General features: G+C 48.9%; 1 protein-coding gene across 1 annotated transcript; it reads right to left on the minus strand.

Annotated features, from left to right (window-relative positions):
* Nucleotides 1–3,039: 3,039 nt before the first annotated feature.
* On the minus strand, nt 3,040–102,251 carry GRIK3 (glutamate ionotropic receptor kainate type subunit 3). The gene is made up of 15 exons (XM_069586700.1): nt 102,081–102,251; nt 93,024–93,281; nt 85,672–85,853; nt 83,276–83,329; nt 71,822–71,995; nt 71,118–71,261; nt 65,370–65,477; nt 61,954–62,067; nt 52,229–52,432; nt 36,757–36,980; nt 30,385–30,503; nt 27,771–27,988; nt 16,467–16,689; nt 15,702–15,952; nt 3,040–9,738 (listed from the first exon to the last, which is right to left on the minus strand). The coding sequence occupies exons 1-15, from the start codon at nt 102,214–102,216 to the stop codon at nt 9,544–9,546; spliced, it is 2,604 nt and encodes an 867-aa protein (XP_069442801.1). The 5' UTR covers nt 102,217–102,251; the 3' UTR covers nt 3,040–9,543.
* Nucleotides 102,252–144,179: the final 41,928 nt, after the last annotated feature.

Here is a 144,179-nt window from a genome sequence, read left to right on the forward strand (position 1 = left end):
CATGCCAGAAACGTGTGTGATGCCAGCCTCCAGAGACCAGCCGAGACCAGGTGGGGGTGTACCTCGCCCAGCTCTCTTCTCTTTGAATGGGAAACTGAATTGCTTATTATATGTTGTTCCCAGAGGTCCTAGAGGGATGGAGCCCCAGTTGCTTCCCATCATTTCCCTTGCATCCCGCTGGATACTGGCAACTCTGTCTTCAAGGAGTTCCAACTATTGAGGAAATGGGGACAGAGGCCTGGGCCAGGCTGTGCTGACACTTAACATCTTCGGAAATAAAGGACCAGGGCTCTCCTAGGACAGAGGCAGGACCTGGGGGCTTGTCTGGCAGGAAGTCGTGTGTTCCAGGGCGGGGCAGCTGCTCTGGAAGCCATCTCCACAGGGCCTCCTCATCCCAGATCGAGTCTGGAGGCTGAGGCAGGCAATAAATCCCCTCGGTGGAGCTGGTCCCAGCATGGGCCACCCTGCAGAAAGGCTTCATCAGCGGCCTCATTTGCATAAGATAATGAAATCGCAGTAAAAATAGTAAAAGAAAAAATGGCCTGGCAACTTTGTTTCCATAATGACAGATGCTTCTTAAACACTCAGCTTCTGTTTCCCAAGGAAGTGTCATCAAGGCCCCGGGGGAGCTGCAAGCCCTGGCCCCAGCCTGATTGTTGGAATGGCAACCTGCAGCCCCAGGAGTGCCTGGTCCCTGAACCCTTCCTGCTCACTTCAGCTGGACCTGGGGGCTGGGACAGATGTGGGAGAAGGGGAAACTGACAGAAGAGCAGAGAAGGACCCTCACAGCTAGTGAGCCTGATGCCTCACACTTAACATGTGCTTTCATGGGAGCTTTTTCTTTCATTCTTACATGAGCTCCCTGAGGCAGTCAAAGTGGGCATTCACACTGCATAGGAGAGAAGCTAAGGTTTGTGAATGGTCCAAGATCACCTGCTCAAATTAAGGTGGCAGGAGGGCCTTGAAGCTCGTCCCTGATTCTGGACATGAGTGATCGGAGGCCCTTGCCATGGGAGATGTCAAGGGGGAGGGTGTGTCCCTGACCTGGAGGATGGTAGGGACCTACAGGATGTGAAAGCTAGCTCGAGGGGGTCTCAGACCTCTGTGTTCTGGGCAGGGTGAAATGACCAGAGTCAAAGGGAAGGGAGCCCTTGACTCTGAGGGTATAGTTATCTGAGATGGGACTTCCCCAGACCTAGAGGCCCAAAAGGAGCCTAACCAGAATCTGCTCCAGAACCATCCTGGCCTATCAACTCCAAGACACCAGGGCTTCCTGACCACCGCCTGGGAAGCAGAAGTGACAACCACCACCACCACAATAATGATGATGGTGATGAATAAAACAGTGGAGAGGGACTTTCCCACGACTCAGAGGGAAACCTCTAGTCCAGTCTCACTTGGCTGGAGGTGCGGAGATGCCTCAACGCACCACCACCCTCCCTCCAAGTATTCAGGACAAAGCTCTGATTTCCTGATTCAATAAAGGAGGACTTAGCCACGTGGGCTGGGGAGCTCTCAGGCTACATATGGCTCTTCAGTCATGCAAGATGGCCAGGGGGCATCATCTGGCTGCTTAGGAAGCGGTCTTTATGGAGGTGCTGAGAAGGATGTTCTAGTCTGGCACATCTGTACCAGCTTTGTGCAGGTGGAGACTAGGGTCCACCCCCTGGAGCTGGCTAGCGCTGGCAACCTGGGGAGCCCTCCACACATGATTCTGTTTCTGTCTGGCCGTCCCTCCCCCGTTTCCCTCCTCCAGCCATGGAATCTTAGGACTAATTGAGGAAGTGCTGGAGGGGTGATGGGATCATGTATCCTTCCAGATGTTTTGGATTTGAGACAAGAACCCACCTCTTTGAAGTTGAACAAAGGTAAGTACTTGGCCATCTTTCATTTCTCTGTTCCTGGGCTACTCTGACTCTTGGAATATTTGGGGAGGTGTCCGGTCATTTGTTACTTTCCCTCCACCAGAAAATGATGAGCCGTAGCAGTGCAAGGCAGCTACAGTGTCATCGAATCCCTACGACAACCTCGGCCTCTCCTCTCTGCACAGGAGGACACTGAAGCTTGAAGAAGACACAGCGGTGGTGGGGTGGGGGTGGGCAGAGCCTAGCAAGTTTACCCCGGCCTCCTTGATTGTACTGCTTGGTGGGGCTTGTCATCAGGCCTAAGCAGAGGGATGCTGAGTGATCTGTGTCCCCTCCAACCTACACATTCTGGGGCTAGACAAGACAGAGGAATAGGGCAGTGCAGTGAGAGGTGGAATTCATAAGCATTTCAGATAGGGCAGGTGAAGGGTTAAATGGGGACAGGTCCAGCTCTGTGCTGCTGTTGTATTGGGCCTGGGTCTTCAGAACTTGGAGCAGGAGGGTTCTGGGTAGGGTGAGGTGACCAAGGTCAAAGGGAAGGGAGGCCTTGACATTGAGGGCATAGCTGTCTGGTGTGTCTTGCCTCGCAATTCTAGTACCAGTCTTGCAGGGGGTCGCTTCTCTAGTGGGTCACTTCTGTATTGTTCTGAGAGCCACTGGAAGCCCAGCATGTCCTTGCTCCCTTATCTTTCACTGGTTTTGTAAACATCTGTATTCAACCTCTTCCTGCTTAAGTGTCCTGCCCTTTATTATGTGTAGTTTCCATCACTCAAGAGTAACCAACTGAGCACTCTCTAATTTCTAGTTTGAAAAAGCTCAGGCAAGACCTCTGATTGGCCAACTCTGGATAAGAGGCTTACCTTGCTTCCTCAGCTGTTGCCAAAGGAACAGGATCACACAGGGATGTGGTGACTTCGAAGGTAGCTATGGGATGGAGAGGAGATGGAGAGGAACGTGCCCAAGAAAAGGTAAGATGGAGGTCAGATGATATCAATACTGATGTCCCACATAAACATCTGAAATGGGGACCAGGAGCCTGGGCTGGAGTCACGTGCTCATCACCAGGGGCCCCTGCCCAGAACACAGTCACCCTTGGGTGAAGACGGCACAACTTCAGGACCCTCTGGTTCTAAAGAGACAAGAGAAGCAGAAAACACATCTCAAGAGGGCCCTGTTTTCTAGAAACATTTCTTTATTGAAAATTTAAAACCATATTACTTCATACAGCAAACTGTGCACTTTGATATATCACAGTGTCTTAAAAAGGAAAATAATCAGATTTGTTTGGAAATTTATTTACATCAGCCTAGAATGATTGGCAAGTAACACAGTTACTATGAAACCCAAATTGTTACAAAATGTGTTTACAAAAAACTATATTCATAGAAATTCTGCATGTCCACAAAGGGCATCCCCTGAATGGCCCAGAGACCAGTGTGTGGGAACGATGTTGAGTGGGATTGGGAGGGTGTCCAGGCACTCTGGTCTGGGTGGTGGGACAGGCCAGGGGTCTCACATGGTGCTGTTTTGGGGCTTCACCAAGGGGCTGGGAACCCAAGTCCCCACTCTGGGAGGCGCGGCCAGGAAGCTGGCCCAGGCAGAGGTGGGCTGGGGGCTTGGAGCACAGTGGCAAGGGGGCCCCTGGAGCCTCTTGTTCCTGTCCTGGAGTCAGGACAGGCCCATCCTCAGGAGGCTGGGTTCAGGTATGCTCCGTCAGGACCCCAAACAGAGGCAGACCCAGAGTTAAGTGCAGACCAGTCTGACGCACGGGGCTAACGCAGAGGGCAGACCGCTGACCACACGGAAGCCCACTCCAGACCCCTTCCCACGTGGTCCAGAGATGCTCTCGCCGGTGATGGAGCCGAACCACTCGCTGAAGGGTTAGAAGGGAAGGAACAGACGGAGCCGAGCGTGGTAGGGACGGAGGTCTGCAGCTACCGCAGGGGCGGGGCCAGGCTCTATGCCAACTGCCCTGCAGGGAAGGTGTGGTGGGGGAGAGGGCAGACATATGGCACGAGGCTGTGCTCAGACTGCCCTCTTGGCTTCGCCTCTTCCACCCTGTCACTGCTCTGCCCACATCTCTGGCTCCCCAGTCACTCCCTGACAGCTGACCCTGCGGTCAAATGGGGCTGTGGAGATTGTCTGGGGTGGGACAAACTCATGGCTGGAATTGCTGGCTCCACAGCCGTTTTCTTACATCTGGAGGCCTCAGAGTTTTGATCTGTAAACTAGAGACGCTGCGGGGTGATTTGAAGTCTGTTCTAGAAGACAGGGGCCGGGGACATCAGACTGGCATGCTGGCAATGGCCAGGGGGCCATCCTCCTGAAAAAGGGTTTTTCTTATCTGGGAGCTGGGTTGTCCTTGTGTATGGTTGAGAATGTGAGGCAATGGCCTCTGCCCTACTCCAGCCTTCTAGGGTATTCCAGGTAGAGCATCCCTGGTGGCTGGGCAGACAGGTATTGAGAGCTGGTCCAGTGAGAGGCCCCCTCTTTCCCAGTCCTTCCAGCTCCCTGCTAACTGCCCTGGGACTGCAGCTGTCATGTTGGCCCAGGAGCCCAGTAGTGTATGACACTGCCCCCCCCCAGACAGAGGCCCGACAATCCTCAGAGCCTCTCAGATGCAGACAAGGCCCTTGGACCACTCCTGTTATCCTCAGGAGGCCTATCCGCCAGCCCCTCGGTTCTCCCTTCCTCCTCAGGGTCTGCAGCTCTGACATGCATCGGCCCTTCTCGTCCCCCACAGGGCTCTCCGCAGCCCCTGCCCCAAGCAGCCTCCATCCCAAACTCTGCAGCTGCAGCCCCCGCCGCTCACCTGGTCCCCACCCACACTGGCTGGGTAATGTACACTCCGTGTGCAGACGTGCGGGGAGGGGTGCGTATACACATGGGCTACAGGTCATATATACACTGTGCATATATATATATATACAGCATATATATATCTCTTTTTACATTCATATATATACTGTACAGAACTTTAACCTTCTACCAAAAACATTTTTGTGACTTTCACGTATGGCCTCATCTCTGAACTTCTAACTCCTGGGCAAAGCCAGGACGGCTCCATTCAGGCTGGCCAGGGGACTGAGGGTGGGACCCTTCTACTGGGGCAAGCAGCTGGGCCCGTTCCAGATGGGTCCTCCCAGCCCGGGGCTTTTCCAGATGGGTCTAGTCCAGAGGCCCATCTACAGAGCTGGGCGCACTTCTTGAGTCTGTCCACGGGGCTGGGCCCATCTCAGAGGTTAAGTCCATACAGCTGTTTGTCCAGATTGCTAAGGCCTTCCCAGATGGCTGTCCACACAGGACCAGAGATGTGGGCCGGAGCAGAGAGCTGGGAAGGGTCTGGGAAGGGATGTGCTTCATGCTGAGTGATGATGCCGCAGCCGCCAGCCCACACATGGCACACCCACCTGGGAGATGTCGGGGAGGGAGCTTCCCACTGTTCTGGGTGAGCGGGTGCCTGTGTCTGACTTCTGCTTTCCTGGGGCTTAGGGAGGGAGTGACTTCTAGCCACGTGGAGCATTCTCTCCACTGCCAGAGACCTCCTCCATCCAGGGCTGGACTTGCCCTCTGCCCATGCCCGGGACCTTGCGGGGAACCCGTGGGCTTGGCTAGTGGAGACAGAGTCTTGGCTGTGAGCAGGGGAGATGCTCCCACCCTTCAGAGGCTCAGAGTCAGTTCCTCAGCCAAGGGGGCCTTACTCATCTTGAGACACGCACCCAGCATGGGGCCCACTGAATGGTGACAGTTCTCAGGTTTGTCTTATCTGTCCACAGAAGATGGACTAGTAACAGGTCAAGGGGAGAGAGAAAATGAGGCCTCGTGGCCCCACCCCCCAGGGCCTTGACAAGGTGTGTATGTATCCAGTGCTGCCCTTCAATCTGGCCAGCTGGAGCAGGTTGAAGGGAGGCACTGGCATTTTGGGGTGGGGGATGGAGGTGCAAGGTAGGGGTGCTCTTCTCTTCAGGGCCGGTACGTGCTGGAGAGGAACAGTCCAGTGTCTGCTTGGGCCAGTCCCATCCTCTGCTCCATCCAAACCAGTGTTGAGCTGCCACTGACTTCAGTGCCTCTGTGTGTGCGTGCACCGTGGCTCAGATCCACGCCCGCGGGCAGGTGGGCCTGAACGTTATTTCCACTCGACCCACCTTACTGGGAATAGTTCCCCGGCCCCCACCCCAAGACGCAGCAGCACCTTCGTCCCCTGGGATAGAGCTCACATTCGGAGAGAAGCAACCTCCGCTGCACTCTGAATGCTGGGCTGGTCTCGGAGACAAACACAGGTCATCAGGCAGAGTTGGAACCGTCATCCACACACGGACATAAGGCTCGAATGGGAGGCGATATCAGGCTGCGAGTCCTCCCATCTCCATGTAGGACTTGAGAAATCATTTCAGTCCCTTTCGGGGGATTTCCCTAATGGAATTGTGCCACTGAGTTCCACCTTCCTCCCCTCCTTTGATGAAGCTCTTCCTACCCCACCAGCTCCTAGTCTTCCTGTCATCACAGTCTATATATGTGCATAGCCTCAGAAGAAATGACATGTTCATGGCGTGTCACACACAAAAGCACACACACGGTCGAGTGTGTGATAGGAACATGGATGTGGGCGTGTGCCATGAAGGTAGACCGGATAAAGAGAGAGAGTGGCTCATGTCTGTGACTGGTGAGAAAAAATTGGCAAATACCTTCACCAGAATCTGGTTATCTAGAAATTGCCAAAAACAGTCATTTTCCCTTCAAATAGGACACTCCACAGAGAGCAAGCAAAGGAGTCATGAGCTGCGGGTGCCTTCAGGGTTTCGCCCTACTTGGCCAGTCTACCCAGGCCTATGTAATCTCAGCAAATCTTTGTGACATATGACCTCTCTCCATGGCAGAAGTGGACCCAGACTCTAGTTCCCTTCCTGATTGTCCATCTCTGCTCCTATTGTGAGCTGGAACATATGTGTACGTTTGAACAAACATGTATGAACACACACACACGAACTCCAGGCCCACGTGGCTCCTCACATGCAACATGCATTCCCTTGTGCTGTGCACCGGTCTAGTGCTGTCTTCCCTCCCACGCTCCACTGCACACACACATGCACACGCGCTCACAAATGGACCCCTTGATGACATGGCTTCTCCATTTAAACTTACTTAGCTTCTCCATTGGAGAGAATCCCATGGGTGGAGGAGCCTGGTAGGCTGCAGTCCATGGGGTCGCTAAGAGTCGGGCACTACTGAGTGGCTTCACTTTCACTTTTCACTTTCATGCATTGGAGAACGAAATGGCAACCCACTTCAGTGTTCTTGCCTGGAGAATCCCAGGGACGGGGGAGCCTGGTGGGCTGCCGTCTATGGGGTCACACAGAGTCGGACAGGACTCAAGTGACTTAGTAGCAGCAGCAGCTTCTCCACTAAAACATATTTTATCTTGTCCTCCACCCTCTGCCATTAGGTGCACAAAAGCGTGAACACACACACACACACACACACAAGCATACACAGTTGTTCACATATGTATACATATGTATACTCACCAGAACCCCAATATGGCATGGCTTCTCCTGTTTTTACATGTATGGGGTCCTGCTGCTTGTCCAGATTTATCTCCTTCACCCCAAATTCACACACACATGCACACACACACATCAGATCCCAAAGGGTTCTCCTATTATTGCATGCCTGGGACTCTGTTACATGCCCTCTTTTATCCTTCATGCCCAGCCCCCAAAGATCAGACATACGAAGATACACATATATGCACACGCACACACAGACACACATACATTCCTACATCCAGGAGCTCACAACAGCATGGCTTTTCCTATCATGATGCATGTTGGCCACGTGGCATTCCATCCCTCCTCTCCCACCTCCAGTGCTCACAGCCTGTTGGAATCGCTGTGGCCCTGGGAACCAGCTGGTTTGGCCCAGTTTGGAGAAGAAACAAGAGTTTTCACATGCGTCCACTGTGCTCTCCTGCTTTGGGACTCCTGAGGAGAGTTAGAGATGACCCTTCACCCCAGCTGAGAAGGTTCTTGAGACCTAAATGTGGCTCTTTTCCTAACCAGGGTCCCCAGGCAGAAGCAGAAGAGTGGCGGGGGTGGGTGGCTGGTGTCTCCTGGTGTCTGTACAGATTTCCAGCCCCCTTTCCCTGGCACAAAGCCTGCCCTCTGCCCTTGGCCATGGGCAGCCTTGCTGGCCTCATCGTGCTCTCTTTAAGGACACTTTGTTCCTAATCCCTCCACGTCTCATTCTCCTCCCAGAGTCTTAAGAGTCTCAGACCTAGAGTATCTGTCTCAGCTGGCTGGAACCCACATATCACCTGGTCCACCACTCGCTGCGCCTCCTCTGCTGAACCCCCAAACCCCACAAGGTCCTAGCTCCTCTGGACAAGAGGCCAGGGGCTACCACCACCTTGTATCTCTGTGTGGGGTATTTGGTTAATCCTCCAGGAGGCAGCTTCAGCCTCCCCACTCCAGGGGCCTCTACCAGGGAGGCTATTCTGCCCCCTGGACATTTTTCTCTGGGGGGCATCTTTAGGTTTGACAAGTCCAGGAGGCATGGAGTTCTTTAAGCGCCCCCCCCAATCCAGCTACCCCAAAGTGAGCCTGTGCAGTGGACCTGATCCTCCTTGGAGGATGGGCGACAATGTTCACTTCAATCTAGGCCACTTTCCTCCTTCCATGATGACAGAAGACGGTCAAGGTCAACTGGCCAGGAATGGAGAGTTGCTGAAGAATAGATGGCAAAGAGCTCAAGCGTCCTAATGCCACCGGGGCTTAGAAAACAGCTTGGAGACCAGCAAAATAAAATCCAATGGCTTGAGGGCCTGTGGGATTTCCATGGAATCCACTCTTCCTCTGCCCGTGTCTCTGGGCATCCTTTGTGAGAGATCCCCGGGATCCGTTCTCCTCCAGTCACAACGGGGAAGAGAACTTGCTCTGACCACTCTCCCACTCCTAGGGACCTTCTAGAGGAGCGGGACCCTTTGGGACATTGTCCAGAAGAATTCAAATTGGCATTCTCTGTGCATCCTCCTCTCTTCCAGACTCCAAACGCCTCCTTTTCCCTGTGGGGCTCCTGCCTTTAACTTTGCCCAAACAGGGGCTCCACCATGGGTGGTGTCAAGTCCAGGAGATCAGGACCATGTGAGCAGCCCCTGGGGGACGAGTTCTTCCTTCTGACCAGGCATGTGGAGTGGCTGTCCTCCAGCTTCAGCTCCCATTGGCAGCCAAACGATAGCATCCTTTTCGGTACCCAAGGTCTGTGTCTCTGGTCTCATAGTCAAGTTCCAGGAGGCCTGGCCTCGTGGGGAAGGAGCGGCAACATGAGAGCTGTTTCCTGTTTCCTTTTGACCCTGCAGGGCCATGTAGAAACTTCTGACTATAGACGAGAGTTGAGGGGCAGGTGGATTTGGCCTGAGAGAGGCATGTGCTTCCTTTGGCCTTGGCTGTCTTGGTTGGCAGCTTTAGAAACCCATAGAAGAAACAACAGGAGGGTGAAGCCCAAGCAGCTGGCCTAGGGGGCCTGCTGGTTTCCTGGTAGGTAAGGGCAGAGGGCTCCTGGCCCAACAGGCAGGCAGCAGCTCTGGTCCCCAAGTCCAGCGTGGGGCTTGGGGATGTTCCTTCCAGTCTCCTTTGCTCTCTCTGCCCTGCCCCCAGGCCGGCGGTCCCCAGCTCACCTGTGCCTAGGGGAACACGGGGGCCAGTGATGTGCTGCAGGTCATGCTGTCTTTGCCCGGAAGCCGGCGGTCGTTGAAAGTGTGCATGTTGATGACGGCGTCAGTCTTGACCATCATGGGAGGCTGCGGCTTGTGCTTGACCCGACGCTGGCAGGTAAGGGAGAAGCGGATCTCGTCAGCCACGGTGCTGCAGAAGGAGCGCTGGGGTCGGGGGTGGGAGGGGAAGGAGCACAGGGGTGAGGCCCGCCGTGGAACTCCAGCCAACTCCTCCCCTTCCTCCCAAAGCCTGTGCTAAGGCCACCGGGTTTCCTTCACACGTTTACACCACCTGCCCTCTGCCCCCTGCAAGGTGACTAGTGTGGGTTGTTGTTTAGTCGCTAAGTTGTGTCCAACTCTTTTGCGACCGCATGGATTGCAGACTGCTAGGCTCCTCTGTCCATGGGATTTCCCAGGCAAGATTACTGGAGTGGGTTGCCATTTCCTTCTCCAGGGGGTCTTTCCAACCCAGGAATTGAATTGCATTTCTTGCATTGGCAGGTGGGTTCTTTACCACCGAACCACTAGGGAAGCCCAGGTAGTTTGGAGAGCAGCTTACAAAGCATCATGTCCTTGTTTGGAATCAGGTGATATCATCTTAGCCCCATTTTACTGATGAACAAACTGTGGTTCTGACTGGCATGCACATTAAAGTCTGAGTAGTTTACCCGCCTGACTTTTCTCCACTAGCTTCTGAGGGCAGGAACCAGCCAGTTTCATCCTATGAGCCCAGCCTCCAGCTCTAGGCCTGGCTCAGAATCAGGGCTTAAGAAACACTTGATGAATATATGGATAATCTCTGTGAGAGGGGTTCCCATTGAAGGGAGGAGTCACTTTGCTCCCATTCAGGAAAGCCTAGTGCAGATTTCTCAGTGGGGAGGCAGGTCCCTGTAGGGCTTTTTCTGGCTTGGGTCCCTGTGGGTGTCCAAGAGGGACAGCTCAAGGGCACACTGCCCATAGGTATCTGATGGCAGAGGCTTCTATGAGACCAGCTGCCAGAGACTGTCCCATGGCTTGTTGAGAAGGCAGCAGGCTGCCAATGTCTCAACTTGCCCGGGGAGGCCTGGGCATCAGCACTCAGACAGGTTGTAGTTAGGTCATGTGGTACCGGGGAACGAGGACTTGGCTTTGAATTCTGACTCTGCCTCTTACCCTCTGTGTGACCTCACCAAGCTTCCTCTTGCTCCTCCACTAAATGCAGGACATCTTCCCTCCTTACCTCCCCTCTTCATTCTGCGACTATTTACTGAGACCTACTCTGTGCCATTTTCATACTGTTCATACTGTTCATGGGGTTCTCAAGGCAAGAGTACTGAAGTGGTTGGCCGTCCCCTTCTCCAGTGGACCATGTTTTGTCAGAACTCTCCACCGTGATCCGTCTGTCTTGGGTGGCCCTACACAGCATGGCTCACAGTTTCATTGAGTTAGACAAGGCTGTGGTCCATGTGACACTGAAAGATGAACTCCCCAGGTCAGTAGGTGCCCAATATTCTACTGGAGATCAGTGGAGAAATAACTCCAGAAACAATGAAGAGATGGAGCCAAAGCAAACACAACACTCGGTTGTGGATGTGACTGGTAATAGAAGTAAAGTCTGATGCTGTAAAGAGCAATATTGCATAGGAACCTGGAATGTTAGGTCCATGAATCAAGGCAAATTGGAAGTGGTCAAACAGGAGATGGCAAGGGTGAGCGTCAACATTCTAGGAATCAGCAAACTAAAATGGACTGGAATGAGTGAATTTAACTCAGATGACCATCATATCTCCTGCTGTGGGCAAGAATCCCTTAGAAGAAATGGAGTAGCCATCATGGCCAACAAAAGAGTCTGATGAAGTACTTGGATGCAATATCAAAAACGACAGAACGATCTCTGTTCGTTTCCAAGGCAAAGCATTCAATATCACGGTAATCCAAGCCCTGACTAGTAATGCTTAGGAAGCTGAAGTTGAACGGTTCTATGAAAACATACAAGACCTTCTAGAATTAACACCCCCCAAAGATGTCTTTTTCATTATTGGGGACTGGAATGCAAAAGTAGGAAGTCAAGAAATACCTGGAGTAACAGGCAAATTTTGTCTTGGAGTACAGAATGAAGCAGGGCAAAGGCTAATAGAGTTTTGCCAAGAGAATGCACTGGTCATAGCAAACACCCTCTTCCAACAACACAAGAGAAGACTCTACACATGGACATCACAAGATGGTCAACACCGAAATCAGACTGATTATATCCTTTGCAGCCAAAGATGGAGAAGCTCTATACCATCAGCAAGAACAAGACCAGGAGCTGACTGTGGCTCAGATCATGAACTCCTTATTGCCAAATTCAGACTCAAATTGAAGAAAGTAGGGAAAACCACTAGACCATTCAGGTATGACCTAAATCAAATCCCTTATGATTATACAGTGGAAGTGAGAAATAGATTCAAGGAATTAGATCTGATAGACAGAGTACCCAAGAACTATGGACGGAGGTACGTGACATTGTACAGGAGGCAGGGATCAAGACCATCCCTAAGAAAAAGAAATGCAAAAAGGCAATGGTTGTCTGATGAGGCCTTACAAATAGCTGTGAACAGAAGAGAAGTGAAAGGCGAAGGAGAAAAGGAAAGATATACCTATTTGAATGCAGAGTTCCAAAGAATAGCAAGGAGAGATAAGAAAGTCTTCCCCAGTGATCAATGCAAAGAAACAGGAAAACAAAATGGGAAAGACTAGAGATCTCTTCAAGAAAATTAGGGATACCAAGGGAATATTTCATTCAAAGATGGGCTCGATAAAGGACAGAAATGGTATGGACCTAACAGAAGCAGAAGATATTAAGAATATCTTATCTGTGGCAAGAATACACAGAAGAACTATACAAACAAAGATCTTCATGACCCAGATAGTCATGATGATGTGATCACTCACCTAGAGCCAGGCATCCTGGAATGTGAAGTCAAGTGGGCCTTAGGAAGCATCATTACAAACAAAGCTAGTGGAGGTGATGGAATTCCAGTTGAGCTATCTCAAATCCTAAAAGATGATGCTGTGAAAGTGCTGCACTCAATTTTCCAAGCAAATTTGGAAAACTCACCAGTGGCCACAGGACTGGAAAATGTCAGTTTTCTTTCCAATCCCAAAGAAAGGCAATGCCAAAGAATGCTCAAACTACAACACAATTGCACTCATCTCACATGCTAGTAAAGAAATACTCAAAATTCTCCAAGCCAGGCTTCAACAGTATATGAACTATGGACTTTCAGATGTTCAAGCTGGATTTAGAAAAGGCAGACGAACTGGAGATCAAATTGCCAACATCTGTTGGATCATGGAAAAAGCAAGAGGATTCCAGAAAAACATCTATTTCTGCTTTATTCACTACACAAAAGCCTTTGACTGTGTGGATCACAATAAACTGTGGAAGATTCTTAAAGAGATGGGAATACCAGACCACCGAACCTGCTTCTTGAGAATTCTGTATGCAGGTCAGGAAGCAACAGTTAGAACTGGACATGGAACAACAGACTGGTTCCAAATAGGAAAAGGAGTACGTCAAGGCTGTATATTGTCACCCTGCTTATTTAACTTATATGCAGAGTACATCATGAGAATTGCTGGGCTGGAAGAAGCACAAGCTGGAATCAAGATTGCCAGGAGAAATATCAATTACCTCAGATATGTAGATAGCACCATCCTTATGGCAGAAAGTGAAGAACTAAAGGGCCTCTTGATGAAAGTGAAAGAGGAGAGTGAAAAAGTTGGCTTAAAGCTCAACATTCAGGAAACTAAGATCATGGCATCTGGTCCCATCACTTCATGGGAAATAGATGGGGAAACAGTGGAAACCGTGACAGACTTTATCTTTTTGGGCTCCAAAATCACTGCAGATGGTGACTGCAGCCATGAAATTAAAAGACTTACTCCTTGGAAGAAAATTTATGACCAACCTGGACAGTATATTAAAAAGCAGAGACATTACTTTGCCAACAAAGGTCCGTCTAGTCAAAGCTATGGTTTTTCCAGTAGTCATGTATGGATGTGAGAGTTGGACTGTGAAGAAAGCTGAGCACTGAATAATTGATATTTTTGAACTGTTGGAGAAGACTCTTGAGAGTCCCTTGGACTGCAAGGAGATCCAACTAGTCCATCCTAAACGAAATCAGTCCTGAATAGTCATTGGAAGGACTGAAGTTGAAGCTGAAACTCCAATGCTTTGACCACCTGATGCAAAGAACTGACTCATTTGAAAAGACCCTGATGCTGGGAAAGATTGAAGGCGGGAGGAGAAGGGGACGACAGAGGATGGGATGGTTGGATGGCATCATCGACTCAATGGACATGAGTTTGAGTAAACTCCGGGAGTTGGTGAAGGAGAGGGAGGCCTGGTGTGCTGCAGTCCGTGGGGTCTCAAAGAGTCGAACACAACGGAGCGACTGAACTGAACTGAGCTGAACTGAGCTGAACTCTGTGCCAGGCACTTCTAGGTGTTAGGCACATGGCAGTGAAACAGACAGACAAGGCCCTAGCGCTCAGGGAATGCTGATGACGGGATAGAAACAGGTAATAAACATGTGGACAAATAAATAGCTCCAGAAAGAGTTAACTATGATTAACAGAATAAAGCACTGAAATGGGATGGAGTTGGGTAGGGAGGGGCGATAGGTGGGAAAGACTACTTGAGCTTCAGCTGAATGCCCAGAAGACTCTAAGAATATGGGGCTCTGTGGGAAGCACAGCGCAGGGTTCTGGAACAGAATGTGCAAAGGCCCTAAGGCAGAAGTGTGCTTGGCTGGTTAGGGACTAAAACCGTGGCCAGTGTGTGTGGAGCAGAGTAAGAGAGGGGAGAGTGGGAACGAGGAGGCTGGGGAGGTAGGTAAGGACTAGATCGTATAGGCTTTTTAATGGAATTTGGAGCTTATTTCAATTGTAATGTAATTCTAATTTAACCTAAAGGATTTGATTGTTCTTCTTAGATGAATCATAATTTTAAAAACCATTCCCAATTATTGGACATTTAGGTTTTCTCACATTACAATGAACACGTCAATGAACATTCTTCTCAATAAAATTGCACGTTTTGGCCACTTCCACTGGGTGCATTTCTAAAAGTAGAAATTGACTGATCCAAACATGTAGCCTCCTTTAAAGACTCTGGCCATACTGCAGAGTTACCTTCCAGAAACTTACCCTCTTGGACTCCCCCTGAGCAATGTGGTAACATGTCCCTTTTCTCACACCTGTGTGAACTTGAACACCAAGAATTATCTTTGCCCTTCCTCTTTGCTCACTCAGGCTTACTGATTAGAAACGACTTCACTGAATTTTGGGTGGATGTGTAAGTGCATCTTATACAGAAGACTTAACCACAATCTCCTTCCACACTTGCCCTGTCTCCCTTTGAACTTTCCTGTAAGAAGAGCTTCCCCACAGACCACTGGCCCTCCACTCAAGGTGCACATTTCAAACCACTCTGTACACTTCCTTAAGAAGCCAATCCCAGAGGCCACCACAGACCAGTTAAAACACAGTCTCTGGGAGTGAGGTCAGGGTATTGGCACTTAAAACACTTCTCCCTGTGATTCCAATTTGCTGCTGGGACCCGGAACCACTGCCCAACCACACGTGAATTAATCAGATGGGTTGAACCTAGCAAGCTTGGGCTAGCCCTCTTAACTCTTTTTCTCTGTTAAACTTTTGATTATGGAAATTTCCAAATATATGCAGAAGTGAAGAGAACAGTATAATGAACCCCTATGTAAGCATCACGAAGCATCCACAATTACCCTGGAGGGGTTTATGCAGGGGAACGACATGGTTTGAATTAAGTTTTAAACAGGGCACTGGCTGCTGTATGGAGAGCAGCTGGTGGAGAGGAAGAGACGAGGCAGGAAGACCCGACCAGAGGCTAGTGTGTGGTCCAGCTGGGGATGATGGGCATGGCCTGGCATGGAGCCAGCGTGATGGGAAAGCGTGCCGAATGGGGCTGGTAGGGCTTCCCGGTGAATGGGATGCAGAGCAGGCTATGGGGGGAGGGGTGGGATCAGACGCCACCTTGCACCTGGCACCTAAGGAGTGTGAAGCCAGTGTGGTCCCTGATCTGTTCCGTCCCTTCCCAGTGCCCGCTCCAGTTCTTGGAGGTTTACCTGCTCTCGCTCTGCGGTCTTGCGGAGCTTGTACACAAACTCGCCCACAGCCACCAGCACAGACAGGACCAGCCCGGCGGCCAGGACGATGAAGATGCCCCCGATCTTCTGGATGCCCAGGGCGCTGGCCTCTTTGTTTTCCTCCTCAGGACACCCGCTGCCCCTCCACCACTTCTCCTTCATGATGTGCAGCTTGTCCTCCTCCTGGAGCTGCAGGATGGCAATGGTGATCTTGTCCCGGTACGGGGAGCCTGGGTGGGGGAGAGGGGACCCTGGCCATCAGCAGCCTTCAGCCCGTCTGTGCACCCCTGCCAGCACCCTGGCTGGGGCTAGCCACCATCACTAGCCCTCTCAGCACGCTCTTCCGAAGGGGGCCCCCAGTGCCAGGAGGCCCCTCTTTTAATCCATCAATGGTGACTTCACAGATCCAGGGTGGAGAGTTTTGCCTATGAATCCCTGTCCCCGCAGGCCTCTGGAAGACCCAGTGTATCTGAGCTGCCTCAGCAGGGGTGAGGTCAGAGAGAGGAGGCAAGACCTTGAACTGACCCCCATCTCTGTGTCCGCCCCCAGGTCTCCTCTTCTCAGGCCAGCGCTGACCTCATGAGGCTTGTGGCTCTGCCGTTTTGTTTCTGGGCTGAGCCGTTTCAAGGCTCAGGGGGTGATCTGAGAGAGGGAGTGGGAGGCCACGTGTGCGCAAGAGTGAACCTGGGGGTCTTGCCCACCCTCTGTCCCCCCAGCCCTCCCGTCTGCAGCCCCTGTGCTCACCCATGGGCGTGCCGATGCCATAGCCCTTGGAGTCGATGAGGCCCCCGATCTGGGTGAGGTTGCAGTTCCTCTGGGTGACGTACTCAATGGTGGTCGATTCCATGAGCAGCGCGTAGTCGGCCGTCAGCGTCCGCTGGATGCCCTCCTCATTGTTCTTCACCAGCGCCGAAGGTTTGCTGCTCATGAAGGCCCACATCTTCTCGAAGGTGGAGATCTTGGATTTCTGGGCCATGGGGAAGCAGTGGGGGTGATGTACGCAGTTACTGAGCACACAGGGACCAAGCACTGCTCACTCTTCGCAGGCCTGGGTCACTGAATTCTGTGCACAGTCCTTAGAGTGAGTGAGTTCCGCCCACTGCTCAGATGTGGAAACTGAGGCCCTGGGAGGGTATGTCCTCAAACACATGGCATCTGATTGTAAAGCTGAGAGTCAGACTCGGGCCCACCCACATGGAAACCCTTGACTCTTTGCTGTGGCACAAGAGGTCTTCAGGCTTTTCTTAAAACACTTTTTTTATTTCTCTAAGATTTATTAAACAATTAAGCACATGCAGGTCATGTTCCAAGTGCTTTGCCTGCATGAACTCACTGATTCTTCCCCATAGTCAGAGGGGGCAGGTATGGGTTGGCCAAAATTTTGTTTTGGTTTTTCCACAGCATCTTATGGAAAAACCCAAATGAACTTTTTGGCCAACCCAGTAATATCACTAGCTCCAGTTTACAGATAAGAGAATGGAGTTTGGCTGTGCCTCAATTTGCCTAATTTACTCAGACACAAACTGGCAAAACCAGGCTATCTGACTCCAGAGTCCATGCTCCTAACCACTGAGCTTCACTGCCTCTTGGAAACCGCTGTGAGGGTGGCAGGGAAGGTGGGTGGATGCTGAGGAGGGCAAAGCTCGGTGGATTCTAGGCCCCCTACTCCCACTTCAAGCAGTCCCTCTTATGCACCATTGTTCCTGGGGAAGGTTTGTCTCAGGCAAGGGTTCCTGTCTGTTCTCCATCAATATAGTGAAAGAGAAGCAGGGTGAGCATTGCTGAGAGGGCAGGAGAGTAGGGGTAGTCAGAGCAGGTGGTCTGGTGGCCCCCTCACCCTCCGGTTCCAGAGTGTCCCGGGCTGGATGCTGCTTCCTGGGTGGAACCAGCATCCTTGAGAACAGGCTGGTGAGTGGGCTGTTGTGCTTGATCCCCAGCTGGGGGCACTCAGGGAGGGCCTGGGGCCAGGAGAGGTTCAGTGTCTCTTGCTGCCGGAAAGGACTGGGCAGAACAAGATGCATGCCTTCATGAGATTTCTTGGGATCTTAGTGTCTGCCGGCTGCCTGCTCCCAGCAGGGATCAGCCCCACCTCCATGCATCCCAAGGGAGCAGGTGGCTCTGCAGTCCCCACTGTCCCTGGCTTTTTCTGAGTCTGGCCATGCCCGTCTGTGATATCGGCCTGTCTGACTGGCACCTGGCCCAGCTCCGGGGTGTGTGATGGCATGGGTGTGCTCCAAGAGGCTGCTGTGGGGCTGGGGGAGAAGGGAAGAGCTGTGACTGTCAGGAGTGGGGGGGGGGAGGGGGCTGGGCGGACAGTGGACCTTCTATTCCCCAGGTGCCTCCTAGTTTTAAGGCTGTCGCTCCAAAAGTGCCTGGGCAGGAGGGAGCCCCAGAGCAGCAGGCAGCTCCACACTCGAGATTCCACCTGATCCCAGAATCCCTTGAGTGCCAGCGATGCTGCCTTTGGGCATAGGGTCTGAGGGCACCTTCACAGACACTCTCCTCCTGCAAGTTTATCTGCCCTGAAGTCGAAGGTCTGGGAGGGCTCGGATGCCTGGAACCCCTCAGTGGGTTCCACTGGAGCAGCAAGCTGGCTGATCCCACTCCTGCCTATCCTCAGCCTGTCCCATGATCAGCTATCCCTGCTCCCCAACTTTTTCATCCTCCCATAGCCCCAGATGCTCCCCACCCCACCCCACACTTAACTATTCTTGCCCTCAAGAACATTCCTGATTTTCAGCTCTTCGAACTCTCCAGACGTCTCTTATTTTCTAGGTAACTTCTGCTACCCAGACTCTGCCCCCTCCAGTTTCTCCCTCGGGTCTGCTCTCACTCTGTCCCTTTTCCTGCCCAGATTCTCATAGTCTGAAACTTCAAACTGGCTCCAGTGATCCCTGTCCCTGGAGTGTGGGCTGGGCCCAGTGACTTGCTTTTAACCCCTGCCCCCAGGAGTGACAGGCTTCCCTGATAGCTCAGCTGGTAAGAATCCACCTGTAATGCAGGAGACCTCGGTTTGATTCCTGGGTCAGGAAGGTTTGCTAGAGAGGGATAGCACCACTCCACTATTCTTGAGCTTCCCTTGTAGCTCAGCTGGTAAAGAATCTGCCCGCAATGCAGGAGACCTGGTTTCCATCCCTGGGTTGGGAAGATTCCCTGGAGAAGGGAAAGGTTACCCAATGCAGTATTCTGGCCTGGAGAATTCCATGGACTTTATAGTCCATAGGGTCGCAAAGAGTTGGACACGACTGAGTGACTTTCACTTTTGTTTTTCCATGAGTGATGGGAAATCTCACACCTGAGATTAGGTTACGGGAGAGGCTGACTTCTGCCTTGCTTGTACTCTCTCTGGCTTGCTGCTCTGATGGAAGCTCACTGGTATGCTGTGAGCTGGCCCGTGGAGAGGTCCACATGACAAGGATCAGAGGGCAGCCTCTAGCCAACGGTCAATGGGGAGTCGGAAGCCCTCAGTCCAACAGCCTAGGGGGAACTGACGGCTGCCAACTATTACTTGAGTGAGTTTGAAAGCTGGACCTGGAGGTGCAGCGTTAGCCAGCACCTCGATCCTGGCCTGTGAGAGGCCCTTTGCAGACGACCCGGCTATGCTGTGCTGATTCCTGACCCACAGACTGAGAGGTCATACTATTGTTGTTTTAAGACACTAAGTTTGGGGTAATTTGTTATGTAGCAGCAGGTAGCTGATATACTCTCTTACACGCATGCTGACACAAGCTGCTTTTATTCCCAATATAGTTGCTTTCTCAGATAATCAGTTGCAACTATTCCTCTCATAAGATTATCCCAGTCCAGTTATTCCTGCTTGCCGGGGACACATGGCCTCAGGCACTCTGCTTTCTTGGTTTGTTGTTGTTGTTTAGTTGCTAAGTCATGTCCAGCTCTTTTCCAAGCCCATAGACTGTAGCCCATCAGGCTCTTCTGTCCATGGGGATTCTCCAGGCAAGAATACTGGAGTGGGTTGCTATGCCCCCTTTCAGGGGATCTTCCCAACCCAGGGATTGAACCCAGGTCTCCCACATTGCAGGCAGATTCTTTACCACCTGAGCTACCAGGGAACCCCGAGCCATATAAAAACTAAATGCTATTCTCTCATCAGTGATTTCAGCACCTCAACTCCTTTTCCATCCCAGTCTCTCCTGCTTTCCAAATTGTCCTTCTTCTCCTAGAGGTGGGAATTAGGAGTGGCTGAGGCCTTCAGGGCTCCCCTTATATCTCCTAATGTATCCATCCATCTAACTATCTATCCTTCCATCTACATATCCATCCACCCACCCACCCATGTATTCTCTTATTCATCACGTTCATATTCTCACCTAGTCTCTCTCACGCTATCTACACACCAATTCATTCTACTAACTATACAACTATCCACCCAATCTTTTACCTATTTATCCATCCATCCAATACCCACCCATTCTCTTATCCACCTGCCCATCACCAGCCATCCCAGCACCTCTTCACCTCACCCATCTCACCCACTCATTCTCCCCACAACTAGCCATCAGTAACTTGACAATGAGCCATTCAGGGAGCCTTGTCCCATTCTCTCTGTGTCAGAAGGGGAGAACTTCTCCTGTTTCTGGAAACTCTTCCCTGAATCCTCTTCCTTAACACCCCAACACCTAGTTCCTCCTATACATAGGCCTGCCAAACATCAAAACATAAGCTCTTCCCAGGAACACCCCATCATAAATGTAGACAGAAATTTCCATTGGAGGCTGAAGGGGGCAGGGACTGGTATTGGGGCTGATGGGCTCTGACGCCTGCAGCAGGTAAAGGACCAGGATGAGGAAGGTGGGAAAGGACACCAGAGAACTTGGGCCAGTTCAGATGAAAAGTAACGATAAAGCGGGAAGCTGGCTCTGATACTGATTTCAATAGTTTTGGCTCTCCCGGCTCCAGTGTCAACAAATTCACTACCTCCATCACCTGCAGGCAGGTGAGCCTGAAACCTGCCTCCCTAGACAGGCCACCTCCTGTGTTGTCTCATATCTTGGGATCCCCATTTTCCACAAAACCCACTCATGGTTTCTAATTCCCCTTAGATTCTGTCCCGTCCTTGAGTGATAGTCCATGATTCCAAGTACATCCCTGGGAAACTTCCTTCTGGTACCTCGGAGGCAGGGAGGGTTACAGCCAGGGCCCTTCCCGGAATCTCAGCCCCCTCTCCCACCTTCCTGGGCCAGGTCATCAGAGGTCCGAGTTCCATCACTGGCCCGAGTAGTCACCACCCCAGGGGATGGCTCCACATTACTATGGCTCCAATGCAATCCTGCCTGTCCCCCAGCTCCAGTGGGAGCCTTAATAAGCGCTGTTTCAGGGCCAGTCACCCAATCAATTAATGGAATCGTTTGGAGCAGCTGATACAGGGCGACACGCCAGGACGGAGAGGCTTTTTTTATCAGTGAAATTGGCAAGAAAGTAAGTTTCAGGCTCACGACTTTCAATTCTAGCCTTCTCAAAGAAGTAAATTGATTTTCCCCAACTGAAGATATTTAATCTTGAGAATTTAACATTTCTGTACAAGAAAATGTATATAGGTATATATATATATAAACATAAATCAATTCCAAAGGGAGCTGAATCTCAGGGAATGTATGCGGGGAGGCAGTGGCAATGTGATTCCATGCGAGACCTCGGGTATTTTCCATACTGGAGAGGAGACCTTTCCCCAGATTAATTGGCTTTCTTATCCGTGGATGTGGAGTCTTTGGCCTTATCGGATCCACATACTCGAGCAGTTAATCATGTCTCTTGGATTATTTTCATGGGGATCAGGGGGCTCCTTGAGGGGGCTCTGCCCACCTTCCCAGCACAGACTTGCTGATCCTCTGGCCTAGCAGCTGCTTCTACAGACTGCATGAGCCCCTGAGGCTGGCCTGCGCAGGGGAGAGTCAGGAGGTAAGGGGTACAGACTGGCCCCTGTAGGGAGAGTGAGGAGGTGAGGGCTGCAGGTGGGGGATGGAGGTAATGGGAGAAGTTGGTCCCTCTGCATGGACTCTTGTGTCACACTTACCTGGGTTCAAATGCCAACTCCTTCTGTGACCACAGGCAAGTGATGTTACATCTCTGGACCTCCCTTTCCACGTGGGTAAAATAGGGATACACTTAGCATAGAGCTAAGTTCCTAGGATGTGCTTGATGAATGGCTGGCATCATTCTATCTTTTTAAGCCTCCTTAATTCTCTGTAAGGCTCAGTTTTCTCATCCAGAAATTGGGGATAATAATTTCTAGAGTGCAGAGTTCCTATAGAAATGAAATGACATAAGACTCAGTGGTAGAAAACGCCAGGGCTGACAGGGCCCAGGCAGGGATACTGTAAATACGGCTGAATAGAGTTCTGGTAAGCTGGAGAGGGTGAGTGCCCTCTTGGCTCCTGACAGTCTATCTCTCTGCATGAGTGCTGGTTCAGTGACACTCCATCTTTCATGTTTTCAAGAAGCTGGATATGTGATTATTTTTAATGCAAAAATCTCCCTATTTTAAAATGCTGATCACTAATTAAACTACATAAGAAATATCTGGCCCCTAAAATCATATCTGTGGGCTCAACAGGGCTGTATATCACTGAGAATAAACAACAAAAAGAGCTGACATTCATTGCATGTATATCCGGTGTCAGGTATGGCTCGAAGTTGTTTATATAAATTATCCCATTTAATCTTCTCAAAAATCACCTCAATGGGGGTGGGGGGTGCATGGAGTATCATTATTATACCCATTTCATAGGCGAGAAAACCGAGGCACAGAGAGCTCACCAGTAACTGAGTCATTCTCGATAACATCCCATCATCCCCGGGCTGACCCTGTACCTGTTACTGCCCCTCGGGCTGCCTGCTCTGGGTCTCTTCTATTCTGAGGGCCTCTGGGCTCCCCTGAAGTGCTCGGCTCTGTGCAGAGGGAGACAGCCATTCTGTGACAGAGGCACCAATATCCTCCACAATGTTGCCCGGACCTAATCTGGAGGAACCTGGAAGATGAGCGGTTCTCCAGGTGTCTACGGGCTGTGGTTTCTCCATGGGGCTCCTGTTTGCCTCAGGAGGGGACTACAGGGAAAAAGGAGAAAAGGAGCCAGCCAGTTTGCCCATCTTCTGGGTCAGCCATACTGAGGGACATCAGAGAAGAAAGCCTTTGCCTCTGTGTGCCTGGCCCTGGTCTAACTGCTGTATATATGGTAGTTCACTGAATCTCCTTGCTAATTGTGGTGCAGTGGGACTCAGAATCCATGTCATCCAGGTGAGCAGACTGAGGCTCAGAGGAATAACATGACTTCCCCATGGTCACCCAGCAGAGACAACAGCCAAGACTCAAGTCCTGGTCTGTCTGACTCTAAGACTGATGTGACTTGACTGTGCCAGGCTGCACCACACCCAGTCCTGCCTGGTCACTGCATTTCTGTCCTATTCTGCTTCTGCTAAGTGCCATCAGAGAGGCCAGCAATCAGCTCAGGAGGAATTAGAAGCGGAGCTCGGGAGCACCCTCCTAAGACTTCCAGCCCAGGGCATAGTCTGTTGAGCAGCTGGAAGGTGGGAGTTGGACTGGATGGCCTCTCCAGGCACCTTCCAGACTCAGTTGCTAGCATGGGGCAACACTATGGCCTCAGTGGGGCCTGATGGTGCCAGGGACCCTGGGAGCCTAGAAGTCTTGGTCCCCAGCTCTGTCGCTTTCCTAAGCAGCTGTGGCTCACACACAGTCTCTCCCACGTGTGATGTCTCTTCTACCGCGAGACCAAAGAGGGCTAAATCCTTGGAGAAGCTGCCTTCCGACACCCTCTCTCTTCAAAGCTCCCCAACCCTCCCTGCCGAGAACATGCTTTCCCCATATCCTCCTTTACATTTTTGCCTACATATTTTTACAGCCAAACAGCGCTTTCAAAGGCCTCCTTTTTTATCTCCTAATTAATTTTTATCTTCCAAGACGGAGGGAGCACAACACAGGAGACGCTGTTTGTGATGCTTGCTGCTCCCTGACAACTCTTCAAATGAAATTTCCTTTGGAATGATGGGCTGCCTCCAGCCACGCGTCTCCCAGGCTACAGAGTAGGGGGCGAGGGATCCGCAGTCCCCCGAGAGACCGGCGCCCCACTTCCTGCTGTTGCCATCTTTGGATGGGGATGCGTTCTCTCCCTTGAGTGCTCCTCTCCATCAGGGGATGCTTTTTAAGACGGTTTGCAGCTTAACCTGGAAACAGGCTAACCGCAGAACCAAAGTTCATCTGCCTTGGGCTCTGGAACCTTCAGGGGTGCTCCCCGCTGGGCCCTAGCCTCAACATGGTCTCCTGTGTTTGCTTTACTTGCTTCCTGCCGTCTTTTCCTTCCATCCTTTAATCCAACAACGGCATCCGCTCGACATGTAGTATTTAAGCAACTACGATGTACCAGGACTGTTCTAGGCTACGAGTATATGGCTTCACTCCTTCCCCCAAGGAATTCTTGGATGGTAGCTGGCTCCTTGGAGAAATGCTATGGACACAGGGACAAAGAGCACAGGCCTTTGAGCCAGACTGCTGCTGCTGCTACTGCTGCTAAGTTGCTTCAGTTGTGTCTGACTCTGTGCGACCCCATGGACTGCAGCCTACCAGGCTCCTCCATCCATGGGATTTTCCAGGCAAGAGTACTGGAGTGGGGTGCCATCGCCTTCTCCGTTGAGCAAGACTACTTGGGCTCAAATCCCAATGCTGCATTTCACCGGCTGTGAGATGTGAGGCAAGAAGTATGAACTCAGGTTACTTTCGGAGCCTTCCTTTCACCATATGTTCGATGTGGGGGTGATAATAGTGTCTGCCTTCTAGGGATGTCATGAGGATGATAGGTGTGAATACAGATAAAGTGCTTAGAACATTGCCTAGCACACAGTAAGTGCTCAATAAATGTTACTGTAATTGTGGACTTTGCCAGTGTCTCCAGGACATCTAATGGCAACCTCTGGAGCCAATTCCTGTTCAACCCTAGTGCCAACCTTGCAGTACACACTCATGGGCAGGGGAAGGCCCAGCCCTCCAGGAGAAGACCCTAGAGGGGATGTGGGAGAGGGCAGTGTGTGTGCCGACAGAGTAACCGACCGTACATCAGTTCCATTGAGCCTTGATCAATTCACCCAGCCCCTCTGGGCCTCTGATTCTCTAGGTTAAACTCAGGTTTCCTTCCAGCTCTAATTTGAAAGCTACCATAAGGAGGCTACCCCTAGGCCTGGTACAGGTGTGGGGGAGGAGGAGGGCTTGGGAGAGGGACGTACGACTAGGCAAGGCAGGGTAGGGGTGGGGCAGGGAGGACGGAAGTTTGTCCAGGGACCTTCTGAGAGGATCTTTGCTTCTAGCTTATCATCTGAGGTTTAGCCGCACTCAGGTCCCTCTGCCTATATAACAGTCCCATGGCTGATGCCATTGGTAGGGAGGCTGGGCAGGAAGCACTTCATTTGAATTAAAGCAGGAGACAAGGTGGCCAGACAGCAAGCGGAATTCACTGGCAATCAGGAGAGTGAGGAAGGGGAGCTGGTTCTTCAGGGGCCGTGCAGTCGCTCTTCCTGGCCCAAGGCCCTGGTGAGCCTGGGCCCTTCCGCCCCAGCATCCCAGCTGGGTGGTAGCATCTGCGTCCCTCCCCTGCCCTCCTCGCTGCACCATTTGCAGGGAAGGTGGGTGAGGGCGGCGCGGGCTGCGGGAGGTGCTGCTTGATGCCGAGGACAGCAGCTCGGTGGGGAGCAGGGACTGGGTTCTTGGAAGCCAATCTGAGCATCTTAGCATGGAGGGAGGCAAGGGCATCCAATCAGCGCCAATGAGCCTGCACTGGGCTTATTTATGCTGCTTCCCTTTGATCGGGAGCTCTGCTTAGAGACGGGCTCATGTGTAATGCATGAGGGATGCTCTGGCATAGTCAAAGGGCTGGGCCGCAGCCTGGGGATTGGCAGGAGCAGGCATGTGTGTGTGTGTGCACACACACACACACACACACATGGGCCCATCCCCCCACTCACACTTATGTAAGCACACCCATGGGGACATTTAAGCAGACAGACATGTGTGCACTCTCCACATACATATACATGTAGACACGCAAGCTCATACTTCACACAGTCATAGTCACGTGTCCACATGCCCAGATCACAGGGACACAGGCACACATGTGCTCACCAGTGCATATATGCAGACACTTGTGGTCAAGCAGAAAGACACACGAGCACCCAGACAGGCTGACTCGCGTGTAGGCACACATGTGCATATACACACACATCATATACTGCTCCGTGCACTGTGCATGCAGTCACATACTCACACTTGCTCACCCTCGTGAATACATACACAGGGTCCCAGAGAGCCCCTAGTGTGCTTATGACAGTGCTTTATCTCCCCTTCACTATAAATAAATACATGGGGGTGACCTCACAGGAAGACTGCGTTTGCCAGTAGCAGCATTCCAGAGGGGAGTCTGTTTCCTCTCGTTCCTCCTCACTAAGCACAGAACTGCTTCTACTTTTAAGAAGGGAGCCCTGTGGACTGTAGCCTGCCAGGCTCCTCTGTCCATGGAATTTACCAGGCAAGCATACTGTAGTGGGTTGCCATTCCCTTCTCAAGGGGATCTTCTGCATTGCAGGCAGATTCTTTACCACCTCAGCCACCAGGGAGAGCCCATAACAGGCGAGGTCAGGGTAGCATGTAGAGGAGGGGAATGGGGTGCAGGGGAGGGGGAGGAGAGTGGCCATGCCCAGGAGGTAGAAGGCTTTCCACCAACCCCTTCCTTCTCTCCTCACTCAGGCCTCACTGGAGGCACAATCCATCACTCAGAGGCTTAGCCTGGAAGGAGGCAAGGGCTAGGGGAAAGGATGTTTTCCTTTCCTTCCCAGTGGAAAGGAAAACACCCTAGGCTTTCAGACTGACTGAGTGCAATTGACTACTAAATAAATACATGAATGAATGGACTCAGAGCCACAGAGGTCCCAATCCTGACCATTTCTGAGAAATCATTAGTGATTCTCAAAGCGTGGTCCCTGGACCAGCAGCATCAGCATCATCTGGGAACTCATTAGAAATGGACATTCCAGGCCCTGCCCCTGGATCTGCTGAATCAGTAACTGCAGAGGTTGGGACCTGGCAACCTGGCGTTCCCTGAGCCTTCCAGGTGATCTGGACAGACACTGAGTCTGAGAACCACGGCTTAGAACATGGGCTCTGGAGGAAGGCAGACCTGGGCCAGACCCAGGCTGCTTCAGCTGTGAGTCCTTGGGACAACTCGCTTAACGGCTCCGAGCCTTAGTTTCCACACGTGTGAAATAACTGCAATACCTACTTCACGGGATTTGTCATGAAGATTAAATGAAGCTCAGCGCAGTGCCGGGCCCACTGTGAGCTCTTAGTGGTGCCAACTATAGTTATTATTACCTTAATTTCCTGGGGAACATTTATAGCTACTGGTAGTCAGGGTCAGCCAGTTTTCTAAACCCTCAGCTACTCTTGTATTAGGTGAAAAAATGTTAAGGAAGTGAGCCAGTGCTTTACAAAACAGGAGGACGCAACGAAGTCACGGCCAGATCCCCACGAAAGCAGGAACCTAAGCAGGTGACAGAGGCTTTACCCGGACACCAGCATTCCACGAGTGAAACATGCTGGTAAACATCCGTAAATGCTTGCTCAAGTTTTAAGCCTTCCTTGGAGGATGCACCCCTGCTGCCCCCTCGGTGTTGCCAGTTCACCCCAAGCTCAGGTCAGCCTCTTGGAGATGAAAGCCACTGAGATGCAAAGCCAGGAGCAGGGAGCCTACTGGCCCCAGGGCCTGTTTGTGTGTTTTCTGGGCCATGCTTCTCCTTCCCTCTTCTCCAGCTTCCTTTGATGTTCTCCTCTGATGATTTAGGGAAACACAGCATATTCATGCTGCTTGTCCCAGGTATGGAAACTTCTAGGATCTGCGCTGGGACCCATCCAGTTGGCCATATCACTACAGCTCCCCAAAGTCAATTGTTCCTAAATAGGGAGGGGCTGAGCCCTCGGGATTTCTGGCTCCGTGTGATTAAGGAAGGACAGTGAAGGGAGGGAGAGGGTCTCACCTTGAAGAAGGTCATGGTGGCGCCGTCTTTGACTGCCCCATACTCGATTTTGGTTTGCTTGGCCAGGTCATCCGCAGAGTCTATGGGTGACTCCATGCGTTCCACGGTCAGAAAGGCAGCCAGGTTGGCCGTGTAGGAGGAGATGATTATCAGCGTGAAGAACCACCAGATGCCACCAATGATGCGCGTGGACAGGGCTTTGGGCATCAGTTCAGACCCTGGGAGGAAGGAGGAGACACGTGGTCCCTGACAAGGCCCAGACCAGGGCCGCTCGGTCCTCGGGGTCACAGACTCCACTGATCATCTAGTAACAGCGGAGACCTCTTCCTTAGACCAGTGGTTCTTGAAGTGTAGTTCCTGGACTGACAGCATCACCTGGGAACTTGTTAGAAATGCACACTCTCAGGTCCCACCCAGGACCCACTGAATCAGTAACTTTAGGGATGGGGCCCAGCAATCTGGGTTCAGTAAGCCCTCTAGGTGATCCTGATCTGGGCTAAAATTTAAGAACCACTGCTTGATAAAAACACACACAAGCAGAATATTTATTTCACAGGCATGTCAGACCCTCTGATGCATATCTGTGAACCACACGTGTGGTCCCAGCTTCTGAACACCTGAATGTGTCCCAGGTTCAAGAACCCCTGGGTTCTTGAGTAAATCCTGCTCTTAGCTGTCTGTGTTTTCTTGTGCCCGTCATTTTCCCTCTTTGGGACTCAGCAAAGCATCATCCTTCTTCTGTCCCAGCCTCAAGATACTGCTGCAATGACATAATTTGAGGAGGAAAGTGTGTTGGAAATGTGAGTGGTATACAAATATAAGATTGCTATATGACGCTTTGCAGGAGGAGAAAAATCAACATTTTTCGAAGCTCTTTGCCGAAATAGAAAGAGTACCGATCATTCTTCCTTCCCGACCTTGGGTGCGGAGCACAGTTTAGCTGAAACCTTTTAACTGAAGTAATTAACTAGGCAGCTTTCAAGAGATTTAAATAGCAAGTGACTCCTGAACTTTCCAGAATATTTGGACCTGCATCTGAAAAGCGTCGGCTTTGATATGGATGATTTTTTTTTTCTCAAAGAAATCACTCAAGGGAGAGTTTTTCAAATACATAACCATTTTTCTCCCTCCTAATCAAAACCTCGCGGGGAATACATCAGGGGCCAATGCTTTGAATAGCAGCAGGAGGTGGAAGAGAAGCTATTACTGTGTGGAGGGGCCTTCAGGTTCTTTCCTAACTGTCACTGAGCAGAGATGATGGACAGAGCAGCAAGGTGAGGCTTCAGGATGCTCATTAGTCGTGGGGACAGAATGAGGTGCTTCCCCCTCAAGCTGCCTGTCACTTCTCAGCTGCCAGAGACCACTCCCCCACCCCCACCCCAGCCTCATCCGCCTGGCCCTCCCCCAAACAAGGGGCTGGAGGTGCCCCCAAAGGGAGAATGACTTATTTTAATTATTTGCTTGGCGAGCTCGGTCAGGCTCTGTTGGACCCCACCCCTGGCCTCTGTCATGGCTGAGAGTTTGCTTGGGTCCAGGGTCCTTCATTCACAAGGCTTGGCAGGTCGTGGGCACTCAGGACATGCTGAGATAACATCAGTCATGCATGCCTGCGGCACTTGCTGGTAGACATTACTGAGGACCAGGGTTTGTGCCAGGCCTTGAGGATACACATGTGAGGGAGGGACAGGGACAGTCTTTGCCCCTTGTATCTCCTTCCTTCCCTGGCCCCCTTTTGTCCCTTTGTGGGGCCCTAACCCAGGCAGAGACTTTGGTCCTTGCCTCCGTCCCATTCCCTGAGATACGCGGCTCTGACAGTGACTCCGTAGACAAGAGGCAATCAGCATCTGGCTCCTGGTCATCAGGGACTGGGGGGGTAGGGTTCTTCTGGGGCTTTTTCCTGGCTGGGGTCCCCTCCCACTCTGCTTGTCCTTCAGCCTCTGCTCCTTGCAGGTGCTCTGCTTTCTGAGATATTTGAGCAGCTGCAAATCCTTCCAGAAGCTAGGCTACCAGAGGGGGGTGGGGGGTGGGGGCGGGGGTGGTGGTGGTGGTGGTGAGGGGGCAGGTACCCTATCCTAGCCTCCCTCAGGAGGATGTGAGAGAAATGGCATCCTTCTGGGTATACCAGATCTGATGCACTCAGGCTAATGGCCCCAACACAGATGTGCCCCCTTCCTTCTACTGGGCTCCCAGAGCTAGACAGTCACCAAGTCCAGTCCCCGCTACATCCTGAAGTTCTCAAAGTCCATCTCTGGCCTCCACTCCCGCAGCCACTACCCTGGCTCAGGTCTCACCATCTCATTTCTGCAGTGGCCTTCCACCCAGCCTCCCTGCCTCCAGGCTCCCTCCATCCTCAGCCCAGCTTTGCTCAGGGAGATTCTGCGGTGGTGAGAATCAGGGGGTGGACTGCAGGTTGACTGCAGGATGCTGTATGTCCATCCCAGCTGGAGCAGGAGGGGCTGGGGATGAGCCCTGCCTGCCGCAGGTATTGGTATATGCTTCAGCCTCAGACAGTGAGCCAGTCCAGCTGGCTCCAGCAGAGGTGGAGCTCAGCGACCTGGGAAAGGGCACACACTTGAGCATCCACGTGTCTGCAACCTTCTAAGGGCACACATACCTTGTTGCATCAGGGACCCCATTCCGAACCAGAAGCTGTTCAGCAGAGTGAAGTTATTTTCCACCACCTCGGAGCCGGGGTTGCAGGGGTGAGCGTCGTACCACTCGTAAGGGCTAAACCTGAAGCAGAAAGAGGGGAGCAATGAGGCAAATCTTCGGGGAGATGGGAGGAAGGGGTGTTCACGCCTTACAAGCTGGCGGTTTAGCAAACAGTGATGTGCCTACCACTTTAGCATCAATTCCCTCATTGTTCTGCTAGGGAGTCAGGGAATGGGAAACCGGAATGATTTTGCTTCTCGTTTTTTATTGTTAGTGCCCTTTTCTGGTGATAAAAGTAATTCAGCAGTATCTCTTAAAATTAAAAGTGCACATGCCCTTCAACCTAGCAATTCTGCGACTCATTATCCATCGTAGAAAAAACACTCTTCCAGGAGCATAAAGAGAAGTGCATGGGGGTGTTTATCAAAGCATTGTTTGTAATAGCAAAAAACTGGAAACAAGCTAAATGTCCTTCAATAGAGGAATGATTAAATAGACTACGCCACAATCGCACCCTGAAACTGCACGCAGCCGTTAGAAGAGATGCACCAACAGGGAAAGATCCACAACACATATTGTTTGTTTTTTTTTAAGTGATAAAAATAAGAACAATATGATCACATTTACATAAATAGATTCCTGAAGACACAGTTGCATTCCTATTTATGTACATTTGAATACAAATGCATATACAGTCTGGGAGGATCCACATCTAAAAAAAATCACTATTGACCTCTGGGGAGGGGAAACGCAGAAGAAATTTCATGGAAGCCTGTTGCTTTGTATGTATTGCATGAACTTTGAAAAATGAAAATAGGCTTTTAAATTACTTATATACTTTAAAAACCTTGAAATGGAAAAATAGTAAAATACACTCTTCATAAAATATTCAGACAGTATAAAACACAATGAGAAAGTGAAAGTACTCCATGATCCCACCTCTTGGGCAGAACAATGTGTTCTATCGTTTTTTTCAGATTTTTCTCTCTGAATATACAAATACATGCATGACAGGAAAAAAAAAATGTTATTTAAGCCTCCCCGCCCCCATTGCCTTCTAAGGAAGAAAAGTCCTGATAACTGGAGGGATCTTTGTTTATTGTGTGAATTCCAGTTGAGAAAATGTAAGTTGGAGGAAGCTGGAACACTCTGGAGAGATTGAGAGACTCTGGAGAAAGTCCCCACCAGTCTAGTGTGGTTGGTGTGACTGGTGTGGTTGACGTGGCTGTTGAGGGTGTGTTCAGAGTGGCTGGTGTACGGTCAGATGCTGAGATGAGAGACCAGGAAGGAGAGACATGTCTGATGGAATTTTCTTTTGTTTTTTAAAGTGTGATGAGTTGTAAGAGTGAGGCTGTGACTTTCCATCTCTCTGCTAAAAGCTTTAGTAAATTAAACATCGATCACCAAAATGCTCACATGAAAAGAATTTGGTTTTCATGAAGTGGAAAGATCCTGCAAATAGGAAATTCCAAAGTGAGGCTTCAAATCAAGATGGGGATTTTCAAAGGGAATGACCACGATCTGGCTAGATGCTCTAAAAATCCACAAGGAAGAGATAGAGGATGAAGAGAGCGGAGATGAGAGGCTGTTGTGAGAAGGGTTTTAGAGAAAGCCTTTGGAGAGCTGTGTACTCAGGGGCCCCTGCATTCCCACAGTGAAGTCTAGGGAGAGTGGCTTCCACAGGGTGGCTGGGAGAGCCTGGGAAGGATGTGGTGGACGCTAGCTGGGAGATCTGGAGGGCAGGGGTTGGGCTGATGCACGTTTTCTACGAGAGACAGAAGAGTAAGCCCTTGCTGCACAGAACTGGCCTGCAGGCCTGGCGCGGTCAGGGCTAAGGTTGTTTTCCTGGACCAGATGGGCTTATACAGAAGAGAGATCCATTGCGACTCGTATCCAAGAAAGGCAATGAGACTCCGACAGAGAGAAGCCATAGGGCAGTGGGCCGACTAAGGAGGTACTGCCAAAGCGGACCTGTGACCGGGCAAGGGGAGAAGTCTGAAGTATGCATGATGACAGAAATGCGGAGGACTATACTGGACTCAGTATAGTCCAGTATAGTCTAACTAACTTCCAGTATAGTCTTCTAACTTCTGAGTTGAAAGTGTGCTTGTGCTACAGAGAGAGACCTAGGGTTTCTGTGCTCTGGAAGTGATCCAAAAAGTGACAGGTCGCAGCAGAGCTTCCACTGGGGCGAAGAACTTCTCCTCTGTACACACTGAAAGGTGTGTGTGTCAGTCACTCAGTCGTGCCTGACTCTTTGCGACCCCATGGACTGTAGCCCACCAGGCTCCTCTGTCCATGGGATTCTCCAGGCAAGAGTACTGGAGTGGGGTGCCAGCTCCTTCTCCTGGCAGGTGGGTGACAAGTGGGTGAAGGACAAAGCAAAGGTGATTTCTGATGAGATCTCATGAGCCCTGCTTTTTTAATGTACACACACACAATATATATGTATATAAATAGATAGATAGGATACATGTAATCATCCTTTTACATAGAAAAAAATCACATCATACCATAATAACGTCTTAGGTCTTGATTTTTCACTGAATAAGCCATCAGCCTCCTTCAGACCAGTTACTCCTAATGTCCTTTATTCTTTATAACTACTTAATAGGGTTTTTAAAAATATGTTTTTAATATTGAAGTATAGTTGATTTACAATGTTGCGCTAGTTTCAGGCATATAGCTTTAGTTCTCTATGCGTATTCTTTTCCAGATTCTTTTCCATTCTGGGTTATCATAAGCTATTGAGCATAGCGTGTGTGATCGTATAGCGTTTGCTATACAGTAGGTCCCTGTTGTTCTATTTTCTGTTCAGTAGTGTGTATGTATTAATCCAAAACTCCTAATTTTTACCCTCCCCCTCCCCATTTCCCACCATCCCCTTTGGTAGCCGTAAGTTTGTTTTCTATGCCTGTGAATCTCTTTCTGTTTTGTGAATAAGTTCATTTGTGTAATTTTTCAGTTAATGGGTGTTTTTAATCACTCCTCTTTTGTTGACACAGCCTGGCCCTTTTTTTCCACTGTGATACACTCTGCTGAAAGAAACATCCTTGCTCACACTTCTATGAGTCTCCAGGCCAAAGGGCAGCCTTGTCTAGGGCTTTGCTGAGAAGGGTTTCTAGATTCACGAGGACTGTAAAGTGAGGCAGGGCTTCCCCGGTGGGTCACCAGTAAAGAATCTGCCCATAGTGCAGGAGCCGCAGGAGACATGGGTTTGATCCTTGGGTCGGGAAGATCCCCTGGAGGAGGACATGGCAACCCACTCCAGTATTCTTGCCTGGAAAATCCCATGGACAGAAGAGGCTACAGTCTATGGGTAGCTCACACAGAGTCAGACATGACTGAAGCGACCAAGCACGCACATGCTTGTAAAGTGAGGCTCAGTGGTGACTTTCAACAGGATACATTCCCGGAGGTGGAATTTCTTACCATGATAAAAATAACTGGTCTAGAATGGGTCTCTGGGTTATTAAGTCTTGTTGTAGACCTGGGTCCTCACTACCCCTCAAGGTGCAGACAGCGCAGCAGATGCCCACTTTATAGGCAGGGAGGCAGCCTGGGCCCTCCAGCTGGCGGTGGTCCTGCAGTCAGGGGGTGGAAGGGCCCAGATTCCAACTCCAGTGCCCCAGGAGGGCAGAGGGGTGGAAGGGCTGCTGTACAGTAAGGGAGGTGCCGCCAAAGTGAATGATGGATCTTGGGTTTATGGCTTGTGGCTACGAGGGGTTCTCCAAGTTTTGCAAGTCAGTGGGAGAGACTGACTTGGAGATACCCTGTCTTCCCTGAAGGGTGAAGGCTAAACTCCAGCCCCAGATGACAGGTGTAGACTGTGGCTGGGATCACCTCTTCCCGGGGGCTCTCATCTGTACTGGATTTGGCTGGAATGTGACTCTTGAGGGGCTGGACTGGCAGCTCGCCCTCAGTCCTGCTTCCGGGGTCAAGCACTTAGGATTATCTCCTTGTCATGAGTACCAACTGGCCTGGTCTAAGTGATGGGAAGCAGCGTCCCTCCCCACGCCTTCCAGCCCTTCCTCCTTCTCTCCGTCCCTTTTCTTCTCACAGAGAAAGGCCTTGGTCAATGCCTAGACCCCTGATGCTAGCCAGGCATAGGCCAGCCAGTTTGTAGGATGGACAGTCCTGTGTCTTGCTGGAGCTGCCCAGAAAGAATCTAGACACCTACTCACCCTTCGCAGACCCTGTCTCTTGCGCAGCTGTGTCTAGCTCTCTGGTAGCCAGCAAGCAGAGGTCCAAAGGACACAGGGCATACAGAGGGGAGGGGACAGAGGGCCACTTCCACACTACAGATGGGCTGTGCTTGACCTCAACGGCATTCTAAAAAATCAAATTAGTGGCTACTTATAAAAGCCATGAGGCATCACATGAAGATCTGAAACTCTCTAAAATCATGAACCCCCACAGCACTGGCCTGCATTCCTGCTTGGCATGGTCTGCTGAAGCTCAGTGGTAATGACTCTTTTCTCCAGGTGTGTGCTCGAGTTTGCCTCAGTCCCCACCACCCCCTGCTGCCTACCACCCAGGGTGCTTCCTGTGTGTGCCACCCCTGATTAAAAGTCCGGCAAGTCTTGGTTTGAAGCCCAAACTCTGCGGCAAAAGGCTTTCTGGCTTTGGGCAAAGACTTAACCCCTCTGAGCCTCAGTTTCTGCTTCTGTAGCGTGGGAATAATTATGCTGACCTTACCAGGACTGCTGTAAGGCTTTGACGGATGGGCGTGAATTGAGTTGTGTGAGTGGTGCACTGATGATCGTCCTGTGATGCTATTCATGGCTCTGTGATGAAGACCCTTGTCCCTCTCCTCTCTCTCCAGGCATTCTGTGTCATTCCAGCAGCTCCAGAAATCCCCTCTCTTCCAGAAAGTCTCCTCATCCTGACCTTGGAAGAGGGGCTCCTACCTGCCTGGCCAGAAGGTAAGGGGTGGAAAGCAGGCTCGGCTGCAGGGGATGAAAGGCCAGAAATTGGAGGGGGATGGGATGCACATCAAATGAGCAAAGCTGATGCTGGGAAAGCTCGAGCTGTTTTTGAGGGGGTGGGGAGCCAAGAGGCCGGCTGGCGCTGCTAAAATTATGGTGAGAGCTCTGGAGGATGGCTCCTGGCTTTCAAAGGCTTGTTAGACCATTAGAGACAAGAGGCATAATGAAGGTCTCTCTGTGGCAGGCTGGGCTGCCGGCTGGGTGAGCAGGCAGGCAGCACCAGGCCTGCCGGCAGCAAAGGGTTTCGGAGGCAGGACAATTTCCTCTCTCACATCCTTTCCTTTGGTCTGTGTCTGTGTGGGAGGAGGGAGCAAAAAGGAGCAGGGTGGGGAAAAGCTTTCAAAGAAGACTCAGCAGAGAAAAAGGCCGACACACCAAGTCCTTGGATCTCAGATTGCTTCTCCCGAGAAGTCTCGCATCACACCTTGTTAGAATTTAGAGAAAAAAGAACCAGGGCAAGGGCTGGGGCTGGAGCCTGGAGGGAGGGGGCAGAGGGCCGGGGCCCAGGAGCTACCAACTTAGGGTGGAAGCAGAACACAGATGTCCAGGTGGCAGAGATGTGGGTTGCAGATAAAACACTTGGTGACCTGAGTTCAATGAGCCGGATGTATCCCTTATTGCTAGGGTGGCCTGGAGGAGTACTGAGCCTCTCTGAGTGTCGGATGTCTCCCCTTCATGGGAGGCCATGAGAATTAAATAAGATAACTGGCTATAAAGGACAGAGCATGGTGCTTGGCACACAGTAGGTGCTCAGTAAGCACTGGGCTAAACCCGCTTCCCAGTGGCCTCTACCTATGACCCACCAGTAAGGATGTACTATGCCTGCTTCATATGAACAACTGAATATGCAAGGGTATTGCTAGCATGTGTTAGAGGCAGGTGAGGATGTGTGCAAGCCAAGTTTCTGCATGTGCGTATGCGAGTGAGTTTATGTGGCATTGTTCCTCCTGCTGTTGTGGAGTGGATGGACACAGTCTGTTTTGTAAGTTTTAAGCTACCTGCTGGGCCTCCTGGGTCTGCTGTACTGGGTGCCTGGTCCAAGTGGTCCAGCTTTGGGGAGTGATTGAACCTCTCCAAGCCTGGTCACAGGACCTAGGATACAACTGATACCTCTCAAAGTCATGGACACAGACCAGGGTGAGGACTAGGGGAATTTAAGTTAGAGGGCCGTGAAATGTTCCTTGGGGGATATGAAAGGATCTGAGCCTCAGGGAAAGAGACAGGAGCAGGTAAGCAGTGGTCTGAACCTGGGCCTTCTGTGCCAACTGCTGAGGATGGAGGGGACTTGCCTGGCTCCCTGAGCCCCTAACCCTGGGCCAGAGCTCTGGCCAGGGCATTACCCTTACCTGGCGATGACAAAGAGGACACAGCTGACACCCAGGTAGGCGAGGAGTACATACATCCAGATGTCTGGGGACAGGGGGTTGAGGAAGGAGAAGACACTAGGGTTGGTGCCATTGGGCTTGCGATAGAGGATGCTCACGCCGAGGGTCATGAAGGGCTTGGAGAAATCGATGGCCTTCTCGCGGACGTGGGTGATGGTCAGGGGGGCCACGGCCAGGTCTGCCTTCTGCAGTGAGAGAGACAGAGACAGACTATGAACAAAGCCTAAGCTAGCGGGGGACAGAACATCCCTTCTTGAAAGGAGGAGAGACGAGGGAGGGAAGTGGAGTTTGTTGCCTGAACCCCGGAACACTTTAACACTCTTCAATTTCACTGTTTACTAATTCTTCTTCTGGGCCAGGCAATGCCCAGGGTGCTGGGAGACAACCATGAATTAGACTTAACCCCTGTTATCCAAGAGCTGATGGCCTTGAGGAAGAGGACATGGTATCAACATGTGGAGAGTGGAACACTATTACAGCTGTAACCCATGTGGTCCATTCTCGAAATGGTGCCTTGTCAAATATAGTTCAGCAATCTACGAACATTTAAAAATAGCTTGTGTTCTTTTTTTGTGACTTTCAAATGTCATGAAGAGGACACAGAATCCACAGCACCCCTTATTTTATCCGTTTTCCTTTCCTATCTACATCTTGCATGCTTTACCCCATTTTGGATAGTCTATATATCCTCAAAGCCCCCATAACCTGTTGGGCAAAAATAATACTCTCTTTGGTGGGAAAGGGTTGGGGGAGAAATGAAACAAATTTTGAGCCCTCTGTAGTAGCAGAGGGGCGGGAAGAGGACAGAGCAGAGGAGGCAGGGAAGGGGTTGGAGAAAGCTAGGGATGTTCACACGCCGATAGAGCTCACTCCATCACAGTTCTAACAAGGGGAGTAATTAAAGTTTCATATCTCTAGGCTGAGCTTTTTCTGATTAAAAATCTGCAATCTTGCCTTCCCATCTTTGCAGGCTTGCCCCACTGCTCTCCTCGAGCACAAGGTCCCACTTAACTGCTTCTTGTTTACCACATTCCCTTCTTGACCTCTATGTTTTACACACACTGTGCCTGTTGAGAATGCCTCTCCCTGCTGTCTAACTTTCACCACCTTAAATATTTCTTTGCACATGCTACCTCTTTCAAGAAGTCCTCCCTGATAGCCTGCAATTCTGAATGCCCGTGAAGCTCCTTCTGTCCTGTGGTAAGGTCCTAACCTGCTCAGTGGAAATGGCAGTATGTGCCGGCATGTGCCCTTTTGTCATATCTGCCTACTTACCTGTAAGTCCCCAAGTATAGTTGGGACTGTGGCTGATTCACTGCTCTGTTTTTCTACCACCAAGCCCCATCTCAGCCTATGCAGTGTTTGTTGATTAATAATGTTTCCCTCTCAGAGGCTCTCCCTTGGGCTCCTGTGGATATTTACCAGAATGTGAACAAAATAATCAATTCCCTTTCTCAGATGGGGCAGAACAGAAAGGGAGGCTGAGTCCTAAAGATCAGCACTAAAGACCCTTTTGCTAAGGGTGGCAGCAGCTGCCTCTTAGAATCCCCTTCCAAACAATAGTCCCTAGGCAGTCACCCTCTGACTTGGCCCAGCTTAATTAGTTGATTAATTAAACAATTAATTAATTATTTTGTGAGATCCACTAGGCACTAGGGATACACAGCTGAGCCAAACAGATGTGGCTTCTGCCTTTATGGGGCTTACAGTCTAGTAGGGAAAATGGACGTTAATCAGATTCTTTTCTAAGTGATAGCTGTTAACACACCTCCGACTCCACCAATCCTAGAATGGAAACCAGCAACCAAGTTGAAATGAGACTTCAAGGCAAGGAGGATTGCTATGGGTAGAACCCCAGCTCTGAAATGACTGTTGGTGCCCCAGGCTGGGGGACGTTGGCAAACACATAACCCTGGTGTTGCTCACCCCAGTGTTTCTCCTTCTAGCACCAGCCCCCACGGCTGATTATTGACATTAGGAGCCCAAGGGTTTAGTGAATCTTAGGACTACTTGGGGGAGCCCGGTGGGCTGCCGTCTATGGGGTTGCACAGAGTCAGACACGACTGAAGTGACTTAGCAGCAGGACTACTTGGGAACATCAAGGAAGGGGAGCCTATTAGAAAGGCTGTTTCATACTGGGATCTTACTTTGGTAAATTTCTAAACGTGTGTGTTGGAACTTGCCTAGCTTTGAAGGCAAGGGAGAAGAAATGAGCAGCTGCTGCTACCTTGGCTCCCTGGAGTACTCTCATCTCAGGGTGTGTTCAAAGGAAAGCAACAAAAGGAGAGAGAACTGTCAGGGAAGGTGCCCAGTGACTAGCGTGTATTTGGTCAAGACCTACTGTGCAACAGTCAGGGGTAGAGAGGCGAGCAAGAGATCCAGCTCTGCTCTCATGCAGCTTCCAGGCAAGGGAATCCCCTTTGGAGACTGTGGATAAGATTCCAAGTGCAGTGGGAACTGTGGCGGGACATTCTGGAGGATCCCTTTAAGTCCTGAAGTTCTAGGATCCCTTATAATGTTGGCATATCATGATTATAGAACTTGGCTTCCCCTCAGTTCAGTTCAGTTCAGTCGCTCAGTCGTGTCCGACTCTTTGTGACCTCATGAATTGCAGCACGCCAGGCCTCCCTGTCTGTCACCAACTCCTGGAGTTCACTCAAACTCATATCCATTGAGTCGATGATGCCATCCAGCCATCTCATCCTCTGTCGTCCCCTTCTTCTCCTGCCCCCAATCCCTCCCAGCATCAGAGTCTTTTCCAATGAGTCAACTCTTCGCATGAGGTGGCCAAAGTACTGAAGTTTCAGCTTTAGCATCATTCCTTCCAATGAACACCCAGGACTAATCTCCTTTACAATGGACTGGTTGGATCTCTTTGCAGTCCAAGGGACTCTCAAGAGTCTTCTCCAACACCACAGTTCAAAAGCATCAATTCTTCGGTGCTCAGCTTTCTTCACAGTCCAACTCTCACATCCATACATGACTACTGGAAAAACCACAGCCTTGACTAGACGGACCTTTGTTGGCAAAGTAATGTCTCTGCTTTTCAATATGCTATCTAGGTTGGTCATAACTTCCCTTCCAAGGAGTAAGTGTCTTTTAATTTCATGGCTGCAATCACCATCTGCAGTGATTTTGGAGCCTTAAAAAATAAAGTCTGACACTGTTTCCACTGTTTACCTAGCCCTGTCCTTTCAAAGCACAGCACTTTGGGAGGCTCTGTTCTGACTCCAAAGTCATCATCACTGCTCAGAATGCATTTGGAACTGGTCTCTGGGAATGGCTTCTGGGGTTTGGAATGGATTCTTGGGAAGAACCTCAAAGTCAGTGGTGGCAAATCTTCCTCTGGCTTTTGATGGCAGGTTGGATGAGAATGTTAGTAACTCGAAGATCAAGGTGTTTGTGGCCAATGCTTATCCCAACCAGGAGTATTCCCGGGCTAGCCAGAAAGCCAACTACAGGGCCACAGGCCCTCTTTCTTTCCCCAGATGGTCTCAGAAATCTTCAGAATCTTGCCACCAGCCTTTCTGCTCTCTGGTTTTAATGGTGTTAGAAGGCAGGGGTGTCTAGGCATTCTGTGCCTACAGCAGCAAGACAGCTGGTCAACCTGACTTTCTTTATGAGAAGTTTTGATGTGTGTTCTTCCTTGGGCTTCAGCAAGGCTGGAGTTCTCCACTTTGGTTTGGGCAGGAAATACTACATTTCACTGTTGGTTACGATTTCTTTGAAAAAGGCATTATTTTGTCCAACTTCCCTTGAAAGAGCCGAACAGATGTCAAGCCTTTGCTGTTTCAGCTCATTACTCAGAATGAAAGGCCCAGTCTTGGCAGGCTCTTCCTACTTGTGCAAGTTTTCTTTGAGGATGATTCATAAAATCATAGGCTGTCAGAGCTGGACAAGAGACCTTCAGCACATCTATTCCAACCTGTATTATTTATGGAGGGAAACTGAGGCTCACAGAGGGTACAAAGACTTCGCTGTCAGTAATCACGTCCTTGAACAAACCAAACCTCTGACTCGTCCGACATATTCATTGGTCTTATGGGTGGTTTGTTAGCTCCATCTGCCTCACTGAAGACCTTCCATACCTTTTTCTATAAACCTCTGGACCAGACAGGATAGCACTTCCAGAACTCCATCACCATAAGCAGCTTTCTACTTACAAAGAAGCTGTCCTACTCTCCTCCAAGCTTACATGAGGTCGATTGGCACCACTTACTTTACCGCATCTCTGCAACCAAAAGTGAAGGAAAGAATGCTTAGCTGGCTACAGCTCCACATTTTTGCCCTTAGTATCCAGGCCCCTTGACTGCTGGTCAGACACTAGCCACATACCTGAGAGTGAAACCTGGAAAGCCTCAGCTTGCTACCTGTGTCTGGTGTCCCTGCCTACTTTGCTTCCTTTGATCTCAACCAGATTCCCCATCTATGTGCTCTGCCTCTTGATTTGGGTTCCCCTGGGCATCTGCTTGCTAACTGTGACCTGTTAAAGTTTATATATACCTTCTGTGGAAAGAACTACCATCTTTTGTGGGTACTTCTGGTAGCTCAGCTGGTAAAGAATCCACCTGCAAAGCAGGAGACCCCAGTTTGAATCCTAGGTCAGGAAGATCCACTGGAGAAGGGATAGGCTACCCACTCCAGTATTCTTGGGCTTCCCTGGGGGCTCAGTTGGTAAAGAATTGCCTGCAATGCAGGAGACCTGGGTTCGATCTCTGGGTTGAAAAGATCCCCTGGAGGAGGGAATGGCTACCCACTCCAGTATTCTGGCCTGGAGAATCCCATGGACTTTATAGTCCATGGGGTCACAAAGAATCGGACACGGCTGAGCAACTTTTACTTTCACTTACATACCAAGCACTGCTATGTGTACTATATGTATTACCATATGTGACCTGCCCGCAGTCCCATGGTGCAGTAAACATGATCACCACATCCCAGGTAAGGGTAATGTGATTCAGTTAGGCTAGGGGATTTGGTCAAGCTTGTGAGTGGTCAATGACATCTGTGATACAGAAATGAGCAGAGCTGCCTCCCACGCTGGTGAGTGGCTGAGCCAGAGCATGGACCCATTGACCATGACCTCAAACTCAAATGTTTTATCACTCTACCATACCAGCCACATTCAATGAGTTGAACTGTGCATCCTCTTCCAAATATATTCAAGTCCTAACTCTTGGTACCTATGAATGTGACATTACCTGGAAATAGGCTCCTCCTCCTCTCACCTCCTCCCCACTAAAACAGTATCTTATTGTTGCCACTATGATTAAATAATCTTGGAGAAATTCCTGGGTAGAGTAACTGGGACTTTGCTAAGGAAGGACTCACTTTCTATGTCTTCAGTGGGATTGTTCACTTCCCCAAAGATCTGTTTCTCTCTGGCTCCTGCCTAGTGCCCCTAAATCCATTGGTGTGCAAAATAGCCTTTCCTGAATATGCAGCCTTGTGAAGTCTCCTGGCACAAGCCTGTTTTTTTTTTTATTCAGACTCTCTGCATCACAGTAGTTCCCTCAGCCATCCTCCAGCAACACAGCCCACGTGGTTTAAAATCCCCCTAATACTACTACCTAATTATCAGAAGAGCCAAAATAAAACAATGGTAATAATACCAAATGGCAATGAGGATGCAGAGCAACTCGATCCCTCACAGGTGGTTGGTGGGGAGTACAATGGTGAAGCCACTGAAGTTACCGGATATTATAAAAGGACAGAACTCAGGAACAGCCAGATGGAGGAGATACATAGGGCAGGTTATACAGGAGTGGGTATGGTGCTTCCATGCTTTCCCTCTTTCACTGGGCATCCCATCCTCCCCTCATCTTCACGTGTTCACCAACCCAGAAGCTCTGGAAATTAGGCTCTTGTGGAAGTCACCAAGCTAAGATGAAGTCATACTGGGTTAGGGGGAGCTCTAAATCCAATGACTGATGTTCTTATAAAAGAGGAGAGAATACACAGATACACACAGAGAAGACCATGTGATAACGGAGGTAGAGACTGGAGTGATGTAGCTTTGAGCCAAGGATGCCAAGGATTGCCAGCCACACCAGATGCTAGGCGAGTCAGTGAACAAATGCTCCCTCCAAAGGGACCAACTCTGCAGACACCTTGATTTCTGAGTTCTGGCCTCCAGAACTGAGAGAGAATAAACTTCCGCTGTTTTAAGTCCCCAGGTTTGTGACAGCCCAAGGACACTCATACACATATTAGATTCTGGGGAGGACGCATGCAACTGCCTGTACCAGCTGCTGCCAGCCCCGCCCCTGCACCTGGCCCATTCTGTTGGCAAGTTTTAGGGCTGGGCCCACCCTGCCCTTCCTGAGCCCACGTTGCATTCCCAGAGACCTGAACTTGACTCTGACTCCTGACCATGACTACCTGGGCCTCCCCAGAATACACTTGCAACACCTGGTCATGCTTGGGAACCCTGTGGCTGCAGGAACATGCTGATTCGCCCCTACTTTCCACCAGGTCCTTGTACTTCTACTTCCAAAGCCACCCAAGAAAACAAGGCTTACTCTTGCCACATGGGCAGGACTTGAATCTGGGGCTCTGTTTGCTGGCTCTCTGCCCACATTTCTAGTGTGTGGGATCCATGGAATTCACCTTCCATTCTTTCCCTAAAGTGTTGTTTCTCCAAATAGAATCTTTTCTGATTCCCAATGCTGCTTAGTATATGTTAAGACTTTTCCCTCTGCCCTCCAGAAAATTCTTATTATGGGTTCATGAAACCATACACAATCTAGCTGGTGCTGTCCAGCAGAACTTTCTGCGATGATTGAAATGCTTTATATCTTCACTGTCCAATATGGTAGCCACTGGCCACAAGTAGAATTTGAAATGTGGCTTGTATAACTGAGGAATTTATACTTTGATTTCATTCATTGTAAATTAAGTAATTTAAATTAATGTAACCAGTTGATTTTAATTAAAGTTCAGATTTAAACAACCCCATGTGGCTGGTGGCTCCTGCATTAGAAAGTGCAGTTTCAGTCCTGCCTGCCTCTACGGTCTCACCTCCCATCTTGTTCCCCCTGGTTCTCTTCCCACTGGCTTCTTTCAGACCCTCCAGTCCATGCTCACCTCAGGACCTTTGGACAACACTCTTCTCTACCTGGAACTTCTTCCCTGAACCTTTGTCTAGCTAATATCTGCTTCTCCTTCAGATCTCAGCTCAAACATCACTTCCACAGACAAAATCCTCAGATGAAATCAAGCCTCCCTAGTGATGACTCTGACAGCACCAGGTACTTGCGCTCTCAGCACTGATCACAGTTGTGATTTCAGAGGTTTTGAGTGATTTCCTCTCTACTGGCCCATAAGCTCCAGAGAGCTGGCCTGAGTCAGTGTCTTTTCACTGGTGGTGGTATGCCCTCCACCTAACACAGTGTCCAGCTCATAGCAGGCCTCCAAGTAGAGACCTGGGGACTGAATGAATGGGATGTTGTTGGTTTAGAAGAGAAAATCGGCAAGCATGCTCTCAGAGCCAGCTGGCTGGGCACCTCACAGTTTCTAAGAGCAAGTCACAGACAGTGTCTGCTGATGAACCCCAGACTCTGAGCTAAAGAAAACACAGAGCCCCCTGAAAAGCCCTAGACATTAATCCGACAGCCAGCAACCTCAATAACCCACACATCTGAACAGAGGGGAAAGGAGTGCTAGTAAATTCATGAATGTTAGCGGATGGGTCTGCTACCAACACCTGTGACTCACACGCCAGCTTCCTGAGCTAACGGCAGCCTCATGGCCTGATAGTGCGGAATGATGCTGTGTTTCTCCCTGGCCTGGGAGAGCAGCTGATTCCTGAGTCCCGGAAGGCACCATGCTGCACCTCTGTCTCCAGGAAGCATGAGCCGGTCCTCCTGGTTCGTAGCCACAGGGACCCTGGGGAAGGATGAGCTATGGCTCCGTCTCCTATCTATAGTGGTTCTCTTTCCCCATCCCACAGGGCCCTAAGGGTGGTGTCCGCCCGGACAGGCCCTGCCCAGTCAAGCCCAAGGACCTAGGGACAGGGAGCCCCCTCCCTCTACAGGTTGTGAGGTCTGAGTTGTACATTCCCATAGCCCCTGCACTGGTCCTCACACAGCTGAATATTGATTTGTAAGTCACTGGCAATGGCACCCCACTCCAGTACTCTTGCCTGGAAATTCCTGTGGACACAGGAGCCTGGTGGGCTGCCGTCTATGGGGTCGCGCAGAGTCGGACACGACTGAAGCGACTCAGCAGCAGCAGCAGCTTGATATCTGGCTCCTCTGCTGGTACATAAGTGGGCAGGGGCTACATTTACTTCACACTCTGATGGCATCTCTAGGATTAGTACCAAGGCAGGCAAAAAGAAGGGGCTCAGTATGGTTTTGATGGAAGACTTAGCATCAAAGTACCCCCAAGAGTTCTGATCAGCCCTTACTCCCAGCCTGTGGGCTGAGCTCTGGCCTGTTTCCCTGTTCAGCATCCCCCTTCTCTCTGAGGCCATGCTGACCCCTGCCAGTCTGCCAGGTCCTGACTGTCTCTCTCCAGCCTCCCTCCAGAGTTTGGATGCTGCGCTGCGTCCTTGCCCTTAACGGCAACCTTTCTTATGACCATCAGTGGTCCTGAGCATTCACTGATGGCCCTCACTTGTCCTCACAGCCCTCTTCAGTCAGGGCCTAGCGACGTTTTCAGCTCCATGGCACCCTCAGTGACAGCCCCCGGCCTTGTAAACAGCGGTTGGGTTCAACACAAACAGGACAGAAACAAGGTCTCTGTCCCAGTTAGGAGGAAGATGGGACACAGGAGGGCGATGGTGGTGTGTCTGTGAGACCAGATCTTCCTGGCACATATGCCAGCCTACCTGGAAGCTGGGAGGCCCGAGGGCATAGTCTCAAGGCTGTGGCTATTACTGGGGGACATCCTCCCAAGTCCATGCCCCTCCTCCTTCTGCCCCTCATGTGCCATCTTCTGCTGCATGCCAGGGAGTTAGACATGACCCAGACCCCCTTCCTGGATCTCTCTGAATGCTGCCAGCCAGGGGCATGGGAAAGGCATTTCCTGAGTTACCCTCACCTCTCACAAGTCTCCAGTACTTTCCTCCAGGCTTTCCTGGGATGGATCATCATCAGCTTCCCACTGGTTTCCGTTCGGCGGGATCTCTCAGCCCGGGCCCCAGCCTGGGAGCCAGGGAAGCTCTTTCACTTACCACTCTCCTCTCACAGAACAGTGACACCTATTCACACAGTCATAGATTACTGCCTGTTTCCCCTCCTAGAACGTAAGATCCTGAGGCTCAGGGAAGGGATCCTAACTGTTTTGTTCACACTGTATCCACAGCACCTAGCATGGGACTTAACTGAATAAACAAATGAATCAATAACCTGATCAAAGGAGGCATTGGCTGGATTCCCCTTCTGAGGTTTAGAAGAGGTCACCCAGTGAGCCTTCTCTTGGGGCCTGGTGCACCGCCATTCTTGCAGGAGGGTGCCCTGAGTCACGAGCAGTGTCCATTGATGTCCCTCCAGCCGGCCAGCGCTGCACTTATCAATCAGCAATGCAGCTGCCAACAACCTCATAAAAGCCTGTATATATCTAAAGAGATGGGACAGGTGCTAGAAAATTCCTAAGTGTTGACCGAGGAGTTGTGTACCCATGATTCACACATAGGCCTCCTGAGTTGATGGACGCCCAGGAGTGAGACTTGAAGCCTGTGCCTTTCCAAGGCCTGGGAGAACGGCCCACTCCTGAATCCCTGCAGGGCTGTCTTTCAGGACGGCTCAGCTGGCTTTCCCCACTTTGTGGCACTCTATGGGGGATACACCACACCTCCATTTCCATCTCTAGAATATACCCCCTCCCCTACCGCCTGCATATCTGCAAGGCTGGTGTCTGCCCAGGGTCCGCTTGGGGAAACTTACTGCTCACTCCACAGGCCCCCACGAGGGCAGAAACTTCAGCAATCTAAGTGCCCCCATCCAGGTCAGTACTCACATCCAAGCCCTGAATATCTCTCCTTCATTTTTCAAGTTTCAGCTCCAAGAGTCACCTCTGCAGGGAAGTCTGAGTCATTTTCCTGCTATATACTCCCAAAGTCCCCTATACATATTCCCCCTTGTAGCACTGATCAAAATTTTAATGAAATTTAACTCGGCTGATTCATTGCTTGTTCCTAGAGGGGCAGGGATCACGCTGACCTTGGTTGCTCCTACATTTCCTGTCCCCGCCCTGGGTCCGGTACATCATTTGTGCTTGGCTCACCCCTCTCATGCACCAGGTCAGACCCTCTGGCCACCACCAGCCTCATACAGGCACAAGCTGACAGCATCTCGCCTCCTGTCTACCTGAGCACTTCTTGCACACAGACACCCCTGCCCCACAACTTCCTGTTGATGCTCCGGCAGCGTCCTGATTGGTTCCCGTGCCTGCCCTGCTAAACCCAGAAATGCGTGGAAGTCAGGAGCCAGTGGATGCACCTGCTCCTCTTCTCCCTTCACCCCAAGAGATGGCTCTGAGACACGCTTTGTCAGGCTTTTCTGGGGTGCCGACTTGGATTAGTCTCACTCGGTGGTGACCAGCTCAATCTGACATCCTTGCATTGGCCTTCCCTCCCCTCTGCTCCACTTCCCTGCCCTGACTCTCCCCAGCATCACACCCTCTAACTCAGTCACCAGTGGCATCTAAGCCTCCTCCTCAGGCCCCGCCCTTCAGGAGCCCAGGCCCCGCCCCCAGGAGCCCAGGCCCCGCCCCCAGGAGCCCAGGCTGAGACAGGGCTCTATAAAGCTTTGCAGAAAGAATGAAGGAACAGTCCTCAGCAGGAGGGTTAGCTTGTTCCCGTTGCTCCCTCTGACCTCACTTTCTCTTCAATACCCACCTTGCCCCTGCAGCTCTATTGCTACCTTGCTTCTTGTCCTCTCTCACACCTGGTTGTCTAGACCCTGACCTCCTGCCAGGCTCTTTCCACATCTTTCCAGGCTGGTCTCTGCTTGCTGAGTCCAGCTGACAGCCCTGGGGTGCATCTCAATGGAGCCCAAGTCCTTCCTGCCTCCCTCACCTGCTTATCTGGTCGTCCGCAGGTAGATCCTGAGCTTCCTCAGACTGCCTCAATCTTTGCTCTGGGCAACCTGGATACCCTGATAAGAGGCTACCTTTTCATCCATCTGCTTCCTTGCCCTCACCGGCTCTGTCTCATTCAGGATTCTTACCTGCCCCAGGTGAGGTCCCAGCATGCCTGGCTTCAAAGTGCACTGGCCAGTCTGAAGGAGGTGGCTTGGCTTAGAATTTCCCGGCCACCCAAACAGGAGTCTGGGGCTCCTTCTAATACCAATGCATGCCGGCCAGAACCAAGATCTGGTTCCTGCTTTGGAGGCAGGAGACAGTGCATGATGGGGTCACGACCTTGACACTAGACCCTCCGCTCACACACTTTGGATGGGAGGCTCAGTAGTCATGACCCCACAGCCTTGTCTCTGGGGAAGGCGTGCCAGTCCACATGCTCACTCACACGCCCTTCACCCATCAACGCCTGCTCTGCAAGCCCAGCCCCACGCCAGGTGCAGGCAGTGCCAGTATAATCCAAAGGCACTGTCTGTCCAGAAGAAGAGTCGGGCTGGGACATGGGTCCGTGGAGCTGCGCCACTCCCCTGCTCTGCTCTCCGTCTTATGGGGAATCACATCTGGGCAGTGCTACTTCTTTCACAGGGGAAGGGATGACATCAGGGTTACCCAGGACCACTCCTATCCATCTTGGTCCAAACCCATTTTGGTCCAGCCCCTTCCATGAACCAGGCAAACTGCCTTATATACTATAGTGAGATGTAACAATTTCAAGATTAAAGAATGAACAGCTTCCTGTGGCTGGAGGGCATTCAGGCCTCCCCTTGAGGCCAGGCTCCTGCTCCCTCTCCTTCCCCTACTGTTCAAGGGCCTGGTAGAGCAGCCAGGACAGGACTCCTTGGCCTCTGAGCACAAAGCCTGCAGGAGGCCAGGCCGGGGTGGTCACAGAACCTGTGCTGGGCTGACCTGTACTCCTGGGAGATGGCACTCATGCTAACCCATGGATGCAGGTCCATCCTCACTTGCCTCCACCTCCTCACCTGCTGCTTCACACCCTGTGCCCACACCTTCCCAGCAGCCTCTTTGCTTCTTTGGCTCCATTGCCCACTCTCCCTGGCTCTCCTCCCTCCGCTCTGGCTTTGCAGGAGTGGGCATCCTGTGGAGGCCTCCTTTTCATCCCATTCTCTCACCATTCAGGGTCCTGCCCCCAGCCCTCCTCTCTTTTCTCCCAATCAATCCCCGCTCTGAGTGTCCAGCCACAGGAAGGAACCCTTGTGGCTGGAACCCAAGCCTCTAGGAACCCCAATCCCAACATGATGTCAGAACCTCTCCTGGATCCTCTGCTTTCCCAGGAGGCTGTGTCTCTGGGGATGATGCCACTCCCTCCCCAGCCATCCAGGCTAGAACTTCACACCATGTCCTTGATTCCTCCCTGCCCTTCTCCTCCTTCATCCAGTCAACTGCCAACCTCATGGATTCTACCTTCATGGCTCCATTCTGTGCCATCGACTTCTCTCCTTTCTGACCACAATCCTTGAAGGCCACCATGCTCTCCTTCACCCAGGTCCCAGGGATGGCCTCCAGACTGGCTCCGTTTCACCTGGCAGCACAAGTCCCAATTTGATGTCACTCCCTTGCTCTACATCTTTCAACTGTGCCTTGTAGCACCCAAGGCCCTTCAAGGCTCATCTCTTGCCCCTTTCTGCAGCAGCAGTCTCTCCTCTTGGTTCCAGGCTTTCCACACTTAGAGCTCTGTCTCCATACTCCCCAGCAAGACCCCAGGCACCTGGTGCTAGAACAGGAGCTCTGGATGGCAGGTGTCGGGAAAGGTCTCCAGTGCTGTAAGCGGGTGATGTCTCAAGTGTGCCTCGATTCCCTGTGACTCTGATCAGTGTGAGTCAGTTCCCTGAGTCTCCTTTTTAGATTCAGAGGGGCAAGATCCAGATCCCGGGTCACTGTAGCCCACCAGGGTGATCATGGCTGAGGGGCAGACTCCCTCACTATCATCATGGCCACGCACGTACATACTTTAGACAGGAGGAAATGGTGAGGAGTAAGATAGTCCTGTGCACTGCACAGTTGCTGAGCACCAGGCACTTGGTTAAGCATTTTTAAATCTTCCCACGAACCCTGGGCAGAAGACTTATTATTCCCACTTCCTAGATGTGGAAATAGAGGCCAGAGAGGTTGAATAGCTTTCCTACTGTCAGCTAAAATGTGCTGGACCCTGAATTTGAACCCATCTATCTTGGATTCCAAAGACATTAAAACACGTGGGAGTAATTTAAGGCATGGATTCCAGCAGGAGACTTCCAAAGGGGGTGGGGCGGGGGTGGGGAGTGAGAGAGAGCGGGCAGTGGAGATGGGAACAGTGGTGATCTGAGAGACCAGGAGATGGATGGAGAAACCACTGCTCTGTCCAATCATCTGTTTTGCTCCCGTAGTTGGAGACAACTCGGAGGAAGGCGAGGATGTGAGCAAGAGGGGGACACACCCTTTAGATCCCCCACCTTCCTGCATAATCTTGTCTCCTGGGATGGCCTGTGGCATGGACAGAGATGAGCAGAGTATCAGTGAAGGACTTTTTAAGTCCTGCTGGTCAGAGGCTCCACCCAGGGCCTCCAAAGGGCCCTCAGGGGGCAGATTCTTGCAAAGGTGGGCATTCATCATTTTTACATCTGCGTTCAGATCCCTAATAAGGAAGTAATAATATTGCCAAGCCTTTGCCACGCTTTCTATGAGCTAGTGAGAAGACTAATTATCTGACGACACTAATAAATGGTTATGATGTTATTAAAAGTGGCACCAAGCTAGGATTAATAGGCTCATCAATTGTAGGGAATTGGGTTTAACAAGGTCCCTGCATGTGCCGTCAGGGCCCATGGTCTTGATGGATACTAGGCTGCATGCAGGCCATGAACAAGACCCCCTCTTTCCTCCAGCTGAGGGTCAGCCTTGGAAGCTGCTAGGTTTTCTGGTCTTCCCCCTTGCAAATGGCTCTGCAGAGCTCTTGGGCTGCTGGGGATGCTGTGGATGGCAAGAGCGTCACTAGCCTTATTCCCCTCCAAATGTGGCCTCCACTGTCCATGGGATCCCGCCCTCCTCCCCAGCCCAGCTCACTTCTGCAAATGACATGCTCAGATCCCACCCAGAGCCCCACGCTCCAGAGCCCCACTCATAACGCTCAGGGGGGAGCCGATAAATGGAGATGTCTCTGGGGCCTGCTGACTAATTTCCATAATAATTACAGTTATTACTAATAATGGTGACAACACCCCTCCCTCCCGGTTAGACTGAATTCCACTGTCTAGGAGCTGCTTCCCCACCAGTTGTCACCTCCGCCAACAAGCAGGGAAGAACGCAGAGCAGGCATCATTATTCTCACTGTTGAGGTAGGAAATGAGCTTAGAGAGAAAAAGAGACTTCCTGAAGCCCTCTCCCCGCCTCAAAGGAGTAGCCATAATGATTAAAATAATACAAGCAAGGACTGACACGGCGCTGACTGTGTAGTGCGCACATGTGACCTTAGTCCTCACTACAGCCTGTGGGGGAGGAGGGCCATTATTATCATTCCCATTTTACAGATGAGGAAACTGAGGAGCAGAGAGGTTAAGAAACTTGACCAGAAGCACACAGCTAGTAAGTGGAAGAGTAGGGATCAAGTCCAGACTGGGTTCACTCTCTTGACCATTAGCCTCTCCCACCAGCCTTCCCTGGGGGACTCATTTTCTAGGGCCGAGGAAATGACTCCACCACTGAGGCTCTACTTGAGCCTTCTAGCTCTGAGTTCCACCCTCCTTCTCTTCCTGGCTCCCCTCTGACAGGGGCAAGAGGGCTAACTGAAGAAGGTCCTGAGGCTACCTGTCTGCACTTGGAGAGGAAAAGTGACAATAATCCTTCTGGCTGATGCTTTTCAGGTGGAAAAGACTGACTGCATGAACCCTGGGTCTGGTGGTCAGATGGCTCTTTGCAGACGTGGGAGCCCAGGGCTTTCATAAGCAGAGGGCCTCCAAAAGACTCTCTCAGTCCCAGCTCCACTTCTTACTAGCTGGGAGCCTTCATCTTTCTCTGCCTTACCCTCCTCATCTGTTAAATGGGTGGTAATAACAGTACCCATCTCACTGCATTGTTGTAAGGATAAACGATAGAAGAAATAAGGGGTACAGATCATGTCCTTGCATTCATTAGCAGGCCCTGGATAGAAAAATGCTTCTGGAAAGCGAAGGCCCTGAGCTGGAGGGCAGGTAATGTTTAGAATGTGCCGGGTGAGCCTGTACCAATGGCTCCTTTGTCTCCATCTCCCCTGCCCCGGGGCTGCGGTCTGCCAGGATGCCCCGTCTTGATGTGCATAGAGGACTTGGCCAAGCCTCCCGGACGGCCCTGTCCATGGTGCTCCCACCCCACTTACGTGGTCAATGAGCTCCTTGATCATGCCGTTCCACTGGCCCTTGTCGTCCTGTGCCCCATATTTCCCGTCCTCCACCAACCGGATCTCGTAGGAGAAGCCCAGGATGTGGGCCAGTTCCTTGAGCAGGTCGATGCAGTAGCCCTCAAACCGGTCATTCCCAAACAGGGTCCTGTCGGACTTCCGGAACATGACGAAGGGCTCCTCCTGTGGGGACAGAGAGGACAGGGGCTGATGGACGCTGAGTGGGTGGGACAGGGCCGCCTGGGGTCAGAGAGCTTGGGCCGAGGCCTCTGCAAGTGTGTTCTAAGCCATCTTTGGGGGTGGCTCAGAAGAATGGCCCACTAAGTCAGGAGAGGGAAAGCCAAGTTAGTGCCTCACAGATGACCACCTACTGACATGCATGCAGAACTTAGTAGGTCCTTATGGATTTGATTGTCCCAATGTTCACAGAGCTAGAAGCTAGTGGAACTGGAATTTGAACTCAAGACTGTGATTCTGAATCTCACTTTCTCTCTGTTGCACCATTAACACAGGCTGATGGTTCTCAAAATGTGGTCCCCAGACCAGCAGCATCACCTGGGAACTTGTCAGAATTGCACATTCTCAGGCCCCATCCAGAAATAATGAATCAGAAACCCTTAGGTTGGGCCTGGAAATGTGTGCTTTGAGAAGCCCTTCAGAGGATTCTGACGTCTGCTCAAGTGTGAGCACACTGCTCCAGAACGCCTTCTCCGAGTTTCTTCTGACTGCTCCCCCAAGAAAGTAAGTGAAAGTGTTAGTTGCTCAGTCTTGTCCGACTGACTCATTGCAACCCCATGGACAGAGGAGCCTGGCGGGCTACAGTCCATGGGATTCTCCAGGCAAGAATACTGGAACAGGTGGCCATTCCCTTCTCCAGGGGATCTTCCCCACCCAGGGATCGAACCCAGGGCTCCTGCATCGCAGGCAGATTCTTTACCATCTGAGCCACCAGGGGAAAGCCTGTCCCATCTCCCCCAACTCCTGCATAAAAAGACTACACCTACCCGCTCCCTGATACCTTTCTCTCTTTCCAAGGGTCTAGTCCCCAGCATTAGGATCTGCTGGTGATTCCTGATAACTATGACAGTTTGCATTTACATGTGGACGGGCCAGACACCAGCAGATGAAGTGGTGCCTGTGGAGGGCCCAGTGCAGAGCCCAGCAGAGCAGTGGGGTTCAGTGGAGGTAGCTGATATCACCTTATTAGTCTTAATTTCAACCTCTGGGATAGATACTAATAACCTCATCCTGTACATGCAGAGAGTAAATTGGTGAAGACAAGGTGACTTGTGAGAGGTCACTCAGCTGCCATAGAGAGAGGATCTGGACTCAGGTTGGTATAATCCCAGAGCGGGAGCTCTTAACCACCTCACTGTGCCAGAGGCCCTGAGTCACACGGTGCCTCTCCCTAGTGGGCAGAGGGGTCCTCAGGAGGTGGCTTGGGTTCTACAGTACACCTGGCAGCTGTCCCATGTCAGGTTCCCTCCCTCCAAGGTGATGGGGAGCCAGTAATGGGCTCTCAAAGGGCCCACCTCTGTCTGATTTCTCATTTAGAAATATACACTGACAACCCTGTAAAGAATAATTAGGGATGTGCTGTGCTTCATTGCTCAGTCACGTCTAACTCTTTGTGACCCCATGGACTATAGCCCGCCAGGCTGCTCTGTCCATGGGGATTCTCCAGGCAAGTGTGGGTTGCCATGCCCTCCTCCAGGGATCTTCCCAACTCAAGGATTGAACTCAGGTCTCCTGCATTGCAGGTGGATTCTTTACTGTCTGAGCCACTAGGGAAGCCCAAGAATACTGAAGTAGATAGCTGATCCCTTCTCCAGGGGAACTTTCCAACCTAGGAATCGAACTTACCAGCTGAGCTACCCAGGAAGCCCAATAACTAGGAACAGAGACAGGAAAATGGTGAAAACAGCTGTTGACCTTGTCTAGCATGAGATACACAGAGTGAGGAACTGCAGTGTACAGGCTCAACTCAGCAAACTAGTCATTTACTGAGTTCCTACTGTGTGTCAGGCACTGACAAACAGTTTCATAAGCCGTTTGATTGAAGCTTGTAAGACAGGTGACATTATCCCTATTTGATAGATGAGGAAACTGAGGCTCAGAGAAGGTCAGCAAGTTGCCCAAGGCCACACAGGAGTTGAACTATAGTCAGATGGAGTCCAGGTCCAGTCCTTCCTGCTTGTAGCTCGCTGGCCTTTCTGGACCTTAACCCTCCCCTCAGCCACCTCTGCACCCTCATCTGTCCGAATGCCTCAAGCCTTCAGCTGATGGGTGACAATCGTTGGCTGACAGAACACACTTGTTCTGGGAAGCGCATGTCCTTGGACCCACAAGAAGAGCACTTATCTCCTTTGGAGGCACCTCCCTGGTGACTCAGATGGTAAAGAATCCACCTGCAGTGTGGGAGACTTAAGTTTGATCCCAGGGGTGGGAAGATTCCCCTGGAGGAGGGTATGGCAACCCATTCCAGTATTCTTGCCTGGAGAATCCCCATGGACAGTGGAGCCTGGCGGTCTACAGTCCGTGGAGTTGCAAAAGAGCTGGACACGAATGAGCGACTAAGCACATCATTCTCTCAAGTGGTGATGAGAGGATGAGGTCATTCCTTTGCCACTGTGGACCCCTGGAGCTGGCTGAACCTGAAGGGCCTTCATTAGGGGTCCTCAGGTGCAGAAACCCACCAGCAGCCTCGTGCCAGGCTCCCACTGCAGAAGATGGGCTCATTCTCTGGCCCTGTTTCCCTGGCAACACTAGTTCTCAAAATCCCATCCCACCCCATGACTGATTCACTCTAGAGTTTCAACAGCCCTTTGGGATGCTTCAGAGAAAGGGCAAGGGAGTGTCTGTACATCTAAGGGGTTCTGAGAAAACCACTTTGCTGTCTAATTGGGTGGAAATCTGGGTCTTTTGATTAGAGTCCATGCTAAGTCTCAAGCACCCCCATCCCTGCCTCCAACCAAGTAGGCAGCTCACAAGGTTGGAGGAAAGAGTCTAGGAGGTGCCGGGGAAGGGGCTGGACCTGCCTGGAGAGAAGGGGACTTAGGCTAGTGTGGACCATGCTGCCTGGGACCCCAGCATGGGGCCTGGGGAGAAGGCCAGGGTAGAGATTTCAATCCTGTCTCAACTGTAGGTCAGAAGCTCTTGCGCAGTGAACTGCCTACACCGCTGCACTAGGTGGCCCTGCTGTTAGCTCAGGAACAAATTAAAGAGAAGGCAACTTCTCTGCCAGGAGAATCACCATCCACACATAGACTGCTAAGTGAAATCGACCTCCTTCTGTAAAATGGGAATAATAATAGAACCTACCTTACAGAATTGTTGGGAGGATTACATGGGTTAATCTGTGAAAAGCACTTAGTGCTTGGCAAATATAAACTGCAATATTATTATTATTATGAATATCATAATTGTCTTTCTGTGCACTGCATGGCCTGTTACTGCAGCGACCTTTCCAGCCTTGAGGCCATGCCCAAAGCCACCAAAGGTTAAAAATCATAGCTAGCAGCGGAAAACTATTTCCAGAAAGGTCCCTGAGATGGCTCACTTCCTGACCCTATCTCTCAGCCCCTCCCTGGCCCTATCCTCTAAAATTAGCACTTCATTTGTGAAGCCACCAAGCCCCAGAATCTATACATCTCCATATAAATACGCTGCCTTCGGAGCAGCTGTAAAATGCCATTAATTTCGGGAAGTGCTTTGCGGATGGCATACATATTTAACAGCCAAAGCCCAGAGCATTAAAATGGTGCTCGCCTTAGTAATGTCTCTAGACCTGCAACATTTCCTAGGGGGTAATTCTGAACTCCGCCAACTACTTATTCATGGACTATTTCACAATTTATTACTGGAAATGTCCAGACAGCCAATTCACAAGCTCTCTCGGCTGCTAATCGATTGCTCAGTGAAGGTGCCCTCAATTTCATAACTTCACGCTCTCCTATTGCTCTGGGAGAACAGCGGTAAGAACAGGGGTAATATTTCTCTGCAACAAGTCACAGGAAACAAGGGTCCTGAAAAATAACCTTTTCTGACTTTTCATCGCTAGGGCTCTTAGTTTCTTAGTCGAGCTTCACCATCATGAGAGCCAGGCCTGGTGCTCAGATCCTCCCAGTTGACGGGACCTGTGGAGTTGGAAGAGGGGGTTTTGGGGGGCAGGGAGCCAAGGGTTAGCTACCCAAGAGCTGCGTTCCCAAGTCCACCTGGCTTAGGCCATCTCAACACACATCTGCACGAGCATGCACTCTGTACACACACAATGCCACGGGCATGAAGACACACTTTCTCGGATGTTCTACCCTGCTCAGAGGCAGAGGTCAAGGACCCTGGCCCTCAGACCTTGGCTTCTGGCAGTTAGAACCAGGGCAGAGCATTAGGAGTCCGGTCCTCCCAGCAGGTGGGGCCCAGAAAGGTCCTCAGCCTGGCCCGGAATGGTTCTCCCAGCCCATATTCTGGTCTCCGCAGCTTCTCCTCTCCTGTAGCGGACGCACAGGTCCAGGCTGCCTGGCAGTTGAGTCTAAATGGGTCACAATGTACACACGGCACAAACACACCCATCGGTTTAAATCCAAACACCCCTCTGTATAGCCAACCCCACGCCGGCACAGGTATCCATACGCATGCCGACACAGCTGCTCACTTCAGTGGCCCCAAGAACCCTGAACCTTTCAAAGCAGGGCCCCTAGGAGAGAGCTGAGTGTGTTTTCTCGGTATGTGAGCTGAGGTTTGGGCAGATGAATTTTTCATGAGCTCATGGAAGAGGGAAACCTGAGCAGAAGCTGGGGCCTGGCAAGGAGAGGGCGGGGAGGGCAGGCTTCCAGCCTCTTGCTGCTGCTTCTTCAGCCCCAAGAAGGGGGAAGAGCCTGCGGCTCTGATGAGCCAGAGAGGGCGGGGTCCAGGCTCTGTCCATCTGTTTCCAGGGTAATGAGCCCTAAGCACCTAACCCCGGGATTCAGGATGGGAGAGAAAAGATGGAGCTTGGGGGCAGCCCCTACATCTCCCTGTGTTTCTTGCCACATCCGGATTTTAGGGACCAGAAGAGGAGGAGAGACCCCCTCAGCGTGGGTGCAGGTCCAGCCCCGTTCTCTGGGGCAAAGCTGGTGGATGTTTCTGTACTCAGGCTTGGTACTGGCCTGTCACTCAAAGCACCGTTGCCCTGACAACACACTTCCAGAGAGGCAGGGGCCAGTGCTCTCTGCGGGAGTTGCTGGCCCTGCTTTGAGGCTGCCGAGCTCGGGGTTGGGGTTTTTCCCAGAGCAGCTGGGCTGGGTCAGCCTGGGCCACTCCACACAACAGGTGGTGGTGTCCTCCAGAGCCCAGGCTGAGAGCGTCACACCCCTACCTACCCCACCCTGAGCTCTGGGACATGCAGACCATGCTGAGACTTTCAGGGGACCCCGAGGACATTTTCAGCTGGACACAGAGAGTTTCTTGGAGACCACTGTAAAGGCTGTGTGTCACATCCTCTGTCTCCGTCCTGCTTCTAGGAAAGACTGGGCTTCTCTCAGGGAAGAGGCAGACCCAATTCCACATGATCTCTGGGCAGCGGGGCTGGAGAGAGCTGGATCATGGCTCACCCCCAGGCCATGTGAATATCTGACACTGCATAATAAGGTTAAGATGGTGGGATGTCTGCTTCAAGTGGGTCAGCAGCCACGTCTGGGGTCAAGGCAAAGGAGTTCGGGGGAGGGGATTATCACAATGTCTGTGCTAGGGGCTCAGACCTCCGCCGGGACAGGGGATGAGGTAGCGGTTGGGATGTGGAGTCTTATGTATCAGCAGGAGATGAGAGTCTAGAGAGTGGCTCACACCCCAGGGCTTTCAGGGACCAGTCAGGAACTGCCTGTATAAGAAGCAGCCCAGAGTAAGCGAGAGGGAGTGGTGGGGTCTGCAGTGAGCCAGGCCTCAAAGGCATTTAAACCCTAGCTCCACGTGTATGATGCATCCTGTGCTAGACAGAGATAACCTCTGTGACCACGGTCAGCGGTCAATCTTCAGTGACGTTCAGGGCCCTGCTTGTGGACGGAAGCAGAGGTTTTCTCTAGAACACTCACTGTGCTTATTGTATTAAACCTGAGCTTACTGGGGACTGGATCTGTAATCAATAATACCAATGCAGCCATTACTTGACAGCATCCACTCTGTACCATTTACTTATTTTTATTTATTTATTTTTAGATTTTTTTTTTGATGTGCACCATTTTTTAAAGTCTTCCCTGAATTTTGCTATAATATTGTTTCTGCTTTCTGTTTCGGTTTTTTGGCCACGAGTCATGTGGATATTAGCTCCCCGACCAGTGATCAAACCCACATCTCCTGCACTGGAAGGTGAGGTCTTAACCACTGGACTGCCAGGGAAGTCCCCGGTGCCATGCATTCTATTTAATCATTCATTCTTTCAACTCCATGAAGTAGATACAGTTATTATCACCTTTCTTTTGCAGATGAGGAAAGAGAGGCACAGATCGACTAAGCAATTTCTCAGGATCATAGAGCTAGAGAACAGTACAGCCAGGACTCAAATGCAAAGGTCTGAGTCTCTTAAGCACCTCACAGTCTGACTGCTGTGTTCTGGTCACTCTTGCACGCCCCCAAGAGCTGCTGGGCTCATGTTTGCCCAGATGAGGGGCAGGGGGACAGATGGAGCTGTGTCCAGGCTGCTGGCCAAGGGGGCTTCTCTCCTTCTCTGGGGGGTGCTGGGAGCCAGCAGGAGGCTGCGGGTGGGACCCTCAGTGAGCAACTGGGGCCTCTGCAAGAAGCTCCCATGTGCGTTCCAAGTTGCTTCAGTCGTGTCTGACCCTTTGCAACCCTATGGACTGTAGTCCACCAGGCTCCTCTGTCCATGAAATTTTCTAGGCAAGAATGCTGGAGTAGGTTGCTGTGCCGCTCTCCAGGGGATCTTCCAAACCCAGGGGTCGAACCCGTGTCTCATGTCTCCTGTATGGAGGGTGGGTTCTTTACCACTAGCGCCACCTGGGAAGCCCTGAAAGGAGCTTCTGAAAGTGAAAGTGAAATCTGCTCAGTCGTGTCCAACTCTTTGTGACCCCATGGACTGTAAAGTCCATGGAATTCTCCAGGCCAGAATACTGGAGTGGGTAGCTTTATCCCTTCTCCAGGGGATCTTCCCAACCCAGGAATCGAACCCGAATCTCCTGCACTGCAGGCGGATTCTTTACCAATTGATCTATCAGGGAAGCTTCTAGTATTGGCTAAAAAGCTGTGAGAAGAGCACAGGAAGTCTGCGGGATTCTGCCCCTGCAGGTGTACCTAAATGTCCTGCTGCTCTGCGGAAGGGTCTTACACCCTTTAAACCAGGCTCCTGCTACTTTAATAAAATTTCACCTGTGGTCTTTGAAGGGTGTGTAGTTTGCATCCTTCTGCTGTATCATCTTTAGCTCTCCTGTTACGTGAGAGTATTGTTTTGTGGCTGAATCATCTCTGTTCATTTAATCATCTCTCCTAATCTCTCCGAGCATAGCAGTTCTACCTTTTTTTTTAATCTTGTCTTCTGAAAAGTGTTTTATTTATATCTCACATTTTATGCAGCTCCGCTTTTAATCTTTTACCACCTTTTTATTATTTTATTTTTACCCTTTTATATTTTAGCTTTGTCACACTTTTATCCTTTTGCTTTCTGACATTTCGGTTTTACATTTTTCACCTTCTCTAGCTGGAGCTGTTAATTATTTATTTTAATTTTTCCTCTCTCTGGGTAGCTTTCCTTTTAATCTCGTCTCTTATTTTCATTTCTCTCTTTATTACCTTCCTTTTAACCTTTATTTTGTCCTCCTTCAACTCTCCTTTTATCCTTTCTATTTTTATCCACATCAATATTCCTTTAATTGCGCATCACTCTTCCTTCTATCCCTTTTGCTCCTTTTATTGATGTCTTTTTATTTTTAATCTTTTTTGCTTTATTCTTTTTTATTTATTATATAACTTACAAGCGTACAATAGGATGATTCACAATTTTTAAAGGTTATACCCGATTTATAGTTATTATAAAATATTGGCTATATTCCCTGTGCTGTCCAATATATCTTTATAGCTTATTTTATTTTTAGTCTTTAATTTATTTTTTATACTTTTCTCCCTGTTCCTGATGAGATCTTTTGACTTACTGGTTTTATAGTTTGGTATTTGTATTTTATTCTGTTAACAAAAAAATCAATAAAGGTAGGCAGGATGTATGGTTTTGGGGAAGATACCAGTGGGGGTCTCACTCCCAAAAGGGGGTGGGGAGGTGTCTCCCCAGCCTTCTCCTTCTGGCCCCATCAGCAACATGTTCAGAGCTCTTAGCTATCCATAGTCTTTAGCATGGACTGTCTTAATAGTCATAAGCCTGAAGGCTGAGGATGAGATTCATAGGTTAAAATCGCTCCTCAGATGCTGACAGTGCCCCTGGAGTCCACTGCTCACTGGATTCTTGGGAGAATGAAATGTGATATCCCTTCTTCCTCCATGGTGTCCAACACCCAGTCACTGAGCATATACCTGGCACTAGAGAGAAGGCACAGGGCCTGGCTGAGCTGCCGCTGGTGGGCGGCAGGCAGGACAAGCTTTGTTTGAGTGCTGTGAAGGCCCAGAGTGGGGTTCCCAACCCTGCTCCCAGGGTCCATCCTGTGACAGTCTTACTCTATCTGAGTGCTCCAAACCGGGTTGAGCTCCTTTTTTTTGGTTGAGAATATCCTCAGCACGTGGTCCTGACAAACATATTTGCTTCATTACAAGGAGAAGCTGACCGGGGCCAGACTGTCCTCAAAGGGTGTTTGGTCAGAACCCACTGGGCTGTGACCGGGCGGCCCCCTGGTCCAGCTCGGGTCCCAGGAGCAGTGCTGCTCCTCTGAGAGTGTGCGTCCTGGACCTCTGGACACCCTGGAGGCCTTCCGGGAGGGGCTGGTGCACATGGGTGGGCACAGTGCCAGCCAAAGGAGGCCAGCTGCCTGGGTGTCCTGCTCACCCTGAGCTCTAAGATGCACGGAGCTCGGGAGACCCCAGGAGCAATTCCTTGGGGTTAAATGGTCAGAAGAAGGACGCGCTCTTTAGTCCCGGGCAGTGGAGGGAGGAGGGCAGGGAGAATGGTCACAGCCATGGCCAGGAGCACTTGGGTCAGGACCCTGTGGGGGTGGCACGGGTGAGGGCCCACCGCACCCGCTGGGCTCCCTGGGTATGACCATAGCACCTGCCAGGCTGGGGTGGGGGACTGCTGGGAAGGGCCTTTTTCCTGGGAACTGGGTTGGAAGAACCAGACTCAGGTCCTGGTGCAGAGAGCAGGTCACCCCTCCTTCCTTCCACCCATCACAGTTCCCACACAGGCATCAGGGGCTCAGGGAGCAGGCGGGGCTGGGATACAAACACACAGGCCTCTGCAGCAGGGGCTGGCCAAGCAGATCCAGGCAGGAGCGCCGGCCCACTCTGCCTTTGGGAAGAGACAGCCCAGTTATCTCCTGGTGTCTCTGACCTGTGACCATGAGCAGTATTGCTATGTTTCAACTTCTCTCTGGGGGCTCTCTGAGGGACCCCCAGTGTTTCCAGCTTCCTTCAGCTCCCCTCCCTCATCTTCCAGCCTCTCAGCAGCCCCATAAGAGTCAGCTGGTCTATGCTCGGCAGGGTGATGGAGGGGTCCCTCTAGCCCCAAGGGCCAGCCCATCTCCCGGCTCACAGGGGGCCTCCTGCAGGGCTGCAGCTCTTACCAGCACGGTGGTGACGATGAGAGACCTGTTGGTCAGCGAGTCGGTGACATTAGGGCCTCGGCCTTTGGCGACCTCCGTGATATTGAGCCCCTCGGCGGGACTCCACACTCCCACCTGGATGGGCAGACGACGCAGTACAGGGGCTGAGTGCACAGTGTCCCACCTTGTTCCCACCTTTCAGGAGCATCGTCATCGCTGACAAGTTCTGAGCCGACTTTTCTGACAGCCCTGCTGCCTTCCTCCTTCCCACAGGAAGCCCCCCAGATGTCGCGTCTCCTGAGTTCTCCTCCCTCCCCATTTGCTGGCAAACCCACCCCAGATGAAAGGGAAATGCAGAGGGAGAAGAGGAATATGAGGAGAGCCCAGGGAGCACGGTGGAAGCCAGCCTGGGCTGGAGCAGATGCCACGAAGTCAAGTTAGTGTTAGGGCCAGGTCCTGCCCTGGGTCAGAGTCATTCCAAGCCTGGGAGTGGGGGGCGGCCTCCCGCCTCCTAGGGAAGAGCTGGGCACCAGCTGCTCACTCACTGGGTCTCAGCCTGTGCCAGCTCTGGGGCCAGATGCCCTCCAGAGCCCAGGATGGGGCCTGGAGCGAGGGAGATGTTCCCTAGGCATGTGTGGAAGGACAAGGAGACGTGTCTTGTGCAGGAAGTCAGTCTGGGCAGGATGCTGGTCTTCGCGGCTATTTCAGGGGGTGGCAGACAGAGTGGAAAACCCTCACAGGGGGCAGTGGATGCCACTGGATTTGAAGGCAATTTGTTTTGTAGTTTTATACCTAAAGTTGGCAGATGTTCTAGCTGAGGTGGCCTAATCTCTGTTCCCACAGTGCCTTTGTGGACATCAGGCCTGGGGTTGGAAGGAGGCAAGGGAAGATCAAGTTTACAAATGGTTCTCAAGCCCTGGGTCTCTTGAAAATCCTTTGGGATCCAGCTCTGCCCCCTCTCTGTGCCCATCTCAGCACCTCTCAAGGAAGGTTCTGGCCTGACCATCCTGTCCTTGGCCCAGTTGCTTGGGGGCTGGGGGGATGGCACTCAGGAAACCTAATCAATTAAACAGGGAGGCCGAATGCAAACATCCCATTAAGAGAGCTGTGCAAAGCAGATAGCAGAGAGACATGTAATTATGCTTGGGTAATTCTGCCTTAATCCCCCCAAAGCCACTGGCTGGAGCTGGCTGAATCAGCTATGACCCAGCTTAGTAAACAGAAGTGATGAGAGAGAAGTGATGAGAGGCAGCATGGTTGTATTTGGGAGCTCAGCACCCTCTCTGGGCAGCATCTTTCTCTATTCAGACCCCCCAGAGCCCAGAGGACAGAAAACAAGCAGACAGCATTAAAGAGGTTCTTCTCTCAAGGGGGCCAAGCGCAGGACCCAGCCCCAGCATGAAGGACCCTAGTGGCAGGCCTGGGTGCAGAAAGCTCTCAACAAACAGCTGGCTGACAGCCTGGTGACCAGCAGGAACCCTTGCTCCAGCAAGCAGCTATTGATGCCCTATCTCCCATGGGCATCGGAGAACAGTTAAGACTGAGGAGGACCCAGCTTTCAGAGACTCTCTGCCCACTATCTGGGAGGCTGTGACCAGGAGCCTCTGGTGGGGCCTCTGCAGGTCAGCCAGTATCTAGGTATAGTAGAGAGGTTTTCTTGAGTATTAGCTGTGGTCTGTCTGCAGTTGCTGGAGGGCTAGTAGGAGCTGCGGGTAGGCTCAGACGGCAAAAGTGCTCTGATGGGCAATTACTGATGCCTACCATCGATATGAGAGTTGGAGGTGGTGGCATACATGCCATATAATTGCCATCCTTAGAATTTTGGGCTATCCCCAGAGATGGACAGTTGAGAGAGCAAAAATGAGACAGTTACTCGAGTGACAACTATTACAGTGGTCCTGCCAGAGGGGGAAGCGGGCTCCCCGGCACTGCAGGAGTCTAAATAGGAGCTGGCAGAGTGCTTGGTAAGCTATAGTTTGAACAGAGTTAGACCAACAGGGCTGGATCATCTTAGGAAGAGAGGGTATAGTACCTTGTCTTTAGGGGACTGGTGTTATAAGTGGCTGAAAGAGTGGCAGGAGAGTGGTGAGGTTGCCCTGGCCACCTGGCCCCAGCACAGTGGCCCCACGAGTCCATGGGAAACTCAGGACTAAATGGCATCACCTTGGCCACAAAGTACAACCCAGGGAGAGCTGGGTTTGTGTCTGTGGGAACGAACCAAGGAGACAAATAAGGCTGTTCCTATAACCAGAGGGATGGCATGGGCAAAGGCCTGGAGGTGCAGGAGGGAGGGGTGTGGCTGGGCCTCGAGGAATATTTGAGGGGCAGTGGAGACTAGTCCTGGAGAGGAAACTAGGGCATTTCCTGGACAGTCTTCAAGGCTCGGGGGAGAGGCAGATGCGGAATGCCTTGGCACTGGGGAGTCCCAGTGCCAGGGCAGAGCAGAGATGTGCATTGGGTAGCTTCATCTGTGTGTGCACTCGGGATGGATGGAGGGTCCAGGAGTAGAAGTGGCAAGCCAGGGTAGGGTGTTAAAAGAAGTCCACGGAAGAGCCCTGGACCAGGGAGGGCAGGGGAAGATAGGAGAGGAATCAAGGGCCCCTGAAGGATCACAGGCACCAGGAGTGGCCCCTCCACTTCTGCATTTTATACACTCCCTCTCCCAGGGTTGGAGAGGTGCCCTGGTGGCTCCCAGGGATCAGTGGGTGTGGCTGAGCCCTTGGTCCTGAGGTCCGATGAAATGCTGAGAATCAGGGCTAATGTTAAATCCCCTTCTCAGCCCAGCAGCCTGACTTTGTCACAATATTGCTTATGACTCCCAGGTGTCAGAACTGGCCCCATTACGAACATTTCTATGGTAGTGGGATGGGAGGCCAGCCCTGTGGGCTTGCTTTCCTTGTAATTCTCAGAATCACAGAGGCCTTAGAAGCTTAGCATGGGGAGTTCAGAATCCATATGCTTCAACCTCTCTCCAAGGATAAGAATCAGCTCCAGTCTCCCAGACAAGCAATCCCTTTGTTCAATTTTCCTGAAATGTCTCCAGGGACAGTGAGCTCACTGCTCCCCAGGCAGGCGTCCACAAGTTATTAGAGAGTTTCTCCTACCCAAGGACACGTCTGTCCCTCTGCCCCATGACAGAGGACTTAGAGACAGTCTGTCTGTCCCATGAGCCCTTCCCAGGTTAAGCATCTCTCTGATGGCCCTTGCTGACAGGGTGATCATTTGAGTATCTGCCAGGCCACACGGGTTCTGCACCCCTCCAGGCTGAGAAGGCCAAGAGGGGCCAAGGCAGTGGCCACACTGGGTCGTGTTGAGCCCCGAGGGGGCAGCTGGATGGGGTCTTGCCCTCCTGCTCAGGGTCTCTTCCTGGGATCTGTCGTGGAGGATTTAACAGCCCCTGCTCCTTGGCCCGCCCCCCCACTGCTGAGCTCACACACCTTCTCCAAGCCATCTTCCTTCAAGCTGATGATGTCCAGATCGAAATCCGTCCGTAAGCCACTGGTTTTGTTGAAAACAATCCGTCCAGTTAATCCTTCCCATTGAGCCTGCCGGAGGGGAGAGGGCAGAGCAGCAATTCCTCGGGCTCATAAATCATCATTCGGTACAACTGTACAATGCTTCATTTTAATTACTCCTTGCACTGATACTGTTCCCCCAAGACCATGATTAATTAATAATCACCTCCATCATTGCTAGGGCTGTGGTGCGAGCCAGCAATTTCCATAAATTCTATTATGCTCTTTAGCCAGCTTTACACTTGCACCTTCTCGTGTACAACATCGATCTCAGATGCGCTCAGACGAGCCCCGCCTCGAAGCCATGAGAAGGGGGGAGTCTGGTCCATGTCAGGTCCCCAGGGAGGGGCAAAGAGGCAAGTGGGTAGACTGTGGCAGGTGAGATCTGCCGAGGGGCAGAAAGGCAAGGGGCCAAGCCAGCTCTGGCTGTAGGACCAGACAGAGTAATCCCCAGAGAGCCAGGGCTGACAGAGCAGGTCTCTCACCCCAGCTCCACTCATGTCCTGGTTAAAAACTGGGGTCAGAATACAGGGTCCAACCTCAGCTGTGTGACCTGGGGATTTCATTCTGCCTTGCTGCCTCAGTTTCCTCATCTGTAAAATGGAACTAATACTACCCATTTCACCAAAACACTGTGAGGGCAGAATGAAGTACGTCTCGTGAAAAACTGGGAATGGTGCCTGGTACAACCTGTTGTTTTCATTGTTCAATAGCTAAGTCGTGTCCGACTCTCCGCAACCCCAGGAACTGCAGCATGCCAGACTTCCTTGTCCCTCACTGTCTCCCAGAGTTGGTTCAGATTCATGCCCATGGGTACAACCTGAGCCCTGAATAAATGGTAGCTTTCTCTACTTTTTCTTGCTTTTAGCATCATTAACAGAGAGGCAGGCAGAGGTTCAGAGAAGGAACAGGGCTAAGCTGAGAAAGGCTCCGTCTTCTAAAGCCAGGATTGGGAGCTATGGCTGGTGATACACGTGGGCCCATTTCCTGTTAAAGTCACGCCCGTGGATTTACCGGTTGTCTCTGGCTGCTTTTGTGCTGTAGCTTCAGAGTTGAATAGTTGCTGTAGAGACTGTCCAGTCTGTTGTTGTTTTTATTTGGTTTCTAAGTTGTGTCTGACTCTTTGTGGCACCCATTAGATGGTATGTATGCCACCACCATGAACTGTGGCCCCTCAGGCTCCTCTGTCTATGGAAATCTCCAAGCAAGAATACTGGAGTATCTTCCTGACCCAGGGGTCGAACCTACGTTTCCTGTATTGGCAGGCAGATTCTTTATCACTGAGCCACCTGGGAAGTCCTGGTCTGCAAAGTCCAAAATATTCACTATCTGGCCCTTTGTATAGAAAGTTTGCCATCTCCCCTTCTAGCCAACGCCTCTCCCGTGGGCCTAGAGCATTAGCGCTATAAGGATCTTCCTTCCACTCGCCCCATGAAGCCTCCGCAGCAGCCCTGGGAGTTGGGCTCAGTGGGTGCCTCACCCCACTGGGGTCATGATCCCTGCAGACTCTGAAGAAGGCTCCATAGCCTCTCCAAGGCTGAAGTTTCCCCAGCACCCAAGCTTACACAATATAACACACGAGTTCATGGGTTCCTGGATCCCTGAAGGCCCATCTGTAGACTGAAGCTAAAACCCATGGGAATCTCCGAGCACTTGGGCAGCCGTCTGGCACTGTAAAGTCTTGTGTATAAGGGTGTAGATGGCATGTGTTACGCTAGCTCAGGCAGAAGGGTGCACCTCGAAGGGCTCCAGGGGGCTGGAAATCAAAAGTGGGTGGAACATGGACTTTGCATAAGGCATCCTACCTCTCTGAGCTTCAGGAAGAGGACAATGACCTATTTCACAGGTGGTGACAAAGGTGTATAAAGGGCAGTTCCTGGAACATAAAACCCCAGCTATGATTTCTCCTTGGTCCCTTCCTCCTGTGGGGCTCCCTTGGATTAGGGCTGGCCCTTGGCAGGGGGGAGGATGATCACGTGGGCCACCTCCGTAGAAACCTATCACAGAAGGCTTGTCCGTGATTAACTTCCCTGCATGAGCTCACCTGGTTTGCATCACAGTCCTATCAGGTGGGTGTCATGATTGTCCCCATTTTATAGTCATGGCCACTGAGGCTCAAAGAGAGGCTGAGCTCTGCAGGTCCCAAGTAATGGTGGTGCCAGGCAGATCCCCTCTGTGGTGAGCAGAGCTGAAAGGCTGGGGTCCCTGTGTCCAAGTTGAGTGGGGAGAGTTTATGAAGCCCAGGAAACTGCAGACTGGACTTGGGGATGGAGATTTAAAGATGCATCTGATTCAGAGAACAGATTGGTGGTTAACAGTGAGGCACCGGGTTGGGGGTGGGCAGAAAGTGTGGAGGGTCAACTGTATGGTGATAGATGGTAACCGGACCTTCAGTGGGGACTATTCTGTAACATACACCGATGTGGAGCTATAATGCCCTACACCTGAAACTTACATGTTATTCACTGTTTTGTTCTTATTTAGTCACTCAGTCCTGTCCGACTCTTTGCGACCCCATGAACTATAGCCCAGGCTCCTCTGTCCATGGGATTCTCCTGGCAGGAATACTAGAGTGGGTTGCCATGCCTTCCTCCAGGGCATCTTCCCAACCCAGGGATCAAACCTGCGTCTCCTACATTGGCAGGCGGATTCTTTACCTCTGAGCTACCAGGAAGGCCATACACTATTTTACTTCAGTTAAATATGCATCAGTGAATGTGAAGGCCGCTGTGTATGACCTCACAGGGAAGCTCCGCTCCCTTCAGCTCCCCAGTCCCTCCGCCTCCCCCTTCTCTGCCTGGGCCCCGCCCCCTGAGGCTACCTCCCCGGGCCCCCTGGGGAAATCATAGCAGGCGTCTTCAAACCTGCGCGGGAGGGAAGCTTTCCTCTCTGACATCTCCAGAGGACTTAAATGTCAGCAGGTGTGCGGCCTGTCTGTGGGCGGGAAGGCAGGGGCAGGGCCAGGCCAGGGGTCCGCTGGAGCTCCACCCCATGACATTTCCCAGCCCTCCCGCCCCTTTCAGCCGCCGAGCAGGACTCCCTAAATGAAAGATGCTTCACAAGCTCTGAACTCCGGCCTGGTATTTTCCAGCTCCTCTCGGAAATGCCAAGTCTTTAAAATGATTTACTGTCACGCAGTCAGATGGGGAGACAGGAGACTTGGAAATGGTCTGAGGGAAGACCGGGTGCTGGGCTCAGGCAGGGGGCCTGGGTCTTGGGGGTGGCCAGCTGTGGGGCCATCGGGGAGCCCCACAGCTGCTCTGGGCCTCGGTCTCCACTTCCCCGACATGGAGTTGAGACAAAGATGTTTCTGAAAGTACTGTGTGAAGGAGAGTGTGTGGTGAAGGCTGTTCACTGGGCTGGGGCCGGGAAACAGGAGAGTGGGATACTCCAGCAGGGCCCGTCAGTCCCGGGTGGGAGGCCCCTTTCTGCTCTGCAAGCCATCTGCTCCCTTTGGGGCTTCAGGACTGAGCCTCGAGCACTCCAGGGTGTTCTCTGAAGCTCTGTGGCCTGGAGATTCTCTGTAGCTGGAAACCCACCAGGGAGCAAGAAGCCCCTGTGAAGACAGTCGTGATGATAGAAATAATAACAGCAGCCAATCAGCTCAGTGTCTGCTGTGCCAGGCACTGTCCTAAGCACTCCACACATCATGACTCACACCTACGACCACACTGCTGTTGTGTCCATTGTGCCGGAGGCCCTGCGGCACAGAGAGGTTCAGTAGCTGGTCTAAGATCACACCGCTGAAAAGTGCTTAGGTTTCAAAGTCACTTATGTCTGGCTCCTAAGGGTCTTAGAGTTGTGGCCCCTGTCACTGAAAAACCCACGCCAGTCTCTGGCTACTGGGTTGGAGGCCTGCAGAGGTAGGAGGCTCAGGGGGTGGGGTGTGAGGCCTCCACGCTCCCCCAAGAACAAGGTGATGACTGTGCAAGCCAGCCAGGCCTCGCTCAGGGCATGGGACAATCAGACTTCCTCCACAGTTTTGAGGGGTTGCATGAGAAGGAACCTTCATGGTCCTCTTCTACCAAAACAACTGACATCGGAGTCTCTTCTAGGTGTGAAGGAACCAGTGCCAAGGAATTAACTGCTATCTCACAGGGACTATGACATGGTTTGCCAGGCAAGGAAACTGACACTCAGGAATGTCCAGGAGTTTGTATAAAACCACACAGCTGGGAAGAGACAGAGACAAGCCTCTGATATCAGATTCTAAAGACATATGCCGTTTAGTGTCATTCTAAAACCTGGAGAATCCCATGGACAGAGGAGCCTGGTGGGCTACAGTCCATGGGGTCGCAAAGAGTCGGACACAACTGAGTGACTTCACACGCACAAAACACAGGAGGTGTTACTGCCCTAGTCCCAAGCAGTAATGGTGAACTGGGATCTCTAGGGGAGCAGTCCTGTCTGCTGAGTGGTGAATTTCTTTGTTATTTATCCTCATTGTGCTGCCTTCCTTTGCATATGGGATTACATTCACTAATGGAATGCCCTGATTGACGTTTCCCTAGGTGGTGAGCTCTGTGCATGCCGTTGCCTGTTTGGTTTAACCCTGTTGGATCCCCAGCACAGGCTCAGTGCTGGCCACTCAGCAGACCCACACACATAGTGAATAAATGAACTGAATGAACTCTCAAGCCAGTCTGCTTCATTCCTGGTTCATTGTGATGGCTACAAAGACGTGGTCTATGCGAAGCCCTCCTAGGAGGCTTCTCCTAACTGCACTTGACACTGCCCTGCACAGGTTGCTCCTTCTGGCCCAGGGATCTCACCCCTACACGCCTAGATCTCACCCCTATATGCCTTCCTCACCTACCATTACTGGGACTTGACTCTGCCCAGTCTTGGACTATGTGCTTTGCTTACAGGTTTTCACACTAGTTTTCCAACAATGCGTTGAGGCAGGGACTCTTTCTATACCTATTTTATAGTGGAGGAGACTGAGGATCAAAGAGTTAATCATCTTCCCCAAAGTCACACAGCTTGTTGTCATGGAGCCAGGGTACAAACCCAGGCCTGGGTGTCCCCACCTGTAAAATGGGAACAATAAACTCTGCCTTTGTAAGGACGACCGTGATGGAGCGTCTGAAAGGAAACGTGGGCACTGTGCGTCTCCATGGTCGTCCTCTCGGCAGCAGGGCATGTTCTCTGGTGTTTTGAATCGGATGGGACTTCTTCACAGTTGCCATGGTGCCAGGAGAGCCAGGTCCCACTAGGGACCGCAGGCTGATGGGCCCGTGGTGTGAAGAGGAGTTTGTGGGGCTGATTACGAGTTACTGAGCTGCCTCTGCCCTCAGCACTAAGCCTTCTCCACATGACGCCTCATTTTGTCCTCACAGCATCCGCACGAGATGGGCATGCTTCATACCCGCCTCAGCAAGGTACTCTAGCTTGCCTGAGGTCACACAGCTGGAGGCAAAGACGCTCAGCTGTTTAAAACCCAGGCTGCGTCCTGCTGACAATGCCGCCCACCCACTGAGCACCTACTATGTGCCAAGGACGCAGCCTCTCTGCCACTTTGTAAGACGGGTCCCTGCTGAGCCCATCTGCACCTGAGGAAACAAGCTCTGGCCCAAGTTCACATGGACTGGACTCCCAAACGTGGGCCCTTGACTGCTCTGTGGCCCCCAGGAGATGGCCCTGGCGGGGGTGGGTGCAGGGGCCACTCACCTCCTTGATGAAGTTCATGAAGCGGCCGCCGAAGCGCCAGGCCTTGTGCCGGTGACACTGCAGGGAGTTCACGGTCATCTGCGGCGCCCGCTGGTAGCACACAGACACGATGTGGACGGCGTCGTACAGCAAGGCCGCGTCCGTCTGGGGGGAGGCCCAGGGCTGCCTGAGAGTGGCTCGGGCCCTGAGAGTCCTCAGCCCACCCTCCCCTGTCTCCCTTTATCTCCCTCGCCAAAGGCATGGTGTCCTGGAGAGGGAAACGCCCTGACCTGGCTCCTGATGAGAGGCCGGGCTTGGGGTGTCTTTGCAGCTCTGCAGACACCTGACTCCCTCCCTCTGCAGCTCAGATCCTCTCTGCCAGGCCCTCCACCCCCAGCGTCTCTCTGTTGCCTGGTTCACCTTTCCAGCCTCCCCAGCTTCCTGCCCACCACAGCTGAAAGTCCTCCACGTCCAGGACATTATCCCCACTCTCTATAACCATCTGTTTATGTGCCTGCACTCCCACACTTGGGTGGGGGGAGGGGGGCCTGCGTCTGATTCCTGAGTGTCCCCGGCCCCTGGCCTAAGGTCTAGCAGACACAGCTTAGGTCTTAAGAAGGGAAGTGGTGAGAGGGAAAAAAGGAAACAGGGAGGAAGGAGAGAAGAAGGGAAGGAAGGAAGGGAGGGAGGGGAGCCCCTGGGTCTGGCGCACCCAGCGGCAGTACCATCATCACTCCGTCCAACAGGCCGGACTCTGCCCGGGGAGCCGCCTGCAGCCGCTCCATGGACCACTTCTCCACGATGGCCGAGACGTGAGGGTTGTCCACGTTGAGGATCCGGAATCCCGTCAGGTTCACGCCTGAGTAGCGGTAGGGCTCCAGGTCTAACGCGTAAAGATCCTTGACAGAGAGAGTTTCAATAAACAAAGATGTGACCCGGCTGTGAGCTCCAGCCCTACCTCCCACACTTCCTACTGGGGCCCCAGAGCAGCTCCCTGCTCTGCTCTCTGTAGCTTCCTGCAGAGTTCTGGGGAGGGAGGCTCAGGGCGGCTGGTGGAGCACTCACGGCAGCTCTGCACTTGGAGTCGGCCAGACCCGGCTGCCTGGTGGCTGACCCCACGGACTCACTGCCGGACCTCAGACACACGGCTCAGCCTGTTTCTTCATCTACAAAACGGGGATCGTGCCTCCTTTATAGGCCCCAGTGAAGCAGTTCATATGAAATGCCCAGCCTGGAACAGCAAAGAAGCTTGATAATGGTCCTGACCGTCACTTCCTCTGATGGGGGAGGCCTCCTTTGGGAAGACAAAGGGCACTGGGTCTGGGCATCTCCAAGTTCCCAGAGGGAGGCTGAGGGAGGATTTTACCCTCCCAAAGAGGGTATTTTAAAATAGTCTCTTCTGAAAACAAATTTATGATTACCAAAGGGGAAGCGGGGGAGGGATAGATTAGGAGTTTGGGATTAACAGATACACACTGCTATATATAAAACAGATAAGCAACAAGGATCTACGCACAGCACAGGGAACTGTGTTCATTGTCTTATAGTTTATAATGGAAAAGAATCTCAAAAAGGATAGATATATAGGTATATATGCATAACTGAGGGGGCTTCCCTGTGGCTCAGATGGTAAAGAATCTGCCTGTAACACAGGAGACCAGGGTTTGATCCCTGGCTCGGGAAGATCCCCTGGAGATCTCCAACCCACTCCAGTATTCTTCCCTGGAGAATTCTCTGGATAGAGGAGCCTGATGTGTCCATGGGGTCACAGGGTCTGACACGACTGAGTGATTCACACACACACACACACACACACACACACACACACACACATGCATTGACTGAATCATCTGTTGTACACCTGAAACTTATACAATGTTGTAAATTAACCTTACTTCAATAAAAAGAATTAAAATTGACTCTTGTGCCTGGGACTGAAGGAGTATAGGGCCCTCTTCTCTCTCCTCAACCCCACATCACCAGCCAGGCCCCCTGACACCCTGCATCCTAGGAGCAGTCAGCCTGTTGGCCAGGTCACACCCAGTTTGGTGCACGGGTCTAAAAGCCGGGAAGACAGGTCTTAATGCATGGGGGCAACCTAGCTTCAGCTCTGGGACATCGTGAGCTGGTGAGGGGAGGGGGCGGGGGGAAAAAGGGGGTTGGCTGCAGAGGGAGGAGCCAGATGCTAGGCTGAGAAGGGATGTCAGGAGGTGGGTGCTGTGGGGAGCTCAGCTCAGCCCCCTGAGATGACCTCAAGGGGTGATGGGGGTAGTGAGAGGGAGGTCCAAGAGGAAGGGGATTTGTGTATACATATAGCTAATTCATGTTGTTGTACAACAGAAACTAACACAACATTGTAAAGCAGTTATCCTCCAATTTAAAAAAGAAAAAGGAGAAAAGAAAGAAAAACTCCCCAAACTTGGAGATAAGGGAGTTGGAGACCAGCATGTCCTTCCAACGTCACGTGGACACATTGCTCACCAGGCCCTCTGGGGACTGTGCAATTCTCTGGGAGAATTCACCTGGGTTTGACTGCACTGTCAGCCGCTGGTTAAAGGCCCAGATTCTGAGTTAATGTGTAGACTTTTGCCCATAGAAAAGATAATCCTCAAGCTGGTGGTTTTATTGCCCTGTAGGACATTAATCCATTTTGTACCTAATTTAGCTGACTTATATGATGTTCCCCCTACACCAAATACCTATACATACTCAATCCTTCAAATGCTCTTTGAGCCAGCATCGTCATCCTACTGGTTCCTTTGTTCATGAGGTGAATACATCTTTGACTCCTGTTCATTCTATATTTGCATAAGAGTCACGTTACTTTTTGAAACATATACGCTGATAATCTAGATGGGCCTCATCCCACTAGTAGGAAAATGAGTCTTAAGGTCTTAGTCTGAGGTCCTCCTCATCTATCGTCTGCTCTTTTCCGCACTCTCTTCCCATCCAGCTGCCTTCCATTGTTCCCCTCCCTCCTCCGCTGTCACCCTGGACCCTCGCAGCCTGGCCCATCATCTTTCCCAGGTCCCTCAACTCAGTCAGTCCGTCCAACGCTGGGTCAGAATGGTCCGTGGCTGCAGTCGTCAGGAGAAACATCTGGCCCCATCACAGTCCCAGCTTCAGTTAAATTCATGATGGGTCATGGAAAGATAATGAGGGATAAACCTGGAGCCCACAGAGCAGCTCTTTTGCACTGCGCTTCTCCTCTGGCCTCTGAGATGTTCCTAATTCACGCGGAACTCCTCCTGTAATTCTGATTGGCCTCCTTCTGAAATACACAGTATTGGTTTCCTCTTTAAGAGTATAGGGATTAGGGGAGAGGCTGGGGGCAGTTTTGAGCCTGGGAAAGAAAGTTTAGTCCCAGCCTTGCTCAAATGGGGCCCTGGTTCAAGACCAGGATTCGGGAGGGGTGAGGGGCTGGGCGGAAGTAGATGGAGGAGTCCCTGTGGAATTGGCCAGAGGGTGTCTGTGTGGCCCCAGTCTCAGTGGGGAGTGAGTGGGGTGGGCACTGTGCTCAGCCCTTCAAGTGGAGCGTGTCATCTGATTCTCTTGATCCCCTCTAAAGTCAGTGTTCAAGAGCATTCCCTTTTTGCAGAGGAAACAAGGACCAGAGGGGTGACGTGGCTTGCCTAAGGTCACAGAGCTCACGGAAGCAGTGCAGAAATTGTTCCCAGGTCCAACTCAGTGGGGTGTTGGAGCTGGCTCCCATCGGCTTGTAAGAGCTAATCATCAAGACTTCCCGACTCTACGTTCAGTGACATTCGTTGGTAGCTTGACACTGGCCACGGCGGGAGAGTTCACACCATGAAGATTGGCAAGCGCTACGAATCTGGGTTTTCCCCCAGATAGCTGGATAGCTATCTGGATAGCTGGTTGTATACATTTACTAGTACACAGTGTCTGTTCTATTTAAAACTTCCTGTGTTTATGTCCCCAGTGGTTGTCAAACACAAGATACGCATCAGAATTGCTTTTGGAGAACTTGTTTTGGAAAGTACGGGCCATTGAGAATGTGGGGTGGGGTTGCAATCCGTGTTTTGAGAAGTCGCTCATCTAAGCTGTTACTCCTGACCGGGAAACACACAGAGACGGCTCTGGGCTTAGATGCGGAGACCTGTGGAATCAGAGATGGAGAGCAAGGCAGGGGACACACAGGAAAGAGGCCTCTCTTCCCACAGCTGCTCCCTGAGAGCAGTTCACTGGGCAGCCCCAGGTGATGGTTACGAGCACAGATTGTGAGGCCAGGCCATCTACTCTCCTTACTTCACCTGCTTCATCTGCAAAATGGGTATGAAAATAGTACCTGCTATATAGGGTCATCCTGAAGAAGAAATGGGTTAATAGACATACTTAGAACGTGTCTGGTGCATGGTAGACATCACAGAAGTGCTGATAAATATTCATATTCTGCCTTCTCTGGCAGCAGGTTGTGACAGCTAATTGACTTGCCCCCCAGGACATGACTGGGTTCTTGGAGGAGAGGAGCAGACCTGAGTTGCATCCTTCCTGCCTTACCCCTCTTGGCGATATCAAAACAATCACATTGAACTAACATTCACTGAACACCTATAAACCTCAGAACAGTTTCTAAGTGCCTTATGTATGCTAACTCACTAAATGTACATTTACGCCTTACAATAAAGGTGTTATTATTGCTCCATTTTAGAGGAAGGAACTCAGTCACAGAGAGGTTAGGTCTTTTGCTCACAGCTGTACACTTGGGAGCAATGATGTCAAAGCCAGGCTGCCAGCTCCCAAGCCCTCCCTCTGTCCCATGACCAACCCTCAGTTCCCACCCACTGGATGTTGCAGTCACCCTCTACATGGCATTCAGACGGGTCTTTCTGAAGAATAAACCCAACCCTGCTACTCCCCTGCTTGGTGTATTTCAATGGATCCTCCTTGCTTCTCAGAATAAAGCACAAATTCCTTAGTGTAGTTTGCGAGGCTCTCCACCCCTCCAGCCTCACTTTTCTTCCCACTCCCTCTCAGTTTTTTGCCCCAGGAGCACCAAACCATTTTCGTCTCCCTTCCCCATTCCTCGTGGCCCCTTTCCCCATCATGCAGCTTCCCTGTGCCAGTGTCTTTGTGTGTGCTCTATCTCTGGGCTGGAACGTCTGTCTTCTCAACTCTTCTTGGGTGGGTTCACCCTGAGATTCAGCTCAAGTGTCACCTTTTCTGTGAAGCCTCCCTTGACTGCTACTCTAGATACACATGATCGGGTGGGTCAAAGGTGCTTCTGCTCTTATCTTGGGACATTTTGGCTTTCATCCCACTCATGATAACTCTCTATGTCTGCATCTGTCTCCCCTACAAGCTCCCATACCAAATACTCCCATCAATCAAAGTGGATAGAAGGATCAGCTAGCTGGGTAGCTTTCTGGGAAGTGCCTGGAAATGAGAGAGTAGAATTTCATAACCTCCTCTCAGAGGGAGCTTTCTATGGGGCTAGAAGTTAGGAGTGATTTGGTAAATTGCCTGGGGTGGTGGATGAGCCCCTCAAGGGACTGCTTTGGAAATAACAGATCTTCCCTAAACTGCCTTTGAAGAAGGTGGGTCTGGGGAGATGGAGGGATTTTGCTTTGTAGAGTGGTGAATGCAAGTTTGGGGCCAGAGCTGAATTGTCTGGGACACAGAAGAAAAGCTGAGCTCTGCCCCCAGGGGGCGCCCTTCTCCCTCTTCCCCTGTAATGAGACTCAGCCTCTTCTCCGATTCAGTGCTGATACCTAAAGCCTGAAAGATGCCCATCACGAGTCTACCTAGGGCCTCCCTGACTTGGCTCACCTCCCTGAGGACCAGAGGCCCTCTGGACTTGGTGCGGAGGGCAGCATCTCTGGCTTTGGTGGGGCTCGGGTGCTGGCGATGTCAGCCCTTCCAGTTTCCAGACGCAGCGCTGGGTTGGCTGACACTCCCACAGTGGCTGTGGCCAATCACAGCCTGGGAGGGGGCATGATGGGGTGGCACTGCTGGGGGGGTCATCTTCATCCCTGTCACTCTGAGCCTGGGCTCAGCTGCAAAGTGTTGCAAGGCTTGTGGCACCAAGTGCCACCATCCCTGTGACATGAGGGCGGTGACAACGGGGAGCTGGAAAAGAGGCCTCTTTGTCTGGCTACAATTTTTTGTCCAAACTGCCCTGGGCTGAGACCCCATGTGCTGTACACAGTGAACTGTGCACAACCTTGCTGCTTGGCAAAAAGTTGCTGTTCTCCATGCCAAATGTTGACACATTGAATTCAGGATCGACGAGGGACCTTTTAGAAACATTCAGCATAACATAATAGACTAATTCATTAGCACCCCATGGGTCTGACTGGGTAGAAGCTGAAGCTCGGAAAACATCGCCTTAAGGAATGACAGATGAAAATATCTTTCCCATGATATAACTGTTATTGCTGGGAAGTGGCATTAATTGTGATTGCTTATCTATTAATTTATTATAATTCTTTTTTCACCTCCAGGCTTTTACCTACACATGACATGGACCAGGGGCTCAGCTGGGGCTGATTAACGTGGGGTTATCTGGGAATGGCTCAAAGCTGGCTGGCACAGATAATGGCAGCTGGGGTAATTAAAATGTCTTCTGCGTGGGAGAAGCAAGTTTGGAGAATTATTTTGAGGCGAGGAATTGGTGACACATGGGTTTCCTAAAGCAAAGGAGATAAATGTCAAATGCCATTGCCCTCCCAAATCCAGCCACAACTGAACAATGAGCACCAAGAGGCAGAATCACGAGGTAGGCTCCTAAGCCAGTGGAGCTGGAAGGAGGGCCTTGGAGCTGGAGCTGAAGCAGAATGCGGGGACCCGGGGAACATAGCTGATGCCCTGGCATGTGGGGAGCTGCTGGGAGATGCCCTGGTACCTGCCTCTCCAACACACATGCATATTCCACTGCAGAACTGTTTATCTTGCAGCAACTGTGTCTCTAGAAGGATCGGCTCTCCCTGGCCCTCAGAGAGGTGGGGGGAGGGAGGGCAGTGGGCTGGAAAAGAAGTCAGGAGCCAAGGTTTCTGTTGTTGATCTGCTGCGGGGCTCGGGGCAGCTCACTCAACCTCTCTGGTCCCAGGTTTCCCCATCAATCACAAACTGCCCTGTGGAAAGGAAAATCAGCAACGTGGAGAAAGGGCTTTAGAACCTGTCAAGTGTGGGTGCTGCAGGGATTTGTGGAGGCTTCCCCCCTCCCCCCCCATTAGTGTCAATCATATTATGCCTAGATCATCATGGCCTGCGGAATCTGAGCCTGAGCCAGCCAGAGGAGGCCAGGCAACACTGCATGAGGACTCTTGCTACAAGCCTAGCAGAGGGCTTTGGAGTCAGACAGCCTCCAGCTGGTCAAATCCTTGCTCTTCCCCTTTCTTACTGAGTAGACTCTTTGAGTCTCAGTGTCTACTCTTTCATAAAAGTCATACCTTCCTAGGAGAGTTGTTCTGAATTTTGGATGAAATGGGGTATGCTGAGCACATAAAAAATATAAGCAGGGTTATTTTATCAATCTGTTTAACTCTTACATAGTGCTAAACGCCACGCACTTTCCATAGAACTTTACTGGTGTCGACATACCTGCTTAATGCTTAGTGTTTACCAGTTCTACGAGGCAGTACTGTTGCTGTGGCCATTTTACGGATGGGGAATGAGGCACAGTGAAGTGAAGTAGCTTGCCCAAGTAAGTGGAAGAATCTCGATTCTAACCCAGGCAGACGGGCCCCAGAGTGCATGGTCTTCACTCTTGCTATGATGAGGATGCTGACTTCACCGATTACTTTCTGCTTCATGTTGTATTCATTCATTCAGGCATCAGTGAGCACCTACTGTATTCCAGGCTCTATTTGGTCACTGGAGATACAGGGGCAGTATCCTTGAGTCTAATATGCACAAAGGAAGCCCACCAGCTGGTGAACTTGTGCTGGATCCATCTCTAGACACCCCCCTCACCCCTCACCTAAGTGTCTAGCTCGGTACCCCGGACCTTGAGAGCCTATGTATACGGCTGCTGGATAGTGAGTGATGAGTGACTGAACGGAGGATATGTAAAAGCAGGGAAAGCAGGGACTTCCCTGGTGGTCAAGTGGTTGATACTCCACGCTTCCACTACAGGGTGTGTGGGTTTGATTCCTAGTTGAGAACTGAGATCTCACATGCTTCGAGGCAAAAGACTCCAACAACCCCCCAAGACAAACAAACAAAAACATAAAAACTTAGGGAAAGCAGACACTCTGTGAATAGGATACTGCCTCAGGATGCAAGGATACGTTGGCCCTGCCCTTCCCTCCGGGACCTCCAACCTTGACCCCGTGCCTGCTGCTGCTGCTAAGTCACTTCAGTCGTGTCCGACTCTGTGCGCCCCATAGACGGCAGCCCACCAGGCTCCCCCATCCCTGGGATTCTCCAGGCAAGAGTACTGGAGTGGGTTGTCATTTCCTTCTCCAATGCATGAAAGTGAAAAGTGAAAGTGAAGTCGCTCAGTTGTGTCTGACCCTCAGCGACCCCATGGACTGCAGCCTTCCAGGCTCCTCCGTCCAGGGGTTTTCTAGGCAAGAGCACTGGAGTGGGGTGCCATTGCCTTCTCCGTGACCCTGTGCCTGCAGTGCCATTAATGTGGGGAGCCACTCGTGTCACCAGGGTAGTACCTTCCCCAGAGACTTGCCTAGAAGGTCAGGTCAGACCATGGGGCTGAGAGTTCAAAGCTTCAGCTCCTTGAGGGGACACCCCTCTGGTCTTGGAATGAGGGCATGAGCCAGGTGGAGTTGCCTTTAATAGACTCTCTGGAGCCAGGATTGGGAGCAAGGCCCAGAGAGGGCTTAAACAGAGCTCCTGTGTGGACACAGTGGATGAGGGGGCAATACTCAGCGCTGGGGAATGAGATCTGTGGATTTTGTTCCTGCCACTTTGAAAGGGACTGCTCCGTGCCCCAGTCCTTCTGCTTGGTGGCCAAGTCTTAGATTCTGTGAATCCACTGCACTCTGCCTCCCACCGTCAGACCTCAGCTGACCAGCCAAGGGCATCACCTCCCAGGGGGGTTGCTACAATCTGGCTGATGACTCTCCTGGGGGCTGTAGAAAATGTGGGGAAGGCATTTATTTGTCATCAACCCTGGAAATCAATAAGTGGAGAAGGGATGCTAAACCCTGTATACTGGGCAGGATATTCCAGAAGAAACTGTCCAGCCCCAAATGCCTATATAGTGCCCTGACTGGTACCTGGCCAGTCCAAAATTTGACCTGGGGAAGGCAGATAACACTCAGAGAAAGAGATGCTGAAAAGTGGCAGAGACCAAATGGGCGGTCTGTTGGGATGTGACGATCCCAGGGCAGCTGAGATGAGCTGAAGTTTCCAGGGAACAGAGATCACAGGGAAGAAGCTGAGGCTGAGAGAGGAGGAGGGAGCAATGGGCAGAGAGAGGGGAATGGAGAAGCTTGGTTGAGTCTCAGGGCAGAGAGTTGGACCATAAACCCCATGATGTTCAGAGTTGCTCTGGATCCAGAACCACCCTCCATATCTGCTCTTAAGCCTCATAGTTCACTCCTGTGTTCCTAGTGACTTGAGGTTACTTGAGTGAGTTTTGCTGCTCTTTTGAGCCCAAAAGAAGCTAAATGTGGGATCTCAGGCCTAAATGTGTGCTGTGCTTAGTTGCTCAGTTATGTCCAACTCTTTGCATCCCCATGGGCTATAGCCTGCCAGACTCTTCTATCCATGGGGATTCTCCAGGCAGCAAGAAAAATACAGGGTATCTTCCCAACCCAGGGACTGAACCTTGGTCTCTCACATTGCAGGTGGATTCTTTACTGTCTGAGCCACCAAAGAAACCCCTGAGGCCTAAAGGCATCAGAATTATTCCCATTTTAAAGGCAAGGAAACTGAGGTCCAGGGAAGTTAAGCAATCTGCCCACGGGCACCGCCAAGAGGTGGTGGAACAGCAACTCTCATCCTTATCTGTGCCTCTGAGGCCTGCTCTCCCATCACTGTGCTGGACAGTAATGTGAAGCAGGGATGGGCATGGTCTGTAGGGAGGCCACGGCCACCTTGGGAGCTCTGCCTGCTCCTCCCTTGTATTTTCCTACGGGGACTCCAAGGCTCTGTTATAGCAACTCAGAGCAGCAAGGACTCAGGGAGGTGAGCCAGCAGGATGAAACTGTGGGAAGAATGTGTTGAGCTAGCACAGGGCTAGTGGGGACCTCTAAGGGTGCAGAGGTCTCAGCACCCAAGGAGCCCAGTGGGGGAATGCCAGGGCTGCTACACCTGCAGAGAGAGCCTGGGATCCCCGGAATGTGCAAACCTTCCCAGACTTGCTCCTCTTCCCTGCTTCTGGCTTCAGATGGAATGTTGGGGATCTGACGGCATCATCCCCAGCCTCCGATGACTCTCCCAGGAGAGAAGCCAGCTTGGGTGAATAGAATTACCAAAGGGAATTGGGAAAGAAGATGCCTGGTCTCAGTCACCAGCTTCCAGAATCCCTTTCTCCCACCACGGCTCCTGGCAGGTGCCCCGATCTGAGCTCTGGATCAGGAGAGGGAGCATGGTGACTCAGACATGAGTACAAGGTATAGTGGCTGCGGGTGCAGAGAGGCAGTGTTGCGCTGGGAAATGCTTAATAACCAGCTCTCAGGGGATGGTAGGAAAGTGTCTTTTATTTGTAGCATCTGCCAGCTTCTATAGTATGAATACTCCTGCCATGACTAATTTCAAGCTACCTGAGTGATGTCATTGAATATGGAGTTGGGAAGAGATGACCACAATTGGCTCTGACAATCAACCAGTACATAAAGGAGTGTGGCTCAGATGGTGAAGAATCTGCCTGCAATGCAGGAGACCCTCCCTGGTTCGATCCCCGAGTCAGAAAGATCCCTTAGAGAAGGGAATGGTTACCCACTCCAGGATTCTTGCCTGGAATATCCCATGGACAGAGGAACCTGGCGGGTCACAGTCCGTGAGGTCGCAAAGAGTCAGACACGACTGAGCAACTGACACTTTGACTCGACCAGGATGAACCTCGAAGAGCTAACCTGTCTTTGACCTTTGCTTATGCTGTTCCCTCTCTGTGGAATGTCATTGCTCTCTCTCCTTGGTGAATTCCCTCTGACCCTTCAAGGCCCGGTTCAAGCATCTTCTTTCCTATAAAGGCAGTCTGAAATTCCCCTCCTTCCACCAGCCCTGCGGCATCTGACGCCTCCTTCCACTATGCCCCACGGCAATCTGTCCAGGCATGTGACAGTACACGTCTGCCGAATGAGTTAGACGTACAGATGCAGACTGGACAGGATGGGAGTTCCTTGAGGGCGGGCCTCAGCATCAGGCATCCTGAGACACCTAGCCGAACACAGGCCCTGGGTAAGGAATGTTAGCCAGGTACTGGATGACTGAAGGAACACAGCTAGAGGCCTGAAGAGCTGCAGCAGCAAGTCTGATGTAGATTTCAGGAGATGGTTGCATCAACAGGATGGTTAAAGATGCTGTCACTTGCCCCAGACCTGGGCTGGACAGAAGAGTCTACCTGGGGCCCAGTGACATCTGAGGGCATCTGGCTCCAAGACAGGGTGGCTGGGAGTTGGTACCCCTTTGGCACAGGGATCTCTTTATTCTGCTGATCTCAGACCACAACTAATTATCCTAATGGGTTTAAATGGTCCTAAATGTTCTCATGGTTTGGAAAAGACCCATCTGGAGCCTGCAGGTGGGCTGGCCCGGCTGACGGTGAGTAGGCAGACTTAAGCGTGGATGCTGCAGGAATCCAAAGTGGCAGCTCCTATTGTTGCGTGAGGCCTGAGACCAGTGTGGAGGTGCGTGGGCCAGGGGCCAAGGGTCATTGTCCTAATAACAGTGCTTCACATGAGCCAGGCACTGCCCTCAGTGCATCAGTGCGTGAACCCGCTCAGTTCCTACAGCAGTCCTAGGAGGCAGGAGCCACGAGCGTGCCCATTTTGCAGAGGAAGAATTGACTTCTGCAAGGTCTCTCTGCCAGCAGACAGAGGGGCATGTGTTCACACCGGCAGGTTCTAAAGTCCCCACCTTCTCAAAGTGGGTGGGCCACAGAGACAGATTGCGCCCTTGTCTGGGGTTATGCCTACAGCCTTAGGAAGCAAGTCCCATCTGAATCTCTTGTAGCAACTGTCCCTCCCCGCCAGGCTGACCTTGTTCGGAGGGAGCCCCACCCTGACCCATGCCGGGACCTGAAGGTACGTTACCAGCGTGGTGAAGATGAAGTGGTAGTACTCGGTCATCATGCCCATGGCCATGGCCTGTGGGAGAGCAAAGCGTGAGCGCCCTGCAGGGAGCACCCAAGAAGCCCCTCCTCCTCTCCACCCTGGCGTGGGGCCAGGCTGAGGCCGGGGCGTCACAGGCTGGCTGGCAGTGGGCTGGGGGAGGCTGGATGCTCAGAGTGGGATGTCCTGTGAGACCTTTTGACCACGACAGTGGCTGGCTGGCAGACAGCAGGGGACTTCACTCCGGAGCGTGCAGCAGAATCACAGGGGACACGCTCAAGTGCAGAATCTTGGGCCGCACTCTCTAAAGATGCCAAATTCTGCAGGGCCAGGTGGGGGCCAGGTGTCTGAGTTTTTAGGAAGCATCTCCAGGTCTGTGCACTCGGAGAAATGTTGATGGAATCCACTGAACACTGGGTTCTCTAGTGCCCTGACTCCACTCAGCTGAATCCACTGTCCTGGCTCTGGAAAGATGTCTGTGGGAGCCTGGACCCCACCAACCCAGCCAGACCTAAAGAGCAGGGTCTATCCTTGGTCTGAGGATCCCCAGTGGGAAGCAGTGAGACATCCCTGCTTCCCGGGTGCTGGCTGACCACACAGTGGGCCACGTGGCTGTGTGAATTATTATCACCCACCATCGTGAAGTCTGCATTTTATATTATGTAATTTATTAGAAGCCTCTATTCTATAGTACTAATGACCATAATGCATTTTCTACAGAGTTCTTCAGAATGCGGGCCCACATAGTGCTCAGGGGGAAATGTCACGAGGTCAAGTATACTTTGGAAACGGCTCTCATCTCTTCCCGGTCGTGGAGGGGATTCACAGCCTGCATTCGCAGGTGAAAGGCTGGAGCAGTCCTCGGGCTGCAGTCACGCTCACCTTGGCTTAGTTCAGTGTCAGGCTGAACACAGAATCTCCAGTTCTAGGGGTTTCCACGTCAGCAGACTAGGGAGTGAATTCTCACTTTCTGGCTGGGTGACCTCAGGCCCAGGACTTTCCCCTGGAGCCTCAGTTTCCCTGCTGGTAAATCAAGCAGGATAATCGCCCCACTTCCCAGGGGGTGTGTGTACACTGCACAGAGCCACTCCTCAGTGAACACGAGCAGTGGTGGTCTTTATTACTTGGTTCCACGTGCCTGAAAAAGGAGAGAGGTGCTGGGCGCCATGGGCCAGAGAACGAGGGTTAAGGGACTTGCGGGAGCTTTGTTTCTCCCGCTTTGAGTTTAAAGCTGCGCCACATCCAGTGCTGACTGTGCCCTGGGCACGAGGATGAACTCCGTCCTTCACTGTCTCACCAAATCCTCCAGAACCAGATGAAGGAGGGATCGTTCACTCCATCTATAGAGCAGGGGATGACCCCGGGGCCACTCGCTCTCAGGTACACCACGCCCCAGGGCAGGAACAGGATTCACGCCCTCAACTGAGTTTTTAGCTGCTGTGTGAAGGTGCCTGGTGAGAGGCTTCCTTGGGGAAGACACAGGCCGCTATTCCTTTTGGCACCCCTTGCAGGATTGGGCGGGGGCGTCAGGCCTTGAATAGATTCCTGGCCCCAGCTCGGCAGCTCTCCCTCGGCATCCCTGTGTCCCCTACCTGCCACCTGCCTCTCCCGGAGTCATGTGTTAAGGCCCCACAGAATGCCTCCTCCAATCACCAGGGACGCTTTCTGAGACCACATAATTGCCTTTTACACAAAGCACTGGCTCGAATCAGAGTGGTTTTGGTTTCAGCCGCGACACCCCCAGAGGGGGCTGTGAGCGATTTCATTGTTGATTTCTTGGGTGGCTGGCAGAGCTCGGTCTGGTTCCCAGCACGCCACGCTGGGCTCATCCGGGAATGGAGGCGCGGCCAGGACTGCAAGCCACTCTCCTCCCCCACCGTCACTGCAGAGCTGAGCAGATGGGATGCGGAGCCTCGATAAACCTCCCAGTGATCGGAGACTGACACTGAGTGCCACAGGCTGCAGGGAATTAGTGGCTGGAGGAGGCAGTCTGGAGGCTGTTCCTGATACCCCCAGTTCTCTGTGCTTCCTCGAGTGTCCTGTGCTTCCTCAGTAGCCCCTGCCTCCCACTTGCATCAAGGTGATGTGGAAACTCAGCACCCTCTGTGCTCCAGGCCTGGCTGGGCAGCTGATCCATTGTCTCATCCCATCCTCACACCAAGTCGGAGTGTCAAGACCACTGCGCCCATTTTGCTCCTGGTGAAACTGAGGCTCATAGGGGTAAAGTGACCACCCGAGGTCATACAGCCAGAAAGAGGCAGACTAGGGATCAAACTCGGATCTGGCTGACGTCAGGCCTGTGTTTGGGAAATGGGGGTGGCTGGGAGAAATGGCAAGCAGATCCCAGCCTTCCCTCCCACTGGCCGGTGCCCACGCACCTGCTTGAGGATCTGGGCAGCCATGGTGTGGCTGCAGTCGAAGATAATGCGGAATTCCCGGCCTCGCTTCATCTCCTTGAGCAGCGGGCGCGAGTCGTCAGAGTCAAGGGGGAGCTGGCGGATCTTGAGGCGAATGTTGTACCTCGACGGGGCCATGATGAGCTCCTGCAGTCGGATGAGCCCTGAGAGGGCCCGGGGCACAAAAGACACACGTGAGCACATGGACACACAGCTGCAGACACCACAGACTTGGGTGGTCACAGGTCTACAACCACACATAGACACCGACGTGTGGCCCACGTCGGAGATTTGTGCATGGACACAGCGACACGTGTGCAGACACAGGCCCTGGCACACTGGGGCACAGACCCGTGCACCCAGCTGTGCAGGCCCGCATATGCACACACACGTGAGCACACACAAACACATGCTTACATACACACATGCATGTTACAGACAGGACATATGCTTGGGTTGATAGACATGCCTATACATGTAGATAAAGGTGTGTGCACACACAGATAACGTGTACACAGCTGTAGATTCAAAAGCAGGCACAGACAGCTAGCAAATCCCCACTGACTCCACCCACCTGCTCCTCTCTCATCCAGTGGGTGTAGAGGCTTATGGAGCCTGAATTAGAGGCAACCCCCTCCTCCTTCCCCCACCCCCTACAACACACTGCAAAGCACGGGACATAATCTTCCGAAACAGCCTCAGCAACCTGCTGCCAGAATGCGGCACAAGAGGCAGCTCAGGCTCAGCTGTACCCACTGTTGGACCAGGTAAGGCCAGGGGGTATTTGTGCTGAGTTACCGCCCCCACCCCCAGCCCCAAGAGCAGGCTCCCTCTGTAAACTTTTCCCATTCTTCCAGCCTCAATGCACCCGCCTCCTCCATGAAGCCTACCCCTACTGCTCTGCCCAGAGAAGATCTCTCTACCCAACTCCCATCCTGCCCCCCCTAACCAAGTCGGTGGCCTCTTCCCTCAGTGCTCGCCTCCTCGGACCTCATCTCACTTTCCTTGTCCTGTCACAAGCTCTTCAACATCAGGGGGGCTAGGTCTCCACAGCCCCACAGCACAGGGCCTGGCCCTTTGATTGTACTCAACACCAGTTTCCATAATTGGACTGGCTACTCTTTTTCTTCTCTTTACACTGAAAAATCCACCCTCCACCTTGGCATTTTGCAAGACCAGTTAATCTGGGGACTTCCAGGGAAAACTGAATGTCACTTCCTAGAGACAAATGGCTTGCTTAGGCTTAATTAAGTTCATTTCCGTCCCTGTTTCGAGGTCCCTCCTTGCTGACTCCTGTGTGCTTAGCCTGGAAACAAGCCTGCTTGCTGGTCTCTACAGCCCCGCCTACCTCAGGGAGGGCTGCGGCAGCACCGGGCCAGGGTCCCAGGCAGGCCGGCCCCTCCCACCTGCTGGGCTCACTGCCCATACGCAGGGCTTGGTGTCTGCATCCTGGCTGCACTGTCCACTCAGCCATGCTCCATTTCCCCGCTAACAGCACTCTGGTTTTCCTTCGGGGAACAACTCCTCCCCCATGTTCAGTCCACATGACTCAGAAGGGATCTGTTCCCACTCTAGGGACACAGAATCTGTCCCCCCCACCCCCACCCCAGTCAATGAGCGCACACATTGCTTGAGGTATAGGTACAAGACGGATGTGAGATGCCAGTTGGTCTTAGCAGATGACTCCCAGGAGTTGTGCCAAGGCAACTGGTAAGAGATAACTCTCTTTAAATTTAACTTCAAATTGGGGTGGGAGGGAGTGAGTCTGGGGGTCACCACTTAGAACCTGAGAAGGATTCCAACAGGGCAGAAGTCAGGACACATAGAAAGAAATTAAGCCCTATAGATGTGTGTGTGTGCTAAGTCGCTTCAGTAGTGTCCAACTCTGTGTGACCCTGTGGACTGTAGCCCACCAGGCTCCTCTGTCTGTGGACTTCTCCAGGCAAGAATACTGCGGTGGGTAGCCATTCCCTTCTTCAGGGGATCTTCCCAACCCAGGGATTGAACCTGGGTTTCCTGCTTTGCAGGCAGATTCTTTACCACCTGAACTACCAGGGAGTTATCTCTGCTGGGGAGGACAGATATTTCTCTAGGACCTAAGCCTCCCAAAGAGCTTCCAAACAAGCTTTGCCATGATTGTGGGCATCAGGAACCCCTGGTCCCCTGGCTAGTCTCAGATCCAGGTGTGTGGCTGGGAGAGGGCTCTGGAGTCCTAGAGGGATCTGGATCAAACAGGGACCCCAGTACCTCCTAATACCAGACTTGATGGGGGCAGGAAGGGGATATCAGGTAATCTTAGCAGAGGAGGGAAGGGCCGCAAGCTCTCCCAAACACACACCCCCACCCTTACCCTCCCTCCTCAACGAACCCCAGAAGTCCTTGGTTTGGCTGAATGCTTCTGCCTGCTCACACCTGTTACCCTGCGAGGCTCTGAGCACACATTTTGCTCCTACTGGCTCAGTTTTCAGACCCAGGTACAGCATCAGTAGGCACATGGGCTTTGGGGACCCAGGACATGAGGACAGGGACAGTGTGGATGCTGGGGAAGAGCCATCAGAGCCTTCTTGTCAGCCAAGCTCATTGCCCCGTGTAATACACAGTGACCCACATTCTCTCACAGCAAGTGTCAGAACTCCTTCCCATCAGCGTATTCCCGAAGGAGACCAGAGGCTCATCCTAGCCCAGCCCAGCAGAGGACTAGGTTCTTCGTTTGCCTGAGATTAGCACTCCTTCCTGGCTGCTTCCCTAATCAATCTCTCTCAAAATATCTGCAGTGAATCATGGTTGTTGAAGTCATGCTTTTCACTTACAAAGCACTTCTGCATTCATTACCCTATTTAACCATCTCCCTGTCCTAGAAGACATACAGAGTAGGTGCTTTGGTTCCAATATTCAGATAAAGAAATTGAGGCCCATAAAGGTTAAGTGATCCTCCCAAGATTCTGCAGAATGTTAGCCATGGGATCAAAATTCAAGACCCAATCTTTTGGGCTCTTAGGCTGGGCCCTTTTTTTTTTTAACCCCAGCTTTTTCTAAGCCCCTTCCTTTCATTCTTGATATAAATTTGGCTTGTGCGCAGATTAGGGTTGCATGGCAAAACTCGAGAGGCAAACACTGTTGGTCCCTGGAATAATCGTTCTTGATATTCTGTAACTGATGACTTGGCATCCATGGGCCAAACTAATGACCAAAGTTGTTTGTATCCCTAGTACCTGTGTTTTCCTGGCACACCAAAATCATATTATAAACTCTTCAGTCACAAGCTCCCAAATCTGTGTTTTGCTTCCTACCCCATATGGGATGGTGGCACCTAACAAATTCCACCTAGTAGTAACAGGGGCAATCTTATAGCGGTTCAGTCACTCAGTCATGTCTGACTCTTTTGCAACCGCATGGACTGTAGCCCACCAGGCTCCTCTGTCCACGGGATTTTCCATGCAAGAATACTGGAGTGGGTTGCCATTGCCTTCTCCATGGGATCTTCCTGGACCAGGGATCAAGCCCACATCTCCTGCATTGGCAGGAGAATTCTTTATCACTTGAGCCACCAGGGAATAAGTAATAGAGGCTCTAGAGTAATAAAGGCTCTTGCCTGTGTCTTTCCCTTGCTCCTACCTCCTGACCAGCCTTGCATGTAGCCCTAGGTGCCATGGTGTGCCCCCTTCGGCTTTTAGGGAACTGTAAGTAACAACTCATCTTTTCGTGCCATTGACCTCTCTGTGTTATCACTTAGTCATATCTACTCTTTAGATCCCAGGTACATTTTAAAGCAGTTCTACCTGTAGTGGGTTGCAGTGATGACTCCAGTTTCCACCCTTTCCTACATCCCCATCCTTTGCTGTGTAACTTTGCAGTGCCCTCTAACTGTGGGTAGGTGACTTGCTCTACCCACGACACTGGGCTCAACTGTGTGAACTGTTTTGGCCAATGGGGTATCAGCAGGCATGACGAAATCAAATACTTGTAATGGAATTGTACACTGGTTTTGGTCTTTTCCCCTCTGCCATCGTCATGACCACATGCATGGGGTGGCCTGCTGGAGGTACCCTCTCATCTCAGCCAAGGCCGGTCTATTTCAGCCAACACTCAGCCGACCCCTGGGCAGGTGAGTGATCCAGCTGAGACCTGAATAACTGCCTGGCCCATTTCATTCAGTCACTGACTCTACAGACTTGTGAGCTAAACAGATGCTTATTATTTCAAGCCACATTGTTTTGGGGTGGTTTGTTATACAGAATTATCATCGAAATAGATAACTGATGTCCCCTCTTCTAGCATATTAAGAGAACCATTGATTTTGGTGGCTGTGTGCCAGCCCTAAGAAATGACTCATGGTAGGTGAAATCAATCAGTAGGAGTCCCATTCCTATCTGAATGGGATGTTTAGGGTAGTGGGCACAGACTCAATGAACTGGATAGGGTGGTATGCTGGAAGGTTCTGAGACAGATTTTCCTCCCTGAACAGGCACAAATCACACTAAGAAAAATCCCTTTGTCTTCTACCTCTTTCCTTCCCACATCCTGGGGTATCATCACACGAGGATCTGATATTTGGAGCTGGAGCATCTTTATTGTGACCATGAGAGGGAAAGTTACGGGAACTGCAGGGATACTGATCCAGCATTCTGACTCGGGTGGACTGCTAAACTTGTCCTGGAAGGGCCCGTCTCCAGACTTCTTGTCAGTGAGATAACTAAGTGGCTACTGCTCCAGTCAATTTGAGTTGGGTTGTCTGTTACTTACAGCCAAAATATCCTAATGGAAACAACCCCCAAAGCAAATATAGTCAAAGCCTGCTATTAAGTGCTTCCCACTTCATGGGCTTGATGACCCACAAGCTGTCCCCTTTGAAATATCCTGATTCTGGGAGCATACTTCCTACTAATACTATTCTTCATCAAAGTCATATTATTGTTTGACTGAATACCTAGTACTAAGGGTCTTCTTAACTAAACCAATGCCATTACTGACTACATTTTAAAATGTTTGTTGAATCGAATTAAATATAAAAATTGAATAAAATGATAAATACTGAAGGACAAAGTGTGTTGGGCATTGGGAAAGGTGAAGAAATGAAGATGCTATCCCATCTTCTTTTAAGAAGTTAATCATATTGTAGGGGAGTGAGTGCCCACCCAGAAGCCACTGGTCGTCAGAGCCAAGAATCAGCTGTTGTGTACATACAATCAGAGCTAGACATCCACGGGGAGAGGAGGTTCCAGATCTCAGCATCTGCTTGGACCAGTCTCACCAGGACCACCTTGAGGCCACAGCATCTTCCTCTGCAAAGCCTCTCTCTCTACCTGCATCCAGCATATGGAGGCCCCAGTCCTGCTGGGCAGCAGTTTACGTCAGTGTCTACTGCGGCCACTCTGTGCCCATGACACTCCTACATAATTTCAATACGATCCGTTCATATCTAATTCTTCTCTCCTATGCTGGCCCCAAGTTCTCTTCCAAGCAACCCTTTTGTGCCTGCCTGGACCAATATGGCCACCTCTGCCCCAGTCTTCTTGCTCCACGTTCTCCCTCTAACTCTCTGCACATTGCTGTCAGTTCAGTTCAGTCGCTCAGTCGTGTCCAACCCTTTGCGACCCCATGGACTGCAGCACGCCAGGCTTCCCTGTCTATCATAAACTCCTGGAGCTTGCTCAAACTCATGTCCATCGAGTCGGTGATGCCATCCAACCACCTTATCCTCTGTCGTCCCCTTCTCCTCCTGCCTTCAATCTTTCCCAACATCAAGGTCTTTTCCAATGAGTCAGTTCTTCACATCAGGTGGCCAGCTGTCAGTACCACCCTTTTCTAAAACTCTGCTTTTATTATTCTATGTCTTTGTTCAACAACACTCAATGGTCTTCAGCCGCTTACAAGGTAAAGTCTGAACTCTGAAGCTAGACTGCAGAGACCTTGCCCACAGCCTGATACACACTGTATATCTGATCTTTTCCTCCCACCTACCATACTGGGATCCCCTGTGGTTCCTCCTTCGTATAATGCCTTCATGACTCCTCTTCCTGTCCACCCATCCTCAAAGCCAGGCTCATGTCGCTGTTCCTCTGGTATCAGCCCACACTAGCCAAGGTCATGGAGCTTCCCCTCTCCAAGTGCCTCTAGCTCTGACTGTATGAACATGTCACTTGGTTCTTAGCTCTGATGGCCAGGAAAAGACCAGTGAGCTCTGGGTGGGCACTCACTCCCCTTCAATACGACTAACTTCTCAAAAGAAGATGGGATAACTTCATCTTTATTTCTTCTTCCTTACCAGTGCCCAACAAGCCGTTTCCTGCCATATTTAATTACAGTTTATTTCCATTTTATTTTCAGCTCAACTCAACTCAACAAATATTTAAACAGTGTTCATTGTACCAGGTGCTGTGCTAAATGCCAGAGGCACAGAAGGTTTATGGTCTGGATGCAGAAACAGGCTCCGAGACAGACAATCATTCATAGTGGTGCATGAAGACAGACAAAAACACAGGGCTGCGGTGACGCAGGCTGAGACTTGGAGCTGGGCAGCAGCGCCTCTCAATGGCTGGGGGCAGTGAGCAGGGGTTGGGGGGATCTCTGCCACCCAAGATCTACCGTCTGGTGCTTCGGATAGAGCAGGAACTCAAGAGATGCTTGTTGAATCCCGAGTTAACGAAACAACTTCTGAGCGTCTCTTCTGAGGGAGTCTCTCCCCACTACCCTGACTCCCCATTAGGAGGTAATCAAGAGCTGACATCCAATCACAGGGAGCTGAGAGCTGGAGGGCTCTCTCCAAACTGGCTGCTATAGTTCTTGGCTTGTCACGTGGCAGAGGAGGGCCAGATGGGTTAAGTGACTTGCCAAGGTCACTCTCTAAGAGGCAGGGCTAAGAAACGTTTTGGGACTTGAGTCTTTGGAAAGAAGGAGGCAGAGAGGAAATAGCTCTGTGCTGCTCAGCTATTAAGTGCAGGGTCAGCCCACATCATGCACTGTTTGGTTTGAATCCAGAGTCTGTGTTCACAGCCCCACAGCACAGAGCTGGATGTGTGTGCTTCTGGTGAGAAAGTGTGAACGTGAGGGTGTGGGCAGGTGTGGGCGTGGCCATGCAGGTGTGAGTGCAGATTGGAGCATGCTGCCTGGGTTGGGGCGGGGGCAGTTCGGGGCAGGTGTGGAGCAGCTTGGGTGGGTGTTGCTGGTGCGCACGGGGTTGTGGGTGAGTGCAGGGCGAGCATCAGTGTGACTGGATGAGGCTTGGGTGTAAGTGTGGACAGGGCGGCTGGGCTGAGCAAGCAGCAAAGAACCCGATCCCGGGGCTCTGCCACCCTCCCCTCCTGCTCTTGGTGCGGCCAGGCGTGGCTACTCACCGGTGCTGTCGTCATAGACCACAGTGGCCGACCGCCACTTGAGGTACTGCACCAGGTCGAGGATGGCGTGGCTGAGAGACGCGTAGTCCGGGTACAGGTTCACGTAGAAGGTGTCTTTGTTGTCCAGCGGGTGGTGCTTCCAGCGCAGCTGGATGTGGGGCACCTCCAGCGCGTTGCAGATGGATTGGACGGCATTGGTGCAGGAGCCCTGGGACGGCCCGAAGATGGCCACCACCCCCAGCGCCAGCTGGTCGCAGGCTGCAACAGGAGGAGGGAGACAAGGACAGTACAGGGGTCATGCTGTCTCATCAGGCAGCCGGGCACTGTGAGCATGAGTGGCTGTGAGCCTGATGACCACTCTGAGGCTGCACCACTGATGAGCTCTCTGAACCTCAGTTTCTGCATCTCAAAACTGGGGTTGTAATAGTCCTGGCCTTAGAGAATCATAGGAAAGTTGAATGAGATAATGAGTATACACTGTTGAGGGGAATGTCAGTTGGTGTAGCCACTATGGAAAACAATATGGAGGTTGCTTAAAAGGCTAGAAGTAGAGTCACCAAATGACCCTGCAATCCCACTCCTGGGCATGTATCTGGAGAAAGCTCTAATTCAAAGAAATACATGTACCCCATTGTTCATCACAGCACTGTTTACAATGGCCAAGACATGGAGACAATCTAAACGTCTATCGACAGATGATGGTTGAAGAACATGTGGCATACAGGGGCACATGTGCGTGCGCACACACACACACACACACACTGGAATATTAGCCATAAAAAATGAAATAATGCCATTTGTGGCAATGTGGGTGGACCCAGAAATTATCATACTAACTGAAGTAAGTTGGACAGAGAAAGACAAATATCATGGTACCACTTATATATGAAATCTGAAAAAAAAATGATACAAATGAACTTATTTACAAAACAGAAATAGACTCACAGACACAGAAAACAAATTTATGATTACCAAGGGGGAAAGAGGCATAGGGATAAACTAGGAGTTTGGGATTAACAGATATACTCTGCCATATGTGAAATAGATAATCAACAAGGCCCTACTATACAGCACGGGGAACTATACTCAGTATTAAATGTGTGTGTGTGTGTGCGTGTGTGTGTGTGTGTAGTTCAATCACTTTGCCATGCACCTGAAACTAACGCAACATTGTAAACCACACTGTAATGCTTCAGTTAAAAAAAAGACAGCACAGCACTCATGAAGCAGAAATGATGATTGTGTATCAACAGTGCTTAACAGTATCTGGTGCTTAACTGACAACTGCTGAGTGAATGGAGGCTGAATCCCTGCCTTCAAACAGCTACTCGTCTTGCCAGAGGCCCAAGGGCTTAGGCAGCTCAGAAGGCAAATGCTTCTGGGAAGGGCAAGAAACACGGGGCACAGCAGAAGCATGAAATGAGTAGGAACCAGGGCAGCTGGGGCTCAAAGCAGGGCACAGGCTCATGCAGGGACCATGCCTAAAAGAGCCATAAGGTGGGAGCTCAGGGGCGGCCCTGGGGAGGGCTCCCCAGGAGCCCCTGCCCCTTCTCTGGCAGCTATCTCTAGTTTTCCTCTGGGCTCCACTGCCTTTCCCACTTCCAGCCTCTGAGCAGCAGGGCGACAGGCTCTAGCTGGACTGTTCACTCACCACCCCCAGGCCAGTCATTGGTTGGGAGGCTGGTCATGTGACTAGTTGGAGCCAATGGGATGGCATGAGACCTCTCACTAAAAAGGGGAAACTTCCTGCTATAACTGGATCTGGGAGGAGGTAAGATCTGGAGGTAGTGTAGCCTCTGGTGCTCACAGAAAAACCCTGGTGCTTGTCTGTGAATGGAGTCACTGTGGAGGAGAGCAGAGCTAAGAGACAGAAAGAAATATGGGCCCCGTGATCAAGCGGCACCCTGGACTTCCGTTACCTGAACCAATAGGTTCTCTTTTTGCTTAAGCCAGTTAGGATTTGGCTTTCTGCCACTTGCAACCCTCAACGCAGCATTGTGGCCACCAGCTTGTGGCCATGGGAATGACACAGTGCGCACATATATGAACACACGATGCATGTGGGAGGAGGCAAGACATGGATGAATAGTGGATTCACACATGTCCTGGCTGCCTCAAGGGCCTCTGGGAAAGGCCTGGGCTCTGACCTACCCCTAAAGCTTGCAAAGCCCAGGGCCAGAGATCAAATAGAGGCCCACATATCAAGTGGCTAAATATTTAAATACTTTTAAGTCAAGCTAACAAACTGTTTTATAAAACATGCCCTTTCCTTCTGCCTTGGCAAATACGCTCAAAACAACCTGGAAAGTCAGGTGAGAATGGAGACTTCTTCAACTCAGTGATGTGGGGAGGGGTGGTACCAGCTCCCCCACTCCCTGCCCCCTCCTCTTTGACCACTGGTTTCATATTGAACCATAAAGGGCCTTGAACGCGTCATATGGACACCCTACTTCTCATGTCCAAGCTCTGTCCACACCCCTTACAAGGAGTTGCCTACTGGCTACCCCTGGACAGGGCCTAGGAGTATGACCGTGGCAGCGTGGCTGTACCTCCAGAGGATGGCGCATGTAGGCTTGGAGGCGAGCACAGAGCCAACTGGGCTGAGGACTGTAAGAGGGATCTTGAAGGGAATGATTTTGATATTGACTGTGAGATGGTAACGGAACTGTCGTGACAGTTATGATAGTCATGATGGTGTCTTCAGACCACGTTGTGAGGCTGTTGATGATCATGGTGATGGCACTGGTGGGGTGGAGCGGTGATGATGCTGTAACAATGGGGGGGTGGTGACGAGGGGATTGACGACGATAAATACGTCAGTGTCACGCAAGTAATGGTGATGATGATGGTGGGAATGAAGATGGTAGTGCTGATGAGAGAGGAGGTGATAGCCACGTTGATGATGATAACAGTGGTGTTGATGGTGGTGACGATGTTGGTGGTGATGAGAGGCGACGAGGATGCTGATGATGCGAGAGTGATGTTGGCAAGGATGTGGATGGAGCTGGAAGCAACTTTGATGGCACGGATAAGATTGGTCATGATCATGTTGATGCTATGACTGCAATGGAGGCAACAACAGGGGAATGGTGGTGGTGATGTTGGCGTGGATGAGACTGGTGATGATGAAGACGCTGCTGTCACTGCTGTGATGCTGCTGCTGCCGATGGCAGTGCTGACGCTTCAGGAGTGGGGGTGATGCCACGGCTGACAGGGGCAATAGTGACTGTGGTGACGGGCAGTGGGGTTGAGGTGTTGATAGCGGTGATGACAGTGTGATATGATGACGGTGACCACACTGGGCTTCATTCTGCCAGAGATGCAATGACCAGATCCCACTGCTGGGTTACAGGAGGGGTAAGCCCTGCCTTTCACCTGTTCCTTCTCTGTGGCCTCTCTCCACATCCCTTTTCCCTTCATGTTCCTTCCACCCTCTGAGGGGCTTCCGGCCTGGAAGAATACTGCTGCCCCAAAGGGATGAGAGTAGGGTTATAGCAGCCGCAGCTTTATCTCCAGATGTTTCCAGGGCAGCAGCCAACTCTTGTTCTGGCAGCCCTGAACACATACAGCAGTAATTACATTATTTGTAACTTCAATTGTGAATCCATTTTCTGGTCATTTTACAGTAACTCAGTGGTTCACAGTCATTGCAGGAGTCCACAGCCTGAACGCACCCCGCCGCCGCCCCCTTTCCATGGCAATTGTAGTTATAGCAAAAATTATCCCAATCAATTTGTGTCTTAAAAGGAACTGAGCCGCCCAGAGAATAAATGAAGGCAGAGGAGCCTGGGGAGGGCTGGGTCGATTCCAGGCTCACTCCGGTCAGACTTGGAAGAAAACACAGACGCTCTCTGAGTTGTTGGCTCAAGCACTGCCTGGCAGTCACTCTTCTTTTAATTTTCCACAAAACATTTAAAAATAAAGACAATAAGTGAATGTCCCTGTTAATGGGAAAAGACCTTCTGGGCCTCATGTGGAGGGAAGGACTGATTCAACCAGGGCTGGCCGGGCAGGCGGTGCCAGGCTCTCTGCCTCTGCATCCCCTCAACCCACAGGGCCTGAGGTGGCTGGGTCCAGCTGTGATGAGAACCTCTGCCCAGAAAAAATGAATTACCATTGGGTTAATTAGAATGAGGCCCAAGCTCACCCCCCTGGAAGAGTCCTAATGATGCTCCCAAGAAATACATTTTTAAAAACCAAAGATCAAAAGGAAAAATAAAGATCACAGAACACGGGGTTCCCCGAGGGATAGAGGGTACCCAATGGGGAGTACGATCCAACAGCAGAAATGCCTTCAGGGTCAGACAGCGATGATTCTAACCACAGCAGGGGTCTGTCTTAGGTGTCTTATCAGAAGGACATTAAGGGAGAGTGACGGTAGACAGGAGCCACTTAATTTTTTTATTGAGATATAATATAATTCAGTGGAGTGCATTAATTTTAAGCATAGGCTTCTATGAATTTTTACATATAAATGTACTCATGTAACTACTACTTAGATCAGAATACAGAACATTTGCAACACCTAAGAAGGTTCTATCTTCCCCTTTCCAGTTTATATCCACTGGACTTCCTCCTCCAAAAGTAATCACTGTTCATTCACTCAACAATGTCTGTGAGCCTCATCCATGATGGTACGCATAGCAAGAGTTGCTTCTGTTTTTATTGCTGATTCAATTCCATTGTATAGCTGTACCCTCCCCCATCTATCCATTCTGCTGTTGATGGACCTTTCATTTATTTCCAACTTTGGCTATTATCAAGAAAGTGGCTAGGAATATCCTTACACACATATATTCCGCTTTAGTAAATATTTCCACACAGTTCTCCTGAGAAGTTGAACCAGTTTTCACTCCCACCAGCATTATGTAGAAAAAATATACCTCAACTCATACCTCCCACCCTACCCAGAAAATCAATTTGAGACAGATCATAAAGCTAACTCTGAAAGATAAAACAATCGAACTTCTAGAAGAGAACATAGGAGAATATCTTCATGACCTTAGGATAGAAAAAAACAGAACACAAAAGGCATTAGCCATAATGGAAACATTGATAAATTGGACTCCTTTGAATGAAAAACTTTGCTCCCCAAAAGATACTACTAAGAGAGTGAGGAGGCAAGCTCATTGGCAATAAATATATGCAATACGTATATGCAACAAAGGACAGGTGTCCAGAATGTATAAAGACTCCTACAAATCAATAAGAAAATGACAAGCAATTCAATTTTCAAAAGTGGTTGAAAGCCTCGAAAAGACACTCCAGGAAAGAGAAGCTCCAAATGATCTATTAGCATATGAAAAGATGCTCAATAACTCTGGTCATCAGGGAAATACAAAATAAAACCACAGTGAGACATCCACCACATAAACCACCAAAATTAAAACATACTTCACCACAAGTTAGCAAAGACATAGAGCAACCACAACTGTCCTGCTTTACTGCAGGGGCATGGGGTGCTAATTGGTACAGCAATTAGTTGGAAAACTGTTAGGCTGAACATATGCACACTGGATGACTTCACATTTCCACTCCTAGGTATGCATCCTAGGAAATCAACCCTGAATATTCATTGGAAGGACTGATACTGAAGCTGAAGCTCCAATACTTTGGCCACCTGATACGAAGAGCTGACTCACTGGAAAAGACCCTGATGCTGGGAAAGATTGAAGGCAGGAGGAGAAGGGGACAACAGAGGATGAGATAGTTGGATGGCATCACCAAATCAAAGGGCATGAGTTTGAACAAACTCTGAGGGATAGTGAAGGACAGGGAAGCCTGGCATGCTGCATTCCATGGGGTCTCAAAGAGTCGGACATGACTGAGCGACTGAACAACAACAAGGTATGCAGCCAATGAAAAATGTGCGTGTTTGTGCGCCAAAAGATATCCACAAGAATGTTCCTAGCAGGAGCACTCTGTGGCCTCACATGGAAACAACTCAAATGTTCAACAGTAAATTTGCTTTTTAAAAATTGTGGCCTATTCATATAATGGAATACTACACGACAATGAAGAACAAGAGACCACTGTTACATCTGGCAGCAGAGATGAATCTCCAAGATCTATTGAAGGGTGAAGGAAGCGAGACTCAGAAAAGTATATATTGGTATTCTACTCAGGGAAAGTTCAAAGACAAGCAAAACTAGCGTATGGCACCAGAACCATGATTCTGTATTTACGTCATCGAGGAGGCAAACTGACATGCCACTGAGCGGAAGCAATGGAGCAATCACATAATATACCCACACACCCATATCCGCACAGCCAGGGGTCAGAGATGTGATGGGAAGTTCCAGGGTTTTAAGAGATGGAAGCAGGGAAATCTGACCTTGTCTATGGGATTGGGGAGGGCTCCCTGAGGACCAGGAGGCTAAGAGGAGAGGGAGGAGTTATTTAGACAAAGAGGTGGGATGGGGAAAGGGAGTTATAAGCAGAGGGAACAGCATGTGCAAAAGCCCTGAGGTGGGAGGAAGCATGGTGTCCTGAGGACAGCAGGGACGATTAGAACCCAGAGACAGAGGGGCAAGCGATGCAGATGTGGCTGGTGTGGCTGGTGGTAGACTAGACAGGCCTGCGAACAAGTCATGTGACCTCCTGTAGGATGGGGAGGGGCTGTGGCTTTGGTCATTTGGACCAATATATTGGACTTCCATAGCTGAGTGTCTCCATCTCAGGTCTGCTCACCCACCGCCAGGCAATTCCACATAGTGTGGGACTGTGAGTTCCCACTGGAGGAAGCTTCTCGGCAGGCTCTGAAACTCTGCTCCTGGCTCACTGCTGGGCAAGGTCTCTGCACTGAATGGCTTGTGCACCACTAGAGAGTTATCATAGTCTTTTAGTGGATTTTAGGGGAAATGGACAGAAGGCACAGCCTGGTCCTCTGGGGTGGTTGTGTGCATACAGACCTCTGTGTTCTGTCTCCAGGCATCGGTTTTGTGTTTTGACCTTTTTACTGAGCAGTTTTGATTGAGGTCAACCATTTTCCAGCTGGACGAGGCCAGGCAGAGGGTGCCAGCATGGACTCTCAGCAGGGAGATGGAGACCTGACTGCACGGTGTTGGCCGCAGTGCTTGCTGGGAGATGGCTAGGAGGATGGAGGTAGGGAGGAGAGCACGCCAGCACCAGAGAAGGTGAGTGATGGAGTGACGGGGAAGGACCACTCTTCAAGGCTAGCAGGGTGAGTGCCTCTAGTTTGTGTGCAGGTTGGCCCTGAGGCAGTGGCCTCAAAAATCTCAGTGACAGCTGTGTTCAATGTCAGAGACCCCTCGATCTTCAGTGCACAAGGCAAGAAGGAGCAGGGTGGGTGAGACAGGGACCACCAATGGGAAAGTGCCTGAAGGTGTGAAGCCCCTGACCTGATGGTTCAGTGGGTGGACAGCAAGGCAGCCAATGTAAAAGGAGCAAAGTCTGCTGGTACTTTGTGTGAACCAGGCACTGCTCTAATCACAGAGGTGTGCCCATTTTGTAGATGGAGAAGACTGAGTCCCTGTGTATTTTGTGCAAGGTCACACAACAAATATCAGAGTGGACAGCAACTCTGGGCTGTCTGGCTCCAAGCCCATGCTACTCTGCCTTTCTGTACGGAGAGGTTTACTTTACAAGGGGGCTTTGCAAAAGAGCTGGGAGCAGGCAGCACCTTGGCAAGTCTGCACTTGAAAGCCCAGGAGACCTGGATTAGCTACTGGGAAGCCCTTAGAAAGACCAAGGGGATCTTGTGGATGGGCTGTCTTCCCAAGATGCATGGATATCACAGTCAGCTCAGCCTGGGCAGTGGTCCTGGGCAGTGATGCTCAGCCTCCCATGCCCTGTCCTCATACTACGCATTCACAGATTCATTCAATGACCATTTCATTGAGCACTTACTATATGCCAGCCTTTTAGGTGCCAGGCTATATCAGTTAACTAAGAGAGAACCTTCTTTTCAGTGGTGTTGGTAAGGAGGGGAAAGACATTAAATACCTACAATGATTTAATTTAAAATTGTGATAAGGGCCTTGAAGAAGAAAAGTGAGGATCTATAAAAGAATATTATGGGAGGAATGACCTAGGTTTCTCTGGGAACCAAGATTCCTTAGGTCTGAGGGTTTTTTAAAATGGAGTTCCATGGACCTCTAGGGTTCTATGGAAGTTATTCCCAAAGTTATTTAGGCCTTTAAGTTAAATTCTACTAAAACATATGTATGTGGTATTTTTAAAAAGACAGTAACAAAAGGGCGTACTTGTATACTCAGATGTGCTATATGCCACATTGGAAACTGGTAGCTCATTCATGTCTTGACAAATTACCATGATTTTTCCATGAGGATCTTAGAATAAAGTTCTCCAGTCCTTTCTGTGCAGGCATTAGAGTTTACTGTAAACATGTCACTAACGTGAAAGAATATAGCCCAGTATTTTAGTTTTGACTTTTTAAAACTCAGGTATGGTGAAAACTGTTTGATTGGATTTACTACAATTATTTTTGTGAATTATGGTTTTATTGTTATTATGCAGCAAAAAAAAAAAAAAAGGAAAACATACTTAAGCTGAGGTCAGTGTCAGACTTCAAATGTCATCCATCACTGGGGTCAAATTGTTGCAGCCACAGACACAGCTGTTTTTGTTTTTAGTAAGTCCTTTTATGGCAAGTAAATGTTGCATGTTTGAATCTCTACATAATCTGTTTTATATATATTTTAAATACCAATTTACTGGGCAGGATTTCAATGAAAGAAAAAGTAAATGTGAAAATGCTGGCTTTGGTTCATAGGCTGTGAAGACCTGGGCTGTCTCCTCACCCATCTAGGATTCCATCGCTCATACCCCACCCCTTCCCAAGGCCCTTCATGGCCTTTGCCTGTGGCCTGGGAACTCCTGATGGACAAACCACTGCTCCTGGGAGGTGACTCAACTTAAGCCTAACTGGGCCTGAGGCTGGTCCAAAAACCAGGCAGAAAAGGCTCTAATCCCCAAACCCAGCCGGAGGTTTGGTATGTTTTAAGGACCTTGGACAACAAACACAGGCCTATGCCCCCCAAGGCCAGAAAGAGGACGGTGGGGCAGCACACTCACCCTTCTTGGTGGCCTCGAAGCTGTCGTGGAAGTGGATCCTCTGGATGTCATAGGTCAAGGTTGTGTTGGGCAGCAGAGTCCTGTTCCTGTTGATGATGTTGGCAGAAAATCGAAAGGCATGCTCCTCGGCATTCATGACCTGGGCGTTGGGGCCGTCTGCATACTCAAAGATTCCTCCTGCGAGAGATGGGGAAAACTGTGTGTGCTGGTGAAGGAGGAGGTATGCTAAGAAATATGCTTGGCTCAGAAGGTTTTATGGGCAAGATTCTTACCCCAAGTGTTCAACAATATGCCAGATAATCCCCCTATGTAGAAATTGTGCCGGAGCATAAGAAATATGAAAATTCTCCTAGTTCATTTCACTTAGCTGGCAAATTCCTGGTAACAGAGACTGACAAACAGAGCTAAAATGAAACTGACCAACTTATGAATGTTGCTATGAAAATTCTCAGTAGAATGCTGGCAATAGAATCTACCAGAATATTATTATAAGGATAACATACCATGATCACAGAGTTGTATTCCAGGAATGTAAAGTGTGGGTCAATATAGAGAAATCTATGAATATCATTCCATCGCATCAGTAGTTCAAAGGGGAAAAATATGATCAACTCACAAAATGCAGGAAGGCATTTGATAAAATTCAATATCTACTGCTGTTAAGAATGCTTAATAATCTAGCTCTAGAAGAGATACTTACTTGAAGCATCTTCAGCTCAAATTGGCCTTTAATATCAACTAATGGTGAAACACAAGAGGCATGCTCATTAAAGGAAAAAAAGAGGAGGTGTGTGAAGAGTTACATTACACCATTAACCACTGAGATAAGAATGAAATATAACTCAGAGGCACACCTCTTAGGAAGAAAAAAATTCTTATTTGCAAATGATATAAGTGCCTTTGTAAAAACTCTTAAAATAATCCCTAAACATGAAAACCAATAAGAACTAGTAGGAGATTCAAGTTCAGTGACCAGTGAGCACAAATTAAGTGTTACTTTAAATAAACAACAACCAGCAAAAACTTAATGGCCAAAGGATTTCCTTTGCAATATCAGCAAATATTAAATAACTAATCATGAACCAACTCCAATATTAAAAATGACAACGAAACAAAACAAAACACCTTAGGTGAGGGACATAAAAATAGGAGGCATGTTAAATGAGGAAGCATGTCATGTTGGGCAGTCAGGGTCAAGGATAGAGGTGTCTAAATTACTTTTTCAGTTTAATGTGATTCCAATCAGAATCATAGAATATATATGTATTATATATATATATATAGTGGTCATGTATGGATGTGGGAGTTGGACTGTGAAGAAGGCTGAGCACCGAAGAATTGATGCTTTTGAACTGTGGTGTTGGAGAAGACTCTTGAGAGTCCCTTGGACTGCAAGGAGATCCAACCAGTCCATTCTGAAGGAGATCAGCCCTGGGATTTCTTTGGAAGGAATGATGCTAAAGCTAGAACTCCAGTACTTTGGCCACCTCATGCGAAGAGTTGACTCATTGGAAAAGACTCTGATGCTGGGAAGGATTGGGGGCAGGAGAAGAAGGGGACGACAGAGGATGAGATGGCTGGATGGCATCACTGACTCGATGGATGTGAGTCTGAGTGAACTCCGGGAGCTGGTGATGGACAGGGAGGCCTGGCGTGCTGCAATTCATGGGGTCGCAAAGAGTCAGACAACTGAGCGACTGAACTGAACTGAACTGATACATACACTTTTTTTTTTACTTGACAAAACAGCTCTAAAATACATCTGAAAGACTAAACAGGAGACAGCCTAAACAGTGATGAGAGATGACTTGCACTGCCAGATTTAAAATCTATCATGATGCAAAAATAATTAAAACCAAGCCCTAACGGCATATGAAAACACAGATAAGTCAATAGAATGAGATAAAATCCCCAGAAAGAGGCTCTAGTAGAGATAAATATTTAAGACATGATAAAGATGCCTATTTCCAATCAGAAGGCAGAAGATGAATTATTCATTAATTGTGCTGAGACAATTATTCAATTATTTGGGAGAAGTGTAAGTTAGATTCCAATCTTAAGCCATATATCAAAAAAAAGTTTCAGATGGAGTAAAGATTAAATAGCAAGGAAGTAAGGGAAGGAAGGGAAAAAACACTATAAAAGAACAAAAAGACAATAAATATAAGTGAATATTATATAATATTGAAGTGGAGGAGGCCTTCCAATAAAGTCAGAAATTATAGGAGAATGATTGATAACTTCATAGAGATAATATAAAATGTGTAGATTTCAAAACCCCCATGAACAAAATTAAATGGTAAACAAACGTGGAAATAATATCAGTAACATGTAAAGGTTGATGCTCTAATTTTACAAAAACCACTTAAAATTCTTTAAAAAGATAAATACTCAAATGAAAATTATGCAAAGAGCAAGCATGGGCTTTTCACAAAAAGAAAGAACAATACAAAGGAACTATTAATACATGATGAAATGGTCATCCCCGCTAATAATCAAATAAAGTCAGTTTGAGCCAACAGTGAGATACCGTTTTCTGACTGTCCCATTGACAAACAAAAAATAAATGATAGCACTCAGCATTGCCCAGGGGGTTCGGAAACGGACATTTGCTTAACTGTTGGTAGAAGTAGGAACCAGTACATCCTCCTTCCTTGATGGCTATTAGAAATATACAAAAAGCCTTAAAAACTCGCAGATCTTTGACTCAACACCTCAGTTTCTAGTAATTGAATTCAACAATGGGTACACAGATCATGTGAAAGGAGGTGGATCTAAAGACACTCAACACCGAAGAAATAGTAAATGAACGGCAATTTTTTTTGTCATTCATTTACTATTACATGGAAATAGCTATATATTTCCATATAATAGCTAGCATTTAATGATTGGGAAATATCCATGATACTGCTTTAAGTGAAAAACAAGAGTTATAAAGCAGAGATGCAGTGTGACCCCACGTTAGAGAAGGAAGAATAAAAAGGAAGATGAGGAGGGATTTATGTCAGTGACAAGAGAAGAGAAGACATTTCAAAGCAACCCCAGTAAACAGTCCTAGGTAATAGATTTCTTAATTTGTTCTTTCTGCTTATTTTCCCCATATAAACCTCTATTTGTAAAAAACAAAACAAAACATTAACTTCATTGAGGTATTATTTACATGAAGAAATTCCACAAAATTCACCCTTTTAGATGTACAATGATTTTTAGTAAATTTACTAAATTGCATAACCATCACCACAATCCAGTTTCAGAACATTTCCAGCAACCCTATAAGATCCCTGGTGTCCACTTACAGTCAATCATTGTTTTCAGTCCCCTCCATGCTCCAGCCTCAGGCAACCATTAATTTACTTTCTGTTTCTAGAGATCTGTCTTTTCTGGGCACTTCCTTTAGATGGAATCATATTACGGGTGGTCTTCGGCATCTGGTTTCTTTCACTGAGCATAATGTTTCTGAGGCTCATCTATGTTGTAGCACGTATCAGGACTTCGTTTCTCTTTATTGTTAAACAGTATTACTATGTATGGCTGTATCATATCTTATTTACCCATTCACCACCAGTTGATGGGTATCCAGGTTGTTTCATTGTTTTAAAAAATGATTTTTTGAATGTTTAAAAAAGTGAACAAATAAATCTGTTGTTCTCCCCAGCCCCATGCTGGTATTCCAGCAGGGTTACGGTTCGTAACACAGAGTGTGCCTGCACGTGAGTCTGTGTGGGGCTGCAGCACGTCCATAAAAGAAGACAAGAACACCGCCTCAGATGTTAAGAGGAGGTCTCTCTGAGTGGAAGGATTATGGATGATTTTAATTTCCTTCTTTGTGTTTTTCTGTATTTTCAAAAAGTTCTGCAGTGAACATGTGTGATATTTCTAATCAGAAAAGCCATCATGTGATGGTGTGTATGTGCTTAGAGGAAAATAAGTGATCAAAATACCATATGATCCAGTAATTCCATTTTCTACAGATACAAATTTAGAAGAAGTTAGAGAGTTAGAGACACATAAACATTTATGTATAAGGATATTTTTGACATAATATTGAAAAAATAGAAACAACTCAATGTTCAAAGCAGAAGACTGCTCAATGTATTAAAATCCACCCATATGGCAGAACAACTTGTAGGCATTAACAGTCAGGGAATAGGATGGCAGGATGTGGTGTCCGGGATTTGCTTCAAAATAATATGGGTGGAGTAGAAGTGAAGGGAATGCAGATAGGATAGGAAGAGTCATGGGTTGTTGGTCCAGGTGGTGAGTACACAGGGATTCACTATCCCATTCTCCCTAAGCACAAGCTTATATAAGCATATCTTCCATGATAAAATTGCCTTCAAAATCATGGTATATAAGGTAACAATAACAAATCACAGTCATGCAATCAGAGAAGAGACAGCATTACTTGAAGATGCTTATTACCATTTTCTTAAAAACTCAAGAGAGTCATATCAAAACCTAGTAGAAAGTAAACAGAAAGCTCATCAAGGGGCCAGCACATAAAAACGTATATAGAAAAATGTATAGCTTTCTTATAAATCAGCAATAAACAGTGAGGAATTACAAGGGAAAAAAGAAACCCTATTCACAAAAGCAACTGCAAAAAAAAATAAAATACTTTACAATAAACGTGCAATTCCTATATCAAGAAAACTACAAAACTTTACTGGGGGACATAAAAGAAGACTTGAATAGATGGAGAGACATAACTTTCTCCTGGAAGGGAAGGCTCAATATTGTAAAGATGTCAGTTCTCCTCAAATTAATTTATAAATTTAATGCAATTCCAATTAAAATCAAAAAGGACATACCAGAAGGGCATACACCAAAATGTTAACAGAGGTTCTTTCTAGAAAGTAAAAAGATAATGGATTCCTTTTGCTTAGTGCTTTTCTCCCCCAAGTGTTCTGCAATGAAGAAGAGCTTTGGCAAAAAGGAAAAAAGCTTTTAAAAAATGCTCTTAAAAAATATTTAATGATACCGGAAATGCTCATTCTGCTTCCCCCGAAAGGCAACAAAGTAATATTACACTATGAAACCTATTTATCAAATAAAAAGCACATAACTGCATTTATAGAAAAAAGACTGGAAGGATTTGTACCATGGTACCAGTGAGCTTCTCTGGGAAGAGGAGATTTATAGATACTTTTAGTCTTGCTGTTTGTAGTTTCTTGATTTTTCCAAATTACTTTCTGTGAATGAGTATTATTTTTAATATTTTAAAACATAAACATAAAAAAAAATCTTTCCACGAGAAAGTCTAGAGAGAAAACTAGCCATTACGGAGTCCTATCTCAAATGAAAGTCAAAGGTCATGGGAGAAAGGGCCATTTCCTAGGGCTTCACATGTCCTTGCCTGCCTCTCAGACTGTGGCAGGTGGAGGAGGGGAAAGGAGAGAGAGGGGTCTCAAGTCACTGAGACCCAAGCCCAGAGGCTACATCATTTGGTTCCATGAATACCCATTGGTATTCATGTGCCCACCTATCACTGGGTGCTGGAATGAGAGAAGTCAGTCCTGGGCCCCTGCTCTCAAGGAGGACTCAGCTGACAATAAACAGATGACCATAACCAGCACATACAGGTGGTAGTCAGCTGTTAGAACCAACAGTGGAGTGCCAGACCTCAGTGCAAACCCCAGCTCTAGTCACAGGAGGAAGTTACACTCTCCAAGACTCAGTTTTTCCATCTGCAAAATGGGGTACATATTTCCAAGGTTGATTGCTATGAGGAAGAAAGAAAACAATGTAGCTAAATGCATGGGATGTGGCCAGGACTTAGTAGTTATTAAAGGAGGGGTGAAACAATGCTATTTAGAAAAAACAAATTCTGAGCTTCTACATTCTAGGTCAAGGGTTGACAAACATTTTCTGTAAAGAAGCAGCAGTAAATATTTTTGGCTATGTGGGCCAGAAGGTCTACTGGACTCTTCCATTGCAGCATGAGAGAGGTAGCCAATATGTAAATAACGGTGCAGCTGTGTTTCAGTAAAACTTTATTTACAAAAACAGGTAGTAGGCCAGATTTGGCCAGTGGGGGCTGCAATTTGTCCCCTCTTCCAAGTGAAGGGAAGCCTTTATCTTAGAGGTAAAAGCACCTTAAGACCTGGATGGAGAAGAAAAGACATTTATAGTACTGACTGCTAAGTCATTTCAGTCGTGTCCGACTCTGTGCGACCCCATAGACGGCAGACCACCAGGCTCCCCCGTCCCTGGGATTCTCCAGGCAAGAACACTGGAGTGTGTTGTCATTTCCTTCTCGAATGCATGAAAGTGAAAAGTGAAAGAGAAGTCGCTCAGTTGTGTCCGACTCTTAGCGACCCCATGGACTGCAGCCTACCAGGCTCCTCCGTCCAAGGGATTTTCCAGGCAAGGGTACTGGAGTGGGGTGCCATCGCCTTCTTCGGAAATTGCTGTGCGAAAGAAACAAAGGTAGGCTGTTGATTGTTTGTGTGGGGAGGATGGGTGAGAAGGGCCCAAGAGAAAGAGGAAGTGTGCCCCAAAAGGGAGAAAGGAAAGGACAGTATATCCCAGGACCAAAGGCAAGTGACCTCGTTGCAGGAAAGGCCATGCTAACACTTTAGTGCCCGTTTAGCCTGAGCTGTGCTGTTATCTCCTTACTTACAGGAGCCTCATAGTTTACCAAAGCCAGTCACAGAAAACTATCCCTGGCTTGTGTTCTTCGGGAACAGAGAAGAAAGGTGGGCAAAGCCTGGCACAGGGTGAATTGGGGCAGAAAGAGGAAAAGAGGTGCAGTAGCTGGGATGAGAGAGGGCATGGAAAATTCAGCAGAGAGGAAGTTGGAACAAGAGGAGATGAGAAACTTAAGCCCTAGGGCATCTCAGAGGTGCTAGGGAGGGGCTGCCCTCCAACCTCTATCCCCCAAACACAGTGCAAGCTTGGGTCATCCTACTTGAAAATTAGGGGCAAAGTGACCCCTAAAGTTTGAATGTCTTGGGATACGCAGAGAGCAAATATTTAGATACAGCACAGAGGTTCAGAGAGTGAGTTCTGGATGCAGCAGATCCGGTTTTGAATCTTAGTTCTGTTCACAGGCTGTCCTTTTCTAGAGAATTGCTCTTACCTCTGCCCTGGGGGCCGGAGAAGGCAATGGCACCCCACTCCAGTACACTTGCCTGGAAAATCCCATGGATAGAGGAGCCTGGTAGGCTGCAGTCCATGGGGTCGCTGAGGGTCGTACACGACTGAGCGACTTCACTTTCACTTTTCACTTTCATGCATTCGAGAAGGAAATGGCAACCCACTCCAGTGTTCTTGCCTGGAGAATCCCAGGGACGCCGGAGCCTGGTGAGCTGCCGCCTATGGGGTCACAAAGAGTCGGACACGACTGAAGCGACTTAGGAGGAGCAGCTGTCCTGGGGGCAGAGCGCAGGCAATAATTGAATGATGTGCTCAATCACTCAGTCGTGTCTGACTCTTTGCGACCCTGTGGACTGTAGCCCACCAGGCTCCTCTGTCCCTGGGATTCTCCTGGCAGGAATACTAGAGTGGGTTGCCATGCCTTCCTCCAGGGGATCTTCCCGACCCAGGGATTGAACCTAAGTGTTCAGCATCTCCTGCATTACAGGTGGATTCTTTCCCGCTAAGCCACCAGGGAAGCCCTATCTGAGTGATGCTGGGTGCAGTATCACTATAAAGGGTTGTCCCCTTGTCTCAGGGTGGGTGTAACTGTGGTGCATGGATGCTTCCGAGACCTTTCCAACACTGCCGCCTTACATCAGACAGAGGCCAGATCTCACCCGAGGCTGCCCAGCTCTGTCCCCTTCTCTGTTTTGCTGTGCTCGCTCCCCTATGGGGTTTTCCTAAAGCACGCCCTTCCCCGCATCAACCCTAGGCACCTGAATCCTTGACTCAGGCTCTGCATCTGAGAGACCTAGCCAAAGACAGGGGTGACATTGATCCAAGGCAAGTATCAGCCACACTCACTTTTCAGGGCTCTAGGAGGAAGGGAGGGGGGCACCGAACCTCAGCTATTAAAAAACTCTCATCTGTTGAGGGTTCCTCTCCCTTCTCCTTTCTGGTCTTCTTGATCTTTCTCTCTTGTGCAGGGGGCTCTGGAGAGCAGGAAGTCTGGAAGCTCAGGGTCTAATGGGCTTGGGTTCTGACTCAGGCTCCACCCCATGGAAGAAAGTCTGCTCTGGGTCTTGGCTTCTGGAGAGAGCACCCCGTCCCACTTCTAGGCAGCTCCCCCATCCAACTGGCTCCTCTCCATTCTCTTCCTCCCCATACATTCCTCATGATCGTTATACATTCCTCATGATCGTTATTTAAAGAGGCTAATAAGTAGGTTGGCACCGTTGATTAATGCATAATCTTAATCATGATTGCATAGTGTAATTGGCATTAATTTGAAGAGCCAGTTCATTATGAAAATAATTGTCACTGCTTTCTGCTTTAATAAAATGGAGCAGACACCAAGGCTGCTGAGGAAATGGGATGGGGTGTGTGTATATGTGCGTGCGTGCGTGCATGGGTCCCAGAAGATGTTAGCAGGGAGAGCATGGGTGCAGCTGGATCATTTTCTTCCAACCAAACCTTGAGTGGAAGCCCAATGGGTAAAACAAATAACACCAACTATAATAACAACAGCAACACCGCTGATCATGTGCCAGGCATGATGCTGAGTGCATTCCACCCCCTTCATTTAACACTCACAAGAACCTCTACAACCCCTACAATCCCATTACATAGACACTGTTATCATCCCATTTCACACAAGAGAAAATGGAGGCCCAGGGAGGTTAAAGACGTTGTGACAATTACCATGCGGTAAATTTTCTTCTGCAACCAAAGCCAGCTTGTTAGGGACAATTGTTAACTTTTCAGGAGTTTTGAAAGCAAGTCGCTAAACCATTGGCAGCTTGGAATCAGGCATGGTGAGTGTGTTTACACCACAGGAGCAAGCAGGTGCTGCAAAGGAGGGCTTCATTTTCCTGGAGAGCTGGATTAGCAGCCCACACTGCCTGAACCCATTTCTGTCCTCCTCTGGGCTCTTAAAGACTGGATGCCACAGGTACCGAGAAGGCTCCATAGCTCTTCTCAGGGCTCCACCAGGGACATCATGAAAACTACTTCTCCAAACTAACCTCATATGCAGACGGCGAAACAGAGCCAGGTGGGAGCGGAGGACTCGAACTAGCTGGGCCAGCTCAACGAACACTTTGCCTTCTATATCATGACATGTTGTCAAATGTTTCGAGAAACATTCTGACTGCCCTGAGCATAAAGGCTCTTATTGTTAAAATGGCTTTTTTCTGTCTCTGGAAATGTGCCCAAATGGTAGCAAAGTCTGCCTGCCTCTCGGATGAGCTATGCGGGCCTGTGTTAAGCTGAGCATGACCTTCACAACTCGGTGCTGTCCTGCCATGTCTCATCGTGAAGGGCCAGGAGGCACCCCACACCTCCTTCTTTCCCAACACACACTCCTTTGGGCAGGTGGCCTGGGAGAGTCTCCAACACACAGCTCCCAGGGCAGATGTAGGCAGAAGACTGAGTCCCCGACTTCAGCTCATGGCCTCATGACTGTCTAGGGCCCCTCTGGAATCTTGAGATTTTCCTTTCTCTTGAACAACTTTGTGCTTTTGAATTTGGCCCTTGCCAAAGCAAGGGCTGGCCCAGCCAGCCCAGCCCCTGGCGCAGTGAGACTCAGGCATGGTCTGCAAGGCGCTGCCACTGTCTGGCAGCCGAGTCCCGAGAGACACTCCCATTCCCAGTATCCGGCCCAGGCACCTGTCCTCCGGGGCCTGAGTCTGTTCTCTCTCTCTCTCTTTTTTAAAGTCTAATCTGCTTTGTTCTCTTTCTGAAGTTTCCAATGTGTCATAGAGATTAATTGAGACACTGATCAGCAAGGTGGTTGCTAATAGCCTCTTCCCAGGGCCGCCTCCCTGTCTGTTCTGATCAGGGTTCTCTCTTCTCCCTGCCGGGGCCCCTGCAGCTCTGTGCAGACTGTGGGTTGGAAAAACAAGGCTCTGCTCTCTGATGCACCAGCCCCTGAGGTCCCGACATTGCCTGGGGTCTTGCTTCTGGGGCTCTCTGTTTCCTGGTCTCAGCAGAAGGAGCTGGGGAACACATTGGCTGGCTTTCCCTGCTGGGCATAGTAGGTGGTTTATAGAAGGTAAGCAGTGCCCAGTGGAAAAGGGCCAGGGATGGGCTTTCTGAGGTCCTAGGCAAGGGAAAGGAGACAAGGAGTGTGAATGTCTCCCCTCCTGTGGGTTTGTTGACTCATTCATTCATTCCCCAAGCAGTTTACAGGCTACAACGGTTCACAAGGAACCCCACTGGGCACTAGATGAGTCAGAGAGAGAGATTAAGCAATACTCCCAGGTCTTCAGGAACTCACAGCTCAGAAGAAGAAACAAGACGAGGTGCATAAATCAAAGCATTTTTTGATTTGTGGAGTAAAAGGGTAAAAACTGTCCATGTGAACAGAAAGCTGCGGAGGCTCAGAGACGAGGGAGTCACGGATGTCTCGATGCAAGAGGCAGCATCCTCTCCACTCAGAGCTGAGCTATGGAAGGAATGTGGCACCAGCGAGGGGGAGAATGGCCTTGGGTGGGTTCCCGGGGATGAGGACTTGGGCTTGGGCAGGCCGGGAGGAGGGAGTGAAGCAGGGGGCCAGACAGGAGGCGAGCTGCTGGGTTTGCTTCTCTATCACCAGGACTGGTCAGGGGTTAGGTGATGAAGGGAGGTAGGGCAGAGGCAGCATCAGAGAAGACCCCGGATCCCGAACCAGGGTGGGAGTGCAGTCAAGCCTGTGGACTCTGCAGCCAGCCTGCCTGGATTGGAATTGATCTCATCACTTCTAAGCTGTGTGACCTTGGGCAAGTCCCTCCCCTGCCCCATGCCTCTGTCTGATCAACTGAACACAGGGATATTAATAGCACTTACAATATAGCTCTACTTTAAGGCTTAAATGGCATAAATCATCTTAGGCATATTGTAAGCCCTCATAAGGACAAGAAATTATTATGATGTAATGACAAGGAAGCTGTGGTGGGGAGGCCTTTAAAACTGAGAGGGAGGTATCCAGAAAAACAGTGGATGAGAGGAGAGGATTGCAATCCTGGGGGAGGGCCCAGGGGAGGGCTCCTGATGGAGTCCTGGGGCCTGGTGGCAGTTGTTTTAATTGATCTGGCGATATGCAGAGCTTTGTCTGTACAACTCGGGGATGCACAAGTCAAATACTGCAGGATCAACCATGTTGGGAGGACGGCCCGAGGCTCCCGGGCTGCCCAGAGACCCTGATGACCGATGGGCTGTCATCAGGCGGACGAGTGGAGCAGGGTTGCTGGGAACAGGGTTGCGGTGGAGGGGCCCAAGAGGCCATGAGCGCCCTTGCTGGAGGGGCCGAAGGAACAATGATCCTGAATTCCGAGTCCCTGGTGGGGCTCTCACTTCCTGGACAGGCGGAGCCGACACACGGCCCGCCCCTTGCATGCCTGCCCACAGCAGAAAGGCCCACCATAAGCCTGGCATTCGGGACCCTTCCTGGTCCAGCCCGACCTCCTCCAGCCTCAGTTCTTCCCCCAGGACACCTCCGTCCACCGCACTTGTCACCGCACTTGTCAGCCACCTCTTCATGCCACTCTGCCTGCGAGCATGTTCCTTCTCTGCCTGGCTCGCCTTTCCTTCTATCTCCTTCTAAACCTGGCTTCCGTATCTCCCTCCTGAGCCTGTGTCACAGGCACTGTCCTTTACGTCCTCCTCCCACCCCCAGGGGCCACTTGCAGGCCTTTCCTCTGCCCTCGCCCCCACCCCGGGCTTTGTATCCAGGACATTCTCTGGCGATGGCGCAGGTGAGACCAGCGAGGATAGCACACAACAGCCAGGGAGCTGAGCTCAGCAGAGCCTCGGCTGAGGACGCACGGAGCCGTGAACGGAGCTTGGCATCCTCAGCCCTCAGAGTGCAATTCCAGGCCATGACCCACGCAGTTTTTCAAAGGTCCACGGCTAGGCTGAGCCCCAGTCACCCACAGCACAAGCCCCCGATGACTCTCCTTCACTGGCTTTTCTCCTTCCCCGTCTCGCTTCCCTGCTCCATCACCATGCTTCCCGGAATCATCTCCCAGGTAAACTACTCGCATCCTAACTCTTGTTGCCTGCTCTCAGGGGCTCCCAACTAAGATGCCTTCCCTGAGGTCCAAATGCATCCTCTCTGCCCTCACGGGTGCTGGGTATCCTGTGCCCTGCTCCCTCCCCATCTGGTTGTGGTCATCTGTGGTGGGCAGGCACAGCCTAGATGCCAGGCATCTCTTTCCCACTCCCAAATGTCGAACACTAGCACAGAGAGGATGTCGAGATACATTTGTTAAATAAATACATACATAAGTACATGAGTGTGTGTGCCTGTACACACACACACACACACACACACACACACACACACACACTGTGCTGTGCTTAGTCGCTCCGTCGTGTCCGACTCTTTGCGACCCCATGGACTGTAGCCTGCCAGCCTTCTCTGTCCGTGGGGATTCTCTAGGCAAGGATACTGGAGTGGGTTGCCTCTGGGTTGCCATGCCCTCCTCCAGGGGATCTTCCCAATCCAGGAATCAAACCCGGGTCTCCCGTATTTCAGGCAGATTCTTAACTGCCTGAGCCACCAGGGAAGCCCAAGATGAGTAACTGTTGAGTGTGTGTCCCAGATGTTGCATAGGATGCACTGAAAGTGAAAGCTGCTTGGTCGTGTCCGACTCTTTGCGACCCCGTGGACTATACAGTCCATGGAATTCTCCAGGCCAGACTACTGGAGTGGGTAGCTGTTCCCTTCTCCAGGGGATCTTCCCAACCCAGGCATTGAACCCAGGTCTCGAACACTGCAGGCAGATTCTTTACCAGCTGAGCCACAAGGGAAGCCCACTACTTGCTTTTAAAAGCTAATTCCTATTCAGGACTTTGATACGTAAGTGACAAAGCAAAAAACACACAAACATCCTCCAGACCACCTGCCATAGAGATGCCCAGCAGGGCAGACACCCAGGTCCTGCAGTTTTCAAGCTCTCGCTCTCCCCAGCTCTGGCCATGATTGGCTCTTAGAGAGGTGGAAGCTGAGGCTGAGGTGTCCTCAGTAGGTGCACTACCAGGTGCCTGCCCCTTGCAGGGGTAGATAGTGTGCCATGTGCCCAGTGACATGGCTGGATGGCTGTAGAGAAAGAGCCTGATTCTCCCTGGCTGGGTGTGGACCCTACAAGTAGCCCTAACCGAAGCTTCTCTCCAAACCCTGGACCCTGCTCCACAGCGGTGTCAGCGTCTGGAAGATCACCCTGCCTCCAGCAGCCCCCCAGTGCCAGCCTGCCCACCCACAGCCCGGCCCTGAGAATGCCAGCAGGCCAATCTAAGGCCACGGGGATGCGGAATGGGCAAGGGTAAGGGGCAGGGGGAGCAGAACCTGGGAAATTAGTGGAGGAGGAAGGAGCCAGCCCGTTCTGCATTATTACTCCCGTCCTCATCTGTTTTAAATATCAATTGCTATGCAGGTTAAATACTTATTCAGATGCCTTTTAGCTTAAAAGCAAGCTAATTGATCTCTGGAGATCCTGAATGAACAGTGAAGAAACTGCACTAATTATGGAATCAACCTCCATTTCTCTATTTTGTTTTGTTTCTTCTCTGACAATGCTGCTGGAGTGACAGAAAGGGGTCTGGTGGAGCAAAACACGTGTTGTTTTGATTCGGAAGCAGCCCAAACCTTGCCCCGCAGGCCCTGCCCACCCGCCTTCAACCCCCCCACCAGGCCCCTGACTGGGATGAGCTCCCCCAGGTGGGCCTCTTGGGCACAGCTTTCCCAGGTGGAAGCTCTTAAAGGCAGGACTTCAAGATGCTGAAAATATTAGTACGGCTGTCTGCTCTCACCCTACCCACACTGTAGGCCCTCCCTGCTTAAAAAAAAAAAACCCAAAACCACAAACGCAGCCCAAGTTGCTCCAAGTCCACTTTCTGCTCACACATTTTGGCCTCTGGGGTCTCAGCTCGTGATTCTGGACTGGCCTCCTGGATTTAGGCGGTGCAGCTCAGGTCCTCTTGGCACTCTTCTGGACCCTCCCATAGCTCCCTCTTCATCGTCCCAGGCTGCGGCCCCGGGGCGCCTGGACCATAGCTGAGGGAGCCAGGGCTCCTCAGCACAGGAACAGTGGCTTCCTCTCCCACTCAGGAGACGTGCCCTGTTGCTTTCTCTTCCCTCCCTGTCCAGGTTCTGGCTCCATCTACCAGGCTGCCTTGGGTAGAATGGAGCTTGGGCACCTCTACTTTGGCTGGAGGGGAGAGTGCGCCACTGCTGTTTTAGAGAAACTGCAGTCAGTGTGCAGGGAGGCTACCATCCTCCTGATGTTTGGGAAACTACAAGTTAAACAAGATTGAGCAGTTTCTTTTCCGAAGAACTTCTCTGGGCTTGTACTGTGCTTTCGCGCTGCGTCTGAGAGATGGGGAGCGTAAGTGACATTTTCCAAACTTACTTGACAACCGTGGAAACCTTTTTTGGCAGAGCATCTCACTGAAAACATGCTTTGGGAATCGCTGCATTACAGTGATTTGGGCAAAAGTTTTTTTTTTTTTTTTTTTTTCCCCCTTTCCAAGGAGTGAGCTATTTGATGTTCAGGACTAAAGCCTTCATAGGTCAGCCTGCCCCACAGAAGTTGGTCCCCAGCACTGAGAACTAGAGACACACCAGAAAGAATGAAGACTGTATGATAAAGTATGATGGTGAAGGTATTCAATCTATTTAACACCAGGGGCCCGGTGTGATGGGTTTGGTTTTTCACTGGATTGATTCCGGGACGTCAGGGACAGGTTGTTTTAACGCAGCGTAGGGGTGTGATTACTCTGCTGGGCTCTCATTAGCATGTGTCTACGTGTGTTTGTGTGCACCTGGGCAGGTGTGGGCACACAACTAGGGGGAGCACAGCAGGGAGGGAAGCGTGGGGAGCCAATTCATCAACCCAGTGCTTTGTGCCTCTCTCCCCAAGGCATTGGGTTGAACTAAGAGACTCTGACTTAATTATGATCATTAGGAAATGAGACTGCTTGCATCTTCGCAAGCTCTCAGATCCTACAAAGGAATTCCAAGCGACCTTACCTCCCACAGACACCGCTGATGGAGAGGGTCATCTGCTCAGCCCTTCTTTCCTTCTCCAAATACTCAGAGAGCACCTCCCATGAGTCACACACCAGGCACACAGCAGATAAACAATAAGGGAGGCCTCTACCCCTGAAACACCCCGTTTATTTCCTAAAGCTCCTAATGCAGGTTGAAATGATCTCAAATATCTGTTACCTAGCTTAGAGTCTGCCTGTGTCCCCTACCTCTACCACTATAATATAAGCTCTTTGAGCAGGAAGAGCTTGTTCTTTATTTTTTTTTTTCTAGTGCCTGGCACATAGCAAGCACTTAGTATTTCTCAACTGTAAAGGAAGATGTATGGAACAGACAAGTATAAGCAAGCATGAAATGGCTAAACAACAAAACTCCAAGGAGGTGACGCATGGATGGTGTCTTTTATGCCTTGACAAGATAGAAGGCCAGGGTGGATCATAACAAACTGGAAAATTCTTAACGAGATGGGAATGCCAGACCACCTTACCTGCACCTGAGAAAAATGGATGCAGGTCAAGAAGCAATAGTTAGAACTGGACACGGAATGATGGACTGATTCCAAATTGGGAAGGGAGTATGTCAAGGCTGTATATCGCCAATACTGTATATTGTCAAGTATGTCAAGGCTGCTTATTTAACTTTTATGCAGAGTACATCATGTGAAATGCCAGACAGGATGAAGCATAAGCTGGAATCAAGAATGCCAGGAGAAATATCAAAAACCTCAGATATGCAGATGACACCACCCTTATGGCAGAAAGTGAAGAGGAACTAAAGAGCCTCTTGATGAAGATGAAAGAGGAGAGGGAAAAAGTTGGCTTGAAACTCAACATTCAAAAAGCAAAGATCGTGGCATCCGGTCTCATTACTTCATGGCAAATAGATGGGGAAATAATGGAAATAGTGAGAGACTTTACTTCCGGGCTCCAAAATCACTGCAGATGGTGAGTACAGCCATGAAATTAAAAGATGTTTGCTCCATGGAAGAAAAGATATTACAAACCTAGACAGCATATTAAAAAGCAGAAATATTACTTTGCAGACAAAGGTCTGTATAGTCAAAGCTATGGTTTTTCTAGCAGTCATGTATGGATGTGAGAATTGGACCATAAAGAAGGCTGAGCTTTCTTTATGCACCAAAGAATTGATGCTTTTGAACTGTGATGTTGGAGAAGACTCTTGAGAGTCCCTTGGACTGCAAAGAAATCAAACCAGTCAATCCTAAAAGAAATCAGTCCTGAATATTCATTGGAAGGACTGATGCTGAAGCTGAAACTCCAATACTTTGGTCACCTGATGGGAAGAACTGACCCACTAGGACTGATCCTGGGAAAAAGTGAGGGCAAGAGAAGAAGGGGACGACAGAGGATGAGATGGTTGGATGGCATCACCAACTCAATGGACATGAGTTTGAGCAAGTTCTGGGAGATGGTGAAGGACAGGGAAGCCTGGTGTGCTGCAGTCCACGGGATTGCAGAGTCGGACACGACTGAGGGACAGAACAAATGACAGAAGGGGACAGCACAAAAAGTAAGAATATAATTTGGGGCTTTTAAGCGGTGGGGGGAGATTCCTTATAGGAAGCATTGATCCTTTTTTTTTTTTTTTTGCTTTTTTTTCTAACTTTTTTTTTAATTGTTGTCTTCTTTTTCTCCTTAAATTTTTATTTCTATAACCTATTATTACTAATTTTTTTTAAAGACCTTTTTTTTTTTTTTTTTTTAAGGCAAACACCATATATAGTCTTTGGATGGTTGTTGATGGTTTGTTTTTTTTTTTTTTTTTTTTTGATTGTCTGTTTGTTTTTTAATAATTCTTTTTTTTCTTTCTTCCTTTTTCCTTCTGCTTCTCTTTAATATTGTATCTTTGAAAATCCAAACTCTACTCTAGATTTTTAATCTTTGCTCTTAGGTGTTTATTGCCAATTTTGTACATTTAAAAACCCAAACTTCACTACCCCAGTTTACCTGAGAGCGAGATTACTGGCTTGACCACTCTCTCCTCCTCTGGACTCTCCTTTTTCTCCACCAGGTGGCCTCTGTCTCTTTCCCCCCCCCATCTCTCCTCTATCCAACTCTGTGAATCTCTGTGTGTTCCAGACGGTGGGGAACACCTAAGGAACAGGTTACTGGCAGGAATTGTCTCTCTCCCACTCATTCCTCTCTCTGATCCTCCTGGTCACCTCTGTCCACTTCCTCCCTCTCCTCTTCCCCGTATAACTCTGTAAATACCCCTGAGCGGGCCAAACTATAGAGCGCACATAAGGAAGTGACTACTGGCTAGTTTGCTCTCTTCTCTTTTGATCTCACCGCATCTCATTCCAGTTACCTCTAACTACCTCCTCCATCTTCTCTTCTCCTTATAACCCAGTGAACCTCTCTGAGTGTCCCTCAATGTGGAGAAACTTTTCATCTTTAACCTAGATGTTTTATCATCGGTGCTGTATAGATGGAGAAGTCTAGAGGCTACTGTAAAAATAAAACTGAAAGCCAGAAGCAGGAGGCTTAAATCCAAAGCCTGAAAACATTAGAGAACTCATGAATTCAGGGAACATTAAGCAATAGGAGCCCATCTAATGCCTTCATACCTACACCAAAACCAAGCTCCACCCAAGGGCCAACAAGTTCCAAAACAAGACATACCACGCAAATTCTCCAGCAACACAGAAACAATCCCCTGAGCCTCAATATACAGGCAGCTCAATATTATCCCAAAACCTTTGATGTCTTGTAACCCATTACGGGTTACTCCACTGCACTCGAGAGAGAAGAAACCCAGCTCCACCCGCCAAAACTCCAACACAAGCCTCCCTAACCAGGAAACCTTGACAAGCCACTGATAGAACCCCACCCAAAGTGAGGAAGCTCCAAAATAAAGAGAACTCCACAAATTACCAGAATATAAAAAGGCCACCCCAAACGCAGCAATATAACCAAGATGAAGAGACAGAGGAATACTCAGCAGGTAAAGGAACAGGAGAGCTGCCCACCAAACCAAACAAAAGAGGAAGAAGTAGGGAATCTACCGGAGAAGGAATTCCGAATATTGATAGTGAAAATGATCCAAAATCTTGAAATCAAAATGGAATCACAGATAAATAGGCTAGAGACAAAGATTGAGAAGATGCAAGAAAGGTTTAACAAGGACCTAGAAGAAATAAAAAAGAGTCAAAATATAATGAATAACGCAATAAATGAGATCAGAAACACTCTGGAGGCAACAAATAGTAGAATAACGGAGGCAGAAGATAGGATTAGTGAAATAGAAGATAGAATGGTAGAAATAAATGAATCAGAGAGGAAACAAGAAAAACGAATTAAAAGAAATGAGGACAATCTCAGAGACCTCCAGGACAATATGAAACGCTCCAACATTCGAATTATAGGAGTCCCAGAAGAAGAAGACAGAAAGAAAGATCATGAGAAAATCCTTGAGGAGATAATAGTTGAAAACTTCCCTAAAATGGGGAAGGAAATAATCACTCAAGTCCAAGAAACACAGAGTTCCAAATAGGATTAACCCAAGGCGAAACACCCCAAGACACATATTAATCAAATTAACAAAGATCAAACACAAAGAACAAATATTAAAAGCAGCAAGGGAAAAACAACAAATAACACACAAGGGGATTCCCATAAGGATAACAGCTGATCTTTCAATAGAAACTCTTCAGGCCAGGAGAGAATGGCAAGACATACTTAAAGTGATGAAAGACAATAACCTACAGCCCAGATTACTGTACCCAGCAAGGATCTCATTCAAATACGAAGGAGAAATCAAAAGTTTTACAGACAAGCAAAAGCTGAGAGAATTCAGCACCACCAAACCAGCTCTCCAACAAATTCTAAAGGATATTCTCTAGAAAGGAAACACAAAAAGGGTGTATAAACCCGAACCCAAAACAACAAAGTAAATGGTAACGGGATCATACTTATCAATAATCACCTTAAACGTAAATGGGTTGAACGTCCCAACCAAAAGACAAAGACTGAACGAATGGATACAAAAACAAGACCCCTCTATTTGCTGCTTACAAGAGACCCACCTCAAAACAAGGGACACATACAGACTGAAAGTGAAGGGCTGGAAAAAGATATACCACGCAAATAGAGACCAAAAGAAAGCAGGAGTGGCAATACTCATATCCGATAAAATAGACTTTAAAACAAAGGCTGTGAAAAGAGACAAAGAAGGCCACTACATAATAATCAAAGGAACAATCCAAGAAGAAGATATAACAATTATAAATATATATGCACCTAATATAGGAGCACCGCAATATGTAAGACAAATGCTAACAAGTATGAAAGGGGAAATCAACAATAACACAATAATAGTGGGAGACTTTAATACCCCACTCACACCTATGGACAGATCAACTAAACAGAAAATTAACAAAGAAACGCAAACTTTAAATGATACATTAGATCAGTTAGATCTAATTGATATCTACAGGACATTTCACCCCAAAACAATGAATTTCACCTTTTTTTCAAATGCTCATGGAACCTTCTCCAGGATAGATCACATCCTGGGCCATAAATCTAAACTTGATAAATTCAAAAAAATCGAAATCATTCCAAGCATCTTTTCTGACCATAATGCATTAAGGTTAGATCTCAATTACAGGAGAAAAACTATTAAAAATTCCAACATATGGAGGTTGAACAACACACTTCTGAATAACCAACAAATCACAGAAGAAATCAAAAAAGAAATCAAAATATGCATAGAAACTAATGAAAATGAAAACACAACAACCCAAAACCTGTGGGACACTATAAAAGCAGTGCTAAGAGGAAAGTTCATAGCAATACAGGCATACCTCAAGAAACAAGAAAAAAGTCAAATAAACAACCTAACTCTACAACTAAAGCAACTAGAAAAGGAAGAGTTGGAGAACCCCAGAGTGAGTAGAAGGAAAGAAATCTTAAAAATTAGGGCAGAAATAAATGCAAAAGAAACAAAAGAGACCATAGCAAAAATCAACAAAGCCAAAAGCTGGTTCTTTGAAAGGATAAATAAAATTGACAAACCATTAGCCAGACTCATCAAGAAGCAAAGAGAGAAAAATCAAATCAATAAAATTAGAAATGAAAATGGACAGATCACAACTGACAACACAGAAATACAAAGGATCATAAGAGACTACTATCAGCAGTTGTATGCCAATAAAATGGACAACGTGGAAGAAATGGACCAATTCTTAGAAAAGTACAATTTTCCAAAACTGAACCAGGAAGAAATAGAAAACCTTAACAGACCCATCACAAGCACGGAAATTGAAACTGTAATCAGAAATCTTCCAGCAAACAAAAGCCCAGGTCCAGACGGCTTCACAGCTGAATTCTACCAAAAATTTCGAGAAGAGCTAACACCTATCCTCCTCAAACTCTTCCAGAAAATTGCAGAGGAAGGTAAACTTCCAAACTCATTCTATGAGGCCACCATCACCCTAATACCAAAACCTGACAAAGATGTCACAAAAAAAGAAAACTACAGGCCAATATCACTGATGAACATAGATGCAAAAATCCTTAACAAAATTCTAGCAATCAGAATCCAACAACACATTAAAAAGATCATACACCATGACCAAGTGGGCTTTATCCCAGGGATGCAAGGATTCTTCAATATCCGCAAATCAATCAATGTAATTCACCACATTAACAAATTGAAAAATAAAAACCATATGATTATCTCAATAGATGCAGAGAAGGCCTTTGACAAAATTCAACATCCATTTATGATAAAAACTCTCCAGAAAGCAGGAATAGAAGGAATATACCTCAACATAATAAAAGCTATATATGACAAACCCACAGCAAACATTATCCTCAATGGTGAAAAATTGAAAGCATTTCCCTTAAAGTCAGGAACAAGACAAGGGTGTCCACTTTCACCGCTACTATTCAACATAGTTCTGGAAGTTTTGGCCACAGCAATCAGAGCAGAAAAAGAAATAAAAGGAATCCAAATTGGAAAAGAAGAAGTAAAACTATCACTGTTTGCAGATGACATGATCCTCTACATGGAAAACCCTAAAGACTCCACCAGAAAATTACTAGAGATCATCAATGAATATAGTAAAGTTGCAGGATATAAAATCAACACACAGAAATCCCTTGCATTCCTATACACGAATGAGAAAGTAGAAAAAGAAATTAAGAAAACAATTCCATTTACCATTGCAACGAAAAGAATAAAATACTTAGGAATATATCTACCTAAAGAAACTAAAGACCTATATATAGAAAACTATAAAACACTGATGAAAGAAATCAAACAGGACACTAATAGATGGAGAAATATACCATGTTCATGGATCGGAAGAATCAATATAGTGAAAATGAGTATACTACCCAAAGCAATTTACAAATTCAATGCAATCCCTGTCAAGCTACCAGCCACATTTTTCACAGAACTAGAACAAATAATTTCAAGATTTGTATGGAAATACAAAAAGCCTCGAATAGCCAAAGCAATCTTGAGAAAGAAGAATGGAACGGGAGGAATCAACTTGCCTGACTTCAGGCTCTACTACAAAGCCACAGTCATCAAGACAGTATGGTACTGGCACAAAGACAAACATATAGATCAATGGAACAAAATAGAAAGCCCAGAGATAAATCCACACACATATGGACACCTTATCTTTGACAAAGGAGGCAAGAATATACAATGGAGTAAAGACAATCTCTTTAACAAGTGGTGCTGGGAAAACTGGTCAACCACTTGTAAAAGAATGAAACTAGATCACTTTCTAACACCGTACACAAAAATAAACTCAAAATGGATTAAAGATCTAAATGTAAGATCAGAAACTATAAAACTCCTAGAGGAGAATATAGGCAAAACACTCTCAGAAATAAATCACAGCAGGATCCTCTATGATCCACCTCCCAGAATTCTGGAAATAAAAGCAAAAATAAACAAATGGGATCTAATTAAAATTAAAAGCTTCTGCACAACAAAGGAAAATATAAGCAAGGTGAAAAGACAGCCTTCTGAATGGGAGAAAATAATAGCAAATGAAGCAACTGACAAACAACTAATCTCAAAAATATACAACCAACTTATGCAGCTCAACTCCAGAAAAATAAACGACCCAATCAAAAAATGGGCCAAAGAACTAAATAGACATTTCTCCAAAGAAGACATACGGATGGCTAACAAACACATGAAAAGATGCTCAACATCACTCATTATTAGAGAAATGCAAATCAAAACCACAATGAGGTACCACTTCACACCAGTCAGAATGGCTGCGATCCAAAAATCTGCAAGCAATAAATGCTGGAGAGGGTGTGGAGAAAAGGGAACCCTCCTACACTGTTGGTGGGAATGCAAACTAGTACAGCCACTATGGAGAACAGTGTGGAGATTCCTTAAAAAATTGCAAATAGAACTCCCTTATGACCCAGCAATCCCACTTCTGGGCATACACACCGAGGAAACCAGAATTGAAAGAGACACATGTACCCCAATGTTCATCGCAGCACTGTTTATAATAGCCAGGACATGGAAACAACCTAGATGTCCATCAGCAGATGAATGGATAAGAAAGCTGTGGTACATATACACAATGGAGTATTACTCAGCCGTTAAAAAGAATTCATTTGAATCAGTTCTGATGAGATGGATGAAACTGGAGCCGATTATACAGAGTGAAGTAAGCCAGAAAGAAAAACACCAATACAGTATACTAACACATATATATGGAATTTAGGAAGATGGCAATGACGACCCTGTATGCAAGTCAGGAAAAAAGACACAGATGGGTATAACGGACTTTTGGTCTCAGAGGGAGAGGGAGAGGGTGGGATGATTTGGGAGAATGGGAATTCTAACATGTATACTATCATGTAAGAATTGAATCGCCAGTCCATGTCTGACGTAGGGTGCAGCATGCTTGGGGCTGGTACATGGGGATGACCCAGAGAGATGTTGTGGGGAGGGAGGTGGGAGGGGGGGTCATGTTTGGGAACGCATGTAAGAATTAAAAATTTTAAAAATTTAAAAAAAAAAAAAAAATAAAAAAAAAAAAGAAAAAAAAAAAAAAAAAAAGGAAGCATTGAGATCAGAAAGCTGAACACTTCTTGCCAAAAGCCAGAAAGACTCATAATCCCTTCTAGTCACAGCCATTCAGAAAAGCCCAAGGCAGTTTGTAACAGGCAGGACAGCAGGTGCATTCCCAAGACTAGAGAAAAATTGCAATCGCTTTCATGTTATTGGTTTATAACTTTATATAAGTTTCATGTGTGTGCACATGCATGCTCAGTCATGTCTGATTCTTTGTGACCCCATGGACTGTAACCGCCCCCCCCCCCCCCAAGGCTCCTCTGTCCATGAGACTTTCCAGGCATGAATATTGAAGTGGGTTGCCTTTTCCTTCTCCAGGGGATCTTCCCAACCCAGGGACAGAACCTGCATCTCCTGTGTCTCCTGCATGGGCAGGCAGATTCTTTACCACTGAGCAACCTGGGAAGCTATAGCGTGCTCACCACCGAAATTTAGTTTCCATTCATAACTACACAGTTGACCTTCTTTACCCACTTTGCCCTCCCCTCAACCCTCCTTCTCCTCTAGTAACTGCTACTCTGTTATCTATGTACTTGTTCTGGTTTGATTTGGCTTATGCATTTTATTTTATTCTATACTCCAGTGAAACCATACAGTATTTGTCTTTGTCTGACTTACCTCACTTACTTTTTACCCTCAGTGTTGTTACAAATGGCAAGACTTCATCTTTTTTTATGGCTGAGTCATATTCTATTCTATACACTGTTGACCTTTGAACAACATGAGTTTGGACTGTGTGAGTTCACTGACATGCAGATTATTTTCTTTTCTTATTTTGCAGATTGTTTTCAATAGTACATCTCATACATACAGCATCTGCAGTTTGTTGAATCAGTGGACGTGGAACTGCAGATACAGAGGACCCACCTATGTGGAGAGTAGATTATAAGTTATATTTGGGTTTTCAACTGTATCCCTAGTCTCCTCTTCGTTCAAGGGTCAATCACATATACCATACCTTCTTTATCCACTCACCAGCTGAGGGGCACTTAGATTGTTTCCACATCTTGGCTATTGTAGTGAATGCTGTGGCAAATATAGAAATACACAGATCTCTCCATGGGCTTCTCAGGTGGTAAGTGGTAAAGAATCTACCTGCCAATGCAGGAGATGCAAGAGTTATGGGTTTGATCCCTCAGTTGGGAAGATCCTCTGGAGTAAGTGGGAAATGACAACCCACTCCAGTATTCTTGCCTGGAAAATTCCATGGACAGAGGAGCCTGGTGGGCTACATACAGTCCATGGGGTCGCAAAGAGTCGGACACAACTGAGCGATTGAACACTTATATCTTTCCAAATTGGTGTTTTTTATTCTTCAGTTAAATACCCAGAAGTGGAAATGATGGACCATATGGTAGTTCTGTTTTTTTTTAAATTAAGAATCACTTTTGTGGACATGATGTGTGGCTTGCAGGATCTTAGTTCCCCAACCAAGGATCAAGCCCTTACCCACTATAGTGCAAGCATGGAGTCTTAACCTCTGGACTTCTAAGGAAGCCCCAGTAATTCTATTCTTAATAATTTGAGGAACCTCCATACTGTTTTCCATAGTGGCTCCACCTATTTACATTCACACCAACAATGCACGAGGATTCCCTTTCTTCACATCCTCTCCAGTGCTTTTTTCTTGACTTTTTCATCCACAGCCATCCTAACAGGCACGTGGTGACATCTAATTGTTTTGATTGCATTTCCTTGATGATTAGTGACATTGAACATCTTTTCATGTGCAAATCTGCCAATTTTTCAATCAGATTGTTTTTTTTTTATCATTGAGTTCTTTATATATTTTGGATATTAATCTCTTATTGGATCTATGATTTGCAAATATCTTTTACCATTTGGTAGACATCTTTTTGTTTTGTCAATTTCTTTTGCTGTGCAGAAATTTTTAGTTTGATGTAGCTCCTTGTGTTGATTTTTGCTTTGGTTTCCCTTGCCTAAGGAAAGGTATCCAGAAAAACTGATAAGAGTGATGTCAAAGGGCAAACCACCACTTTTTTTTCTAGGAGTTTTATGGTTTCAGGTCTTACATTCAACTCTTTGATCCATTTTGATTTACTAGAAGAAAGAGAAGTTAGGAAAACAATCCCATTTATAATTGCAACTGCAAAAACTAAAATATCTAGGAATAAATTTAACCAGGAGAGAAAGACCTGTACGCTGAAAAATATAAGCCATTTTTGAATGAAAGTAAAGAAACACCAAGAAATGGAAAGATATTTCATGCTCATGAGCTGAAAGAATTAACATTGGTAATTAAAATGCCCATATTACCTGGAGCAAAACATAGTCTCATTGTAAACCCTATCAAAATTTCAGTGACATTTTTCACAAAAATAGAACAAAATTTCTAAAATTTATATGGAACTGCAAAAGGCCAATTACATAGAGCAATTCTGAGAAAAAAAAAACCCAAAGCTGAAGGTATCATATTCCCTGATTTCAGATTATATTACAAAGTTATAGTAATCAAAACAGCACAGTATTGGCCAGAAAACAGACACATAGATCAATGGAACAGAACTGAAATCTCAGAAATAAACCCACACATATATGGACAATTAATTTATGACAAAGAACATACAACTGAGAAAAGATAGTCTCTTCAATAAATGGTCTTGGAAATACTAGACAGCCACATGCAAAAGTATAAAACAGCCTCTATTTCACATCATATACAAAGTTGCAATCCTAAAATTTGCATAGACTGTCAGCAGCCATGGTGAATACTTTAAAATTTATTTTAAAATTCAGGTTTAATAAACAATTTAAGCTTACACCTAAAGGAAATATGAAAAGAACAAACAAACGCCAAAGTTAATGAAATAAATAATAATGATCATGTGGTTGTTGTTCAGCTGCTAAGTCATGTCACATTCTTTGCAACCCCATGGACTGCCGCACGCCAGCCTCCCCTGTCCTTCACCATCTCCTGGAGTTTGCTGAGATTCCTGTCCATTTTGTTGGTGAGGCTATCTATATTCCTATTGTTATTTTAGTCTCTGTCTTTAATCATGCTGTTGTTGTTGAAATAGAGACTAAAAAACAATAGAAAAGATCAATGAAAATAAGAGATGGTTCTTTGAAAAGATAAATACAATTGATAAACCTTTAGCCAAACTCATCAAGGAAAAAAGAGAGAATGCCCAAATAAATAAAATCAGAATGAAAGAGAAGTTAAAAGAGAAATATAATCATATGAGATTACTACAAACAATTATATGCCAATAAAATAGATAACCTAGAAGAAATGGGTAAATTCCTGAAAATGGACAATCTCCCAAGACTGAATCAGGAAGAAATACAAAATGAAACTAGACCAGATATCAGTAATGATACTGAATAAGTAATTTTAAAACTCCCAACAAACAAAAGTCCAGGACCAGACAACTTCACAGGTTAATTCTACCAAACACTTAAAGAAGTGCTGACACCAATCCTTCTCAAATGATTCCAAAAGACTGAAGAGGGAGGCATGCTCCTGAACTTATTCTGCAGCACCAGCACCACCCGATACCAAAACCAGGAAAAGGTACCACAAAAAGGGGGAAATCACTGGCTAATCTCACTGATAAACATGGATCCAAAAATCTTCTACGAAACATGAGCAAAGCAAATTCAACATTCAGTAAAAGGTTCACATACCATGATCAAGTAGGATTTATTCCAGGAATGCAAGAATGGTCCAATATCCACAGGTCAGTCAGTGTGCTACACCAAATTAACAAACTGAAGAATAAACTCATATGATCATCTCAATCAATGTGGAAAAAGCATTTGACACAATTCAACATCCTCTTATGATAAAAAAGATAAAAAAAAAAACAGCTCTCAACAAAGGGGGTATAGAGGGAACATACCTCAGCACAATAAAGGCCATATCTGACGAATGTACAGACAACATACTCAAAGGTGAAAAGCTGAAATCATTTCCTCCAAGATCAGGAAGAAGACAAGGCTGACCACCCTCACCACTTCTATTCAACGCAGTACTGAAAGTCTTAGTCACAGCAATTGGACAAGAAAAAGAAAAAAAGGAATTCATATTAGACAGGAAGAAGTGAAACTGTTGCTGTTTGCAGATGACATGATACTACATATAGAAAATCATAAAGATGATACTAAAAAAACTATTAGAACTAATAAATGAATTCAGTTAAGTTGCAGAATATAAAATTAATATACAGAAATATATTGCATTTCTAAACACTAACAACAAAGTATCAAAAAGAGAAATTAAGAAAATAGTCTTTAGAAAAAAAAAGAAAGAAAATAGTCTTACTTACAATTACATCAAAAAGAACAAAATGCCTTGGGATAAATCTAACTAAGGAGGCAAAAGGCCTGTATTCAGAAAATTACAAGACGTTGATGAAAAAAATTGAAGATGGCACAAACAGATGGAAAGATATACCATTCTCATGGAATGGAAGGGTTAATATTATTAAAATAACCATACGAACCAAAGCAAATGCAATTCCTATCAAAATACAAATGGAATTTTTTTCACAGAACTATAAAAAATAATTCAAAGATTTGTATGGAAACACAGAAGACCAACTAGCCAAAACAACCTTGAGAAAGAATACCAAAGCTTGAGGTATCACACGCCCTGGTTTCAAACTATACTACAAAGTTACAGTAACCAAAACAGTATGGCACGGGCACAAAAGACACATAGCTCAATGGAGTAGAATAGAGAGCCCAGAAATAAGCCAACAATTATATGGTCAATTAACCTACAAAAAAGGAGGCAAGAATATGCAATGGAGGAAGAGACAGCCTCTTCAATAAGTGGTGTTGGAAAAACTAGAGAGCCACTTGCAAAAGAATCAAACTGGACTGCATTCTCAGACCATATACAAAAATAAACTCAAAATGGATTACAGACTTGAATATAAGACCTGAAATCATAAAACTCTTGGAAGAAAACATACGCAGTACATTCTTTAACACTGGCCTTAGGAACGTTTTTCTGGATATGTGTCCTCAGGCAAAGGAAACAAATGCAAAAGTAAACAAATAGTCCTACACCAAACCAAAAAGATTTTGCACAGGAAGGAGATCAGCCCTGGGATTTCTTTGGAAAGAATGATTTCTTTGGAAGGAATGATTTCTTTGTGTAGGAAACAATCAACAAAATGAGAAGGTAGCCTATTGAGCAGGAGAAAATATTCACAGGCTTAATATCCAAAATATACAAAGAACTCATACAACTCAACATCACAAAAACAAACAACTCAATTGAAAAATGGGCCAACAGGTACATGAAAAGAAACCCAATATCACTCATCATCAGGGAAATGCAAATCAGGACTTGAATGAGCTATCATTTCACACTTGTCAGAAAGGCTGTTATCAAAAAGACAACAAATAAGTGTTATCAGTAATGTGAAGAAAAGGGAACACTTGTGCATTGATGGTGGGAATGTAAACTGGTGCAGCCACTGTGGAAAACAGTATGGACATTTCTCAGAAAATTAAAAATAGAACTACCATATTGCCCAGCAATTCCACTTCTGAGTATTTTTACAAGGAAAATAAAAACACCAATTCAAAAGCATATGTGCACCCCAATATTCAGTGCAGTATTATTCACAATAGCCGATCTATGGGAGCAATCTAAGTGCCCACTGATAGTTGAGTGTGTAAAAATGTTGTGGTGTGTGTTTATAATAGAATATTCAGTTTAGTTCAGTGTCCGACTCTTTGCGACCCCATGAATTGCAGCACGCCAGGCCTCCCTGTCCATCATCAGCTCCTGGAGTTCACTCAGACTCACATCCATCGAGTCAGTGATGCCGTCCAGCCATCTAATCCTCTGTCGTCCCCTTCTCCTCCTGCCCCCAATCCCTCCCAGCATCAGAGTCTTTTCCAGCGAGTCAACTCTTCTCATGAGGTGGCCAAAGTACTGGAGTTTCAGCTTTAGCATCATTCCTTCCAAAGAAATCCCAGGGCTGATCTCCTTCAGAATGGACTGGTTGGATCTCCTTGCAGTCCAAGGGACTCTCAAGAGTCTTCTCCAACACCACAGTTCAAAAGCATCAATTCTTCAGAGCTCAGCCTTCTTCACAGTCCAACTCTCACATCCATACATGACCACAGGTAAAACCATATACCTCATCTTAAACTAATTGTCTGTTAATGACACTTGGGTTGCTTTCATGTCTTGGCTATTATAAATCATGCTGCTATGGACATTGAGGTATATGTATCTTTTTGAATTAGAGGTTTTTAATCTTTTCAGGGTATATGCCCAGGAGTGGGATTGCTGGATTACATCTTGGCTCTAGTTTTTGTTTTTTAAAGAACCTGAACACTGCTTTTCATAGTTTCTCCACCAATCTACATTCTCACCAACAGTATAGGAGGGTTCCCTTTTCTCCAGCATTTATTATCTGTAGATTTTTTTTTTTTGATGGTAGCCATCCCTGACTGCTGCTGCTGCTGCTAAGTCGCTTCAGTCGTGTCCGACTCTGTGCGACCCCATAGACGGCAGCCCACCAGGCTCCCCCGTCCCTGGGATTCTCCAGGCAAGAACACTGGAGTGGGTTGCCATTTCCTTCTCCAATGTATGAAAGTGAAAAGTGAAAGTGAAGCCACTCAGTTGTGTCGACTCTTAGCGACACCATGGACTACAGCCTACCAGGCTCCTCCATCCATGGGATTTTCCAGGCAAGAGTACTGGAGTGGGGTGCCATTGCCTTCTCTGAGCCATTCTGACTAATGTGAGGTAATACGTCATTGTGGTTTTAATGTGCATTTCTCAAATAATTAGCAGAGTTGAGCATATTTTCATGTGTCCGTTGATCATCTGTATGTCTGCTTTTGAGAAATGTCTATTTAGGTCTTCTTCCCATTTTTTGATTTTAATATTGAGTTTTATGAGTTGCTAGTATATCCTGGATATAATCCCTTATTGGTAGCATCATTTGCAAATATTTTCTCCCATTCCATAGGTTGTCTTTTCATTTTGATGATTTCCTTTGCTTTGCAAAAGCTTTTAAGTTTGATTAGGTCCCATTTGTTTATTTTTGCCTTTTTTTTTTTTTTTTTTTGCCTTGGGAAACTGATCTAAAAAAATAATGCTATGATTTATGTCAAAGAATTTTTTTCTTGTATTCTCTTTTAGGATTTTTATGCTGTTGTGTCTTATATTTCAAATCATCTTCAGTTTATTTTTATATGTGGTGTGAGGGGGTGTTCTAATTGCATTGGTTTACAAGTAGCTGTCCAGATTTTCCAACACCACTTGTTGAAGAGTTTGACTTTTCTTCATCGAATATTCTTGCCTATTTTGTTGTAGATTAATTGACCATAGGTGTGTGGGTTTATTTATGGCCTCTTTATTCTGTCCCATTGACCCATATGTTTATTTCTGAGCCAATACCATGCTGTTTTGATTATTGTAGCTTTGTAGTATTGTCTAAGATCTGGGAGGATTATGCCTCCAGCTTTGTTCTTTTTAGGATTGCTTTGGCAATTCTGGGTCTTTTGTGGTTCTATATACATTCTAGTATTATTTGAAAATTTTCAAGAATATGTTGATAAGGATCACATCAAATATGAAGATTACTTTGAGTAGTTTGATCAGTTTAACAGTATTAATTCTTCTAATCCAAGAGCATGGAATATCTTTCCATTCCTTTGAATCAGCTTTAGTTTCCTTTACCTGTGTTTCATAGTTTTCAGTGTATAGGTCTTTAACTTCTTTGGTTAAATTTATCCCTAGGTATCTTTTTTTGGACATGATTTTGAATGGGACTTTTTTTTAATCTTTATCTTTCTGATATTTCATTATTAGTGTAAAAAATGCAACAAATTTCAATATGTTAATCTTGTAATCCTGCTGCCTTGCTGAATTCATTTATTAGTTCTAATAGCTTTCGTGTGGAGCCTTAGGGTTCTCTACATAAAGTGTTAATGTCATCTGCACTGATCTCTTTCTCTATGAGTTTATTTTTGAAATATAATTGACCTACAAGATGGTGTTAGTACCTGATGCATAAAATAGTGACTCAATATTTCTATATGTTACAAAACTATCACCATGATAAGTCTAGTTAACATCCATCACCATATAGGGATATTACAGAATTATTGACTGTTATTTCCCATGCTGTACATTTCAGCCCCATGACTCATTTGTTTTGCAGCTGGAAGTTTGTAACTCTTAATTTCCTTCATCTGTTTCACTCCTTTTTCAACCCTTCTCTCTGTCTGGCAACCCCCTGTTTGCTCTCTGTGACTATTTTGTTCTGTCTGTTGATTTGATTTGTTTTTTAGATTCCACATATAAGTGAAATCACCTGGCATTTGTTTTTCTCTGTCTGACTTATTTTGCTTCATATAATACCTTCTAGGTCCATCCATGTTGTCACAAAGGTCAAGATTTCATTCTTTTTATGGCTGAATAAGCAGAGACATTACTTTGCCAACTAAGGTCCGTTTAGTCAAGGCTGTGGTTTTTCCTGTGGTCATGTATGGATGTGAGAGTTGGACTGTGAAGAAGGCTGAGCACTGAAGAACTGATGCTTTCGAACTGTGGTGCTGGAGAAGACTCTTGAGAGTCCCTTGGACTGCAAGGAGATCCATTCTGAAGGAGATCAGCCCTGGGATTTCTTTGGAAGGAATGATGCTAAAGCTGAAACTCCAGTACTTTGGCCACCTCATGCGAAGAGCTGACTGATTGGAAAAGACTGATGCTGGGAGGGATTGGGGGCAGGAGGAGAAGGGGACGACAGAGGATGAGATGGCTGGATGGCATCACTGACTTGATGGACGTGAGTCTGAGTGAACTCTGGGAGATGGTGATGGACTGGGAGGCCTGGAGTGCTGCAATTCATGGGGTCGCAAAGAGTCAGATACGACTGAGCGACTGAACTGAACGGATGTATACACAATGGAAAATTACTCGGCCATAAAAAGAATTAAACATTGCCATTGGTAGCAACATAGAGGGATTGCATAGAGAAAACATAGAGAAAATCATACTAAGTGTTGTTAAGTCAGACAGAGAAAGAAAAATATCATATGATATCACTTTATGTGGAATCTAAAAAATAATACAAATGAATCGATATATAATACAAACAGAAATAGACTCACAGACAGAAAACAAACTTATAGTTACCAAAGGGGAAAGGGAGGAGGGGAAGGATAAATTAATAGTATAGGATTAACAGATACAAACTACTATACATAAAATAGATAAGCAACAAGGATTTGCTGATAGCACAGAGTACAATATTCAGTATCTTATAATAACCTATCATGGAAAATAATCTGAAAAAATAGCTGGATCACTTTACTATACACCTGAAACTAATAAAATATTATAAACCAACTATACTTCAGTTGTTTTTTTAAAAAAAAAAGAAAAAAGAAAGAAGAATAGATCAAATACTTGGTTACCTGAGCAAGGGGTTTGGGAAAGGCAGAATTTGATGAAGGTGGTCAAAAGGTACAAACTTTCAGTTATAAAATAAATAAGTACTAGTGAGGTAACATACAACATGACATATAATTAACACTGCAGAATGTTTTATCTATGAAAGTTGTTGAGATAGTAAATTGTGAGTTCTCATTACAAGAAGAAAACACTTTTTCATTTCTTTTACATGTATATGAGATTATGGATGTTTGCTAAACTTATTGTGGTAATCAGTTCTTGACATACGTACAACAAGACAAATCACTGTGTTGTACACCTTAAACTTGTATACAAATGTTGTATATCAATTATGTCTCAATAAAACTGGAAGACAAAATAAAGACTTAAAGACATCCTCCTCTAAACCCTGCACTTTGAACAAACACAGAGACAGAGTTTTCTGCCTCACCATCTGGTGAGTTAGCAGGGGATCAAAAGCAGTGCAGGGGTCATAATAACAGTAATAAGGATCACTAATACCTACTGAGTGTATGTTCTAAGCCTTCTCCACTCGTTAACTCATTTAATCCTCATAATAACTCGATGAGGGGATTCTACTATTATTCTCATTTTTCCAGAGGAGGAACTGGAGGGTCGGAGAAATTAGTGATTTGTCCAAAACTGCGTATTTCTGCAGATCCAGGAATCATGCTCTGCTCTGATTTTTCAAAGAATACATACTAAGATTGTAAAATACTGGTAATGAATGAGTCTTTAGCCTAGAACCAAGAAAGAACGTCCTTCCTAAGCCTCAACTGGGAAAGGCTCTCTCCTGGTAATTAACACCAACATCCAGAGAGTCCTTAAGTCTGTAGGTTATTCACAAATTAGCCCTGCTAGACTTACGGTGTGGGGTTCTCATTCTATGTCTGGGTTCAATCTTTTCCAATGAATTCTTCCATTGCCTTAAAGGTTATAATTTAACAACAACAAAAACAAAAATATTCGAGTGTTTACAAGCAGAAGGAATCAGGCCATGAGAATAAGACAGATGAAAGCTTGTTTTCCACAAAAACAGACCAAGTCAGTGCCCCCTTCTAGAATGGGCCTATTCATGCCTGAGAGGGCTGCTTGTCATCCTTGTCCAGAAGAGGGTTCTTCTCCACCACCCTTACCTCTACATGGCCTTTGATGAGGGGTTGGCAGCCTCCAGGCTGTGGGTAAGAAATGGACTTTTGTCTGGTTAAGGATCTCTGTCTTAAGATCTACCTTCAAGTTCTCAATGGTATCTACAGCCCGACATTTCAAAATCAAACATAGCATCTTCTCCCCAAAACTATGCTTTCTCTGGGCTTCCCATCTCAGGGAAGGGTACCAACGCCCTTCAGTGGTCCAGACTAGAAACCTAGGTATCATTTTCACCTCCCAACCCCATCTCTTGCATCACCTTTTGTCCCCCAGATGACTCTGGGATCTGTCTTTGCCATCTCCTTTGTCACCCTCCAGCCCACGCCCTGCACTGTGGCACCAGCTCCTTCCTGCTCCCTCCACCCTCTCTTTCCCCAGTCTGCCCTCCACACATCAGCCCCAGGGATTCCCGAAGCACACACTCGGCGATGCCAATGCTCAGTTTCTGGGCTTCCTCCTGCCCAGAAGATTGGTGCCCAGTTTTCTTTTGGTTTCCAACATCTTCATAAATCTGGCTCGCATCGACCTTTCTGCCTTATCTTGAGTCTATCCATGTACACGTCTCCCCATCAGTTTCTCAACTACTCCATTAACTTCCACACTTTTATGCCTTTGCTCATGACATTATGTTCCTTATTAACGGTGACAAAGTATTTGATGCCTTCTCAGGCATTAGGTACTGTGCCAAATGCTTTATGAGCATCATCTTGTTTAATCTTTACAATATCCCTAAATATCAGATTCTCACTATATTATGAATGAGGAAACTGAGACTTAGATAGAGTAGTAACTTCTCCATTCACACCTGGATCCCAAGTGTGCTCAGGTATGTCCTGACTACAGCTCAATCTTTGGTTTGACATTTACCTGTCATTGTTTCCATGTTGGTCCCCCAACTAGACTGCAGGACCTGTAAGGAAAGTATCATCCTGTGTCCAGTACAGTGATATGCCATGCTTAGTGATCCAGTTGTGTCCAATTATTTGTGACCCCATGGACTGCAGCCCACCAGGCTCCTCTGTCCATGGGGATCCTCCAGGCAAGAATACTGGAGTGGGTTGCCATGCTCTCCTCTAGGGGATCTTCCCAACCCAGGGATCGAACCCAGGTCTCCCACATTGCAGGCAGATTCTTTATCATGTGAGCCACCAAGGAAGCCCAAGAATACTGGAGTGGGTGACCTATCCCTTCTCCAGGGGATCTTCCCAACCCAGGAATCTAACTGGGGTCTCCTATATTGCAGGCAGATTCTTTACCAGCTGGGCTACCAGGGAGCAGGTGGGAATACAACCCACATCAGTCCCTGTGTGTCTGAACTCTCAGAGCAGCCTTTTTCTAATTCATGCATTAATTCAACAAGTGTTTACTGAACATCTACTCTGTGTTAGAGGATTGTTTCTAGAGTTGGGGAGATAGTGTTGATCTAAGCAAGGAGTACGTCAAGGCTGTATATTGTCACCCTGCTTATTTAACTTATATGCAGAGTACATCATGAGAAACGCTGGGCTGGAAGAAGCACAAGCTGGAATCAAGATTGCCGGGAGAAATATCAATAACCTCACATATGCATACGACACCACCCTTATGGCAGAAAGTGAAGAGGAACTAAAAACCTCTTGAAAGTGAAAGAGGAGAGTGAAAAAGTTGGCTTAAAGCCCAACATTCAGAAAACTAAGATCATGGCATCTGGTCCCATCACTTCATGGCATAGATGCGGAAACAGTGGAAACAGTGGCTGACTTTATTTTGGGGGGCTCCAAAATCACTGCAGATGGTGACTGCAGCCATGAAATTAAAAGACACTTACTCCTTGGAAGGAAAGTTATGACCAACCTAGATAGCATATTGAAAAGCAGAGACATTACTTTACCAACAAAGGTCCATCTAGTCAAGGCTATGGTTTTTCCAGTGGTCATGTATGAATGTGAGAGTTGGACGATGAAGAAAGCTGAGTGCTGAAGAATTGATGCTTTTGAACTGTGGCGTTGGAGAAGACTCTTGAGAGTCCCTTGGACTGCAAGGAGATCCAACCAGTCCATCCTGAAGGAGATCAGTCCTGGGTGTTCATTGGAAGGACTGATGTTGAAGCTGAAACTCCAATACTTTGGCCACCTCATGTGAAGAGTTGAGTCATTGGAAAAGACCCTAATGCTGGGAAGGTTTGGGGGCAGGAGGAGAAGGGGACGACAGAGGATGAGATGGCTGGATGGCATCACCGACTCGATGGACATGGGTTTGGGTAGACTCTGGGAGTTGGTGATGGACAGGGAGGCCTGGCGTGCTGTGATTCATGGGGTCACAAAGAGTTGGACACGACTGAGTGACTGAAATGAACTGAACTGAAGCAATAATCTCCCTGCCTTTTAAGTGCTAACCTTCTTGTTATAAAAGCTATGAGAAGATTTAACAGGTAAGATGATAACAAGTATCTACAGAGGGCTATTTTTTTTTTAATGATTTTTCCCAAGGGAAGTTCAATGCAACAAACATTTATTGCTACCTTCTCAGTGCAGGGGGATAAAAAAAATTGGATAAGAGTAGTTGTCTCCTTGGGTTGCTCACAGATTGAAGGGGTAAAGAGTCAAAGAAGTAATTAACAATAAGGGTGATAGCTGTTCTGTTGTGATTAATATGAAGTGCTTTAGGGAATGAAATTGCCAGGAGAAATCCTAGAAGGCTCCTTAGAGGACGTGATCTTCAAGCAAGGCCTCGAAGAGTGAGTAGAAGCTGACCAAGCAGCATAGTAAAAGCACCGAATGGGCAGAGGAACAGCAGGGGTGAAGCATGGAAGAGTCTGGTGATTGTAGCAGCAGGCAGGGACCAGGCGTGGTCACGGCCCCGCCTGCCAGGCGGTCTCTGCCCAGGTATCAGTTTTCTCAGTCCCTGACTCAGAAAGATAGGCTGCCCCTAGGAACTGCTGCTCCTTTCTCCAGCACCATGCTCTGCTCACAACAGACACCCTGTGACTGCATCTCCTTTGCATCTTTCAGCAGGCACTGGGGCTGCCAGCGAGGCCAGCGTGCGGCAGTGGAGAGTCTTGTGGGGAAGCACAGTGGGAGCGCCTCCCAGGCTGGCGAGCATCCTCATTTTCAGAAGAGAGGCACGTGATGCAGGGGAAAGGATGGAACACCCCTCCTAGCCGGACAGGCAGTTCGATCCAGGCTGTCAGCAGAAGTGTGCAGGCTGCAGCTGTGGAAACCTGCTTGGCTCCCAGTTCTTAGAAGCAAAGCCTATGTCCCCACCCCTACCTCCCCCACACTCAGCCCTACCCTGAACTGAGGACTAAGGACCACAGCTGAGCAGGGCTGGGAGGGAATTCAGGAGCCACGGTGTACTAGCTCCTGAAGGTTAGTCTGTACTGATTGTGTGATCCAGCTCTGATCCAGCTCTTGTCCGGCCTGGCTTGCTTGTCTAACGCCTCATTTCTCTAGAAGCACCAGAGCATGGTGGTCTGGAGCCAGACTGCTTTGGTACAGTTCACATCCAGGCTCAGCCACTGACTAGCCATTACTCATCTGCTCTGAATGTCAGTTTTCGCATCTGTGAAATGGAAATTTCACCCCCCCCCCCTCCAGTGCTGCTGGATGGGTTAGAGCAAGTGATACACCTAAAGCTCTTGGGCCAGTGCTGGGCACATTGTCAATGTTCCTCTGACTCTCCTTCCTTGCTGCTCTCTGCCTGTAGCTTGGGATAAGGCTCTGATTCCTGAATCTATAATTTCAAGCCCCACCTCTTGCCTATGCCTGATCCCCAGAAGTCACTGTCTGCTTTGGGGTAGATTTTGGGCCCCAGCCCCCTGGGTCTGTCTCTCCAGCACCTGCCCCTGCTCCCTGCATCAAGCAGGTCCTGGCCTCTCCCATCCACCTGAAGTTAGCAGGGTCAACTCTTCCCCAGGTACCAGCTGTGTGTTCCTGCCCAATTCTCCTCCGAGGAGGCTGGGCCCAGGCTGGCTCCCAGGGTGTCCCTGACCCTCTGAGAGGGAGCCACGGCTGCCCTAAAATGCCATTCCCCACACCCATGCCGGGGTTTTGCTCCAGCCCAGGCCCTCACTCTGCTTGCTGGGTAATGGTTGGGGGAGTGAGCTGATGGGCAAAAAAGAGACTCCATTTCTCTCTGGGACCAATTTGTGAGTTTTCGAAGGCAGCTCTCGCTCTCTGTTTCTGCCTCATCTCTGCCTGCCTGCTGCTCCCTCTCATTCCACTGGCTCTTAGGATTCTGAAGGAGGCCAGAGAGGTGGGAATCACCCTCTACCGGCCAGTCAGGAGGGAAAGCAAATGCCCATCCAGAGGAGGGGGGTGGACAGTGAGGAGCAGCCCCCAGGGGCCTGGGAGGGCCAGAGAGAGGGTGAGTCTTGTAGGTAGACACCCGTGCAGACCCATCCTCTTTGGTGCCCTTTTCTCTTGAAGAGAGTAGTGATGCCCAGTGGCTAGGAGCACAGCCTGGAGTTCCAGGGGGCAGGATATGAGGCCCAGTTCCACCCCTGCTAGCTGCTCACAGGATGGTAGGGAGGTCAGCCAGCCCCAACTCCTCTGCCACCTACAGGCTACAGGAACTCAGATAAGCTTGTCAAGCTCTGGGTGTCTCAAAGTCCTTAACTATAGATTTGTAGAGCAATCGTGCTGGTATTTGAATTTAGTCATACACTAAGTATTATTAGGATTGTCTGTGTGACCTGGTAACGTTGCTTAACCTCTCTGAACGATATCTCACAGGGTTTGGAAGGATTGAAAGAGATGCTGCACGGATAGCCCTCAGCAGAGAACTTGATAAACTGCAGTGAGTGTTGTTTCTATGACCATATTTCACTGATTCCAAATCACACTTTTTTTTTTTTTCACACATTTTAACATCCCTGAAATGGAGATGAGTCTTGCAATAGATGATAAGAAAGCACTGTGTCATAGTTTAATTGGTGGCTTTTTTTTTTTCTTTCTTAGGGAAGTACATCAAATTACGCACCTTACCGTCAGTGGTGTTTCAGTATTTATGAAATCAAAACAGACCAAGGCAAGGAGAGTTCTCACCAAGGGCCTGGCCCTGCTGTGTCCTGAGGGTATCCAGCTGGCCTTGTCCCCCATCCCTGCCCCCCTCGGAAACAAGGTCTTCTGGCCACCTGGGGTCCAATGTCCCCTCCTAACCCACCTGCCTCTCCCTGTCACCCGCCTGCTCTTTCTTCCGGGAGTGAGGTCAGTGTCCTTCAGGACAGGGAAGCTCTTGAACAGAGAAGCATCTGCTCTGCTTTTATGTTGCTCCTGAGGCCCCCGTCGAGGTGACGGTGGCTGAGAGCTGGTGGCCAGGCAGCACACCAGGCAGTGAGTGTGCACTGGGATCCTGAGCCACCAGGTGGGAGCACAGCATCTTCGCCGCCCTCCAGTGACCCCAGGACTGTGGGAGGACAGGACACAGACCTGAGCTGGCTGCGTGTCAGGCCCAGAGGGGTGGGTTCTGAAGTGGGGTGGTGCACCCAGAGCTCTGGCTGCTGCCTGGTTTCTATGGAAGGAACGTGAAGCTGAGAAGCCCAGGAAAGGCGAGACTTAAGGGAGGCCAGGTCACACTTTCTGTCCTATGGCTGGCGCCCCCTGACCTCCTCAGCCAACACAGCACCCCCAAACCTCTGGAAGTGCTGCTGCAGCCTCAACTGCTTCAATCCCTTCCCTGGGATCCTTTACCAGCAGCCAAATGGTTAATGAAAGTGAAAGTTAGTCCCTCAGTTGTGTCCTTTGTGGACTGTAGCCTGCCAGGCTCCTCTGTCCATGGGATTCTCCAGGCAAGAATTCTGGAGTGGGTTGCTGTTTCCTTCTCCAGGGGATCTTCCTAACCCAGGGATTGAACCTGGGTCTCCTGCATTGCAGCCAGATTCCTTACCGTTTGAGCCACCAGGCCTAATCCTAAAAGAAGCTTTGACTGGCTGCTGCCCCTCCTCCCAGACTGGCGGTTACTTATACAGAGTATCACCCCTGCCTCCCCTAAGGTAATTCCAGCTTTCAGCTTCCTTGGGATCAGTCCTGACTCTATGGGGCCATGGGCTTACTCAGCCTCAAGGAAGTAAACCTTATCTGGGGACCCACTCTGTGCCTGGCCCTGTAGCCTGGACTTCACACAGACTTCCTCACTGAGTCCTTCCAACAGACCCAAGAAGTGGAGGAGGAAACTGAGGCTCAGGGGTGCAGCTGCCTGCCCAAGCAGAGGCCAGGAGGCACTCAGAGTGCTGGATCTGTCTGCTGGTTATCTCCTGGCTCACATAGCCCCCTCCACTCCTTAACCTCTCCTGCAATCTTGAATCTATCCACGAAGCATGATCAAAGGCGGGAAGGTGGTATTTATCCAGACCTTGGGGTAAAGGCAGGCCATGCTGCTAGCTGCAGCCTGGGGCCCATGCCGAGCAGGGGGAAGCACTCTCAGCTCTCACCCTTGGTCTGCAAAGCCATTAAATATGCAGGATCTCATCTTGTTCCTGGGAAGCCGAGGGCTCCGAGTCACAGGAGGTGACATTGCTCTCCAACAGGTAAGTTGTTCAACAGATGGGCAGTCGAGTGGCAAAGAAATACATTATTAATGCTTCTGGTTAAATTAACTGATTAAAACCACCCCAGGTAAAAATGTACGTATCAGCGCTCAGCCCATAGCAAATGAGGAATTAATGGAATATGGCTGCGTCTTTGTAATGAAACACAGACAGGGGCTGTCTGGAAAGGTTCTCACTCTTCAGCAGCAGTGGCAGGGGGTGGGGGTAGGGGCCTGACCCATCTGTTAGAGGGACCTCAGCTGCTTGGCATGGGGCATGGCAGGCAAGAGAGACCTAAGGGGGCTTCCTTGGGCCTGACTGGAGACCTGAGAATTTTGGAGTCTTTGACCCTGATTTTCTGGAGCCTTGTGGGGGAGGTTCAAGGCCAGGTAGTTGGCCAGTCATGAGGTGGGATGGCGCTGGGGTTGGGGGGGGGGGCACACCGTGCAGGAATTAGGATCACCGATATGGCTCTGGCTCTGCTCCTGTAGACTTTACACACGTCAATTGCCTGGCAGGGCCTCCGTTTTCTCATCTGTAAATTGGGGAAGAGAATGAAACAATCTTCAACACCTTCCTCCCAGTTTTTGCTTCTCCCACATCACCAGCTTCTAGGATAAATGCTGGTGTTTACCCTGTCCTTACTCTTAGCAGATAACCTAGTAAGAGCTGAGCCCCAGACATCCCTTGCCCTTGCACGACTTACAGAAAACCCCTGTTGGGACACACAAGCGCAGAAAAGTCCTCACGTGTCTCTGCTGTTACGCACTGGCTGACCCCTACCGGCACACATCTGCATCCATGGACCCACGCATACAAGCAAGCCTGCACACAGATACACACGTACTCAGAGCTCCCATATGAGTGCACACGCAGTTGCATAGAAGAGGAAGCCCTGTCCTGGCCAGGCGCAGGCAGGAGACAGCAGCAGAGTGAGGGGCAGGGAGGGTGCTGCTATAGGGCAAAGGATCAAGGGCCACTTTTCTCATCAACGAAAGAGGTTTCTTGCCAGGGTTTCAGGAGCTCCCAGAGGCTGTGACCCAATTTAGACAAGAGTGAGGTTTTGAATAAATTAACAAGTAATCACATCCTCACCAGGGCTTCCCTTGATCCAGAGACCTGAAGTGGCTGCAGTCCCACAACCCAGTCTTGATGGCACCTGGACTAACAGCAGGGGTTGGTGCTGTATCCTGCCCACTCGCCCCCAGCGTGGCTCAGGAGCTCTCCAAGGTGCTGACTGGCTGAGGGCAGGGAGAGATTGGCTAGGAGATGCTATCCTCTTCCATCACTAGGCTGCCGGCCGTAGGCAGGGTGGGGAGCGGCAGGGGTGTGGGTTCGCTACTGAGCCCCACCACTCTCTCTCACACGCTTCTGGCTGTAGGTGCCACGCTGAAGGAGTGGGAGGGAGGCGCCAGCCAGGAGCCTCCTAATCACTCCCAGCCTGCGAGGAGGCCCTAGAGGGGGTCAGCACTAGCATCACAGTATCATTAGCTGTTTACCCTGAGAAAGTTCACACTTCTGGAGGCCGCACTCGAGCTGTCAGAAACACTGCACGCAGTGCTGGCAGCTCTGCCAACTGTGCTCCCTAGGGCCCAGCAAAACAAATATTTAGCAGGCGCCAGGCCCTCCAGCATACACGCGCACACCTGCTCACGTGGGGCACAGCATGCCGACACTCAGATACAAACATCCACCAGACTTACTCCCCAGACACACAGGGACCCAGAGACATAAGTACCATCGATACACAAACAGACGTGCACACGCAGACATGCACACACAAACCCATATGTCGTATACACTGAGCGCTGACCACATGTGTTGTTTCCAAACGATTAGTTG

This window comes from Ovis canadensis, chromosome 1, assembly GCF_042477335.2.
Source record: "Ovis canadensis isolate MfBH-ARS-UI-01 breed Bighorn chromosome 1, ARS-UI_OviCan_v2, whole genome shotgun sequence".
In the NCBI taxonomy this organism is placed as follows: Eukaryota; Metazoa; Chordata; class Mammalia; order Artiodactyla; family Bovidae; genus Ovis; species Ovis canadensis.

Bases quoted from the DNA above. Each gene is read 5' to 3' on its own strand.
- GRIK3 (XM_069586700.1), bottom strand. From the start codon at position 102,216: ATGAATGCCGAGGAGCATGCCTTTCGATTTTCTGCCAACATCATCAAC. The intron at 65,478-71,117 runs GTGAGTGGCCCC...CCCCTCCGGCAG, and splicing joins TCATGAACTTCATCAAGGAG to GCTCAATGGGAAGGATTAAC. The intron at 16,690-27,770 runs GTGAGACCCTCT...CCCATGGCCCAG, and splicing joins CCACCATGACCTTCTTCAAG to AAATCCAAGATCTCCACCTT.